Source organism: Equus asinus, chromosome 15 (genome assembly GCF_041296235.1).
Source record: "Equus asinus isolate D_3611 breed Donkey chromosome 15, EquAss-T2T_v2, whole genome shotgun sequence".
NCBI lineage: Eukaryota > Metazoa > Chordata > Mammalia > Perissodactyla > Equidae > Equus > Equus asinus.
Genome location: NC_091804.1, coordinates 36065389 through 36174205, shown reverse-complemented (window position 1 = coordinate 36174205; position 108817 = coordinate 36065389). Strand labels below are relative to the sequence as shown.

Genomic DNA, 108817 nt, shown 5'->3' with positions numbered 1-108817 from the left:
CCTGGATTCCCGACTCACAGAAACTGTGAAATAATAAATGTTTGTTATTTCAAGTCACTAAGTTTTAGGGAACTTTCTTAAACAGCAGTAGATAACTAATACAATCTCTAACTGATCCTGAACTTGAGCATCATTCCCTCAAGGTTCAAAGTCTCAGGAAGGGACATCAGGGTGGCGACACTCGGCTTATACCCCATATTCTGGCTGCCAGGAGGTAGGATGAACTAATTGCGCCCTCTTGGCAACCTTGGTCGCTCCTGCTCCGCCCTCATTCCCTTCCAATAAGAAGGATGTTCAGATGCTGAATGGCCAAAACGATCCATTTGCACTGCAATGTTCCTACAGAACACTTACCACGAGTTGTCGTTCTTTATGCAGGATGGCATTTTTCTCCTTTCCCCTTCTTCCTCCTAAGTTCTGGCACACCCCAGACACCAAAACTAAAGGAAGCAGATACTCTCTTAACCCCATAATGTCGAGGAAATACTCTCAAAAGTCTGATTGCCTTAAAAATGCCAAACCCTGAGGAAGGACCTATAAGAAGGCAACTTCTCAGCGAGTAATGGAGAAAAAATAAATTTTGGGACTCAGGGTCAAGAGATACAATTGTGCATCTTTTCATATAGCCAAAGCCCAATGAATAATAAGACCTTTCCCTCTCAAGATATATATATGAAACAGACACTTTATTACAGACCAAAAAGTTATGCATGGTCCCATTCCGAAATTAAATCAATGATTTTATTTATACTTGTCACCTTGTTGTTCTCGTCCATATAAACCTTCAGATTTTTCTTTCCCAAGGATATCATTGATGAGATTTCCTGTTTTACTTTTTCCTATAACATATTACATATATTATTTCCACTTTTGTAAATATCTAATTGTTTCTTTATCTTTACACTTCCCTCCCTATAACAGCCTGGTAGGTATCCTTCTTCATATCTAAAGCTGTGTGTGTTCATTTCATAAGAAAAGGAATCTTTAGGGGCCGGCCCGGTGGTGCAGCGGTTAGGTTCACACATTCCGCTTCTCAGTGGCCCCGGGGTTCGCAGGTTTGGATCCCGGGTGCAGACATGGCACCGCTTGGCAAAAGGCCATGCTGTGGTAAGCATCCCACATATAAAGTAGGGGAAGATGGGCATGGATGTTTGCTCAGGGCCAGTCTTCCTCAGCAAAAAGAGGAGGATTGGCAGTAGTTAGCTCAGGGCTAATCTTCCTCAAAAAAAAGAAAGAAAGAAAAGAAAAGGAATCTTTATCATTTTTCTGCAATCACTTTTCTCACTTGACAATATATCGTGGAAATCATTCCAGGTTAGGAGACACAGATCTGACACAATCTTTTTTTAATAACAGTGTAATATTCCACGGTGTGGACTTGTCAAAATTGATTCGACCATTCTTCTGTCGATGTACATTCAGCCTGCATCCAAGCCTTTATCACTGCAAAGCATGCAGTAACAACACACACGCTTATACACATGTGCTTAAGCATTTGTTCTCTTATTTCTATAGGACAGATTTCTACAAGTGGAATTTGTGGGTGTGTATATTGCAAATGTTAGCAGATATTTTCAAAATTCTTTCCCAAAACACTTGGGAAATTCACATGTATGAAGGGAGCTTCACTTGGCATTCTCTCCATCAGTAGATTTTAATATTTGACAATTTGATAGGTGAAAAGAGATATCTCATTGTTGGCTATAATTTACATTTTCCCAACTATTAGTGAAATTGAGCATCCTATCAAATGTTTATCAACCATTTGGATTTTCTCTTCTATGAACTAACTATATACTCTGCCTACTTTTCTACTGAATTGTCTTTTTTTTGTCGATCTCATTCATTTATTCATCCAACAAATATTCATGGAGCACTTACTATGTGTCATGTATGGGGTTAGACTATTGACTAGACAAAGCCCCAGCCCTAATGAAGAGGTCTTTGTACAGTATAAAAATGAACCCTTTATTCTGTCATCCATGTTGAAAATCAGCTCAGATGTCTAATTATACCTCCAGGGTCTCCCCGTACACATTTTCTGGCAGATTGTTAATCATTATGGTTTCAGATTTTGTGATATAAAAATACATAATACCAAGCTCCACTAGCCATTAGTTTGTTAGAGTAGAAAGAGCACTTATTCCAGTCCCCCGTGTAGCACCTCGTTGGTACTCCACTCTCGTGCCCTCCACATACGTGTTCCTGTTCCCTACTTTAAGCACCTGTGACCTTCTGCCTGGGGAGCCTTTTATGGCCGCAAGAATATGTTTAGCCCCTGAACGTGGCAGGACAGAAGTGCTGGAGTCAATGCTCTTGGGAGTAGCCTTCTACCAATGACAGACAAGGTGTTGGTGGATGAACACCTCAGCTCCCTCGTCCCTTAGGTGGGGTAACTCAGAGGTGTGCATTCTGCACTGTCTCCTCACTCAAGATTAGGCTCCAGTTGCCCGCAGTGTAGCCTTTGCATTAACCCACCCTGTAATGGCTTCCTTCCCCTCCCTGTTTCACTTCCCTACTCCCCTATTGGTGCTTCCTGAGGCCACCTTCCAAATAAACTAGTTGCGCTCAAATTCTTGTCTCAGTTTCTGTTTCTGGGAGAATCCAACTAAGACACCTTGATTTGCAGATGAGGAACTAGCAGCAGGAGGCAGTGTAGCTGGTGGGAAGTCAGAGGCCTGGGTCCAAAGTCTGGTTCTGCTCCTGACTGTGTGGCCTTGTGCACGTTCTTAATCTCTGGTTCCTCCTCTGTACTCTGGACCTAATAGCTCACATGGTTATTATAAGGATTAAACTGATTATGTAATTTTCTCATAATATCCAGTAAAAAATGATATTAGTCATTCATATTAGAAAACTGAATCCTAAAGAGTACAAGTAGCTCACCTGAGGTCACACGGGAACCTCAGACTCCTATGTCCCATTTCAGAAGACTCTACTCTTCCGCCTTCCCATGGGCCAGGGCTGTTACGGTCCATGGAGTTCCACTTGTCCTGAACTTTGAGTGCTCCTGGACTTAAGGGTGGAAGTGGGTTCATCTGTTAAACAGAACTTTCTCTGATGATGGAAATATTCTACATCTATACCACCCAATACAGTAGCCACTAACTACATGTGCCTATTAAACACTTGGAATGTGGTTAGCGCAACCGAGGAAGTGGATTTTTTACTTTATTTACTTGTAATAAATGTAAATAGTTACATATAGCCGGTGGCTACCATCTTAGACAGCTCAGGTCTAGAGGATGGGGGTTGGGCGATGGTGGGAAGAAACTCTTGGTTCTTTTCTCCTCTCCGTTCTCTGTCTCACCCCCCCCCCCCCCCCCCGCCCCCAGCTATTCAGCCTCCTCTTCATGGCACTCTCCGCCTTTCCCTCCTTTGTACATGCCAGGTTCTATGGAAGGAAGCAGCAGGGACTGTGACAACCGTTGTATTTTCACACACCCAGCAAGGGAGAAAAACTCCTTTGTGATCCTCGTGTTGAAAGACAAGACGAATACCTGCTATAAATAAAGCTGAATAAAGAGCCTTTTCTAGACGGCCTCCATTGTTCCCTGTTCCCTTATAGTATTCACGCTAAGATAATTTTCAGCTTCTCAGATCCCTAAACGTTCTAAAACATACCATTACCTCATTTTCATTTCCTTAGATTTACAGGTCAGAAGACTACTTTGATGCTTACCAAGTTCATCATTAATGGTTTCAAAATAATGGTTCTTTCCGTTTCAGCATGAGCCCAATACAGAACTTCCTACTTGTGTATTCTTTTATCTTCTGCTTCCTACTTTTAACTGTCTAGACAATAGTGGCTAATAGAGTTTCCAAATGCCAGTGTGTATTTCACATCACTGAAGATGCTCCCTGCACCCCTCTGTAACCCCACAGAAAAGCAGTAAGAGTAGTCATTTCTTTCCAAACCATCTAATCCTGCCGGCCACCATGAAAAGGTCTGAGTCATATGTCCGACAAATCGTCAGCTCTCCCAGGCCACGTTTCCGTGGTGCCTTTGGTTAACTCTGCAGGCACCGTGGGACAGGTGGGCTTTGCAGCCTGGCAGACATGGGTGTGAATCCTGACTACGTTGCTTAACTCTGAGAAAAAATAATTTACCCTTTCTGAGTTTCAGTTTCTTCACCTGTCAAATGGAGGAATTGGATACTTACATTGCAGGGTAGTGGAAGGACCTAGAGGATTTATATAGGAACTATTTATAAGAAGTTATTAAAAGCATGGACTCTACCACTAGTGTACCGCTCTGTCATCTTGGGTAATTTACCCACCTCTCTGAGCCTCAATTTTCTCATCTATAAAGTGGAGATAAAATGGTAATAATCCCTACATCTTATGGTATTGGGAGGATTAAATAAGGATATATATAAAGTCCTCAGACAGTGACTAACTCAGAGAAATCATCCATCTCTTAGTATGCCCTGAGGAGAGCTTCTCCTCCCAGTTGTTGATGGTTTTCTTTAGAGCAGGATTCTTAAGTTTTTTTGCATTGTGGACTCCTCTGACCATCTGGAGAGGCCTATGGACCCTTCCTAGAAAAATGTTTGTAAATGCATAAAATATGAAGAACAGAATTACAAAGAAAGCCAATTATATTGAAATATGGTCATCAAAATATTAAAAAGACAAATGCGTGATATTGCACTGCATGTGCTTTTTTATTAATGGATTAAATGATAAGATCTAGTAGCAAGGCTAAAATTTCCATAATTTTAAAGCAATGATGAGTGCAAACAATAATTCAAGACATCCGCAACAACTGTGATATGAAATATCTGGGATTTCTTTTTTTTTTTTTTTTTGAGGAAAATTAGCCTTGAGCTAACTACTGCCAATCCCCTTCTTTTTGCTGAGGAAGACTGGCCCTGAGCTAACATCCATGCCCATCTTCCTCCACTTTCTATGTGGGACGCCTACCACAGCATGGCTTGCCAAGCAGTGCCATGTCTGCACCCGGGATCCAAACCGGCGAACTCTGGGCCGTCAAAGCAGAATGTGCGAACTTAACCGCTGCCCCACCGGGCCGACCCCATGGGATTTCTATTTGAGACAATGTAGCAGGCTCCGCTAACACTACTTTTTGTTGCCTACATTCATAACTGAAGAAATGCTTGATTTCAGTTAGAGGTAAATGAAAATAAAGGAGGTTTTTCCCATCCAAGTTCAGGAACCCAGGTTAAGGGCCCCTGCTTTATAATATATTTAGCCCTCTTTAATCTCAGCTGTGGGTCCAAAGTCAGATTAGAAGGTAACCCAAAAGTTCTTCTCACATCCCATTGCATGGTCTCTGATTGGAAAAGTAATTTCAAGACAGAAGTGCACAGCCTTACATGAGTGTGCAACAGGCTGACAAACTACTACCAGCTAGTGTTTATTGAGCAGTATATGGCAGGCACTGTTGTGTTTTAGATGTGTTAACTCGGCAATATTCACAACAATTCTTTGAGATAGGTCCTATTACTACCTCTGTTTTACAAAGGAGGAAACTGAGGCACAGATAAGTTAGGTAACATGCCCAAGGTCACACAGCTAGTAAATGATGGAGCCAGGATTCAGACCCAAGTAGTGTGAATCCATAGTCTGTGCTCCCAGCTCCCACACTATACTATCTGTCTACTCTGAGTTGGGAGGGGGGGTGTGATTTAAACTAAAACCTTCAGGATGTATAGGACTTAATGAAAGAGGTGGCAGAGAAGGGAGGATGGAGATGTAGAAAGAGGGCTGGGAGAGTATTTTAAGCAGAAGGAATGGGAGGTACAAAGGTCCTGAGGTGGCAAGAAGGCAGTGAATGGAGCGCATGAAAGAATACCAGTGGGGTTGCAGGTTGGAAAGCAACGGGGACGGTGGCATAACATAAGGCTGGATGGCCGAAAGTTTCCAGATCTTGCAGGGCCTGGAAGGCAGCGTTATCATTACCCTAAGGAGAATGGGGAGTGACAGTCAGATTCGTTATATAAAAATATCACCCTAGCTGTAGCAGAGAAAGAACTAAAGGGAAGAAAAAGTGGAAGCAAGGAGTCTAGTTTGGAGGTAAGGTAGGGGTGATGATGGCTTGGACAGGGCGGTGGCCAGGGGTACATGGAGAAGTGGACAGATTTGAGAAGGATTTAGGGGAAAGGATGTGATGCTCTGGATATGGGGGTGGGGGATAACTCATGGTGGACTGTATTTCCCCAAGATGGCCACAGCTGTATGTCCCACCCACAAACTCTTCTTACAGTGGGACCATGCTATTCCTCCCATCGAGAGGTGGGGTCTATGTTCCCTCCCCTCGAATCTGGCCAGCCTTATGAGGTTATGTGACTTCCAAGATTATGTCATAGAAGCCAATACAGCTCCTGCCTGGTTCTTTCAGCTACTCTCTCAGAGCCCCGAGCTCCACATAAGCAGCACAACTGCTCTGAGGCCGCCATGTTGTGAGGAAGCCCAAGCTAACCCATGCAGTGAGCCCATGTGGAGAGGCCCTGAAACTACGCAAAGAAAGAGAGATGTCCTGCTAGCCTCCCACTGCTCCAGCCCCCTGCTACTCCAGTTGCAGCCTCTGTCTAACTAACTCTGAGCCAGAACTGTCCAATCAAGCCCTTCCGGAAATCCTGATTCCCAGAAACTATGAACAAAAATAAAATGGTTGCTCTCCATCACTAAGACTTGAGTCTGGAGCACTCATCCTTCAGGTGCTGTCTCTACCGACTTGGCCAGTTATCCAGTTTCAATCCTCCTTGGAGAGATTTAACATTCTCAGTTCGGGTTATTTGTGAGGGACCCTGAAACATGGTAAATAGCTTTTAGGTATGTTATCTCTGCAATTTTAATTACCCAGCCCAGTGGTTTGCAAACTTGGGAGAGGTTTTCCAAAAAAAAAGAAATGAATTCTCAAGTTCTATCCTAGACTCACTGAAACAGAATCTCCAGGAAACAGCGAGTATTAACTCAGCTGACCTGTCCTACTGACATTATCCTTAACTTTTTTATGATTATTATATTTATATTAAATTTTATACCCCAGTATATGTAGGCAAGTTAGGATATGGATCCTTTGAGAACTTCACATGAAGGGGGGCATTAACCAGATTGCCCTGGTCGCCTGAGTAGCACAAACAAGATTCGCTTGCCTACATCAAAGAGGATTCTCTTTAAATGTTTTCACAAGTATACTTCACATGGCTCTGGAAATAAAATAACCGACTATATTCTAGCTAGAGTAACAATAATTGAAACAGTGTGAATTGTCCCAAAAAGAAATAGAGATATACGCAAATAATGAATATCCCTGAATTTAATCCTCCTGTAGAAAAGAATGTTATAGGATAAAAGATATAAAAATGGATTTGGCGGTGTTATTTGGTGTTGAGATAGTTTGGAGAAAGAAGGAATCTAATTAACCTACCTGTGACATCATACACCAAAATCAATTTTAATTGGATTAAATATTTAGTTATTAAAAGGGGAAACATAAACCATGGTAAAATTAGAAAAGGAAATATGTATTTACTAAGTTTTCTGGAGGGAGGAAAGTCGAAAGTCAAAAATGGGTCAGTAAGACTGTGTTCCTTCTGGAGGTTCAAGGCGAAAATCTGTTTTCTTGCCTTTTCCAGCTTTTAGAGATCACCTGCATTCCTCGGCTTATGGCCCCACCTCCATCTTCAAAGCCAACAGTATAGTGACATCTTCCAACCTCTCCTTCTCTCTCGCTCTTTCTCTCTCTCTCTCAATTTCTCTCTCTCTCCCTCCTCTCCCCAAACCCCACTTCCATCATCACATCTCCTTCTCTGACTCTGACCCTCTTATCTTCCCCTTATAAGGACTCTTGTTATTACATTGGGTCCTCCTGGATAAGCCAGGATTATCTCCCCATCTCAAAATCCTTAAGGACATCTGCAAAGTCCTTGTTGCCATGCAAGGCGATATATTAACAGGTTCCAGATTAGGACATGGACATTTGGTGGGGGGCATTATTCTGATTGCCACAGTTGTACAGAGCTATACTGACATGAACAGTGTGTTATAGAGGCTGGGCTCCCTGATGATTGACAGGGACTTTAGGGTGACTGTTCTGCAGTTCCCTGAGCAACTGCAGGGAAAGATCAACATGCAACAGAACCTGCCAAGGTGGCAGTCCCATTCTGATCCACTTGGTTGGCAAATCTTGATTTGAGGAGCCATGAACTCTGTTGGGGCTCACCAGGGACTCAATATCATCATAATAAAGTCCCTTCATCCCCACCCCAAAGTCCTGGGGGACAAGGACTCACGGATCAGCTTCCAGCGACAGTTATTCCATTTATTCCACCTGTGAACAGAGGAGTCCATGAAAACCCAAGGGCCTCTGTTTTCCAGGGATGGTCTAACAAACCATTAGCACAAGCAAACATATAGAAAGACACAAACCATGGGGTCATAAAATGAACCTAGAGAGGATGAGATCTACGAGCTAACAAGCCTGCATGATGAGCCAAACTTGATCCTAAGAGCTTTATGCATGATATATGCTACCTCATTTCGTTTAACTTACTTCATACTGACTTTATGAGGTGTGTACAACTCTTACTCTACAGATGAAGAAAATGAGGCACGGGGAGGTTAAGGAACCAGCCCAAGCTCACCCAGCTAGGAAGTGGTGGAGCAGAGCTGTGAATGTAGGCCAGTCTGACTCCACAGCCTGTGTTCTGATCCGCAAAGACTTCATAAACGGTAAATTCCCCTAATAGACTTGAGCCAGGAAAGTTGGCGCGTCAGAGGTCTGTTTACATGACGCACTGGGTAAATCCCCAGAGCAGCATAGGCAGGTCCTGTGGGGGTTGTGAAGCCTGTGAAGTCATGCTACAGGCCCATCTGCCCCCACTCTCAATGCCTCTTTCCTCGCCTCTCTCAGATGGTCCTATTGGCTGAGGACTCCCACCAAGACCAGTTTGGAGAAATGAAGAATTTCTTGGCCTTTATTAGGTCATGTGAATGGGAAATAAGAGACATTAATCTCTTTGCCTGGAAAAATGCATTTATGCATGCAATATTGTAGAGAGTTTTAGTTAAAAAAAAAAATTACTGGCTGAGGACACAGAATCGCTTCTGTGTATTCCTGCCAAAAACGTACAACCTGAATCTAGCAATGAATAAAAGTCAGACAAGCCCAAATGAGGGACGTTCTATAAAATAAATGGTCTGTACTCTTCAAAAATGTCAAGATCAGGAAAGACAAAGAAAGACTGAAGAACTGTTGCAGATTAAAGACCAAAGGGACTGAAAATCAAAGGCTACATGTAACCCTAGACTGGATTCCAGACCAGAAAAAAAAAATTATTTCTTTTGCTCTAAAGAACACTAGTGGGACAATTGGTGAAATTCAAATAAGGCCTATAGAGTAGATAAGACAGAGAAAGACAGAGGTGCAGAGAGACAGAGAGAGTTACAAAGCAAGTAAAGTAAAACGCTCAACATTTGGAGAGTCTGGGCGAAGGAATTCTTTGTACTCTTTTTTGCAACTTTTCTGTAAATGCAAAATTATTAAAAATATTTTTTAAAATCCTGAAGTCTAGAGTCAGAGTTCTTCATTATGTAGTAAATAAGAATTGCGCTTAACCTGGGGCCTGTCTGAGCTCGGCACATCCTCTACGTCTGCAGAAAAAGGCTGAGAAGTGTTCTCGCGAGACAACTAGCAGAGGAGGATGGCAAGACGTTCCTAAACTGCGGAGTGCAGTGCAACCCCAGGGTCAAGAGTCCAAGCAATTCACCTCCAGGGCTCTGTGTCATGTAAGCTCTCTGTGCTTTAACTGACTCACCATTAAAACTGACGTAAAAATAGTATTTACCAAGGAGACTATCTAAGTGACACTAGGAAACAGAAGGAATTCTTAAACAAGACTCAGAATGCTACAAACCATAAAGGGAAAGGTGGAAACACATGACTACATGAAAATGTAAAACTTTTGAATGACAAGACACCATTAACAAAGTAAAACGACAAACCACAGAGAGAAGACCTAAACCTGACATGAGATCAGTATCCAAAATATGTAAGTAAGCCCTATGAAGCAATAAGAAAAATATAGATAAACCCAGTAAAAAAATGGTCCAGAAATATCAACAGGCAATTCACAAAGGAAGAAAACTGGATAGCCGATAAGAAGCTCGATATCACTAAATTCAGGAAAATTAAACCTAAAACAACAAAAATATCATTGTATACCTACAGACGTAAGCAAAAATAAATAAATGAATAAAGTCAGAAAAAATCAAAAGTTGGCAAGGATATCTAGAAATGATATTTGTACATTGCTGGCGGGAGTATACATTAATACTTCTTTGGAGAGCAATCTGACTGAACTTCCTAAAATTCAACATGTGACACATGACAAAGTCAGCACTTCCACTCCTAAGTGTGTATCCTAGAAAACTCTGACATGTGTGCCCAAGGAGATACGTTCTAATGTGTTCAGTGCAGTACTCTTTGTAACAGAAAAAAATCTAACTGTTCCTTAGTACAGATACCTAAATTGCAGCTGATTCATGCAATAAAATACTATACAGCAAATAAAATGAACAAATTAGAGCAGTCTTTCTCAGGCTTTACAACACATCAGAATCACCAGTAGAGCTTGGTAAAGGACAAATTGCTGGGCCCTACCCCTACAGTTTCTGATTCAATGAGTCAGATGGGGCTGAAATTTTGCATCTCTAACAAGTTCTCAGTGTTCCTCATGCTGCTTGCTGGTCTAGGGACCATACTTTGAGAACCATTAAACTAATTATACGTTTAAATACAGTTAAATCTTGAAAATCTAGTAGAGTTAAAAAAATAAAACCAAGTTGTAAAAGGATACATAACATATATCTAAATACATTAAACATATATATGTATGTATACATATAATTGTATACATACATATATATACCTTTATTATGAAAGTAGAAAATATACATAGGAGAGCCAACCCTGATGGTCTAGTGGTTAAAGTTCCACACTCTCACCCCTGCAGCCCGGGTTCATTTCTCAGTCACAGAACCGCACCACTAATCTGCCAGCTGCCATGCTGCGGTGGCGGCTCACATAGAAGAACTAGAAGGACTTACAACTGGGATATACAACCATGCACTGGGGCTTTGGAGAGAAGGAAAGAAAAAACGGAGGATTGGCAACAGATGTTAGCTCAGGGCGATTCCTTAAAAAACACTCACACGCACATATATATATATATATATTTACATGGGAATGTATTTCAGGAGTGCGATTATCTCCAGGAAGGGAGGGGAAGAAGATAGGAGGAGAGTCTTAGTAGTAAGTAGAAAGGTATGTATTATATTATGTATTTTAATGTACATTTGAAATGTTAAGGAATTTTTAAAGTTTAAGTTATATAGTACCTATCTCATGGGGTTGTTGTGAAGAGTAAATGAGATAATGTGAAATTTCTGAGTGAGTAAAGATAGCAAGACAAAGTCAGGTCACAGAATCTCTGTCCTTGTATATCTAACCAAAAAAATAAATAAATAAATTAAGGTAAAAGATACAAAAAATTAATGAAGAGAATTAATCAATTCAACCAAACAATGAAAGGGTACAACTTTATGGCCTAAGCATCAAAAAAAGTTAACCAAGGAAAGAAACAGAAGATTCTGAACCGAGTCAAGTGTGGTTCTTAACCTGCCCCACAAAAGGATAACAGCAAAGTAGGTGAATCTACAAAATCCTGAGACTTCTCACCTAGAGTGAGTGAACAACCTGGGAAAAAGTAAAGGAAAAATCTCTAGGAGTACAAGCCCCTATTGGCCTCCAGGAGCTCTCAGCAGAGACGGGAAAAACCACTCAGCTTCCATTTTCCCAGGTGCCATGATGAATTATGGTAAGGATCTGAAGGCCAAGCTTATCTACTCAGAAGCATCGGGCACCATGAACTATTCACAAGGAGACAAACAACAGTAGAGTACATCCCTGTTTCTTTCCTTCAACTATTTACCTGTTTGCAATTACACAGTCAGGTGTGGTTATTTGCCCAGTTCTCTCCACTAGACAGTAATCTCCAAGAGAGCAGAGATGGGTCTGCATTTGCTCATGAAAGTGCCTAGCAAGTAGATGTATAATAAATTATATGGCCACCATGTAGGTGTATAATAAACATTCAGTGAGTAAATGAGTGGAGTGAGCACATGAGTGAGTGTCAAAGCAATCTGATTTGTCATAGTGCTCAAATTCCACAGCCACATTTTTTTTTTTTTTTTTTTTTTTAGGAAGATTAGCCCTGAGCTAACCACTGCCAATCCTCCTCTTTTTTGCTGAGGAAGCCTGGCCCTGAGCTAACATCCGTGTCCATCTTCTTCCACTTTCTATGTAGGACGCCTACCACAGCATGGTGTGCCAAGTGGTGCCATGCCCGCACCCTGGATCCGAACCTGCGAACCCCAAGCCACTGAGAAGCAGAACATGCAACTTAACCGCTGTGCCACGGGGCTGGCCCCCACAGCCACATTTTTACTGTGCATGCACTACTCACAAGGAGAAAAACTAAGACCCCTTGTGATCTGAGGCATTTCCTAACTAATAAAAGAGCCCACCTGATTCATATAGCAATAATCATGATTAATAGAGTGTATTTACAATTGCATGAGGAAATTCCATTCCTTGCGACAAACATATCCTGTAGATTAAACGAACAATAGTACATTTTACGTGCTTGATGGTCAACAGTTACATGTTGGGAAATTTATTTTTGACATTGAACGAATATTCCAGGAAGAAATAAATAACTCAAGAAGAACCTGTGACTCTATCACTGGAAGCCTTTTGCCTCGTCAGTGAAACTGATAGGGTATACAGCCTGTTTAAATGTAAATTTGAATAAAGCATTTTCTCTACCTCTCTGCTTTCTTTGTTCCTTGCGATCCGGAGGTTACGGGAATATATACACTGTTCTCCAGTACACACATCTACACGTGTTTTGCTTTTTCTTTAGTTTCATGCAAGAGTAAACCAAAGTAGGCTTTAAGTGATGTATTTCTACAGTTAAAGAGGAAGGAAGGCGCTCTGAAAATCAGAGGAAAGGCAAAGTCCTTCGGGGTGCGGGGACCAGGCCCGGGACCCATCCTCAGCCAGGGACGCCGTTACTAGGCAACCCCTCGCGTTCTCAACCGCCACCCGAGACCCACTTCTCCGCCTTCATTGCTAAGGAGATCGACGCCCCAACTCAGCCCTGCCGTAAACCCGCACGCCCTTGCGACATTGCCGCGCCTGCCGCTGCGTGCGCGCCCTCTGGCCCCCACTCTCCGCCCCGGCCGCCATTGCCTCGTGCCCGCGCCGGTCGGTTGGTGGCGCCTTTGTCCTACGGCGGGCAGGTGGGCTGAGGCGGAGGCGGCAGCGGCGGGCCTGAGGCGAAGGAGCGGCCGGGAGCCCGCCGCCCTGGTAGCGGTGAGTGCCGGGAAGCGGTGGCCGTCCGCCGAGGCGCAGAGCTGACGGGCAGGCGGTTGAGGGGGGCCCGGGCCGGATGGGGAGGCTGAGGCGGGAGGGCCCGCTGGACGCGCGGCCGCGGCCTCGGGCTCGTCTCCGGGTGCGCGCGGGGCTGCGCATGCCCGGTGCGGGGCGCGGCCTCCGCTGGCTCCCGTCCGGCCCGGGCGCGGCCAGCCCGGGCGGCCGGTGATGGGCTCGGTGCGGCGGCGGCGCGCCGCAGCCGCCTGACTGTGCGCGAACCGGCGGCAGTAGCCCTGCAGGCTTGTTGTAGGGTAGGGCTGCACACCCCGCGCCCCTTCTCGGAGTGGTGGCGTCGCGCGCCCGCGGGTCCTCAGCGACTCGGTGGCGCAGTCGGGATTCGAACCCGGGCTGCGGCGGCCCGCCTCCCGGGCGTTCTCCGGGGCGGGCAGCGCCGTGCGCGGACCCAGCGCCGTCCCCGTCGCCGCCGCCTCGCGGCCCCTTGACAGCATCCTCGAGACGTCTCGTTGTCATGTGACACCCCCACCCATTTTATAACGCGGACCCCGGGCCCGGAGAACGGGGAGAGGAACCGTGCCCGAGGTTAACCCGGAAATCGGCGATGGAGACAGAGCCCCAGCCTGCTGGCTCTCCCGTCTCCAGGCCCGGGGCCCTCCCCGCGCCCGGACATCCCGCCTGGGGCGTTTTTTAGGACGACGTTTCCCAAATTTCAGTCTCTCGCGTTGCACCCTCACGTCCGTGTACCCTCTGTACTGCTGTTTGCCAAATGTTAATTTTTTTTTCCTTTAAACCGACTCTTTTTCTTCTTCTTAAATACGTTTGTTTAAAGTGGAAACGTAAACCACAAACCGTATAATGGAAAGCCAGTTATTTTTCTAATACTCGTAAAAAAAAATAAATACCTGTCAATTAAAATAAACAGTGCGTCCTCGTTCCTCCTGAAATTATTCTGCGTTCCACGCTTTGGGAAACGCTGCCCCAGGAATATGGGGTTCATTGTGGTCTTGTGGCTTTAGCTCTGTGCGCAGAATTTTCCCCTGAGGCATGGCACCTTCCATGAAATCTTGGATCTTGGGGGGTGACAATGGTATAAGCTTCATCGTTGTAAACTGATCTCACTGTTGACACACAAGGGGTGGTCTCGGGACTGCAGGAGCTGTCTGCCCAGGGGCGCCCGGTGTGCCGCCTCGGTTTCCCTGTAGCGTTGTGCCAGCAGCCTCACCGTTCAAAGATGTTTCTGCAAACGCCGATGGAGCAGATTTGGATTTTGACAACTCTAGATTTAATGTTTTCTGCATGAGTCTGTCTGGGTGTGAAAACTAACTTTTGTGTTGACGTTTCCAAGCTTTGCATTTTGGGCTTTATTTACAAATACACGCTTTGCCTTTGTAAAGCCCAAGCAGTACACATCTGCGATTTGTATTGGAGACCATCACTTGGCTATTTGTTAACATGAGTTCCTTTCTTCATTCTGGTTTCTTTGCCCTTTAGCTCATCTGTCACCCTGCAGATATTCTTTGAAACCTCTGACAGTCTTTATCCTGAAACATGGAAACAGTGAATGTTTTTGTAGAGTGTGCTGGAGAAACCATATTGCAAGGCCCATTGGAAGGAATTTTTCTAGGTGCAGGTTGCTCAATGCCGCGTGCCTGTGAACACCACGGGTTTAGAGGAGGTTTCCTTTTTAAGTTAACAGTCTATTTGTAGTCTGCTCATAAACTCTGCTTTTGTGTGTGAGGGAGCAGTTTTACTTTAATTCATCGAAAGGAAACTTGGAAAAATTAGCTCAGGCCGTGCAAAGGTTTTTTTCCTCAAAGGCTGTGTAAAAAAATCCATATTCCTTGGAGCTACTTTGGTCTGAGCACAATGTGGAACTTAGACAAGGCTCAGGTAATTTTCTTCACATTTCTAAGCGGCAGTTCTAGAGAAGAAACGAGAATTTCATTTTACTCTTCACTTTCTGAATTTCAGCAAATGGAACCTCATCTACCAGTGTTCAAAAGCTAAAAATAAACGTCTCTTGGAAAGGCGATAGAAGTCTGAGGAGAAGGAGTGCCTGGTGGTTTGCAACTTCATTTTAAATTACCATTGCAGGCGTTCTTTCTCTCTGGCCTGCAGATGGCAGTGCCTTTGCATGGCTTGTTAGTACTGGCGGAATTATTGGAATTCATTTGTGCTTTTAAGAATGAACACCTTTGGAGGAAATCTATTTGATATTTTATTCCCTGTAGGTTACATTGTTTCTTTGTTTTTGACTCCCCACATGAAGAATGAAACATCTATTCCTAAAGGGACTGTTGTCCTATTGCTGTTTGTGGTAGTGATAACAAGCACCTGGCAGTCTGTGCGGTTTACAAAGCAGGTTTACAAATACCGACTCATTTGCTCCTGCTAATCATCTTGTGAGATAGAGAGACTGGTATTATTATATCTTTTTTGCATGTGAGAAAACAATGGCTCAGAGACGTTAGATTTCTTGCCCAAATTAGTATTTAGTAGAACATAGTCAAGATGTTATTGAAGATAAAAGATTACATGGTCAAGCAAAATTTGGAAATGTTGAGGTAAATTGATGTCCTTACTCCAGAATTTCTCAGAGGCTTTAACATACTAAACATCTGCAATGTGGATGTCCAAGAGAGGAAGATATGATGCCTTTCTCTCACTACCCTCCCATGAACAACTTGAAGTACTAGTCTTACCCCAAACTGTCTGCTCTTTCTGCTACACTCTTTTTCCTCTCTGTACCTTGTGGTTTAGTAGTGATTGCCATGTGTCTTTGAGACCAGTGCTTTTAAAGCTCTGACAGCTTTTTTGTGCCAAAAGATTTGTCCTGTGAACAGCATACACATTTGTCTGTAGACTGCTCAGCTTAAGCAAAGTTAAAGTAAGCTATGAAGAAGTTAAAAGGGCAGTGACCAACAGAAAATTACCCTCTGTTAACTCTCATTAATGAGAGGCATTAATGAAAGGATCAGGGTAAGGCCACTGTCTGAAGCAACAGCGCATTAGGGAAATATGAAGTATACTGACAGCTAAATATATAATACCAGCATGCCTGCTGCTTTTTAAATGGTGGTTTTATTGCCACCAGATATGAATATTTATAGGGACGGTCATTTTCATTCTTTATCCTATCACTAAAAAAATAAGAGATAATAGGGCAATTGGACCAATTACTTTTATGTTAAGAAAATAATTCCCCTCAAAGAATCAGAACTTTTCCAAACCATAAGACTCTTTTTCCTTTGTTTCATGTTCAAAACAACATTATTGTTGACCTATATAAAGACCGCTGACTTTAGGCAAGGATCAGGGCAACTTAAGTTGCATTGGAGAACAGTTATAAAGCAGAGTGTTGTACAACTTTAGCTCTGTAAAATATCTTGAGTGGTCCCCTGGTTTGGATCTGGAATGATTGAGTTACTGAAGGTTGGTTGATCCTGCAGCTAGGGGGCAAGTTTTGGAGAACTTCGAATTATAAGTAATTTGGATTTGAGTGAGTATAGTTAATTATGCATTTGGAGTTGAAATAGTAGTAACATGTATTTAGGATCAGAGATGATACAAGTTTATTTTTTATCTCTTCAGAAATTATTTTTGATATCCAAAAAGAATAAAATAGGAAAAACATGATTTTCATTCACTTTTAAAACTTAGGAGTATAAATGTATAACTGAACCTTTTGCTGCCTTTGGAAAACTTACATTAGGACAGCATCAGAGTCACTAGTCACTGGTCGCTTGTTGGAAATACAGATCCTTGGGTGCAGCTCACCACTCCCAACTGATTGGTCTCTGGAGGGGCGGGCAGCTAGAGAATCTGCCTTTGAGAAACCAGCCCTGCAGTTTTTATGTACATTAAAGTTATGAGGACCCCTGATTTAGGACTTTAGAAAATGAGTTTTCACTGGAAATAGAAGGTTGAAGCAGATCCTAGTACTAATCTATTCCTATCCCAGGTTACTAATAGGAATTGACTACTCTAGTTTATGGTTGGGTTTACGTTAATGGGTTCATTTTAAGCAAGACCTTAATTTAACTATAAAATGTTTTGAGCTTTATAGTTTGAGCTCAAGGTAGGAATAGTTAGAATATCTGTGGAGTTCTCAATATTTTAATTCCTTCCATTCACATCACCATGATGCTTTCACCTTCTTGAGAACAAAGAAAGCAGACCTACCAAGATTCTGTGGTCTGCTTCTTAACTTTAGATATGCTCCGCTTTGCTTTTAGTGGTTTGGACGTGAAATTGCATGTGCGGCCATTTTTCTCTTTTTGCAAAGAGTTGCATTTCAATAAGAAAACAAAATGCCTCAAAAGAAGTGGATGTCCTCGCCCCTGCCAGCCAAACAATACTGACGGCTGTAGTTTGCAGAACTTTGAGAGAACTTTATAGTTGGCGGTTTGCCCTTTATTAGCCAAAGAAGAAGATAACCTGCTATCAAAAAGTGGCAAGCTCATGGTTAATATTTTTCCTGCCATTTTATGACTAGGTAATTGGAAAAAGAAGCTTAAATTTTCAGGGTACTTTCTAAACGATCACCTGCAATTGAAGAGAAGTGATGGACTGCGTACTCCTCCTTGGGAGGCAGAGGGGGGACACTGACCTTGTAATCAGATCTTCCTGTTGTTAGCTTTAGCACTGTGGAAACTTGGCTTGATGAGTCCATTGCCTTTGGCGGTAGCCATGTGGTTATACTTTCTGTACTGTTTTCAGGGATTATATTTTTACAGATTTTAGCCATTATAATGACACTTTCTTTGTAACAAATTATGAGTTATTTCCTCTTGAACACAGGAGTTTAGAGGGGTTTCTAAATGGAAGACCTACATATATGTTATGTATAAGCTAAAGGAGTAAATAGATAAGAGTAGTAGTTCTCAAATACCTGCCAAGAATCACCTGAGAAACTTGTTAAAATACAGATTCCTAGGCTTCACCCTCGGATTCTAAGTTTGAGACTGAGACTAGGAATCTGATTTTTAACCGTCTTCTCAGGCGGTGCTGATATATCTTCATTAAAGAACTGCGATGATGTTGGGCCGGCCCGGTGGCACAGCAGTTAAGGTCGCACATTCCGCTTAGGCAGCCCGGGGTTCACCAGTCCAGATCCCGGGTACGGACATGGCACCGCTTGGCAAGCCATGCTGTGACAGGCGTCCCACATAGAAAGTAGAGGAAGATGGGCACAGTTGTTAGCTCAGGGCCAGTCTTCCTCAGCAAAAAGAGGAGGATTGGCAGTAGTTAGCTCAGGGCTAATCTTCCTCAAAAAAAAAAGAAAAACAACTGAGATATGGAGAGTGAAAAAATATGTATCTATAAATGAGGAGGGAGAATGGGGAGTTGTTTAATTGGGTATAGAGAGTTTTAGTCTGGCAAAATGAAAAAGTTATGGCAATCTGTTGCACAACAATATGAGCATACTTAACACTACTGAACTGTGCACTTAAAAATGGTTACGACGATATAAATTGTACATTACGGCGATATAAATTGTACGTTACATGTTTTTTACCACAAAATTTTTTTTAGAAAGATACTAGAAAAAAATAAGGAAGGGTAATTTATTGTCTGTTTCTTCCTGAACAGTGAATTGACCTAGTAGATTGTTGGCTGTTAATACTGACTCCTCTGGCCATCAGTTCATTTTATATCCCTTTATTGAAGGTAAAATCATAACCCTTTAAATATTTTTCTTCCACCTGTTTCCTTCAGTGTCAAACAAATGATCCTTAAAGAACATTTCTATAATGGGCAATATTTTGAATGTCTTAGGTTTATATTCTCCTTCTCTCCTTTTTTGGATAATAGACATACAGTAAGCCTTCATTAATTTCGCTTCACTGAAACTCTGTTTACGGTAATTCAGTTCATAGCCTTCTAACAGGCCCTCTTGCCACCAATTTGTTCCTTTTCCATAGCAGAATTTTTTTCCATCTAGTCTAACTCTGGGTTGCATCTGTAATTCTTCTCTTTTTTCTTCCTCTTATCCCCCCATTCCCTACACTGAACTTCCTGTAATGTTTCTAACTTATTAGGTCCTTCACACCATTCCTTTACCTTTCCATGTGCTGGAATGACTTCTCTTTTTCTGGTAAACTCCTGCTCATCCTTCAAGACTCAGTTTAAACATTACTTTTAGACCTTCCCTGCCTCCTGCATCTTCCCTCTGCCCCCATTCTTCCCAGGCTCCTCTCTGCTCCACTCCTCTCCCCAGCCACACACATACACAAAGTTAGGCCTTCATTATCTCTGCCATAATCCCACTTTAGATTATATCGTGATTATCTGTGTGCGTGTGGCTCTCTCTTTTATCAAACAGTGAACTCCTTTAAGGCAGAGACTTCAGCCTTGTTATTTCCATGTGTCTAAGGCCTGGTACAGAGCGTGACACGTAGTAGACATAGAAGCGTTTGGTGTATTGATTATAAACTATTCTTTTCACGTTTATTAATTTACTGCTCTAAGGGTATCTGCTCATACAGTTTAGTTGAAATTTTGCTGTTTTGAATAAACCTATATTTTATTTTATTTTATTTATTTTTTGAGGAAGATTAGCCCTAACTACTGCAAATCCTCCTATTTTCTGAGGAAGACTGGCCCTGAGCTAACATCCACCCCCATCTTCCCCTACTTTATACATGGGACGCCTACCACAGCACGGCTTTTGCCAAGTGGTGCCATGTCCACATCTGGGATCCGAACCAGCGAACCCTGGGCCGCCGAGAATCGGAATGTGCAAACTTAACCACTGCCCCAGCCCCTAAACCTGTATTTTAAATTTTTTGGCTCAGGCTTAGATTAGCTGAACCTTTGTGAATCCAAATTAGTGAGTGTTTTCTCTTATTTATTTATTTATTCTTTGAATCAACGTAACTAACAGAATATCCGTGTTATCAGGTTCAGAGAATTCAGGTGACTTGACTAAATCCCCCACCCCCCCAAAGTAGGACTAAAACTCAAGACTTGCTGACCCAAGCCAAGCTTTCTCTTCAAAAGAAGTAAAAAGGGGAAGACACTAAATGTTGACAGAATTTTTGTCTGAGGAGTTGAAGTGAATGGAATATCAGTAGCAAAAGCCAGAAACACTGTAGTTTGAGGTGATAGAAATTGAAGTGGTGACTGAATAACTAGGTCCTACCCTGTTGAGTGTCCGGGGCACTTAAACTTTGAGGTGGCGAACACAGACAGGGCCTTTCCCAGGTTCCATCAGCGTTTGATCAGGGAGTGCTAGCAAGAGTGTTCAAAATGGAAGCCGTGTCTTTCCACTCTCTGTTGTGGAGGCAGCATCGTATACTGTTTAAGCACTTTGGTGTCAGACAGACCTGGGTTTGAGTTCTAGCCCTGCCTCCTGATCATCTGGTGACCTCAGATAAGTCACTTAATTTCGCTAAACTTCAGATTTCCTCATTCACAAAATAGAGATCATAATAGTACTTAACTCCAAGAGTTGTAGAAAGGATTGAATGAGATCCTGTACGTAATGTTCTTAGTACAGGCTCTGGGACAGAGTAAGCAGTCTGTAAATATAAGCTATCATTGTTTCTCCCATTCCTGTTCCAAGGAATAATATTCTAATACAGTTAAAGATATAATAATTATTTTAATTAGAGAATGAAGGAGATAATCAAATATGAGGGAATGCATAGTTTTCAAAGTGAGCTTAAAAGCTTCATTTAGAAACAGCAAGCAGAGCATTCTGTTATCCCTGATTCATTACAGTATAACTCGTTATAATATCCTTGATGTTTCAGAATACCATCAAAGTCATCTTTGTATATATAATTTTAAGTGAGAAGTCCTGTCCTTTCCCCTCCCAATATGGAGAGTTTAATATATGATATCCGCTGTCTTGTCACTGTGGTTTTCCAAGTGGCATTATCTTTATCGTCATGCATTTCCAATTAGTAATTCCTGATTATTAGTTGATTTTCAGTTAAACCTTTCGGGGAATTTTATTTCATGTTTGTAATCACTTACTGAAATTGTGTAGGTTTCTGGGTTCTTTCAGCAGCCACTGGTGGTACTGTCACTAAGTACTGTGGTTCATATGGCACTTGTTTAGAGTAATCCTCATTGTTTTCCATTGTAATAGCCTGTGAAGTATGAAAATTGATTTTAAGGTGAAAAGAGTTGTTTTGTGATGGTACAATTAAAAAATAGAGCAAAGCAGTTCTTGGTGCTGTGAATGAAACATGCGTTTTTATTTATAGCATTATCTAAGGATCATTGTGTGAACTCTGCTACATTAGTCTGAAGTAAAATTGTAGATTAGGCATTGTGTCTTTCTTGGGGAGTTCTCAACCCCATTCTTGCGTGATTTAAAACAGCTCTGCCGCTTCCTGCATAGCATGTTTTCTGGGGTTGTTTTCTCCATTTTTCCTTTTATGTAAATCCCTTCAGTTGGTGCTGTTTTCCTTGTCTAAAAATCCTTACTGGAGAAGTGCTTTTAACTGTTTTCAGAAGACCAGATGGAAATTATACATATTCAGGCCAAGGTTAAGCACAAGGTGGTGATAATGATCTTGAATGGCATTCACATTGCTAGTATAGAAGTACCAAACAAGCTGAGGTGGAAGAGACGCTAAAAGACTGACTTTTGGTCTTAGGGCATTTGGCAAAGATAAAATATAACAAGAGAAGAAAGAAGCACCATTTCTTACCTTTTCTATGCAGCAGAGGCATTCCACCTCTCCTTGGAGACTCCCAAGTTGCCACTGCCCTCTTTTCAATTAAATTCCAATTTTGGTTCCCCATGTAATGTCCAGAAAGGTCCCCAAATTGTCTTTCCATCTTTTTTCTCTTTTCCTTTATAGTAACGTTATTTCTGTTTCCTTGGTGTGGATTATATATCTTTGTAAGGATTTAGGAACTAGTTAATACAAAAGCCCCGTTTACCAGTCCCAATGTTTGCATTTTCAAAGAGAAACTTGTTCAAATGAACCTTCAAACTCCAATTGATGGGTTTTCAAATTGTGTGACAAAAAATTGGGATGGGGCAAAAGTTTTTCACCTTGACTCTAAATCTTTGCTATACTGTGATCATCTCCCTGAAGTTATTTGTGCTTTTGGTAGCTTCTCTGTTCTTCCTGTGTTTCTAAACTCGTAGGTTTTCCAGAAGTTCTGTGTGCACATAGGTTAGGATTTTTTGGATATGGTGATTAGTGGTGGTGATAGTTTTGTTTTTATAACTCTCACTGGAAACCTCCCCAGCCCTACCCTAACCTGAGCAGTCCTCTTGGATAGTAATGAAACTATCAAAATTTTCAGGTCTCATTTTCTCCATGTCTCACCAAGATGGAGGTCTGAGGAACTGTTAAGTGGGGCAAATAAACAAACACTTGACATACCACACTAAAAGTTGGCTGACTCCCAAAATTAAGAAAATGGTCTGAGAGTTCTCTTTTTTGCGTAAGTAACATAAGCCATACCATCTAAATATAGTTGTTTTGGACTACTCAATGGAAATAGATACGAGGAGGCAAATTACAATCAAAATGGTTTGACGATATCTTGAATGTTTAAACAATCTTTCAAGTAATTGCAAAAAAAGTTCACCAACTTCAAAGTAAATATTTACCTTCATTCTAACCAGAACTGGATTTGCCCCGAAGGTTTATAATACATGACTGCTTTGGTCTCCCCAGTCCTATATGTAGGCACTCACAGAACTGGGTATAATTATACAATATAAATAATCTTTTTCATATGATGAGAGCAAATTATATAGCATTAGTAGAAACTTACCAGTTAAAGTAGTACCATAAGTTCTGTGTTCTCACCTAGATGTTTGCCAGGTCAAGTCAATGTTTAGATGAGTTTTCTTTATTCACCAGACCATGTGTTAATATATGGAATCCTACTGGGAGATATGGTACTTGTTTAAAATAAATCTTGACACCACCACCATTCCCAGTGTATTCCAGAGATACTTTGAAAACTACTTAAATGATCAAAGACATTACATTTCTCTCTGAATCATAGTCACCCGGTATTAGAAGGCAGTACAGAGTAAGTGAGCAGACTAGGTCAGTAGGCCCTTGTAAACCTGAGCTGATGTTCTTCACAATTACATTTAAAAGAACTAGATACTCCCTGTAAGGCTTATCATTATGTAATATGTAATTCAGATGTTAGTGAACTTTAAGAGTTGTAAATTGTGCAGGTGCCAGGTGCAGTACCAAAGCCATGGTCAGATACTACTGGCCAAGTCCTATATAGAAAATATTTCCTGAATTTTTAACAAGAGAGGGATTATAGCTTCTGTCTGCTTAATTGAAAAAGTAAGAGGCAATTTATGTAGAATATACTTCTCTGACTATTTCGACTTATTTTACCTTTTGACCTTTGTCAAAAGGCATTCTTCTCCTAGACATAATAGAGAGAGACTTCTGACTGAAAATGGAATTGAATATCATTCTCACTTGAACAGGAACTCAGAAGTTCACGACATAGTAGGGTAAAGTCTATACCAGACCTCTTAAGCTTGTTTGTTATTACTGTGGTCTTTCACATGATAGGACTCTGGTTGGAATTTTTAAAATACATAATTACTGTTTTAAAGCACTTAATTATGTGAGTGCTTAATACCCTTTAATGTCAGTAGGCAGACTATTAATTGCTTAATATGGAACAAGCGGAACAAAACTACACTGTATCAGGAAGCAGTTTTATTTCTTCATTCAACTAAAGTATGAAATTTTTCATGCGTTTATTTGTCTTTAAGTCATATAAAAATTGTCAGGTGTTATCTTTGGGCATGGATTTGTACATTTCTTTAGATACTTCGTCAATTCTTACTTATACATAGTGTTTTTGTTGTTCACTTCAATTTTTGTGAAGCAAGTTTGTTTTGTTTTTAGCAAGCAGATTTTAACTGGGCAAATTGGCTTTTCTATAAGTATATATGATTCCACTGTTCTCCCTTATCTGGTTGTATATACCAGCCTTCTCTAATGGAAACTTCTTATGAGTGTTTTCTTATCTAATCGTACTATACCAAATGCCAATTCTTATTCTTAGTTACCTATCTATGAGGGTTATAGATGTTAACGTATCATATACTTTGTTTAGGAAAAAAAATTAATTTCTTTCCTACATCTCATTCTGGAAGATTCTGTCCAATGGAATGTAACACAAGGCACACTAAAAGGAAGCCCTGCTTTATGGAATGTTGGAAATTTTAAGACAATGGAGTCCAACTCTTACTTCTTTATAACGTAAAATGGAGTTATTTGCCTTTGCTCTTTTTTTTTAAACTCTCTCTCCCTTTATCTTTCTCCTTTTCTCTTCCCCTCAAAAAAGAATCATTCAACTGACTCTCCAAGAGTTTAGGTTTCCTCCTTTGGAGGAGGCAGATGTTAGGTTTAGGGCTCGACAGAGTGGTAAAGCATTGGCGTAATCAAATCAGTTTTACACACGTTATGTGTTAGAAAACTGAAGGACGTTCCTTACCAGCCCTGACACTGTGCTGCCGTGACCTAATAAAATTGCCCAAGTGACGGTGTGTCTTCTGAATGGATTTTCTTACACCGTCTGCTTGTCGTTGTAGTTTTTTTGTTGTTGCTTTCATTTGAAATGTGCTGATGATCTTGTTTTTATTCCGTAGCATTGAACAGATGGGTTGATTATTCTTTTCAGATATTAATAAGGCAGCGGAAAGAAGAAATATGAATACGGCTCCATCAAGACCCAGTCCCACACGAAGGTAAAGTACCCTGAAGCAGTGAGTTACCCTGGGAGAGTTGGGCTCTGGGGAGTTAAGCCCAACTTCGTACATCAAGGGTCTTTTCTTCCCCCCAACAAATCAGAAACGCTCAAGCAAACAATAAGAACATGAACTTTGTGTGAAGGGCCTTGCTGCTTTTTTAAACATACATCAGGAGATGCAGAGGAAGCTTTGTGTTTTCGGTGGCAAACCCAGCAAGTTCAGCTTGCAACATGAGTTGCAGGTGATTGGAAGAGGATGAACCTCTGTCTGTCCCCAGCTCACGTGTCAGTGGGAGCCTCCACCGCAGGAGGAGTGCCCCAGGGCCGTTGGTGTGTGCCATGCTGCACTGCAGCAGGCAGCAGAGATTCGACTCTTCATTCCAAATGGCTGCCGGTCCAGATGTTAACCCAGGTTTACGCAAGTGCTGCTTGACAGATTGCTGCCGTGCCTGTGCCGCACATCCCCTGTTTGCTCGCATGCTTGGGTTACCTATTGAGGGGAAATAAAAAGGGCAAAAACACTCTACTTCTCAGAAGTCTCCCTTTTTCTTAGCTTTCCTGGAAGTAAAGGACATTTCCCCAATATATTCTTCCTTCTAGTATATACAAAAGAGATAGTGCTGACGTGTACCCTCGAGATAAGCATTAAATTGACCTCTTCTCTCAAGGAAGATCCTTATTAATGTTATCATTTACACCAAAAGATGAGTATATTGTATCCAAACTGTCTGGCCTCATAACAGCACGCAAGTGGATGCAGTGTGTGTAGTTTTGTGTGGAATGTAGACAGATATGATATATTTCATATCTGATGTCTCTTCAGGGCCCAAGAGGATACACAGTATGGATTTTGCCTTTGCCCCCAGGTAAAAATGCCAATTTTCCACAGTAAACTTTATACCTAAACTACGTACCACTGTAAACTACATTTCCTACAGTGAACTGAACACTGCTGAGTACAGTGAATCCTAGTCTGTGCTGGTAGCTCCACACGTCACCTGTGGATATACCCAACTGAGCACTGACACATAACATACAGCTGTCCTGCTTTGGGACAAAAACATCTGTGTTTTGTTACCCACTTATTGGAAAGAATAGCTGTGGTATGTTTGGTGTATATGCCCCTACTTGGAAGTGAAAGGTATTTTCTAACCTACCAGGAATAGATAACAGACGTCTGCTCTGCAGAGTTCAAGCAGACCCTAGGAACAAAGTAATGCTGCTGATTTCAGTTGGATTCTTTGAGCACTCTGCCTACACAGAGTTGTTGAATCTGACACCACAACAACAGCTACGCTACAGCTGTCATGTGGATGCCCTAGCCATCCATTGATTGCACTGCAGAATTGAGCATATATATTTGTTTTCTGTCTCTTCTCCTTAAACCATTAGGAATGCCTGCAGCTTGCAGGTAAATGCTATATTGATTGATTTTGTGTCTATGTGTGAGTATCCTTAAGAACATAAATGAATCCTGTAGAACTTCAACAGTTCCATATAATGTCTGCTTCCGTTATGTTGCATCTAACCATGCTGCAGATGTTGGGTAGTCCCATCTGTGTTGCTCCTCATTGCCCCAATAAACATGGAATACAGGTGGCTTAGAATTTGCATCTAATGGCCAGAAATATGGGGTTCCCATTGGAAGCAGTGGATGCCAAATGGCTTGAAAAAAGATACGGTGTGTATCCAATTTCCAAGGAGCTCTAATGTCTGTGTTTCTGAACAAGGTGGCTTGCCAGAGGAGTGTGGAATTGGTAACTGTAAAGATACTGACTCCACTAGTAAAATCCTCCCCACTTTTGTCCCCATGATGCTTATGATCTCTGGATAATGTTGTCTGTGTGTTTCCGCAGGCAAAAAAAAAAAACAGGGCACATTGCAGAATAAAGAGTAGTTCCTGATCATGCTATGGATTGAGAAGAATATTTTATGTCGTCCCATTAATAATACTTAACCAAATGCTTTTAACATTTCCAGTTGATTGTAGGTATTCAACAAACACTGGCAATGTTAGGGAAACAACCAACTCCCTTGGTTGGAATCCAGTGTAGCCATTGGCAGGCATTAAATTAAAAAGATTAATTTCATCCTAACCTAAAATGCAACTCCATAATTTCATCAGTAATAGAAGAAATAGCTTTATGCTTTTTTTTTAAGTAACAGCACCCCCCCCCCCCGAAAAACATTCAAACAGCATTGGAGGGGGCCTTTTACAATGTTCTCCTTACCACTATAAATATGTCACTTTTATATACCTTTTAAAATAGCGCCTTCTGCAGAAATAAATTCTAAAATGAGGTTGTTTGGGATATGGATGGAGCAGTGGCTCCCTGCTTTATTTATAATCGATAGGAGGGACAGCTAGGCTAATTCACATTCCATTAAGAATCAGTCTTCCCCTCAGTCATATGTCCCTAACTGGGTTCCTCAGCATGTTATTTACTTGATTTAGTTTCACACAGTCATGCTTAATAAGGTTCAGGGAAGAGGGATGTCACGTTTAATAAAATCTGTTCTGAACCCCATCTAAAACCTAGGCAGAGTCCTAGTTTTTTACCTTTAAAAATAAAAATTTTAAAACCCTAAAGCCAGATAAATTGAAAATTATGTTCCAAATAGAACACTAACATTTTGATCATTGCCGTGATCATGCATTCTCTCTTAAGATACAGCAATAGGGCAGAAATAAAATGCATTAAGTAGGCAAAATGGCTGGGTGGTTAGCCTGGAAGGGACTAATCATTTCTCTGAGAGTGAACACTGGATATCACTCTCTTTGGGTGCGTGCTTCCAGTCAAAGCTTTGAGGTAGTTCCAGATGTACCAGTATTTTGACAACAACCAAACTTCCTGCGTTTGGCAACCCTAGTAATGTGGTGTGCCCCAGCCATAGAGAATGCATTGTTCACAGGAAAAAACACTGTACCTATAGCAAATTTTTCCCTTAAGTTGTACCTCTATGTCTTCAGTGCTGCTACTTTTAATAAGAAAATTGTTTTTAAGCGTGCTGGCAAGACCTTTGTAACACCTCATTTTGCTGGACTTTAACCTTGAGTGTCAAAACACTTAGGTATCTTTGGGAATTTTCACAGGATTATCACCTCTTCAAATGTCTCTGTGAGCGACAATTCTGCTGGCATTGCTCTCTGTTCAGTACTATGTCTCCCTAATGACTCCAGCTGCCAGTGTGTAATTCTGACAATATTGGCCCAGCCAAGCAAAGAACTCTGCATCAGGGATCCCTGCTATAGATCAAATTTCAGCCTGAATTCTCATCATTTAACCTTTGGACCACTTCATTGGACTCCTTTGAGTACACTGCATAGTTACCAGGCAAGTCGTGTGGCATTGGTGCTTCGCGTTAGTCCTTACCTTCTTCAAAGACTGGACCTTTATTCGGGTTATACCTCACATGTTCTCATTTTCCATCTTCAGCTCAACACCTTGGCAACTCAGGTCTTGGAGCATAACCTTATGCAGAGGTGGCCTGCAAGTGAGACTCTGTATTTCTTAATCCTTCCTCCATGACCTAAAGAAGAGCAAATAGAATTAACTTGTCTACATCAAAAGCTCTGCAGAGAGTTTTCCGCGTGTATCTGTGAAGGATCTTAGGCCTGGTGCCTCTTTGGTGAAAGTCATCAGGGATTGGTTCATCGGAAATAACCTAGCTGTTGACAAGTTTCTTATGTAGCCAGAGATGATTTCTACGTATCCACAGTGCTAATTCCTTTGATAACTGCTTGTTCCTTGGGTATGAGACAGCCCGAGCTCTAGGTGGGCCTCACAGTTAAAGATTCCAGGCTGTGATTACCTCTGCACTAACACTTAAAGAAGAGCCATCATTTCTCAGCAAGTGCTCCATCCACCAACAGAAAAGCCGGATTTGTGCTTGAGAAAATCATCAGCGTGCTTCCTAGGGAGAGGCATAGGCACTTACAAAACTTGGATCTGTGAGGTGTGATGTCTCATTGCGCCCCACATCCTACGTGTGCCTAATGGCAAAATTCTGCACAAGTCTATCATCTCCATTTCTGACAGTAGCAGGGAGCCATTATGGTGGGGGGTCAACATCACACAGCAGCCAACCATCTAGATAAGGATATTTGTGGACAGTATCTGTGATGGAACAGAAGTATGAAGAACTGATGAAGGATTCTTTTCAGGAGCAAAAAAAGGCTGGTCCTCCCAAGGAAAATATTCCAGTGAATAAAAAGGAGATACTGATGAAGAGAAGGACAGAGAGACCTTCCTCCCTGACTTTATGTACAGCCAAGGCCAAAGAACACCATCCTGAACTTGAGATTTCAGTTCTAGCCAGAGAGGTTCCGAGTTCATCAGTCTTCCAAGATAATCGTCTGTCAATTCTTACTGGGTAGGCTCTCAACTGCCTAGTGCTCTACAAACCCTGCCAGTCCCCAGGAAGAGAAGCGGTTCTACCAGAAGCACATCACTTGCCATCTGAGCCATGGTTTTTCCCTTCGCCCATCCTTCCTTTACCTCTCAAATGTTTCCAAATGATATGACTATATTTCTCTCAAGGCAAGGAGCATTTGGCATTTTTCCCCCATGCTGAATAGATGAGGAATTTGCAACAGAATTTTAGTAGTGTTTGTCACCTGCCTTCAGTTTGTGAACTACAGTGCTGAGATTTATTTAACCACTGTTCAGTTTCTTTTTAGCGTCTAGTGACCTGGTAACTGAGGGTACAGTGGTATTTGGTCTCCAGCAAAACACCTCTGCTGCCCTGGGATGATATTAGGAACCTTACTATGCTACACAAACTTGGTTCTAACGCACTTATCTGAGCTCAGCATCCCGTTCAGCAGGCTTTGTCCTTGGGGCACTCGAAATGCTCATACTGCACCACCCTTTTGTTAACTAGTTCTTGTTTTGAGAAAGATGTTGGGGCCAGCTTCAGGAGCCCTTTTGTTCTGGGGAGTTCTTTGTTTGGGTCCTAAAGTGACCCTAAAGGGGTTTTTGTTTTGTTTTTGTCTCCAGAAGAACAGCAATCTGCCATACTGCTCATCTTTTGGAGAAAGGAAAAAAGCTTTTGCCTTTTCGTTTTAAGAAATATCATCATCTCTGTCCCTACTTCCACCACTCCTTTGGTTCTTTTCCCCCTTGTGATACCCTCTTCTACGTTTTTACCCAGAAGGCAATTGAGGGGGAATTAGTAGTTTTGTTGCACATGGACTCATTGAGGGAAGGGGAGCCGCTTACCTTCTCAAACTGGAAGCATGAACCCAGACTTTGGGAATTTAGGGTTATAGTCAACATTCAGGGACGGACTCTAACAGGTAAGTAAGGTATTTCAGTGGATTCAAAAGAATGGGAACCAAATATGGCATTTATAATCATCCTAAGGCTGTGAATGAAATGCTGTGACATGGTGTTTTTATCCACATCTCCACGCCCATTTCCACCAGCCCGAGGCTTTGTGTGTGGTCTGTGGTCTGTCAGGTTCATGATCTCTCTCAGCCCTGACTGCCAAGAACACTTGAAATCTGATTCTACCTCTAATGACTTTTTCTAACTGCTCCCCAAGGCAGGTTTATCTGCTGATCATTAATCCAGAAGTACTTGCAGTTGTCCCTTCCCATTCGCTCCTGAGTGTTTGCCCACGTTATACACAATATCAGATGTTACACATGTTAGGAGGATTACTTGACATAAAAGTTGAAGTAAGAACCTTGGTTAGTCTGCGCTTTATTCTAATAGAAAAATGTTTAGCTGTCCTCATTTAGATTCCCTGGTCTCCCATATGTTTGCTCTCACAAATCAGGAGTACTTGTAACCCTAAAATACATGACAAGGACTTTTTTGTTTGTTTTATGTTTTTTGGTGAGGAAGACTGGCCCTGAGCTAACGTCTGTTGCCAGTCTCCCTCTTTTTTTCCCCCTCCCCAAAGCCCCAGTACATAGTTGTATATCCTAGTTGTAAGTCCTTCTATTTCTTCTCTGTGAGACACCACCACAGCCTGGCTTTATGAGCAGTGTAGGTCTGCACCCAGGATCTGAACTGGTGAACCCCAGGCCACCAAAGTGGAGCGTGTGAACTTGGCCAGTTGGCCACAAGGCCGGCCCTGACAAGGACTTTTCATCGAAGCAAAATTGGCATTTAAATTGTTTTTGCTGTGCCCATGTGGATGAAGTAAAATTGAGGTTTTCTACCAAGCTGAGGGCATCATGATGAATGCCTAATATGTGTAATCATGGCAAATGACAGAAGTATAAACCAAACAGTGCCTGCTCTTGAAAGGCTTATAGTTTAGTTGAATAATTCAATTCATTACACATTTACTGAACTCCGTACCGTGTCCTAGGAATACAAAGCCTTCAAGAGAGCTTACTGTTTGGTAGGGAAGCCATGTAAACAAGCAATTACACAACAGTGTGATAAATGCAGTAATAAAAATATGTACAGGAGCAAGATTCATTCAGCTTGTTTATAGAGCATCTGCATGCCAGACATAAACCTACATAGTGAGTTCATAGTGGAGAGTCAGACTGACAGTCCTTGTCCTCATGGACTTGCGGTCTAGTGAGGCAGACAGACATTAAACAAGGTAGATACGTCGAATTGTGATAAATGACATAAGTAAAAACAAGTGCTATGAGAGAACGTGGCCAGGATTTAGGGGCAGAAGATAAACTTTTAAACTAACAGAATCAGGCAGCATGGGATACTTGTGCCTGAGACCTGGAAAGTGAGTATGGATCTGTTCCTGCTGCTCTAGTAGAGGCGTCAAGAAAAACTGGCTAGTTGTAGCTGGAAGACCAGTCTGGCAAGAGAGCGGCAAACTAGGGAGAGGGTGAGATGAGGTTGGAGAAGACAGGAGCCGAGACTGTGCAGCATCTTACTGGTCTTAGTAGAGATTTTGGATTGAGTTCTAAATACTATAGAAAGCCAGTGACAAGTTTTACATATTTAAAAAAGATCACTCTAGAGTAATCTGAAGAAAGATTAGGAAAGAGGCAAGAGCAGAAATGGGGAGACTAGAAGGCTCTAAAGGGAGAGATGATTGTGGGTTGGCTTTCAGTGGTCCCAATGGAGGTAAAGGAACGTGGGCAGAATGGATATCAATTTGAGGGAAAGAATGAACAGAATTTGGAAATATGATTAGAAGAGTGGATGGGGCTTTAAGGAAAGGATGACATCCGGTTTCCTGGCTTGAGCAACTGAGTAGGTGGATATGTCATTTATTGAGATGGAAAGGATTGGAGGAAGAGCATATTTGTTGGGGAAGATCAAGAGTTCAGGGCAAGTTTTTTGGAGGAGGTAACTCATAAAGCGGGTCAAACAAGAAGGCATTGCTGTAAAAAGGTAAATCCCAGATCAAGATGAGTAATAGAAACAGTAGGTGCTCTAAGAGTTGAGCAGGAGGAGAGAGCAGCAGTTACTAGGGAGATTAGAGAAGATTTCTTGGAAGACATGGGACATGAATTTGTGAGGATTGGGTGATACTTGGATTAGTGCAGGACAAATATTCCAAGTTGAAAAACCATGTGAACAGAAATATTGAGACAGGTAAGTCGTGTGAATTAAGTTAGAAGAATAGCTTAAGGAGAATTGAAGAAGTTGAATCGGGAAATGAAGGAGAGAGAATAGTTGGAAAAGGGGCTGGATTTGTTAGGGAGGGGTGCCCAGAAGCGCTATAGTCAAGCTGTGATTGGTAACAGGTGGCAATTCGGCTAGTTAATATGGTATTTATATGTGTTGAGTGAAGTGAAATCTGGAAGATTGGTTTTTGTTTTGTTTTTTGGAAACTTGTTGGTGCCAACATAGAAGTAGAGTTTGGATTGAATATATGAATCCAGTGGGAATAAAAAGGAAAAACAAACAGGATTCAAGTCACTCCCTGGGGTAGGGAAGGAAGAATCAAAGTTAACTTTGAAGAATTTAAACCTTGCTAAGTGGGAGATGATTTTGGGCAGAAGTGAAGAAGTCGAGAAGGGGACTGAGTGGGTTGAATAAGGAGTTTAATTTTAGATATGCTTCGGTTGAGTTTCCAGTAGAGGGGAACATTTCATGAAGAATATTGAATCAGAGCAGGCGAAACGTATCTGTGACTGCAAACACTTGTTTAAAAAAAAAACCTTGGCGAGAAGGAACCAGGTTCTACATAAACCTCAGATTGCGAGACCGCTACCCAGTAACTGTGTTGAGAAGTCAGAGAAACAGAGTGTTCTTGTACTTGACTGTATCGTGTTAGACTATTTCTTTTATCCCTTAATTTGATTATCCTGCTAGATATTTTAAGTGAAGTTTTCTGTACTTTAAGGATAACTCTCTTGATCACTGTTACTTTGTATGAGATTGTACCATTTGCTCTTTTTTCCTTCATGAGTCTTGCCACTATGTCTCCCCAACTTTTTCCCCCTTTTAAAATCTCTTTCAAACAAGTCTGGTGGGAGAGAATAGGTTCTAAGGGAAAGACACTTTCACTTTGAAAACTTGTTGAGATTGTGATGATAGTTTGGCATGCATAAGGAATACGGAATGATTCCCTGAAGCCTGGTAAATACTATGACCCAAGTCAGAACCTTTGGTTCTGGGTCGTACATTTTTCCTTTGATGTCCTAATCTTTTGAGATTCTAGAACCTACTAGTCTTTATTTGCTGACCAGATGGGTGACCGTCCTTAAAATTTTAGTCATGTTCTCACTGTTTGGCTCTATCTTTTAGAGAAAAACGCTTGAAAAGGGTGGGGGCTTCCTCCAATAAAGAGCTAAAGGGGTGGCTACCTTCAGTTTCTTTGTCTTAACATCTTCTTGCTGCCTCCCACAGAGATCCATATGGCTTTGGAGATGGTCGAGATACAAGACGTGATCGATCCCCAATTCGAGGAAGTCCAAGGAGAGAGCCCAGGGATGGCAGAAATGGCCGGGATGCCCGGGATAGCAGAGACATGCGAGATCCCCGAGACTTGCGGGACCACAGAGACAGCAGAGACATTCGGGATCACAGAGACAGCAGAAGTATGCGTGATGCTCGGGACATGAGAGATCTTAGAGACTTTCGTGATCTAAGAGACTCCAGGGATTTTCGAGATCACCGGGACCCCATGTATGACAGATACAGAGACATGAGAGACTCCCGAGAACCCATGTACAGGTACATATGCAGCCAGTCTGCTTGTTTTTTTGTAACAGTTCTTTTTATGTGTGTTCTGCTGAACTAATTAAGAGCTCTCTAAGGGTGGTTATGTTTCCACTGTCTATCAAATGGTAGATGTGCTGCTCAATAAATATTTGCTGAATGTGTGAATGTTTGATGAATTATGCTTCATGGATCAATCTTGGTATCTCCCTGTGGCCTATGAAAAGCAACATTGTGCAAATGGAAGAAAGATGGAGTGCAGATTATTTTGGCAATGCAAAGGCACGGGGAAGGCACACAAATGGCTAGTAAATACATGAAAAGATGCTCAACATCATTAGTCATCACAGAAATGCAAATCAAAACCACAATCAGATACCACTTCATGCCCACTAGGATGGCTGTAATAATTTATATTAAAAAACCACAACAACAGAAAATAAGAGTTGATGAGGTGTGGAGAAATTGGAACCTTCGTACATTGCTGGTGGGAATGTAAAATAGTGTGGCTGCTGTGGAAAACAGTTTGGCAGTTCCTCAGAAAGTTAAATATAGTAGGATTACTGTGACCCATCAAGTCCTCTCCAGGGTCTATACCCTAAAGAATTGGAAAGAGGGACTCAAACAGATAGTTCTATGTGAATGTGCATAGCAACATTATTCACAGTAGCCAAAAGGCAGACACAACGCAAATGTCCATCAATAGATCAATGGATAAGAAAACAAGATATATCCATACAGTGGAATATTATTCAGCCATAAAAAGGAAGGTAATTCTGACACCTGCTACAACATGGATGGACCTTGAAAACACGCGAAGTGCAATAGGCCAGATAAACACAAAAGACAAATGTAATGTGATTCCACTTATGTGAAGCATCTAGAAAAGGCAAATGCATAGAGACAAAGTAAATTAAAGGTTGCAGGATTGGGGCATGAAGAGTTACTGCTTAACAGGTACAGAGTTTCTGTTCAGACTGTTTTGTTCAGGGTGATGAAAAATTATGGTACATGGGGCCGGCCCGGTGGTGCAGCAGTGAAGTTCGCACGTTCCGCTTCTTGGCGGCCTGGGATTCACCAGTTCGGATCCTGGGTGTGGACATGGCACCGCTTGGCAAAAAGCCATGCTGTGGTAGGCGTCCCACGTATAAAGTAGAGGAAGATGGGCGTGCATGTTAGCTCAAGGCCAGTCTTCCTCAGCAAAAAGAAGAGGATTGGCAGTAGTTAGCTCAGGGCTGATCTTCCTCAAAAAGAAAAAAATTATGGTACATATATAAGGGGTTTTTTTTAGCCACAGCTTTTGAAAAGCACAGGGAAGGGGGATGGAGGGATAATGGAATGGTTCGTCAAAATTAATATCAATCATTGCTACCAGTTATTTTGCACTTACTTTATGCCAAGGACTATGCTGAGAGCTGTCTGTACATTTTCCCAGTCATTTTGCAAGGCAAGTTAACTCAGTCACAGCCTCAGAGCTGATAAGCAGTGAGTCCCAGATACAAACCTTGTTCGTCTAATCCCAAAGTCCTGTGCCTTACTGTGCTTTAGTTCGACACAGGGGACTGGGTCTTGAAGAATTCTCTATATCTGATTTTTGCAAGGTAAGTTTTAACTTTGTGCAATTTCTTTAACTTTTCAGGAGAGAAGGCTCTTATGACCGATACCTGCGAATGGATGACTATTGCAGGAGAAAGGATGACTCTTACTATGACCGTTATAGAGATAGCTTTGATGGACGAGGCCCTCCAGGCCCAGAAAGTCAGTCTCGTGCAAAAGGTAAATTAGCAGAAACAGCATATTCCTAATACTGGTAGAACACTTTACAAAAGAAGGAAGGAACCAATAACCAGTTGAAGAGGGGCTAATGACTTAGCTAAGCAGTTCGTCAGAAGAAGAAATACGAATAGCCTGTCAATGAGCTTGGAAATCATTTCTGAAATGCAAACTAGCACCTCGTCTGGGTTAGTCATCCAAAAAGAGGAAATAAATATGAAATACCAGCAATAAGAAATGAACATGAGATTGGAGCTGAAGTGCTTTCTTTTTGCCCATTGACCAAATAACTACAACTATCTGCGTTTTCTATGCAGTATGTGGGGTTTTTTGTTTTATTTATAATTTCTAACAGCATCTCTTTTTTAGATAAAGATGTGTTTTTTAAAAGCCTGGTTTTTCTCAATACATCGTTAAAGATTTTTAAATTGTTTTATACCTGGTTAAGTTGAGATAAGAACCTGATTTTTAATTTGCAATAAAACTTTGCTACCTGATTTTTTTTTCCAAAAAAAATCTAGTACCTGTCAATAGGAGTCTTAAATAGTTGTCCCAAAAATGCAAATTAGAATAATAATGAAATATGTTTTACCTATCAGGTTGACAGGAATTTTTAAAAATGACAATCCCCAGTGTTGACTAAGATGTAGAGAAATAGCACTAGGGGATCCGCCCCTGTGGAGGGGTAGATCAGTAACAGCCTTTCTAGAGGGCAATTTGGGAATATGTATCAGATGAAGCATTCAAATGACCATGCCCTTTACTCCAGCCATTCCATTTCAATGAATTTATAATACTAAAAAATACTTGTTCTGGTTATTTTTAGGGGCCAGTCTAGAAGATTAATTCAGAGAGACAGTGTGTTATGACCTTTGCCTACAAGTACTTTAGGATTCAAAATAAGGCTTGTGACTTATTTTTATAGAAAGACACAGTCCATATTTCAGTTTTCCCTGGTGGTACCTTGCAGAGCGTTTGAAACGTGAGGAACGGCGTAGAGAAGAGCTTTATCGTCAATATTTTGAGGAAATCCAGAGACGCTTTGATGCTGAGAGGCCCGTTGACTGTTCTGTGATTGTGGTCAACAAGCAGACTAAGTAAGAACCCTTTGGATATTTCTCCTGAGTAAGGAGAAGGTTCAGAAGAGAAATTCAGGCTCCCTCTTGGCAGCTCTACTCTCTGGACTTGGGATGAGTATTCTCGCATTGCTGTGCTGTGTTAGCCAGAGTTCTTTCAGTTGTGGGTGACTGAAAACCTGTTGCAAACTGGCTTGGGCCCCCAAAGGGAAATTTTTAGTTTACTTGACTGAGAAGTTCAGGCATGGCTACATCCACAGTCAGATCATGTTGTCAAGACTTGATCTCTGTTCCCTTCGTTCTTAAACAGGATTTCTACTTGAAAAGGCAGAATGGCACTGGCCCTAGACAAGTGTCTTCTTAGCTTAGCAAACCCAGTGGAAAGAGAGCCTCTTTTCTCCAGTGCTTCCCCCTAAAGTCCTGGAATTGCTTCTCATTGGCCTGACCTGGCTCACTTCCCCATCCCTGAATCCGTCCCTTTAGCCAGTGGTGCTCGGATGCCCTGCTTGGCAGGGGCCAGGTCATGGGCCCATCCCTAGAGCTAAAGGTAGGATTAGCCCTGTGGAACCATGTGGACTAAGTGGGAGAGGGATGCCTTTCCGAAGGAAAATCAAAGAAGGAATATATGCTGGTCAGGCAAAGCAGTAGATGCTCCCTTCATGGAACAACCCGGAATCCCCAGGACTTGGGGATGCATATGTCTCTGCATTTGTCAGCCAAGTACCAAGCCTTCTCCGTGAAGTGCCATGGCCTTGCAGAACTGTTAGGTGATCATGCTAGCCAATGCAGAGTTCACAGCACCGCTTTACTCCAGCTCTGTGTACAGTCTCTAAGAGGCAGAGCAGAGAAGCGGAAGAGAATACAGCAGCTTGCAGCCTTGGCAGTAGCTGTGTTCCCTTTCCCCAGGTGGTTAGTAAATAACTTCACATATTTTCTAGCAGTTTGGGGTTAAAGAGCTAATTTCAAGGCAGAGACTAGGGAAATAGGTGTTGAGACACCAAGCAGCAGGCAGAGTTCACAAGCTCTAGGCTGCCTTGTTTAGAGATAGATGCTTCTTTAACTGTAGATAGCTCTTTTTTTGACCATGATAATAGCTTATCATTTTCTGAGCACCTACTCTGTACTAGCCCAGGCTAGGTGCTTTACTTAAATTTTTTAATCTTCACAATAATCATGTTATATGTGTATTCATTCAGCAAATTTTTTGTATGTATGGCAGATGATGGCTACTACGGTTATAATGGTAAGCAAACACACACAGCCCCTTCCTCTTGTGGGGCTCACACCCTAGTTGGGTAGATGACAAAATAAAATGTATTGATGATGAGTCCTATGAGAAGAAATATGTCAAAGATCTAGTTTAGATTGGAGAGAAGGTCAAGGAAAAGACAAGGCGCTGAGCCATATTATTCCCATTTTAGCAGTAAAGAAACAGGTTTGTAAGAGGTAAAGGGATTTGCTTAAAGCATCACAACTTTGCAAGTAAATGTGTGGGCTGGTATCCCAACTTGTCTTTCTAGCATTAAAGCCCATGCTTTTCCCACTGTGTCATGCAGCCTCCCCAAAGACAGATATGTGCCACAAGTCTTGGCAGCAAGGTGGTGTGAAGAAAGGACCAGTGGACTAGAGAATCAAAAGGACCTGGGTACTAAATGCTTTGCTGCCGGCAACGTCATGTGTGACCATTCTGAGCCAGTCACAGCTATTCCAAGCCTGTGTAAAGAGAAGAAATTTCTCTAGATTCATGGAGCCTGAGGAGGGCACCAGGGTGACACTGGATGGGCTAGAGTTTGAACTTTCCATAGGATCACGCACAGCTGGCTGAGGTGCAGCAGTGCGCAGACTGGGAGTTGGTTGTGGAGTGTTCACCTTTATTCTCTTTGTTTCCACAGAGATTATGCTGAATCTGTGGGGCGGAAAGTGCGAGACCTGGGCATGGTAGTGGACTTGATCTTCCTCAACACAGAGGTGTCCCTCTCACAAGCTTTGGAGGATGTGAGCAGGGGAGGATCTCCTTTTGCTATTGTCATCACCCAGCAGCACCAGATTCACCGCTCCTGTACAGTCAACATCATGTTTGGAACTCCACAAGGTACAGAAGCCCAAGTGGATCAGAATTACAGAAGTGGTTACTAGTCCATTAATTCTCTTATGCCTTACTCAGAAGACCCAGGTTTTGGGCGCATGACTCATGAATTTCAGCTCAAATATGGTAGGGCCCTTTTATAAGTGCACTGGAGGAGACTTGCATAGTCATTTGTTCATCTGATGCTCTTCATAGATACAGTTCTGGGCCTGCTATATATATAAAACCCTATACTTAGCCCTTAGGTATATACAGTGGTATGCTAGCAAATGTTTAACCACCAGTTAGTGGGAGTGGGGAGGGTTATAGCATTTGCTGATTTCCGTGATACTCCCACCATGTCCTATTTCAAGCCATCAATATGAAGTCACTTTAGGGAGAACTGGGAAGAAATGCACACAGTCGGCTCTCGCCAGTGAGAGCACACCTCTGGCACGTACTACACTGAGTGCAATAGAGTCCTTCCTTTCACCCATCTTTCTAACGAGGGACAGAGAATACAACAGACAATTAGGAGACTCTTTGGAAGTGTGCTAGAGAAGTGGGCGGAGGGGCCGTGAGAACAAGGAGGCAGACTTGACCTCCTAGCAGCCCAGGGTAGGTTCCTTGAAATCCCTCCCTGAAGTAGCTTTTAGTACTTTGTGCCCAGAATGTTGAGACTCAGCCAACTGATGCCCTGCTCATTGTTCTTACAGCACAGACTTTTCCCTTTTCCCACCACACTCAGGATCTCTATTTGCCTGACTGGTTACACCCATAACCATAGAATACATAAGGCCGTCCAGTAGGTCGTTTGTCTCTCTGAGGAATAGTTCTCAAGATGTGTGAGGACATTTATATAAAGTTCTGAGAAGTCTTCCCACCACCCTGTAAATCATGTTGCCTGAGGGTGAGGAGAAGAGGTTATTTAGGGTCACAATATGATCTTAATCCATGACCTTTGAACTGATGGATTCAAAAATGGTAGGCCAGCTGTATCCTGAGGAGCACACTGGAAAGCCAGGCTTTCCAGAAGGGCTTTTTGGCCCCCTGCCGCCTGCCTCCCATGGTTATTCCCCACATGGTCTTTTTGAATCTGTTGGAGACGCTCATGTTTCTTTGATTTTTGCTATAAGTCTGTGATCTAGGAATTCCCCAGAGAACCAGCTCCGTACAAAGGTGTGTGTTCCCCACCAAAGAAGTGCATTCACCTGTCTTCCCAACCTTCATCTCCCTCCCCTCCCCAGGCTTTTGTCACTGAAACAGTTTTCCTGCTGGTTTGAGGTTAGGAGAGGCTTGGTGGCGTCCAGCAGGTGGGCACTTAGATCTGCCATAGGAGAAAATAACTCATGTCATTCCCTCCTACAGAGCATCGCAACATGCCCCAGGCAGACGCCATGGTGCTGGTGGCCAGAAATTATGAGCGCTACAAGAATGAGTGCCGGGAGAAGGAACGTGAGGAGATTGCCAGACAGGCAGCCAAGATGGCCGATGAAGCCATCTTACAGGAAAGGGAGCGAGGAGGCCCTGAGGAAGGAGTGCGTGGGGGGCACCCTCCAGCCATCCAAAGCCTCATCAACCTGCTGGCAGACAATAGGTACCTCACTGCCGAAGAGACTGACAAGATCATCAACTACCTGCGAGAGCGGAAGGAGCGGCTGATGAGGAGCAGCACCGACTCTCTGCCTGGTGAGCTACGTGGCAGGGCCGAGGTGAAGTTCTGACTCTGCATTTCTCTAATCCCCAGGCTCTGTTGGGAGGGTGGCAGTCCCAGGGCTCTTTGGGGTGGGTAAGGGTAATGAGCCCATCCCTTGAGTTCTCCCATGGGCCATCCATGCTGATGTAATGATAAGTTAAGATTTGGGTACTGAATTCTGATCCCTGCGGTTATTGTGGTGGGTGAACTAGTACTGCTGGCTTCGTGGTAACCAAGATGGATGCCCTTTTTTCTTTAAGTAGTTCTGTGGGAGAACTAGACTGTCTTCTGGAGACAGCACATACCGTGAAGTGGCTCCATTGGGAAATTGATTTTATAGTCTGTGTACTGTGTGATTGATGTGATAAGTGATTATTGTTCTTCCCTAGGCTGCTAAGCCTCCTGCCCATGGAGGGTACTTTCAACCAGATACCTCCTCCTTCTGTCTTCTAGGCCCGATTTCCCGCCAACCACTCGGGGCGACCTCGGGTGCCTCGCTGAAGACACAGCCAAGCTCCCAACCGCTCCAGAGCAGCCAAGTGCTCCCCTCTGCTACACCCACTCCAGCTGCACCCCCCACCTCCCAGCAAGAGCTTCAGGCCAAAATCCTCAGCCTCTTCAATAGTGGCACGGTTACGGCCAATAGCAGCTCTGCGTCTCCCTCTGTCGCTGCCGGAAATACCCAGAACCAGAATTTTTCCACAGCAGTGAACAGCCAGCCTCAGCAAAGATCACAGGCCTCTGGCAATCAGCCTCCAAACATTTTGGGACAGGCAGGATCTGCTCGGAACATGGGCCCCAGGCCTGGGGCTCCTTCCCAAGGGCTCTTTAGCCAACCTTCCAGTCGCCTGGCACCTGCCAGCAACATAGCTAGCCAGAGGCCAGTGTCTTCCACAGGTATCAACTTCGACAATCCAAGTGTGCAGAAGGCTCTCGACACCCTGATCCAGAGTGGCCCTGCCCTCTCCCACCTGGTTAGCCAGACCACAGCACAGGTGGGGCGGCCCCAGGCCCCCATGGGATCTTACCAGAGGCATTACTGAGGCTAAATCTCTCGACTGCCCCAGCCCCTCATCCCCTGGCCTCCTCCCATCTATTGCGTTCTAAATAGAGTCATTGGAGGATGTTCTCCGCGCCTGTCCAGGTCCACATCGAATGTCATAAGTTTCTACCACCTGCTCTCTGTTCTGCCCAAGGCTGTGTTGCTTATTCCTTCCAGAGTCAGAGTTTATACTGCATTTGGGGGTGTATCTTTTTTTGTTGTTTTTGTTTTTTGTAGAAAATAAATATCTCTGGGTCAGTTGGGCAGTACAGGTGTCTGGGCTCAGTTTATATTTCATGGATTTCTCTTGTCTGTCTGTCAGCTGGAGTTGGGGGTAGGGCAGAGGAACAAGCCACACCCCGATTAGCTGAGTTTGGGATGCCATTTTCATGTCAGTAGCCACTGCCTTTGTTCATTTTGAACCTACCAAGGTTTTCCAGCCTCTCACAGGCCAACCAGAGCTCCAGCTCCCACCTGCAGCTCCTGCCTAGGGTGGCAGAGGAGCAGGCGAGGCTTGGCAGGCATGGTGTCATCATGCCCCATCCCACATGGGTGGGAGTCTGCTTGAGGATTCATAAATCAGCTGCTCTGGAGCTGTTGAGGAGTGGCCATGGCAGCCACAGAAGCAGGCTCTTTTCTGCCTGACCCAGGGTTGTTGATTTTTGGTTTTCTCTTTTCTTTTTTGTTTTCATTTACATTGGAGGATTTCCAATGGATTGAACAGCTCCAGTCACCAGCAGTTTAACGTGAACTGTGAATCTGGGCCCCAACCACTCCTGCCCCACCTTAACGGTTTCTGTCAGCCTCTCCATCTGCAGTCGTAGTTTCATGGAGTCACTTCTGAGAAGGCAACTCTAGACTCTGGCAGTGAACACCTATTTTTTCAGTGATTGTTTTGAGCTTTTGGCTCAAAAATCAGACTCTTGTTTTCATCTGGACTCTTGTTTTCTGAGCAGCAGGAGGTAGGGACCATTTTGATGTCAGATTTTTGGTAGCTGGACATGTTCTTGACACGGGCAGCTGTTCATAACTTTTGAGCCAGAGTGAAATTATTAGAGGGATGACTTCTGGCTGCTGCTCTAAATGGAGCCAAAGGAAGCTGCCCTCTCCCTAGGGAGGGTGCTCGTCAGAGCCCTGTGGATACAGTCTCAAGGGGCCCCTGGCAGGGACGAGGGAGAGCAGTGACTTCAGCTGAGTCCCTGCCAGTGGCTGAGCAAGCAATGGTTTCAAAAACTCGAGGTCCCCAGATGGCAGCATTTTATGTTCTGACCTGTTTGTGTTATATAGTGTTTTTTTCCTCTTTGGAACTCTTGTGTTGTTAATAAGATGAAATGATTACTTTTTAATTAAAATGGATAAGTAAAAGCTGTGTCGTCTTTTTTTGGGTGTGCACATCTGCAGGACCTCTTTGTGGGGCGTTCCTTCCCAGGGTTGGAAGGTGAGGGTTCGTGAAGGAGCACTGACTGGTTTCAGTGTGCCGTGAGGTCTGCCCCTGTTGTCCTCAGCCTGTGGTCAGGCCTCAAAACCTCCTTCAGTCCTAGCTTCTCCTGCAGCCCACCTAGATAACAGCTTTCATGACAGGTCAGAACAAAGCCTGCTGACTGACTGGAGCACTGGGTTATACATCCTTGTTGGTGGTAGACTGAATGTGTCAGCAGGCTTGTCCTCTCATTCCACAAGAGGAAAACAGGACCATGAGGAGGCCCCTTTTGGCCAGTGGCCAGTGGAGTGGGGCGCTCTGTTTTGATTTCGTCTCAGTTGCCACCCTTTGTTCCGCCCATTATGCAGGGAGTTGGCAAAACCATAGAGCCACAGAGCTGTAGAAGCCTTGGAGAGCATTTAATAGCCAACTTCATCAGGAAACTTGGGCTGCGTGTGGTGAAGTGACTGGCACAAGGCCTCCAGTGGGTTAGGGACCAAAATGATGACAGCACTGAACCTGACCTGGTACGTGCTCACTGTCTCACGGAAGATAATGTTAGTGCATTATTATAATGTTATATTAGTCCCTGCTGCTAGTTCCTCTGTCCCCCTGGGTCGGTCCCAGCATAGTCAGTACACGAACCACACCTGGAGGATCAGCCCATCCCTCTGTCAGTGAAGGTCAGTGGTTCTGATTAAGAGTGTGGGGTCCTGGAGAGCCAACTTGAGTACCCCTCTTCCCCCCTGTTGATTCTCGCCTGAGCGTCCAAACAGCATACCTCAGGCTGTGAGGGGTATAATAAAATTATTTTTATTGCATTTTGTGCAGACAGGGGTCTAAAAAATTAATACAGTAAAAGCTGTAAAGCATTAAATGGGAGCATTCAACAATAAAGGAAAGAACCAACCCTCTCCTTTTCATATTGGCACAAAGAACACAAGATCAATACTGAGGCAGAATGTGGAATACTGAAACACTGAAAATTAAAGGCAGGCCTAGTAATAGTAATAAATACTCTTGATTTGGTTTGCAACCTCTCCTATTTACAATGGTTTTCAACTTCATTGCATTGTCCTGCACATAGATCGTCTGAAACAAAAGCAACACTAGTTATCACTACAAGGCTATTGAAATATTGCACTCAGAACGAAAGTCACTTGAATGGACATGAAACATCTAGCTACAATGATTATAAAGATAATTTGGTGAATGACTTGTGAGATAACATTCATAACAAATATTGCACATGTAGCACAGAAAACTTGGGTTTTTGTTGTGGGATGTTTGTTTTCATGAACGGAAACTTTGCTCTTGCCAGCCAGTCTAGGCCCAGATAGTGCAACTTTGGTTCCCTAATTGGTGTTGATGCATCCCCTTCCCTCCTGCCCAGCCCACCACTTCAGCCCGGAATGCTCAGGCCCCCAGGAGGCGAGACCCAGCTGTGGTTCTCAGAGGGAAGTCTTTTGGAGGATGCAGGGGGGCTGGTGTCTGATACCTCCTACTTTCTGATTACTGCCTGGAAGAATCCAGCTCTCTGGTCAAATCTCAGAGGGGCCGCAGCCTAGCTGCAGCCACACCTGACCCAGTCTAGATGGCACTAGCTCCAACTCTCTGCCTTGGGCTCAAAGAAAGGAAGTGGTGAGGTCAGGAGTACCAGTAGCCCCAGCTCTGGGAGGTGGGCAGGATGTCTAAGTGTGACGGTCAGGGCCCTGGGGCTGGAGGTACTGTACCCAGTCCCAGAGGGCGCTGGAACGATCATGCAGTGCCTGTCCCCCTTAGTAGCGTGCCCTGGGGGAAGGGAACCCAGCCAATGCGCCTTCTCTACTGATAGAGGGCGCCTCTGACCAGGCTAGTGGAGCAGAAGCGCTAAGGACTGGAGTTGGAGAAGCCAAAGGCCCTGGGTCCTAATTGGAGGAGGGCAGAGACGCGCTAAGAACCAAGCACATGGCGACTCCAGCTCTCCCCGCCGGCCCAGATGCCTGGGAGACGCAGCTGGAGGCTGCTGCTAGGCAGCGAGGCCAGGCCCCGGGATGCAGGGAAGGCGGCTTGGGTCCCCGAGGCCGGAGCTGCCAGCTGCCAGATGGAGGGCGGGGAGGGAACATCGGGGGCAGCGCTGGGGCCTCCCGGGTGAGTCCTGCCCCTAAACAAAAATCGCCCCCCTCCTCCCTCACCTGTCCCGGGGAGGAAACTCCAGGGAGGGGATGCCCTCCAGGTCCCCGATTTCAGTCTTTGGCGAGGAGCCACGGGATAGGGGGAGCAGGCGACAAGCCGTCTGAGGAGAGACGCCTCTCCCCCAGGAAGGCACCGGGGCGGGGCTTCCTCGGTGGGGCGAGGCCTCTCTCGGTTCCTCCCCCTTGAGGAGCGTCCCTCCCCTATCCTGGCCCCAGCTTGCATAAGAGCCGATGAGAAGAGGCTGCCACGTCTCTGCAGCCGCAGTGGAAGCTCGTATCTGCTGGGAGGCGAATCCAGGAAAAGTTAGACACTTGTCTCACCTTGTCAATGAAAAGAACTAGAGGGAAGGGTCGGAAGCCAAGGGTGCGCAGAAAGGGCGAGGAGGCGAGAGTGGGTCGGGGGTGTCGAGGGACCAGGACCATGACTCCCGCCTTGGCCTAAAGCACTTTTGCTCTCAAACTCTCCGACCCGAGGCCTCTGCCTCCTCTGGACGCCCCCAGCGGGAGAGAGCTCGACAGTGGCGAGAAGAGAAGTCCGTTACGCTTCTAGTCACAGAAACATGGGGACGTTAAAAATACACGCGATGTCTCCTGTACACTATGTATAGGCTCGGCCGGCCCGCGCCCGGAGGCCCCGCGAGGAGGGGCGGCGGAGACGGCCGAGCGCGGACCCCCTACCCCGCGCCCGCCGGGCCGCCGGGAGCCGGGAGCAGCGCCGGAGGAGCGCGGAGGGAGGACGGGGCGGGCGTGGAAAGAGGGAAGGGCCGCACGGACTACCTGGGCGTCCTCAAAGCCCCAGCTCCTCTCCTCTCCTCTCTTCTCCGCGCCGCCTCCCGACCTTTCTTGCAGAGCCTCCTCCGGCGGGGCGAGGCCGGGCTTAGAAAAAGGGCCGCGCAGCCGGCGCCGACAGAGAGACGCACCAACGGGGCGCTCGGGGCTCTGGTCTCCGCACGGGGGCGGTCCTCTCCGAGTCAGCCCCGACGGCCCTGGCCTCCGAGCTTCAGGCAGCGGGGAAAGGGGCCGGGGCGGACACAGGGTCTGTATGTAAACGGTGACAGCGGCGGGGGGCGCGGCGAGGGCTCCGGGGCCGCGGGCCGGGCGCGCTGGGGCCCGGGTGGCAGGTCCTGGCTCTCAGGAGTAGATGGTGATGACCTCGCGGCCGCCGCCGCGGACCAGCATCACCCGGTCCAGGTGCTCGGTGAGGACCTCGAGGAACTCCATGTCTGAGCGCCCGTCAAGGAGAAAGACCCGTCCCCTTCCCTTCGGATGGAATTAGGGTCGCGTTCTGCCGCCAGAGAACTCTGGGCCCGCATCCCTGTCCGAGGTGCTGATTCTGAAGCAGCAACGGCTCAGCTCTTCCATCCCAGGCTAGGACCCAGGTCCCCTGTCGTCCACCCCCCACTTCCCCCAGCTTTAAATCCAGGATACAATTTTCGTCACCATTGCGGTTGCGGGGAGGCCCAGGCATGTTGAGCAAAACAAGCTTGGCATCCCGGGATTTCTTCACGATGACCTCGTTCAGCCGCACGGCTGTGTGCATGCGCCGCACGTTGGACTGGTTCCTGGGGGAGGGAGGAGGGGAGGAGAGCGGGTGAGCCTGGAAGAGGGGAAAGTTGGATCCAGTCGCCCTCCCAGCCCCAGGCAAACTGAGCTGCTGAGACCTGGTCCTTGCAAGCCAGGGACCACCAACCCGAGACCTCTCCAAGCTGGGGTATTCAGAAACCCTAGAGGTCAGGGGCACGAATTGAGGGCTCATGACAGAGTGAGGAGAGTAGGGACCCTGACCAATCCAGGAGAGAGAATTTAAAAACTCTGAAGCACTTACAAGTTCTCCCACTCCCTTCGGGAAACACAAGAGAAGCAAAGTGAGGAAGAAAAAGAGAGGAGTCAGAAAAAGCAGGAGAGGCTGGGGACATGAGCCACCATCATCCACCCTGAGCGCACACTGGGCCTGCTCTCGCAGCTGCCCAGCCTTCACCTTTCCACTGCCTGCACCGGGGAGTTCCGACCTTTAGCAATCGGGCCCAACCCCCAAGTCCTCAGATGGGGAAACCGAGATACAGTCTGGGCTGGATCTTCAGACTGTCAGACCAAGACCCCTTCTGCTTGTTTGCTCTGTCATGGGGGACAAGGACCCTGTAGGCTCACTCCAGACCCCAGCCCTTAGCCCCTAGGCCCATACGGCTTCATGCTGAAGAAGTCCTTGATGCCCTCGGAGGAGACGGGACTGGGGCCCTTATTCTTCTCTGCCGCCGACTTGTCCTTGGTCCAGGTGAGATGCACTTTCTCAGGATCTGCATCCCCCTCCCCCTCGGGCTCCTCCCCTGGGGACGGTGAGCTGCTGGGGCAGCTGGGAGCACTCTGGTCATGGATCAGCTGCACCTGAGGGGTGAACGAAGGGACAGCACGTGACCCCCACACCAGGCCAAAGGTTCTGCTCCCACAGGCTGGGGCCAAACCAGCCCAGCTGCACACCTCCTCTTCTGGCTTCTCCTCACTGTCGCCAGCTGTCTCTTCTGGGACGTTGAGGCGGAGCCGAGTGTTGGCGGGATTCTTCCTCCGGATTGAGCCGCGAGACTCATCTGTGATACTCTGGATCTAGGGAGTGACACAGGTTGGTGCCAACTCTGCTGAGAGTCAGCACTCACGCCCTGCAAAGAGCTCCCACCAGAGCTGATGTTGAACCAGGATGCACGCTTTCAGGAACTGTACCAGTTGTTAAAGTATTGCAATGCTTCCATACCAAATAGCTATTGCCCCACTTACCTGGCCACTCCAACTCCTCTCCAGAACCCCTGACCTCCCCACTGTCCAGCAACCAAAGCATTAACACCCAGCCCAGCCGGGCTCTACCTTAGCACTTTGGTCCAGCGTCAGTTCTGATTGGTCAGTGCACATGCCATTGCTCACAGTTTTTACAATCACCCCTGGATAACAGCCTGGATGACATCTTTGGAGGTCCATCCTTCCCAGCTTAAAGGGGTACCTATCACTCATCCCCCTGAGGATCCATCAACCACAATCCAGTAGATGTATTACCCACACCTGCGAGACCCATAACCATGGTCTGTCACCCTCATCTATATACAATCTGCCACCTATTCCCCCAGGCAACCTGCCACTCACCTCGAAGAGTTCTTCTGTCCCCAGGCCCAGGATACCATCACTCATTTGCCCAAGGACCTGGAGTGGGTCTCTGGAGTGGGTCTTTTATTCAAACTCCAGGGTCCCACATTACCCACACCTGGGAGATCTCACCCCCACACCCCAAAGGAGGCTCATCATCATCACCCCTGAGAACCCATCAACTACACCCTGGGAGGATTGCCCCCAACTCCCACCATCAGCTATATCCCTAAATATCCATCCATTACCCACTCTCGGGGGGTCTATCACATGATCCTTGATATCAACACTGGTATCCACGCCCCTAAGGAATCATCATCCATGCATATTTAGCATCGACTATTTTCCCTTGGATCACAGAAGTCACACACAGAGATCTGTCACCCATGCCAGAGCCCCTCTGCATCCTGGCTGGGAGGCCTGACAGGTGCAGCTGCACTGTGTACCCCTGCTGCTGGGGAGCCCAGTGCCAGGAGGCAGGGTGGGGGGAATAAGAGTGATGAGTAATGCTCTAGGGCGACGGTGGCAGTGCCAATGGCCACGAGTGTCAGCCCTAGGCCATCCCAAACCTGTGCAGACCTAGAAGTGGTGGCAGCTTGAGGCTCTCAGAGCCAAGGCAGGGAAACCTCACCTCCCGTTCCCGCTCATTCTTGGTTAAATGCATCTGTTTGAGGATCTGGGAACGCTGTTCCATCACCAATGTCTTCTCGTAGGTGTAAGCCGAGATGTCGCTTTCATGCTGTGGGCAGGCAGGAGTGGGGTGAGGGGGGCAAGGAAGGAAAGCAAGAGCTCTAAGCTCAGGTGCAAGGCCAAGGGAAGGGAGGCGGGACCCCTTCCTTCTGCCAGCCTCAGGCTTCCCTGTCCAATGACCTAGTTTAATCAACAAATGTGAGAAGCGAGGACAAAGCAGAGGGCGATGCTCCTTGAAGGCAATGCAGCTCATTCCATCCTCAGCCCAGCACAGGACTGGTCGTATAAATGGGTGAATTAATGAATGAGTGGATTAATTAATTACCTGGGTGGGTGGAAAAGGGGAAGAAATTTTAAGAAGAACAAAGGGATGAATGAATACATAATGGATGAATGGATGGGTAAGTGAGTGAGTGAATATGTTACTGAATCTATGGGTAGATTGGTGAGATGAGTGGGTGGATAAATAAACAGAGGGGAAGGGATGGACAAGAGGCTGTACAGTGTAATTGCTGGGAGCATGGACTCTAGAGCCAGCCTGCCTGGGTTTGAATCCTGGCTCCGCCACTTAGTGTGCCTTGTTGGGCAAATTACTTAACCTTTCTATGCCTCAACTTCCCAATCTGTAAAATGGAAATGTGGATAATTGTATCTATTTCATTGGTTGTTGTGAGAATTAATATATGTGAAGTGCATGGAACAGCGCCTCACACATAATGAGCACTGTTAGACATGGCTATCCTTACAAAGGAGAAAGGGACGGATGGATGGATGGATGGATGGATGGATGGATGGATGGACGGATGGACAGACTCTTGGGTGAATATGTGAGAGGCTAAGAATGGATAAGGGGAGCAGGGATCCAGCATCATAAGCTGATGGGTGCTGGGGTTGCCCTACTTCCTCCTGGGGCCAAGAAGAAAGAGGGCCAGGTAGACTTCAAAACTGCAGGAGTGGCTCCTGGGAACTCACCATCTCCACCACCTCAACCTCTGCAGTGATACGTAAATGATACAGAAATGTAGTCAGGTCCTTCTTCATCTGGATGCTATTGTCATCCATCTGGGCCACAGTGAAGATACGCATCTTGCATTTCCGCCAGACCTAGAGGGGTGAAGGGGACCCAGAAGGATCCAGCCCAGATGCAGGGCGGAGATGCAAGGCCAGAACCTAGACAGGACCCTCACCCTTCCCAGCCACCTTCCCACACATACATGCAGACCCGAAACCCTCAGCACCGCTCCCTACATAAGCTCTCGTGCTTAGGTGAGGTCCCCCTGCTTGGGGAGGATCACCTGCTTGGGTTAAGCACTGCTTTGCTTTACAATGCAAGGACACTCGCAGCGGGAAACAATCAGTTCCTCGCATCTCAGATTGAAGGAGGTGACCAGATCCCTTTCCCAGGAGCTCCCAAGGGAAGAGCTCACACGGAGGCTGGCCCTGGCCAGAGCCCATGAGCCTCGCCCACAGATGTGCACACACGCACAGAGATGCATGCATGCACACGTAGACACGCACACGTGCACGCACACACGCTCACCTTGTGGTGCCGCAGCAGGAAGGGCAGCAGCATGAGCATGCCTCCATCATGCACAATCCACCAGACGTCGATGCTGCCTTCAGAGAAGCGCTCCGGGTTCCCAGGAAACATGGAAACATTCTTGGTGACCAGCAGGGCCAGGTGACCAGCTGTGGTTTCCCGGACCAGCTCTGGGGGCAGCCAAGGAGAGATCCAGACAGGAAAACAGTGACCCTGGTCCCCTCCTGCACCCAGCAGCAGCCACAGGGGCTCCTGGCACCCAGCACCCCACCCCATCTGCCTTGGCCTTGGGCTGAGTAGTCAGAAAACCAGCATCTACCTGAGCTCATCACTTATCTGTTGTTTGGATTTGGGAAAGGCTCTCAAACTCTCTGGGCCTCAGTTTTCCCACCTGTCAAGTGGCAATAACATCACCTGCCCTTTCTGATTATTAAGAACTCTACCATGCATGGCCTCACTTAATCCTCCCAACCATCTTATAACTATGATCTACATATAAAAGAGATGGAATAGCCTGGAGTTAACATGCAGCCTCTGGGTCTACCAGCTGTGTGATCTGGAGCAAACTCCTTAATCTCTCTGTGCCTTAGTTTCACATCAATAAAATGGAGATAACAAGGCCCAGCCCTCAGAGGACTGCTGACAGAATTACAGACAAAGAAAGCCTCAGTTTGTCTGGCATACAGAACGCAGTCTATAAATGTTATTTATTATATTTCTATAACCAACTATTACCAAGGAATCTGACGCTCAGAGAGAGTGACTTTTGCACAATCACACAGCTAGGAAGAACCAGAAGTGGGATTGAGACCCAGGCCTCTGTGACTTCAAAGCTGTAGCTCTTTCCACTGCCCTGCACTGTCTTCTTCCCGGGGCTGTGAGCCCTGCAGCAGCCAGAACCGTCTCATTCATGCCTCAGTCCCAGCACAGGGCCCGGCACATGGCTGGCTTTGAACACCATCATCTGCCTCTGCTGAATCCACAACTGTCAAGCCTGGGAAATGACCCACAGGCCCAAAGAAGGAGAACCCGCCCTCAGCCCTCCACCGCCCCCAGCACCCCCAGCCTTACCAATGAAGTTCCTCCACGTCTGATGATCTTCCTTCTGCCGCCAGTTGCGGGGCCAGCCGACGAGCACAGTGTTGTGCTGCAGGCCCCCAAGGCCCCCAGACTGAATCAGATGGGACACACCGTCACGCAGGTTGGAGGAAATCACCACCTGGCAGAAGCCTTTGACCTTCTCTGCCTCCATCAGGCGCCGGATGGACTGGGGGTTGGGGGGAAGGGAGTCAGACAAGGACCAGCCTCAGGCCTCCTTGGCCTTGCCTGGCCCCTTGCAGCCTCCCTTCCTCTTATCTCTCCCCTCCATCATCCCAATCTTCCCGAAGCTCAGCTCTGATCATGTCAGCCTCTGGCACCAGAATCCTGCATGGCTCCCCATCACCTCTGGCCCCCATTCCGTGTTGATCAATCACAACTCTGCATGGTCAGACTCCACCCTTTGCACCAGCCCGCTGTTGCTCACACAGTCCCCCAGGAGCTCTCTACCACCACCCGGAGCCCTCCCCGCATTGTACATTACACCCTGCCTGGTCCAATTCAACTGCCACCTTCTTCAGAGACCAACCCCTACCCAGACTGGAATGAAACTTGGCTCCTCTGCATGGCCAGACAATTTGTTTTTCACAATTTTTAAAAGTGAGCATACTGATAAGTATTTTAAGTGCACCTTCAATCTGCACTATGAGGGAAGTGTTCCTACTATTCTCATTTTACAGAGGAGGAAATTGAGGCTCAGAGGAAGTAAAACTTGCTGAAGGCCACACAGCTAATGGATGTTATTGTAGGGGTTCAACCCCAGGGGTCAGACTCCATCCGCCACACCCTTCCCACTACCCTGACGTCAAACAGAGACGGTTTCCATTCCTACCTCTGCTACTTCCTGGCTGTGTGACCTTGGGCCAATCAACTGACCTCTACAAGCCTCAGTTTTCTCATCTGTCAAATGGAGATCACGACAGCCACCCCATTGAGGAATCAGGAGTATTACACAGCATGATGTGGGTCAGTCTTGGTGTACTGCCCAACAGAAACACCCAACACGCCCCCTTCCTCTGCTGTTACTAACTCTAATGCGGCACCTGCCAACATCGCATGGGGCTGACAGCCTCTGTGTATGTTCTGTCTTCCCCACCAGCCTGTGACCACCCCTAGCGCTGGACTTGGTCTTACACATCTCCATCTCCCCCGTGCCTAGCCCGGTGCCTGGTACACAGCATGTTCTCAACCGCTGCATTTTTAATTAAACTGACCAGTGGAAGCCACCAGCCGTGGGCCCTGACAGATTGGTGTGAACGGCCCAGCCAGGCAGAAACAGCCACTGTCACAAGCCATTAGGGGTGCCCCTCCCCGTCCCACCTCACCTCCCTCAGGCCCCCTTTCCTCTCTCCACGATTAGTCACAGACCTGGGGGAAGAAAGGGCTGAATCACAGAGAGAACCCACTTCCTCTGCTGCCCACCAGGTTCCAGACACCTGTTAGCACCCTGTAATGTAGACACCAGCTGTCCCAGCCCACAGTGGCTCTGTGCCCTGCTCCACGGGCATGGACCAGTGGACGGGGAAAAGGGCAAGTGACCCAGAACCAGGGTCCCAGGTTCAAATCCTGACTAGGCTTCCAGCCAGCTTTGTGACTTTCAGCAAGCTGCTTTTCCTCTCTGGGCCTCAGTTTCTTCCTGTGCCAACTCCACACAGTGGGGGATTGAAAGAATCCGCAGATGTGAAAGCACTCTGAAAGATTTATACTCTGGCAGGAAGAAGTCTAGAGTAGGAGTCAAGCAGTCCTGGTTTCTGACCTGACTTCTCTAAGCCTCAGTTTCCTTATCTATAAATTGACCCTTCTAGCTCTGATTGTGTTTGGTTCTGCAAGTTGGATTCTAAGGAATTCACTCCCTGAGCCCTTGGACTCCTCTTCTAAGGCAGAGGGCAGAAGGGCCTGAGCCCCCTTTGATCTCAAAGGTGGTAAGGAAGAAAAGAGCAAAGGGACAAGGACTGTCCTGAGCGCCCTGTCCTCCCCCCTCCCTCTGCTCACCTCCTCTGCCCGCTGGGCCTGGGGATGGTTGTCCAGAAAGGTCCCCTCAAGGACAGAGCCCACAATGGTCAGGCCCTTTCCTGCCTTGAGCTGGGAGGTCAACGAGAGCAGCTGTGGGTGTACCACGTTCTGATCTTGGTCCACGCGCACCAGCACCAGCAGCTGTGGCCTGAAGAGGGTGCAAGGTCATTTGATCTATCCACCACCCACCATACACCCTTTCGTCCATCCATTTCCTTGCATATCAGCCCATCCAACCATCTCCCATGCATCTATCACTCCACCCGCCCATCCATCTCTCCATCCACCTCCCTCACCCATCCATCCATTCAACCACCTACTCATCTACTTTACCCTTCAGTCATCCACTCACATTCATATTAGTTTACCTACACCTGTATTATTCACTCAATTATCCACATATCCACCTACCATCATCCATTCACACATCCATATATTCACCGAACTACCCTCTCTTACATATATACACTTAGCCACCTATCCATACTTAGCCACTCATTTCCTTATTCATTTAGCCATCCCATCCATCCAACCAGCCATCAATTTAACAGCATTCTCAAGGCATCTACTCTGGGCTAGACCCTGTGCTAAGCATTTGAGAATTCACAGACAACAATGCAAAACCCCAGTTTAGTAAGCATCAGCAAGGACAAGCCAGCAATGTCCTAGGCATAGATCAGACTTCCAGGCCTCACTCTTGGCAAAAGAAGCCTGAGGGAGGTGAATGAGGGGCTGGGCCTGCAGAGCAGTCAGTGAGAAAGCACCCTGGGCTGAGAGGTGAAGGGTGAAGATACCAGTTCTAGCTCTGCCTTCCACGACCTCTGAGACCCTCTCTGGTCCCTGATTTTCATGTGAATAAAATGGAGGGATTATTATTAATGTAGAGATTTCTAAGAGGTCCCATAACTCTCAAAGTAGATGATTCCACTTCTCCCAGAGCAAATGCTACATGATATTTTGTTTATCTGTCTCCGTGTGTGCCTTCTCCATGGAACTACGAGCTCACTACATCCCCGGAGACCAGAAGGAGGCTTGGCACATATGAGGCATTCATACATTCTTTTTAACAAATCATGGAGTGAATGCACAAATGAATGGACAGAGGGATGGTCAGGAGGCTGGAGTGGCGGGTGGAGTTTTGGAGAACAAATGTCTGGAATGCAGCGCAGCCTTGGTGTTGTAGGTGGGAAGGGTTCAGACAGGCTGAGCTGAGGAGGAGAGGTTAAGGGCACACCATTGTATGGCGGGATGGGTCAGGCCTTGCTCCCTTCTTCTCCCTCCTGAGCCCTCACACATGTGCCCCCAACACTGACCTCCAGTTCTTGGTGTGTGGGGGCCCCTCCTCCAGGCGTAAGAGGGCATAGCGAGCGGCGCTGAGAGACAGGCCTCGGATCCCATCACCCCACTCCTTCTCCGCCCTGGGGACCGGGAAGGGGATCACACGAGGGCAGAAAACCAGGGAGTGTCAGGGAGAACCGTCCATACTGAAGTGGCCGCCCCAGGGCAGAGCCATCTATCTCAGGCTCGGAAAGGATGTGTATGTTGCTCCTGCCCTCTCCATTTCTCAAAGCTTCAGCCCATCCCTCTGCCCCTGCCCCCATCTCCCAATCCACCCCCATGTCACCCTTTCCCTTCCATGCTAGCCCCATCCTCTCCCACTTCCTGCTTCATCCCCATGCCACCCCCACAACGACCCACTGCTCCTTCCTCTCCTCACTCCTCCCATCCCTCAGACTCTCCACACTCACCCACGGTACTCGATGTACTTGTAGATGAGCCCAGCAATGAGCATGGCCACCAGGGCATAATACCAGGAACAGATGAACATGAGGGCCAGGCAGAGGCTCATGCCCAGGAAGGAGAGCGTCCTGGACAATGGGAGGGAGACCCAGACTCTGAGCCCTGGCAGGGCTGTCACTGATGCTGGGGCTCAGACAGCAAGAGTTAGAAGGCAGAGGACCTGAGCAAGACCTGGGAGACTCCAGCCGGGGCTAGGGGAACTCACACCATCATCTCCATGAGCACCACGGGGATATGGGACCTTCTGGATGAATGAGCAGCTACAGACAGGGCACCACCCAATGCCCCACCCAGTTCCTGAGTCACTGCAGTGATCTGATCCTGTGATTTAGACCCTGAAGATAGCTCTGGCCACATGGGCTCTGAGGCAGGGGTCTCTAGGGAGAGTTGGAGGCAGGACCTCCCAGGAATAGTGTGCCCCCAGGAAGAGGCACCTGGCAAAGCCAGAGCACTGAGACGGAGTCAGGCAGCCCGGGTTCTATCCAGGTATGCCACAGTCCTGCTGGGCAGCCTTGGGCCAGTCCTTTCCCCTGCTTGAGCCTCCATTTCCTTTTTGTAGAACAAGCATGCTCATTCCTGCCTTGTCTGCCCCAGGGGCCTATTGTGAGGATGAAGAGCCATAGAGTAAAATGATCAGAAGGACCCCAGCCTCCACATAATGAGCATCTTCTGTGCACCAAGCACTGTAATGCTCACGGTGGTCCCATGAGGGAGGTGCAGTTATCCTGCCACTCCCAGCTGAGGACACTGAGGTTTCCTCATCTAGACTGTAAGATGGTGAGCTCTATGTGCAACGGAGGGATGATAGCTGAGACCATTTGTCATGTGTACTATTATTATTTGTGATTATAAGGAGACCCTCTCCAGGACCCTTCTCATGCTAGTTGGGCTATAAAAGCTGGAGCTTGGGGTCCTTAGAACTGGAGGAGGTGAGATTGGGGTGGAGATGAGAGGATGGTTCTGTGGGGCAGGGAGGGGGAACGGGGCACCCACCAGTGGTAATATCGAAAGCGTGGCCTCCAGTTGGGCGTCCTCAGCAGTGTCTGTACCGCACAGGCCAGGTTCACAAACATGTAGCACATCAGGAAGAACCTGGAACACAGAAAGGCCCCAGGAGAGACAGAGCTGCAAGGGGAGGCAGAGACAGAAACATAGGGAAAGAAAGGAGAAATGGGAAAAGAAACTAGGGAAGTGCTGAATCATGTTCTGGTGCTTAGGAAGGAGTTCAAAAGCCAAATCCCCTTGCAACACACCCTGATGCACATGGGGATGAATCTCTATATAACAAAGGATGGGTTTCTACTACAGCGGGGAATCTCCTGGATTGTTAAAGTGTTTGGGTGGGCTGTCCAGGGAGGATCCCAGTAGAGAGACCCCCTGAGCCGATGGGGAGGGCAAGAGGCCAGCACGCACATAGAGAGGATGGGGGCGACCTCGTCGAGGGATGCAATGAGGATGCCGATCTCACAGATGCAGGCGGTCAGGAGCAAGGCCCATGTTGGCTCTCCGTTGGCTTTGCCGTGGCCAAAGACCTGAGGATATAGCAACATCATGGGGGCCTGAGTCTTTAAAGATTTCCTGTCTCTCTCCTCCAGTCTTGGGGACCAGTGCTGTAGATCCAGGAATCCCCTAACCAATGAGGAGGTGGGGAGAGGATGCTGTATTTCTCAACCTTTAGGAGTACCCAAAGGGACACCAGGCTTCTGCTGTATCTCGCCCACTCTGACATTGGTACCTCAGTGCAGTGAAGTTCAAAGAATTCCTTAAGGGGAAAACGAACTCCAATGGGACAGAAGGAGAGGAGCTATAGGAGGCCAGCAAGTGGCCATGACTCGGTGCTCCGTCTCCCTGAGTCTCTGCCCAATCACTAGGCCAGAGGAGGAACATTTATTTTTCCTCTAAGAGCAGACTTCTCTGACCATGGCCCAAATCTCAAATAAGGCACACCCATTCTTCTTCACAGCAGTGCAGAGCAGAAGGGCCCCAGCAGGCAGCTCAAGGCTCACTTTGGCCCTGCTTCACTGTGTGGCCTCTCTGGGCAGGGGCCTGTCTGGCTGGTATAGGGGGTGGGCTGTTCTTCCCACACTTCACCCCCACTAACCTGCAGGAAGGGCACTATGCCATCCCGGGAGATGGCCTGCAGCAGGCGTGGGGCCCCCGTGAGACTCTGCAGCCCAGCCCCACAGGTGGAGAAGAAGGATCCGATGACAATGACCCAAGGGGATGGCCAGGCCAGTGTGCCTACCACCAGGTTGCCATTCACAGCTTCACCAAACCTGGAAGGAAAGAGCAAGGGGACAGGAGATGCTGGGTGAGCAATGCTCCCTGGATTTGCAGGGTGGGTCTCCCACACCAACTTCAGGACCAACTGTATGCCCACCCTAGGGCGAGGCTCTGTAGGGATGAGGGGGAAGACAAAGCCCCTAATGTCCTGGGCACTTTCTGTCTGTGTGACCTTGGGCAAGTCATTTAAACTCTCCTCGCCTCAGTTTACTGAGCTGTAAAATGAGAATCATTATAAACCTATTCAGATGATTGATGAGAGGATAAAGGAAGATAATGCTATCAAATGCTTAGCAGTGTGCCTGGAACGTGGTACTAATAGTGATTCGAGTAAATGGTCAATTGTGTAATACTACGTTATCCAGGGAAAATCTCTTAGCCTCTTAGAACCTCAATGCCTTCATCTGAAAAATGGGGGATCTGGCCTCATCGTGTGGTGAAGGTGTGTGATGTGAGACTCCAAAGAAAGCATTTTCTAACAATGACACTTTCTGGAAATGGAAGAGGCTGCTTTAGAAGGTGGAGGGAGGCCTGCTCTCGAGTGTGCAAGCAGAGGTGTGTGCAAATGTGCCACTGCTGAAGGACTCCAAGTGTCAGATGAGGGTTACACAGGATGACCTGCTGAATGCCCTGCAATCTTGGGGTGGGTCTACGATTAAATAAAATGAGATAAGTGGAGGGTAAGTTGCCCTAAAAGCTAACAGATGTAACATATGCAAATTTTCCATTTGACCAGGTCACTCCCCTGCTTAAAACCTCTCAGAGTTTCCCCCAGTTTTTATAAAATAAAGCTCGCATTTCCTGGTACCAAAAACCAGGCCTCTAGGACTGGCTCCAGACGAGGTCTCCAGCCTCATGTCCCCCTTCCCCAGAAACCAGGATGGTGCCACAGAAACTGACGTCTGTGATCGGACCTCCTACTCCACCTTGCTGGTGGAGTATGCACACACCCTTCAGAAGTTCATGCTCCAGAAGGGCTGAACTGCTTATAGCTACAGGTACCCGGGTGTGCAAACATACACACACACACACACACACACACAGCTGTTTCTCTGCTCCACCTTTGTTAATGCTGTCCCCACTGCCTGGAAAGCCCTTTCACCTCCTAGTCACCCAAGTCATCTCTACTCAACATTTAGAGTGGGAAGGATAAATGAGAAAATGTGTACACAGCACTTCCAGCATCACCTCCTCTTCCCTGACCCTCTGAGGACTGGATTGCAGCCTCCTGGGCACCTCTATAACCCCTGTGTTCTCCTTTATCACCACCCCTTCTACTCCACATTTCAAGCCTGTTGACACACATGGTTACCATCCCCAAAGGGCTCCTTCAGGACAAAAATCACGTTCCCCCCAGAACCCTGGACAGTGACACCAACACAAAGATCCAGGAAATAGCAAATGAATTAATAGATTTCAAAGAAAAAAAAAAAAGGAAAGTGTCATTATCCTGAAGGAAATGAAATACCATTCAAGCTTCTGGAGCTGGAGTGACATGAGAAAGATGAAATACAATATAAGAAAGGCCGTTAGCAAGCAATTCTCTGTGACCTCCCTCCCATAAGGCCCCTTGTACAGGTAGTTCAGCATCCCTGGCCAGGTGGCCAGGTCTGTTTCCCAGAGCTCAGCCCCCTATTCCCACCCCAACCCCAGGGCAGAATTAGCCCTGATCCCCTTACTTACTTGTCCCGAAGGACGACCCCTTCAATGCAGGCCCCAAATAGAACAACAGAGCTGATGTCTGCAGCAGAGGATGAAGGACAATGCCCAGGGTGGCGTTTCCCTTCCTCCCCACCCTTCCTAAGCCAGCCAGGTGAGGCAGCAGCTACAGCTGCCCTCCCCACCCACAGTGGTCCCAGCCCAGCAGTGCAGGATACAGACAGCAGAGGTGGTGGCGATAGCCAAGATGGTGCCAGTGGGAATTGACTTCTGGGCATCCCGCAGGTCCCCAGAGCGGTTAGAACCAGCCATGATTCCTGTGAACAGAGGAGCAGCTAGGACAAGAGCCACAGGAGCCCAGAAAGACCAAGAAGAAAGGACACCAGCCTTGGAGTCAGGAAGTCTTGGATCTAGTCCTGGCATACATGACTCATGCGAGAACTTGGGCAGGTGACTTGGCTTCCCCCAGCCTTAATTCCCTCATCTGTCCCATGGGAACTGAATTTCTGGCTCCTGCCTACATGATGGGTCTATTGAATTAAGAAATTCCCCAACATCATCCTTGACTCTCTCCTACCCATCCATTCCCAGGCAGAGTCCTCCCTCTCTGAGCTCCCCTTCACCTGTGACTGAGGGGAAGTAGATGCCAACCAGCAGGGTGAAGTAGGAGGTCATATCGCTGAAGACATAGGGATGGTCCATGTCGACAGGGGTGCCATCGGCCAAGCCCACCGAGGGCATCCCACGCCTCTCCACGATCACCCCCTTGGTCAGGTAGGAGCTCCAGAGGTTCTCTGTGGGGGAGACAGGATGCTCAGGGGGAAGGCCAGAAATCAGGTGCCAGAGCTCTAGGACCAGGAGGTGGGGTGGGCAAAAAGAAGGGTCAAGGTCAACCACCTCTTGCTTCCCCCGGGCCTTGGCTCTATTTTACTTCCATCAACATTTCCTAAGCTCCTGCTTTGGGCCAGGCCATGCGCAGGGCTTCTGTACATGAATCAGATTTAGTCCTTGCCCTCAAACAGTCCAGTCTACTGCACACAAACAGTCTAAACAGACACACAAAGACCCATCTCAGACTGATTCAATATGTCCCAAACTGATCTCACTATCCACCATCCCAAACCAGCTCCTTTCCTGTATCCCTTATCTTGGTAACTGGCACCACCATCATTTCAGACAGCTTGACATTGACCTAAGCTGCTCCCTCTGTCCATCTCCATTTCAAAACCATCTCCAACTCCTGTCCATTGTTCCTCCTAAATATTTCTCATATATGCCCCTTCTCTCCTTTCCAGGGTCCCTCCACTTCAGCACTAGAGTCACATGCCTCATAATGACATTTCAGTCAATAACAGACTGCACAGATATCAGTGGTCCCATACGATTAGTATCATATAGCCTAGGTGTATAGTAGGCTATACCATCTAGGGTTGTGCAAGTACATTCTATGATGTTTACACAATGACAAAATCACCTAATGACGCCTTTCGCAGAAAGTATCCCCACTTAAGAAATGCATGTCTGTATTGACATTTTGGGTGAGATAATTCTGCATTGTGGAGGGCTGTTTTGATTTGATGTTTAGCAACATCCTGCCTCTACATACTAGATGTCAATAATAATCCTCCCATTGTGACAACCAAAAATGTCTCCAGATATTGCCACATGCCTCCTGGGAAGAAAAACATCCCTGGTGGAGAACCACTGCTTCATTCCTACTGACAGCACTCCATCACTCTAGGTCATACAACTGTCATCTCTCACCTAGACTCAGCATCAGCCTCTTCCTGGACTCCCTGCCTTTGTTCTCTCTGCATTTAGCCTATCCACATTAGAAGCCAGAGTGAATCTTCAGAAAAGATGAGCTAACCATGTCCCTCCTTTACTCAAAACGTTTTGGTGGCTCCTCATTGCCCTCAGGACACAGTCCAAACTCTTCAATATGGCTTCCAAAGCCCACCACAGTCTGCTTCAGGCCAGCCACTCCAACATCATTCTTGCCCCTCCTTCCTTTGCACTATGCCCCAGTCATACCAAATTACTTGTGATTGGAAGAACATAATAGGCTCTTCTGTGTCTGCATGCTTTTAGGCAAGATGCTCTTCTATCTCTTATTCCCCTAGTATAACCAAAAATCTCTTCTTTATCCTTCAAAACCCTTCTCAGAGGAGTCCAAGAAGGCTTGTCTCGCCACCTTATACACATGGTCACTCCTCCCCTGGGAGGTCTCTGCTCATTGAATGCACCTCTATACATATCATAGCTTATCTGCTAATACATCTTTCTCTGCCGTTAGACTCCTTGAGGCCAAGGACTGGGACTTATTTATGTTGTGTTTCTGGTACTTAGCACAGTGCTAGGCACTTAGTATGTGCTTAGTGAATACTTGTTAAACCGATCACTTTCTTCCCTACTAGGTGGCAAGGTACTCCAAGGCTCCTTTTCCTCACTACTGTTCCATGATCCCAAGGACAGAACACAGCCCAGAGCAGGTGCTCAACTAGAACTGATTGAATTTATCTGAATCCCAAGGACAGACCCTTAATCCTAACTGTTTAACCCACAATCCCTGAAGCATTCCCTGGACACCAGCCCTCTTGCCTCCCCCAGACCTTTGATGAGGCCACTGGCAGCACCAGGAATGCCCTGGATCTCCGTGACATTGTTTCGGGTGAAGTACTCATCACAGGTGGCATTGAGGAAGCGGGAGGAGCAGAAAAGGCCCCAGAGCCGTGTGGTCACCGTCTCATTTCCTTCCCAAGCTAGCTTGGCACAGACATCAAAGCCATGGCGAGACAGTGTGCGGTTCCCCAGGAGGCAAATCCTAGGGAGAGAAACAAGGAAGGAAGATGGGGAGGGACATAACCTCGCCCTGGCTTCACAGTAGAACTGCCAGAGGAGCTCTAAAAGACACAGATGCCAGGGCCCCATATCCAGAGGTTCTGATTTAATTGGGATGGAGCCCAGAATCAGTGTTTTTTCAAAGCTGCCCAAAGTGATTCCAGTTTCCAGCCTGGGCAGAGAACCACTGCCTTAGTGCAATGCTATGTTTCAGAACCATGGACAGCAGTCTCCGTGCAGCCTTTCCAGGCAGAGGGATGCAGAGAGGGGCAGCACCCACAGACACCTGAGCCCCTAGACCCTCTCTTCTATGTCCTTTCCCATGATAGAGAAGGTGTTTAAAACTAAGAGGTTGTCCCATTCCAGGAGGTTGTCCCATCCAGGAAATGTTTCCCTAACACAGTGTTCATCCCTTCAAAAATCATTCCACTTGGTTCCTTCTAAGTCCACCCCACCAGCAAGCAGTTGACCCTCACCAGGGAAACTGTGCCCACCCCAGAAACATTACTCCACCCTAAAGAGATTGCCCCCAAACCAGGAGAGATTTTCCCTCCCAAGACAGGTTGCTCTGAATCCACAACCACTCCAGTTCTGAGAGATGGGGAGGAGGAGGTTGGCAGAGACTGGTGTGCAGACCAGGCCAGGGAGGAGGAGGACAATGCCTTAGGCTCAGAGCAGCAGCACTTACGGGAAGTTGGGCGGGTCAAAGGCAGATTTGATGACCCCAGCATAAATGGCCAGGATGGAGAGGATGACACAGCCCAGGAAGACAAGGGCAAACTTGTTGACATACTTGACGCCCACAAATACCACAGTGGCCATGCAGGTGAGCACACAGGTGCCATACACACGCATATTGTTCAACATGGCTGCTGCCTCCCCGCTGGCATCTTCTGCCTTAAAAATGGCCATAGCTGGGAAGAGGTAAGCCTGTGAGAAAGGGGCAAGGAGGTCAGGTAAGTAACCCAGGAAGAACCAACTGAGAATCAACCCAAGAAATAACCTGAAGTGCAGGCAGGGCTTTGGAAAAAACACACTCATCACAGCACATTTACAGTAGTGCAAGACTGGAAATGACATCCAATGATAGCGGAACGGGTAAGGAAGTCCTGGTCCGTCCTAGCAGTACTTTTATATAGTCACTAAAAACGATATTGCAAAGATGTTCAGAGCAATTATTAGTTTCTATTATTTTTATCAGGTATAATTCTTAATGATTATTTATCATTTTTATTATTTCTAATAGAAAGGTAGAAATAAATTAAACATTCATGACTAGAGGATTGGGTGAATAAATCACGATATTTCCATATAGACAATGGATCTGTTGAAAAGGATAATACAGATTTATATGAACTGACTCAAAGAGCTATCCATGTTATATTAGATAAAAACAATCACGTTTTTAAAAAAGAATATGTCTTATGATCTCATTTTTGTAAATATATATGTGTACTTATATGTGAATGTGTACACATATATGTGTATATATGGCTGTGTGTACACCAAAATGTTAACAGTGGTTTTCCCTGAATGGTGCAAAAGTAGATAATCTTTATTCTTTTTGCACATCTGTATTTCCTATAATTTCTATACTCAATACTAATGGTTATATTCTTACAAAAGTTATTCTCACTTGTAAATGATACTTACAAAGAGAGTTTGGGGTTATTTTGGGGAATCTATAGAGTTATATTTTACAAAGACAGAATACAATATTTCATAAAAAAACAAAAGCTAGAAGGAAATACACCAAAATGTTAATGATGATTTTCTTCAGGTGATTGATATTTTTCCAACTTTAGGCAATGGGCAGCACTGCTTTTATAATAATTTTTAAATTATTTAATTTTGTAAAAGTCCCAGAGATCTATTGTTATTCTCTCATAATTTGGTTTCTCAGGTCTGTTATTCCCCATCCCTCCTCTCTGCCCCAGTACCCCTCCATTGGGCCCCCAAACCAGAAGCTGTGACATCTTTTAGTTCTAGTTCTCAAGGCAGCGTGGCAGAGTGGACAAGCACTGGCTTTGGCACAGAAAGACACAGGTTCATATCCCTTCCACACGTTCCTTAAACTCTCTGAACCTTGCCTTCCTCTTCTGTAAAATGGGGACATCTTCTAACTTGCGGGAGCATTGTGGGGATAAAATAAAATGAAACATTGCAGGCCATGGGGCCTGGATAGAGTAGGGGCTTGGGAAATAGCCCCACTTCCTACACACAACAAACCCTCTTCAGCTCCCACTTCCTCCTGGAGGGGCAGGAAGATGGAAGTCAGCAGCCATCTCCTTCAGACACTGTCCAGCAACCTGACTTCTCATCAGTCACTACTCACACATCTCTTTACTCGGCTCCCTCATATCCTTTGTCTCTTTTGCAATCGGCCAGCCATCAGCCCTCTACAGTTAACATTCACAGGGTACTTAGCACAATCCCTGGCACGTGGTAGGTAATCACAGATGGTAGCTATTGTGTGACATTACCATTATTATTTCTACCATGATTTTACTATTATCGACCCACCTCTGCCACTTGGTAGCTGAGTGACCTTGAGCAAGTCATTTCACCTCTCTGAGCTTCTCATTTGTAAAATGGGCATAATAAGCCTTAGGAGATTCAATATAATGACTGTAAAGCACTTGGAACTCTGCTGAGAGCACAGTGGGTGCCTGATAAACGACAGCTGTTCGTGTTACATAATTATTGTATCTTGTCTCCCCAACTAGACTGTAAACTCATTAGATAAAACGATGTCTGATTTCCCTTTGGCCTACTGAGTGGCCCAGCCTATAGGAGGTGTCCAGGGAGCACAGGTCAACTGACTGACAGCCTGGGACCCCACACCTCCTCCTCGGCCCCTCTCACCAGCAGGATTTCGATGGTGCCCAGGATGTACATGGCCCCAGCAAAGGTAGTGCCCAAGTAGAAGCAGAGGCCCACGGCGCCCCCAAACTCTGGGCCCAGAGACCTGGAAATCATGTAGTAGGAGCCGCCAGCTGCAGAAAGAACCTAGTATCAGCGAGAGGTCCGAGGGGCACTGGGCTGCCGTAGGGAGTGAGGGGGGCTCAGGGTCAGAGGTGGGAAGGGAGTTGTGCTGGGCCTTTGAGCCTTGGAGGCTGCAGCCCCAGGACTGGAGGGAGACTCAGCCAGCCATTCTGAGTGGATTTTGCAGCACTAATTACCATGTTGCTAATTACCCCTCTAAGGAGGTCATGGCTCAGAAAATAGGATAATGTAGAGAAGGGTCTCAGGCAAAAGGAGATCTTGCATTTCCCCATTCAACACCATCAAATGCCTCCCTCCCTTCCCCTCACACAGCTGCCCCCGCCTACCCCAAAAACATCATAGCCCAGCTCCCAGGTCTGCAATATTGCCTTTCTTGGGTCCTGATGGCCCCCAAAGCCCAGGGTACTGTCCCTCCTTCCAACTCTCCAGGCTCCCCCACCAACCATCCAGGACCCTTTCCCCTCCAAGAAGCCCCAGTCACATACCAGGTACAACACCATTGGTTGCAATTGCACTCATGGAGATGGCCGTGAGCATCGTCTGCAAGGAGAGAGATCATTACAGTGGTGGCTGGGCTGGGGGCCGCAGTGGCCTGGGTAGGGGCCAAACCTTATGCCCCATAAACACCCGCCAGGCCCACAAGTCCTCTTCCGCTGAGCTTCTCCCTGGTCCTGTTCCAACTTCTACTTCTGCCAAGTTCTTCTTGTCAAGAAAACCTCTTATTCACCATGCACATGGAAGAAACACAAGCTAAAGCATCAGAGAGCTCTGGAAATCCCAGCTTGGCCTCTGACCAGCTGTCTGACCTGAGACAAGTCACTTTGGATCTCCAAGCCTCAGTTTCTCCATCTATAAAACAGGTGTACCAGCTTGAGCACTGGCTACCTCACGTGCAGAGGTGGCTCAAGGGTCGTGTGTGAGGAAATGTAAACAAGGCAAGAAGTAGGTGTTTAGTGAATATTTGACCTTTTAGAAAGGATGGGAAGAATTCATTTACTAAGCTGTTTGTCACACCTAATCTCATTTTTTGTGAGTCTAGACCTAGCGAAACGCTAACTATTGGGGATTATTGGTGAATTTTATTTTGCACACCTGTCTTTTTCATCAATGAATCTGCATTAATACACACAAACACACATAGATCCAGGTAAAACCTGGTTAATAGCCATCAGGGACCAGCCTGTGAGATGCAGGAAGGACCAGTCAAACCTAATTTACTCTCAAAGATCATATGCAGGGGTTCCTATAAAAAGCTCAGGTCTTATGCTTACCCCCCAGGTCCCACTCAGCCCCAGCTGTGAGGGGTGGGAGAAGGGAGGGTGTCACTCACACAGGAGCAGCAGATGAAGACCATGCAGAAGGACTCCATGATGCCTGCGATGCCCACGACCCAAGTGAGTCGCAGGAAGAGGATGACACCAAAGATGTTCTGCAGGCACGGTAGATACACGCCCATGAAGGTGCCCATGCGTGGAGCCTGCCAGGGAGGCCAGCGTCAGTTTCTGCAGCCCCTAATCACCACCAACACTCCAGGTCCACTCCTCTTCTCCTGGTTCTCCATCTCCCACTTCCTCTCCTCTCCATCCTCATCCCTTCATCCCTCTTCCCTCTGATTTTTATCACCTTTGACCCCTCCCCTCCTGCTCCCATCTCCCAATCTCCATGCCTCCATTATGTATGCTTCAAACCAACCCCTCTCTCCTCCTTTTCTCTATCCCTCATCTCTCATCCCTTCCCCTCCCTCAGCCCCCAACTCATATCCCTCTGCCTCCATCATCATCCCTTCATCTGAATCCGTTTTCCCTACATCCTTTCTCCCATCCATCCCTCCTTCCTCCTTCATCCCTTATTCTCCAAGGCCCTCACCTGTACCGGCTTCTTTTTTCCACCCTCGTTGTTTTCTGCCTCTTCATGCTCTCTACTTCCCTGAGGCAGGTTGGTGTAGTTGGCCAGGCCACTGAGCAGGGAGGACACCATGGGGCTGGTGTCCATCTCTTCCTGTGGAGGGAGGGTGGCAGTGTTAGCACACAGTGGCCTAGGGGAGATGGTGGGGTAAGCTAGCTGGTAGGATGCAGAGAGAGATGCGGATAGGTAGGGAAAACCACCGAGGCTGAGAAAGAGGATAGTGAGATAAAGAGAGGGAAGAAGGGGGATGCAGGGTAAAGGGAAGAAGAAGGAAGGATGGGGGGGGGCGGTGCTCAAGAAAGAAGGTGGACCTGAGGGAGAGATGGAGAAGAGGGCACTTTTCCCTAGGGAGGGAGGGAGCAGCTGATGCATGGGGAGACGAACCATGAGTAGGACCAACACCCTATCAACCCACCTCAAACAGGGCCATGTTTTTGCCATCATATTCCTTTCCCTTCTCTGTGTCCGTGCTGTTGATGAAGGGACTGCTCTCCTTGGGGTTACCATCACCTGAGAAGGCAGAAGAGTCAGGGGTCTGGTTGTCCTCTATCTGCCTAGGCCAATACAGCTGTGTGGCCACTTTAATTCTCTGAATCTCAGTTTGCACATCAGAAAAATGGAGCTAATACTACCGCCCTTGCAGAATTTTAGTTGACAACATGTATAAAGAGCCTAGTACACCCTAGCACACCTGGCATGTACTAGGTATTTAATGAATGTATGAGTACTTCCTTGTACTTGGAGTCCTACTTTATTTACCAGGGTACCCTAGACTCTCCAGGGTCCCCTCCTTGACCATAACCAGGCCTATCCTGGTATTCTGGGGTGCAAGTACACTCTTTCCTGGGGGGGAGGCAGAGAACACTATAGCCCAAGCCCCAAGGATGCTCCACCTCTTAGAAAAGTGACCCCTTTTGGCATCTCCTATGCCCCTCATTCATCTTCAGTCAACACGTATTTACTGGATGTCTACTATATGCCAATATGGGCACGGGGAGGTGAAGGAATAAAATACAGAATAAGACACCATCCCTGCCCTCAGGGATCCCAAAGGCAGGGGAGATGAACCAGTAGCCAAGAACTTTTAGCCCACAGTGGTAAGTTCTGTGATAGAGATGAATAAGGGACTGTGGGAACACAAGAGAGACATTCAGCGCAGCCTGGGAGGTCACGGAAGGCTTCCCAGAGGAAGTGATGTGTCGGCTGAGAACCAAAGGATGAGTAAGAGCTGGACTGGGAGGGAGGCTGGAAGGCGTTCCAGGCAGATAGAGCCACAGAACAGCATGTCCGATGGCCCAGAGGTGAGAGTGAGCACAGTGTGTTAGAGATGCTGAAAGAAGCTTGATCTGGCTGGAGTCTGAGGAAGGGGCACGCAGGGTGGAGGGGTGCACTGAAGGATGAGGAGTGGCATGTGAAAAGATGAGCCTGGGAAGGTAAATGTGTTCTGGGTCCTTAAACAATGAGCAGCTATGTTAAAGATTTTGGACCTCATCCAGAGGACAATGGGAAGTCATTGAAGAGTTTCAGGCAAAGGAGTGCCATGAACAGAGCTGTATTTTAAAGCAATCGCTCTGGCCTTTACATGGAGAATATAGAAGCTAGTTATGGACTTTCAGTAATCCATGCAAGGGCTAATGGTGACCCAGACCAGAGCAGTGCAGGACAATGAATGGACTCAGGAATTATTGGCACATATTTTTATGCCAGATGTTTGGAGATGGAGGAAGGAGGAATCCAGGATAATGCCTACGGTTTCTAGCACAAGTAAATGGGTAGATGCTAGTGCTTTTCCATAAATGAGGAAAAGGAGGAGACTAAGAGTGGGGATGATGTTGAATTTGGTCAAATGTGAGGCACTATAGGACACTCAAGTGAATATGTCCAGTAGCCGCTTGATATATGGATCACTCTGAGACCCAGGAGAGAGGCTGGGTGGGGGAAAGAGATGAGGTTAACCCATGAAAAGTTGTGCAGGAAGTGTGTGAAACCATGCACTGGATGAGATCACCCAAGGAGAAAGTGTCCTGGACATGGAATGGGTCCTTTCAAAGAGATCCAAGGGACTCCCATAGGCACATTCCCTTGGCTCCAGCCATCACACTTTCTCAGTTCAAGGACTGAATCCCAGTTGTTGACATCTCTCTGGACCCTGAAGAAACTCCCCCATGACCAAATCCCAAGGGAAGTTGGGGCCCTATATTCTGAATTTCCTGTCCCATCTTCTCTTGACATCTCTCTCTCTCTCTCTCTCTCCATTTCAATCTGTCCAAATCCTCCCCATCTTTCTCCTCCCTACCTCCTGGAAACCTTCCTTAGTTTCCCAGCCAGGGTCCATTCCCAGAGCATGACCTGTTATAAATCCAATCTCATCTGTCTCAAAACTGTGGAAGGGAGAAGAAGGGATCCGTCACCTGCTCAGGGGAAATCCACCATGCCCTGTCTCCTGCCACCACCTTCACCTCACCAATCAAGCCAGGAACTCCTGGTCCCCACAGAGGGGGCCACCACCAGCTCTTCCTTTTCCTCACACATGTGAGTTCCTGGAAATAGCATACCCATACTCCCAGTGGAAACCTGGCATATAATAGTTGCTCAGGAAGAACTCTTTGGAGGTAAATTCCCCCATCCTCCCTTCCTGACCCCAGAGTCTCAGAAGAGCTGTCTGGGGCCTGAGAACAGGAGAAATAAAAGTGAGATGGGTTCCTCCTCCTTTTAAAATGCTGACAAGATGCCTCATGTTCTCACCACACTATGGTGGGAACTAGAGGGCCTGAAGGGGGATGAGATGAGAAGGAATTTCTTAATGGTTAAGAAAAAGAGGCTGGAGTCAAGGAGATTTGGGTTCTAGTCCCAGCTTCACGGGCTGTGTCTACACGTTGGGCAAGTCACTTCAACTCTCTACTCAGTTTCCTCCTTTGCAAAGGAGTAATAATCATTAACTCATAGGGCTGTTGTGGGGATTAAATAAAATTATGCCTATTGGGTGTGCCTGGTACCTAAGTGTAGCTATTGCTGCTACTATTACAATTATGACTATTATTAATATACGTGGTGCCCCACCCAGCCTGGGCTCCCCATCCCACACCAGCCACAAGATTTAGGGGCCCTGTGTCCTGTGCGGCTGGGTCCCTCTCCCCCGGCGTCCGCTCTTAGGGCCAGGACAACCAAACACGAGAGCCCTTCCCCTCTGCCTTTCACGCCCCCTCCCAAGCCTCTCCTCCGTCCTGTGGGCCCGGAGTGCATGCGGGACGGGAAGGGGGCGTCCTGGCCAGAGACCCGGCATCTAGGCAGCCCCAGCCGGTCTCCATGGCGACCGCGCGGGCAGAGAGCGCAGCGCAGAGCCGAGCCGGCCACGCGCCCGCAGCCGCTTATGTAACGCGGCGCGCAACGCGGAGCCAGACTCTGAGCCGGATCCCCGCCAAGAGATGAGGGCAGGGGAGGGGGCAGCTCGACATGCTCGTCCTGAGCCCTGCCTTTCCACCTGCCGTCTGGACGGGACGCCAGGCTCCCGGCCTCTTCTGCCAGGGCTGATTTCGTCCCCTCCCTGGAACGCCAGGCGCTCTGGTTGAGGGGGAGGGAATGAGCTTCATGAGTTCAAGGAGCAGGACTGCGAAGGGGGAACTCGCCCTGATTCCCCAGAGCCAGGAGTCAGGGTGATGGGGGAGCGCCGAGTGGCGCGCGAGAGAGGCAGGGCCAGACTGAGGCTGAGCCCTCTCCGCCCCCGCCCCCGCCCCCGCCCCCGCCCCCTGGGAGCCCTCAGCCCGAATCGGCTTTCAATTAAGCTGCAGCGGCCAGAGCTCCAGGGGAGGAAAGAGGCGAGCGGAGCCGGCTAAGGAGCCTCCCCCGGGGGCCTGGGGCCAGGCCTGAGGGAATCCCCAAACCGTATTGGGGTAGTGGGGGAGGCGTCAGACGCCAAGGGGAAAGGAGACCTGGGGGCCAGAGACAATATCCTAGGGTTCCTCTTTAGTCCAGAGGAGCCCTCTTACGCGGGCCGTTCCCACCTTCCCGAGGTCAGCACTCAAGCCCACTACTACGTCCCCAAGAATCTAGGATCAGAGATGCCAGGGGTTCTCAGTCTGATGGTCCCTATTCCTTCAAGCCCAGCAGGTCCTTACAGCCCCTACCACCATCTCCAGGCGCCGCTGGAACCCAAAACGCTTGACCTGGGTCCTGGCCACTCTTCAAAGTCCTGGACTCAATATAGAGCAAGAAGGTCTCCAGATAGGCCCGCTACACTCAGAGCCTAGAAGTTAATGGGGAGGGGCTAAAACTGAAGGGGGTTCAGTTCTACTTCTGCTTCACACACATAGATGCCTCTCTTCTAAGCCTCCTGAGACCCCATGGAAATCCCAAGGCCCAGTAAGGCGCCAAACTCAGGGTAGAGAAAGTAGGGGCTGGGGTGATCAGAACATACCCCGTGTCGGGGGGAGCAGAGAGATTATCTCTCAGGCTGAGGCTCCATCCTCAGAGTGGAGGCGTCTGAAGGGGATCCCAGATGGAAATGACCCCCCTTCGTTCTCCGGGCACCGTGTCAGGATGCCTGGCATTGCTGCAGACTCGACTTTGCCAAACCCCCTCCCCCACAAGACTAAGCCTACTGGGGAGGGGGGCAGCTGTGGGATGAGGCGACCCCAGGGTCACTGTGGAGATGGATGAGCTGGCCAACTGGTAGTTCCAACCTCTGTATACCACTCAACCCCAAGGAGGAAGAGGGGGTCTCAGACAAAGGATCAGGGACCCTGGTGTCCACAGCCTTCCCAAGCGGTCACTTGGCTCTGACTTGGATCCAGGATCTGGAGGACTTCAAGTCAAGGCTGCCCGTCCCTGGAAGACTCCGCTCTTTCAGTTCTTGAGGCCCTTTGGCCATCCCCCGGGAAGGTCTGCAGGAGTCTCGGCCCAGAGGGTCAAGTAATGCCCGGGGGAGCGTTTGAAGGCGCTGAGCGCAGACAGCCGGAGCTGGAGGCGCGCTAGTGCGCAAGGGACGCAGCGCCGCTGGAGGGTGGGGGCTGGGGGCGGCTGACAGCCGTGATGGATGGCTGAGACCGCTGGGGGGCGGCGGGGGGCCTGAGAGCCCGAGGGGGTGGCTGGCCCCGAAGACCTCGGAGCAGGGAAACCGCGGAGGAGGGCGGGGGAGAGCAGGAGCAGTGAAAGGACTTGCTCCAAGCCCCTCAGCTCCTAGCGAGTCTCCGCACCCACCGCAGCGCGTCCGCAGTGTCCGCGCCGCGGCTCCGGGGATTCAGCCGCTGGGACCCCATTCCTGAGGCCTCGCTAGGGAAGCTAGCAGAGCTGACTAGAAAGACTCCCCTCTGCCCCGCCCTGGAAGCCTCACTGCCATCCCGGGTACCGAGAGGAAGGGGAAAGAGGGAAGGAAGAAGGATGATCTTGCTTCCCGTCCTGAATAGGAACCCACGGGGACGCGAGAGGGAAAGGGAGATTCCGCAAAGTAGAGCTGAAAATCTCGGAGGAGGTACGCTTCAGTCTGAGGTCGGACCTCAGGCAGCTTTGGGGGAGGGGGTCGAATTGCACCAAGTGTGTACCCTTAAGGAGACATCGCAGCCCGGACGGGGGCTGTCATACGGCTCCAACCCCCCATAGGCACCTTCCCCCCACCTTTCAGCTGGAAGTGTCAGAGCGAGGGACTGCCGCAGACTGCGCCCCCCCTCCACCGCGCCGCCGGTCAACGCTCTGCGCCAGGACGCCGGGGTCCCTTGTCGGGAAAAGGAGCCCCCCTCCCGTCCGTCGAGCTCCACGTCAGCCCAATCTAGCTCTTCCATCCCCTTCCCACCGCCTCCTCCGCTTAGCTAACCCACGTCTGCCCCCGGCCGCGAGCAACGGCAAGCCCTCGGCCCCCAGCCCTGCCCCCGGGCGCGGCGCATTCCAGCACCTTGGACAGCGCCTGGCGCATTCCAATAGAGCAAGGCTCCAGGCCGCCGAGGGCGCCCACCGCCCCGGTCAATCCCAGCCTCGTCTCTGAAGGAGGCGGCCCCCTCTCTGCCTCTAACCCCAGAGCTGCCTCCTCTCCTCGCCGCCCCCTCCCTCGCCTCCCCCGGACTGCTGCTTACCGGGGTTGGCTCCCCCATCGCCGTCCTCACAGTCCGTCAGGTTGTTTAGCATGGTGGCGGCGCGGCGCCGGGCCCGGGGATGGCTGCGCCGCCTCGCCCGCGCCCCTCTGCCCGCCTTCGCTGCTCTCTCGCTCGCTCTAGCTCTCTCTCGCTCTCCGCTCCACGGAGGAAGAGGCTGCAGTGCCCGCCCGCCCGGCGCACACACACTCGCACACGGACACACGCTCACACCCGCGCGCGCCCCCTCTCAGCAGCGGCGCTGCTCACCTCATCCCGTATGCAGGAGGCGTGAGCCACTGGCGGGGTTTTGGGGGGGGAGCGCGGGAGGGAGGAAGAAGAAGGAACGAGGGGCGGGCAGAGCGCGCCTGGCGGCCCCCTTGCACAAAAACTGGGGGCTGGCATGGGTGGGATGGAGGGGGCGCTGCGGGGAACGGGGGCCTCGCCTCTCTTGAGCAGACGCAGCTCCGCCCGCCCCCCACTCTCTGGCGCAGGCAGGGCCGGCACGTGGGCAGGTGCCATCCCGCGCCCTAAAAATAACGGCAGGGAACTAGGTCGCGGCCGCGGGGAGGCGGCCCCGCAGCGGCTGCCTGGCTGGGGGTCTGGGGTGACCCCTAGGGAGAAGATGAGGGGACTGAAGCAGCAGGGGTGGGGCGCCATGGCATATGAGTCCCTGGGGAGCCTGTCAGCAAAGCTGGGAGTAAGTGGAGAACCAGACCCTCTCCTACATTGCTGTTCAGGAGGTTGGAACTAGGGGTGTATAGAGGCCAGAGCCCTTAACTGAAGCACTGTGCTGCCCCCAGGGTTGTTCAGGGTCACTGGGCTGAACTGTCTGGCTCATCCTATCTTAAAATGGGAGGAGTGGAGCCTGAGGAGTTGCAGCGAACCCTCTCACTGTGCTTAGACTGACACAAGTCCTAGCATCTCACCTCAAGACAAATCCCTGGAGTCCACAGACAAGGACCCTCCGACTGTGGAGTGACCCTGCGAAGGAGACCTGGCGAGGAGAGAAGGCAGCAGCGAGGTTCCAGGGAGTACTGACTCCCCATCGGACATGGTGCAGACTCTAGAGAGGGCAGGTTGGTCGAGGCTGGCTAGGGACAGAATGGGGGAGGGGAGAATGAGGCCGCCTGTCAGTTTGGTACCAGATTTTCTCCTGGGGCGGGAGAGTCTAATCCCCTAATCCAGGATTGCTTTCTGAGGATTCCAGAGCCGACATGCTTTCTGTGTTCCTCCCCGTCCCCTGCCACCAGTCCTCCAGATGCTTGATTGTTCTGGGACCACTCAGCACCCCTAGAACCCAGGCTTGAGCCAGTAGTGGAGACATCTTAGGAAGCAGCATCAGAGGTTTGGACCCTTTGAGTCTCTGAAAGGTCTAAACATCCAAGAGTGAGAGTAGATTAAGGGGAAATGATTTGCAGACTCACTCTAGCCCCTACTGGCCCTCTAAGTTCCAGGAAAGTTCTAGGGCTGGAGGGGATCATGTCAATCATCTTATCTAATGCACAGCTTTCATTTTACAGATGAAAAAGCTAAGGCCCAAAGAAGAGAAATGATTCCCTGTGGTCACAATGCCAGTGACTGGCAGAACTTGGTCTGTAATCCAGTTTGCTTTATTTCAATTTAAGATGCTACTCCTCAACATAACCTCTTTTTAAACTGGTCCTGCCTCCAATAGAAGGGTACAAGGATGCAGTCATATCTAAACTGCCCAGCAGCCTCTGATTCTTGACTACTAAAAAAGGAACAGGGACTGGGTCTGAGATGAGGTTTCTCCCTTTTCTTGTGGTCAGGCTTCAGGGCTGCAGGACTGGAGCAGCCTCTTGGCTCGCAACTGAAGGTGGGCCCAGAAGACCTTCAAAGGTCCTAAAAAGCCGTCTATATGACTGGAGAACCAGTTATAGGATTTGATGCTTCCGAACCACGGCCAGGGCCCACCACACAGAGTCTGTTGTATACATTTGGCAGTGCTTTCAGATTGGGTCAACCATGGAGTCTTGGGCTGGTGACAAAAGGGGCCCGTGAGGGATCCACCAATAAAATATCACAGCCACTGGGTTTTGCGGACCCTCAAAGGACTCTGGAGGATGGAGAGCTGGCTATTCAGACAAGGTGTGAGAATGGGTCTTCTTGGCTCTCCCAGAGAGAAAACCATGAAAATGGTGAGATGAATTTGGACCGGTGACAAGAGTTCAAAGGATAGAAGGTGGGTAGGCCAGTGTTCAAGAATTTCCAAGCACTCCACTACACACATACCACCACGAACAGCACTATGATTTTCCACTACTCTGCAGAGACAGGTAACATAGTAAAATATGTAGTACGTTTATCTGAGAAGTGCTGCGAAGTAAATTAGGTGCTGGTGTTTTTCAGCAATCCCAGGTCTGGGATGTTCCCCTGGGGGTATTTCCCTTCATTTGTGGTCCACAGTCCTGGCCACGCAGGGGCTGAGCCCACCCACAGGGGAACCTAGATCCCAAGGGAGTATAGGTGAAGGCAGGAATGATTCCTCTTCCCCTGGGTATCCCACCTGTGCATCCTCACCAGCGCTCCCGTCTCACCTGGTGTCTGGTATTCAGGAGATAGTGATGCTATCCTGTCCTCTGCCCCAAAACTCTCTATCTCTGGGCAAAACTGATTTCCTCTCTCTGGCCTTTAGTATCTCCATCTGTAAAATGAGAGGGTTAGGCTGCATAATCCATGAGACTTTTTCCCACTCTGAAAACTCCTAGTGCTCCCTCCATTTATCTCAGACTAAAGCCATGAAGCCCTTCCTGAGGAGCCCACACCAAGTAAGGAGCCAGTCCCAAGGGGAGACCCCAGACCCTCAATTCACATCGCCCACCCCTCAAGGAGACTGGTCCCTATTCTGGCCTCAGGCCAACCCTCTGCAGTGAAGCTTTGAGAAAACACGTTGCAGGCACCTCCTACACTGCCAGCCTGGCCTTGGCCAGTAGGCTCACCAGTAAGGTGACCCTCAGCCCTGAGCCCCAGGAAAATGGCTGCCAGCTCAGCACCCCATCCCCACCCAGAGGCCTAGGAAGAGCTGGGGCTAGGGGAACCCTCTCAGTAAGCCCACACAAGATGCAGAGCTGGGCAGCGTCCTATTTCTGAACTCTGAGTCTCTAATACTCATCCCCCTTCCCACCTTATGCTTCTCAGAGAGAAAAAAGTTCAGAGAAGCTGCCTCCTAAGTATCAGGATTTGGAAACTGGAAGCAATTTTATGAATTATTTTTTACCACTCCCCATTTCTGGGGAAATTAGAGTCTAGAAATGGAAAGGACAAATTTTCTTTATGGGGTGTACTTGTGAGGACTAGAATCCAGCTCCCTGAGCTCCAGCCCAGGGTTCCATCCACTGAACCAGGATCCGGGGCTGTTTGGAGGAAGATGGAGGCACCTGACGGGGTCCTCTTTCCATGGGAGGCAGGCATAGTGTTCCTCCTAGTGGCTCAATCTCTATCCATTCTGATCTCCATGTAGCCCCCACGACCTAACCCACCCACCCCCAGCTCTGACTTTACAGAGCCAAGGCCCTGAACTCCTTCCTGCACTCTTCTCTCCCCGACCTGCACGCCCTGTCCTCCAGCCCCAAAACCCTCACAGTGAATTGATGACTCCAGAGCACAGCCTACCCCACACACACAGGGCTCGCCGCAGAGCACGTCAACCACCATCGTCTCCGTGGTAACCAGGGGCTTAATTAACAGGCTGCAGCCCCGTCACCATGGCAATGGCACCCCAACAGCTCCCCATTCCCCTACAGATTCAGCCCATCTTCCTTCTTTCTCCATTTGGACCCCCTTCTGACTGCACCCACCCCCCACCCCTACCCCACCTGGAGAGCTGGTACCCACAGATCGCTCTGGTTCATTGAGAAGAGGGGAGGGGAGATGAGGAGGATGAGAGAGAGAGAGAGAGAGAGAGAGAGAGAGAGAGAGAGCAGCCCATCACCATGGCAACGGCAGCCCTGTTCATAACCAGTTTGTTGCCATGGAGATTCCCAGGGCTCACCTTGGGCTGAGGTATTGGGCAATGAGTTTCTGAGTCCTGGCTTGAGGAGGGGGTGACTGGAGAACTTCTTGCACAAGTAGAAGATCTCTAGATCCAGTAGTTATACCAATAACTCAGTGTCATTATTCCAAATTTACAGATAGAGAGACTGAAACATGAGGTTTGGGTATGGGGGAAGCAGAGAACTTCACTCTACTAGATCATCAAAGAATCTTAGCATTTTTATGGCTAGAAAGACCCTCAGATAGTTTCCTGCTTAACTCCTTTATAATACAGATAGGACAATTGAGGCCCAGAGAGGGGAAGCAATGTGCTCAAGGCCACACCACAGAGCCTGAATTAGAGTATGGATGGGCTATATTGTGGTCTTGCTCCATTCCTGTGGCATAAGCTGACTCCCTCTCACTCCATGGGGACACATCCCAACTCTTGTTAGTCTGAACCCAGACATTGGGTTTCCCTAGGGAGCCCTTGTCCACTTACCCATGCAATGACCTACTAAGGAGGAGGTGCTGGAGGCTGTCTCAGGGCCTAAGAGGTTAAAAGTCACCCAAATCATTCTCAAGATGGAACTTCCAATAAAGTCAGCACACAGGTACCCCCCCCTCCCCAATAGACACAGAAACACACACATCAATATGCCCATCAACACAATGACATACAGTGACACACACAAGCACTGACTCACTGACCACCCCACAGGTCATCAGAGCTGGCATGGGATACTCCTCCCTCAAGACACACACATACTGCCTCTGCCACAAGCACACAGCATTCCAGATTCACATCCAGTTTTCATACACACCTGCACATCCAAAACTAGAGCCGTATTTTACTTCAACATGCAGTAGCTTGGAAATGTGAACAAGAAGACCGAGCAATCACCTTGGGATGAGAGAGAGGGCCATCTTGTTCTCAGGCCAGAGGATGGGGAATGGTAGAAGAGAAGGCAGGCATAGGAGAGCAGGAGCCTACAGTCACTCCCCCTCTAATCTGATGAGCATTAGGCACCTACTCAGTGTCAGGCTGTGGGCTTGGAACTCGGAACACAAAGATAAAAGGATATGGTCCCTGCCCTTGAGATGCAGGAGATGCACAAGTAAATAACTTCCAACCATTGGGACATGTGCTTTAATGGTGCAGTGGGTGGGCAGAAGAGGAATGACTGCCTCTGCCTGGGAGCAAGGGAAAGCGAAAAAGGTTTTCAGAAGAGGTTAAATGAGCTATAACTTACAGAGTGAGTAGGAGTTTTCCCGGCTAATGGAGGTGGGGAGATGAACACTGACAGATATACCAGGAGCAAATGAAGAAAGAGTTTGAATGACAGACTAAAGAGTTTGGCCTTTATCCTACAAGCGATAGGGGGCTTGGGTGGAGGGCAGTCAGGGACTGGATTGGAGGCAGGCAGACCAATGAGGAGGCTGTGGTCGTGGCGACGTGAGAGATGATGGAGGTTTGGATCTGGGTGATTGTGACAGGAGGAGAGATGTGGCCAGATTCAGGATAAGTTTTGGAGGTGGAGTAGCCAAGACGTGAGGACCAATTAGATCTGGTGGGAAGAGAAAAGGAGGCTTTGGGAATGGGTCCTGGAGTTCTGACTTTCCAATCTGTAAAGATGGTAAGACATTCATGAAAATGAGAAAAGGAGCAGACAGACTATGGGAAAGAGGAAGTGTGGAAGGAACCCAAGAAATTCGAGTCCAGGAGGCAGTTGGTTCATCGGGCTGGAGCCCTGTGTAAATCTAGGCCTCAGTTTGGTCATGTATACAATGAGGGGGCTTGTCAAATAAACCCTTAAAAGGTCCATCTAGGGTTCTTGGTGCTTAGTTTTGCTGGGGTCAGGGTGAGCTCACCTGCGGCTCAGCAGCGACCCCTGGCGGCCCGGGGAGGCTCTTCCTCCTCCCTGCACTGGGGCCACTCCAAGAGGATTCGCCACGTTTCATCCAGATCTGAGGGGCACAGAGCCAGGGAAGGGACCCCTGACAAGTGTCCCCTGTGGAGGAGACTGTGTGTGCATCCAGGGTGCTAATTCTTCACAGAAGGCTAAAAGGATCCTTCCCCTCCTCTCTCTTCTGTACCCAGAGTATAACTTCCAATACAAGACCACTGCACTGAGCCCTCCGGGAATCCGCCCCCATTGCCACCTGAGCTGGCTCCATCCAACCCTTCTGGAGCTTGGAGCAGAGGGAGCTAAGTGGGTTCCCGAAGGTCAGGACTGGACCCAAGGGTTAGTTCAGAGAACTTAGTGCTCCCAGGATCTAGCTGCCCGGGATCTAAACTAACTTGTTTTTCTCCCATCTCCTTCCCGGGATCACCGGGCGCTGTCCACGACGCCTCCAGGAAGGTAGAGGATCTGCCAGGCGCCAATGACAAGCTAAGCCGACCCAGCACCTGCCTCAGCGACCAGGGCTTGTTCTTCCTCCCGCCCTCGACCCCACCCCTATTCTCCTGGCCCAACCCCTTTCTCTCTGGTCCCTCCATTTTCTGCTCCCAAACCGAGCCAGTCCTGCTTCCTCCCATTGGCTCTAGACCCACCCCTTAATTACACGGCCCTCCCCTTTCCCTGGTTCCACCTTCTCCCCTCTGGTCCCGCCCCCTACCCGAGATGACCCCGCTCCTTTAGTGCCCTCCGGCCCAGCAATCCCCTTGACCCTAACTCCCCCATCACAAGATCCGCCCCTTCACCTCTGGCCCCACCCTCTTCCCTTGTGGCCCCGCCCACCTCGAATCTGGCCCCTCCCTTCACAATTTCCCAGCCCTGCTCCTCCCCTGTCCCACTAGGTCTCAGCTCCTCTCGCCAATCTGGCGCTCGGCTGGGACCCCCACCCCGTCCTGGTCCCTCCCCTTCCAACAGAATACCCGCCCACCGTGGCCCCGCCCCTTCTATAGCCCCGCCCCACTCTGGCAGGCCCCGCCCCTTGCGGCCTCTACCTTTGGCGTCTTCCCCCGAGAGTTGGCGGAGATCGGCCGCTGAATGCCTGTGAAACTCTCGGTCATGGGTCCCGGCGGGCCCCGCAGGGGGCAGCGAGGTGACAGTGAACCTGCGGCTCATGATGCGGAAAGGGGCCGGGCGGCCGCGGTCCGAGCCCAGATCACACAAGTGGCCGCAGCCGGGCTCCAGGAGCCAGAACGAGCGGATTCCCCCTCCCGCCGCCCCCGTCGGACGCGGCGCCGCGCAGGGTCCTAGTGCCCGTTCTGCTGTCCCTGCTCAGAGAGATTTTTCGTTGTCACAATTGGAGGGAGGGTGGTACTGGCATCTAGTGGGTAGAGGCCACTTGCACCATCTAGGCTTGCACCAAGACTGCCTGGCCATGAGCCACAAGTTCACCATAACCTCCCTGCATTCAAACCATTCCCCGCCCCCCCAACCCCACCCCGGCCACGTTGGGGCCTGTGGTAGGGGGAGGAGGACTGACCCTGAATGCGTCTGGCATCTGTCCCTGGATCCCGCCACCTCCTGGAGGAAGACACCAAACTCCCTACAATGTATGGGATGGTCCCCCACAACAAAGAATTATCTGGCCCAAAATGTCAACGGTGCCCAGATTGAGAAACTCTGTACCAGACTAAGAAGTTTAATGGATTCCTAGATTTTAGGACTGACCAGGTTTTAAGCTTGATTGAGGGTAGATGAGGTTGTCTCTTATTAAGGTGGTGACAACTGATGGAGAAGCATGTTTGGAATGTGGACCCAAGAGCTCAGTTGGAACTATTCAATTGAGATGCCTATTAGTCACCTAAGGATCCCGTGGAGTCGGCAGTTGAACATGCGAGTCTGGAGCAGAGGGGAGAGGTTAAGGCTGGGGATGTAAATTTCAGAGTCTTTAGCAGAGAGATGCCACTTAAGGCTATGAGGCTAGAAGAGATTGCAGGGAATGAGTGTACACAGAGAAGTCCAAGGATGAGCACAGGCACGCTATCATTTAGAGGTTGGAAAGAGAAAGCTCCAGCCACTGAAGTGGGAGGAGAACCAGGAGTAAGGGGTGCCCCAGAGCCCAGGTGAAGAACCATTTCAGGAAGAAGGGCCCAATCAACTGTGTCAAACGAGCTGAGAGATATGTGGAATGAGCACAGAGGAGTACTCGTTGCATCTGGCTACAGGAAGATCATAGGTGCTTTGAAGAGAGTGATTTTAGTGGGCAGTGGGGTGGGAGCCAGGCTGGAAATGGTTGAGGAGAGAATGGAAATTGAGGAAGTGGAGACAATGAGTAGAGACCATACTTTTGGGAAATTTTACTGATGGGAGTAGGGGGGTAGAGAAATGGAGCAGTATCTAGAGAGAGTCGGGGGTGCAGAAGGATTGTAAACAAGCCATATTAAGGAATGTTTGTATGCCAGTGGGAGTGGGTCATTCCTGAGCGAGAAATGGATGAGTTAGGAGAGAGGGCTCCGTCCAGAGGAAGTTCTCTGAACCCCTCCTTCAACTCCCACTTGGGCCCTAAGTCCAGATGATCAAACCTGATCAAGCTCATCACCTCCGCTCACCTGCCCCAACCCTTCCGTCAAGTCGCTCTGCTATCTTGTGAGGTCAAAGCCATTCTCCGCAGCCTGGCATTCAGGCTTTCTCTCATTTAATCCAGACCACCATTCCTATCTCAACAATTCCAGAATCCTCTCTGCTCCCCTCTCATCCACTTGCTAAAACCTAGAACTCACACACTAAAGTTCTGAGCCCTTTGTGATTCCCGAAACACCAGCTGCTTTTTCTCATCTCCCAGCATTTGCCTCAAGAGCACACATTCAAATTCCACCGTTATACCTCACCAGCTATGAGACTCAGGTGAGCTGTGCAATTCTCTGCCTCAGTTATCTCATCTGCAAAACAGGGAGAGGGTGATGCCAATAGTAATAGTGCCTATAAGGTAAGAGTATTACCTGTCCCATAGGGTTGTTGTTTTAAGGATTAGCTGTGTTAATACACAGAAAGCACATGGAACAGTGCCTGGCATATAGTCAGTGCTGTACTAGGGGTAGCTGCTATCATTGTGTATATAATCTGTGTTTTATTTACCCACCACTTTACCCCTGGGCACTTAGGTTATTGCCATTTTCTCACTGTATGAACAATGTTGCAATCAACAGCCTTGTATGTGTTGTTTTGTACGCACCTGTGTGAGAGTTAGAGTAGGCACATCTTTAGGCTTAATGGTTCTTAATAAATTACCCACTAAGAAGACAGTCCTATTGCACAGAAAGAAACTCTTGCTCATCCTTCTAGATTCGGTTCGAATTCAGATGTCATCTTGGTGGGGACAATCACCCTTGTAACTGAGTTGGACTCTCTGGGGGCAGAGCCTGGAGTCTACATTCTATGGGAGTTCTGAGGATGCTCATATGCACCCTAAAGTTTGAGGACCACTGAGAGGTCCTTGAGAACAGAAACATGGTCCAATTGATCTCTCTATCCCCCGTGTGCACACAGGGCCTGGCTCTGTGTAGGGGCTCAATAAATGTTTCATGAATGACTAACAGGCTGGCCATTTCCTCAGCTGTAAAATAGGAATAATCACATTATACTTTCCTAATAGGAAGACTTGAATGTTAGTGTTTATAAAGTGCTTCGAACACTGCCTGCTACTCAGTAAGCATTCTGTCGGTCACATACATAATACATACATGCCTGCCTGCATGCATACATACATAAAGAACTCTGCTCCTCAAGGTTAGAGAATTCAGATTTATTAAAAACATTCCAACAAAAAAGGAAGGTGGGAAGAGAGGGCTCAGCCCACCTCCCCTCCTCCCTGTCCTCCAGAACAGACCCACCAGTTTGAAACCGGCAAACTGGCTCCTTCTCCATCTCGATGGCCCCCATGGGGACCCACACAGCAGTGCTGAGGCAGGATGGGGAGCCCTAGTCCTCAGGGCACTGCAGAAGGTCGAAGCTCACGTAGCCCACTTGGTCCACCTGGTTCACCTCATTCCGGGAACTCACGCGCCAGTAGAAGCGGTCCTGGCAGAAGTAAGCTTTCTCTGCAAGGGAGAGGCAGGTACAAGAGGGGTGATCCAACCCTCCCACATACACATAAAGAAATGGCAAAATCTTTACAGTCATCCTTCCTGCCCTTTCTAGATCTTTGCAACGTTTTCCCATGACACCTCTGTCTCCCCCAAAGAGATGCTGGAGGACACAGACCTCAATGTCCAAAGCACTGGCACAGAGCCTGGCACACAGTAGGTGTCAGAACAATTCATTCAACGGTCATTCATTCATGCAACAAGTCCAGTCATTCATTCAGCAAAGTTCATCACACCAGGCGCTGTGACAGGCACTGGGGACACAGCAGAGAAAAATGCAGGCTGGCTCTCAGTCAGTTCTCCCAGTGCTTACACTCTGATGGGGTAGGAGAGACGATTAACAAGAAAAAGTGTAAATAAATGAGATTGGTTGTAAATGACATTGTAAAAAGCTATGAGAGAAATAAAGGCAAGTAAGTGAACAGATAATGAGGGTCAGAGAAGGGCTCTCTGAAAAGGTGGCCTTAGTGCTGAGACCTGAAGGATGAGAGGGAGGCAGCTGGTGACAATCTGGGGGAAAAACCTCCCAGGCAGTGGGAACAACTGGCACAAAGGCCCCAAGCTAGGAGTGACCTTGCTGTGTTGAAAGAGCAGCCAGAAGGCCGGTGTGGGTGGAGCGGAGCAAAGAGAAGGGGGGGGGGGAGAGGGGTTACAGCAGATCATGTTGGTTTCTTAGACCCTGGAATGGGTCTGGAGTCACCTGCAAGACCGCTCCCCTCCACTCCTAACACCTTTATTCAGTGAGAATATATTAAACGCATTGGACAGCCAGTATGGCTCGGACTAGGGTGTTGCAAAGGAGACGGTGAAAAGGGACTGTTTTAGCGGTAGAGTCACCAGAACTTGTCAGCTGATTGGCTGTGAGCGGTAAGAAAGAGAAAGCAAGTATAACTCCAGCTGTCAGCCCCATTTCACAGATGGGGAAAGTGAGACTCCGAGAGTAGCAGTGACTCGACCAAAGACACACAGCTACGAATTGTCTTATTTATCATCGTATCTCCAGTGGCAGCACAGTGCCTGGCACATTACAGGCACTTAATAAATATTGTCTAATAAAATAATGACCCTCCATGCAAACCACGTGTCCTGTTCTGTAGGGGAAAGAGCTTCCAGCTGGGACGGCAGGAAATCTGGGCCCGAGTCTGGTTGTGCCCCTGTGTCCCTGCATGAGCTGGGGAAAGTCCCTGACTGTATAGGGAACTTTGTGCTGGGGCATTTGCCTCAATCTCCGGGGGCTTTTTCTTTCTTGTTCAGAATTTGACCAATCACTAAGGCAGGGGAGCCTAGCAGGGGACGTGTCTCGGAGAGGGACCCGCCCTTGACCCCCGAATGCAGCCCTCACCTCGGTACTGGAAGACGTCGTGCATGTCCAAGGGCACGCCGGGGAACATCTGGTCCACCGGGCTGACACTCCGGGGATCCACGGTCTGCGTCTTCACGTCGAACCTGCCGGCGGGGCGGGAGGAGGGAGGCGCTGAGCCGGCTGGCGGGGGACGGCGCCCGGGCTCCCCCTGCCGGCGGCCGCCGCGACTCTCACCTCCAGAAGCGCTGCCTGCTGAACAGCAGCACCTTACCGCCGCCGCGCGGGAGCGCCCCCGTGATTTGGGCCACCTCCGCTCCCAGGCCCAGCTTGTCCAGACGCCTCGGGCCTAGCGCCGACTTGCCTGTGTACACCCACACTTGGCGCCCTGAAAAGGAGAACGGTCACGTGGGTCTGGGGGCAGGGAGGAGTCACACATTCTCCTTGAATGTCCAGAAGGAGAACCCAGCGAGGCCTTTCCGAGCCCGGTGCGCCCGCAGTCTGTGCCCAAGGAGCAGAGCCGCTGGGGAGGAGGATGGTGCGAGGGTGCGGCGAGGAGGGGACCTGAACTTCAGCCCCCGCTAAATGGCATCCGCCAGGAGGGGGCGCCTTTTTCTAATCCGCACAAGATGCTCCATGGATTGTCTTCCGTCTCTTGGTGCTCCTAGATTGGTGAGGATAGGGGTGCGGGAGGGGGATGTGGAGACGGGAGAGGGAGAAAGAAGGAAACTAACCAGAGAAGAAGAAAATCTTCTTGGTGAGTGGCTCCTCAAAGGCGGAATCCAGCTTGCGGGGCAGCATAGGCCATGTGTCCCTGATCAGGAAGGGGCCCTGCACCCCGCGTCCCTTGCCCTCCAAGAGTCGCCAGTACCTCCTAGGAACGTGAAAAGGGGACGGCAGGGCACTGAACCTTGAACCGAAGTCCAGTGTGCCGGGAAAGACAAGCAAGTCCCTTCTCCAAACCCCCTCCCTCGGCCGCATCCCTGTGCCCTCACCCGTCCTTGAAGAAATGGAGATGATTCCCGATCTCCGCGATGGCATCGAAGATGTCCACGTTGCAGACCTCCTCCCCTGGACCCAAAGGCACTGTTGGGGCTGTGGAGGGGCCAGCACTGGGGGGATTCGTGGGAGGGCCAGCACTGGGGGGACCCGTGGGGCCAGCTGAAGGGGGGCCTGTGGGGCCAGCAGTGGGGCGCTCTGAAGGGCGAGTAGTGGGAGGCCCAGTGGCACAGACTGTCGTCTGAGGTTCCAGTGTGGTGGTGGTTGGAGGCTGGGGTTCAGGTTTAGGGCGAGGACCTAAAAAGAGAGACCATGTGAGACACCCCATATTCCTGCATATGTCTGGGCCCATGGAATACCTGCTCCCCCAAACCCATCAATGAGCCCCCCAGAACTCGCTCTCCTCACTTTAGATGTTGGAGCCTGACTTCCCAGACCACAGGCAGACTGCTGCTTTTCACACACTTGCCTTTCATCACGCCATATTTATCCAGTTCCTGGGCTGTGTCGGGCCCTGGCTGGGCCCTACCACACAAGAGGGGCAGGAAACACTCCCCCCCCCCCCGCACCCCCAGGCTGGGGCGAGACAAGGGTTTTTTGCACGCTGAAACTGAGTGCCAAACTGAGTGCTAAGAGCTTTGTAAACTCACTCCCCTTCCCTACTTCCGCCAGCCCCTCCTTCCAATACCACAAACTCATCAACCTTCCAAAAAACCCTATGAAGTAGATTCTTTACCATCCCCCCCCTTTTTTTTTTTTTTTGGCTGAGGAAGATAAGCTCTGAGCTAACATCTGTGCCAGTCTTCCTCTATTTTGTAAGTGGGACACCTCCACAGCATAACTAGTGAGTGGCGTAGGTCTGCACCCAGGATCCAAACCCACGAACCCAGGCCGCCAAACTGGAGTGCACAGAACTTTAACCATTCAGCCATGGGGCTGGGTCCAATATCCCCATTTTTTTTACATGAGAAAATAATATTAATGATAACGACAAGTGAAGATAACAATAAAAACATCAAACACGTATATGGTGCTTACTATATGCCAGGCACTATTCTAACTCATTTAAACCTCCTAACTACCCTATGAAGTAGGTGCTGTTATAAGCCCCACTTCACAGATGGGGAAATTGAGGTGGTGAAGTAACATATCCGAGGTCACCTAGCCAGTAAGTAGTCAGACTTTTTTTTTTAACAGAAGGTCCCTTTTTTGTGTGAGGAAGATTGGCCCTGAGCTAACATCTGTTGCCAATCTTCCTCTTTTTGCTTGAGGAAGATTGTCACTGAGCTAACATCTGTGCCAATTTTCCTCCATTTTGTATGTGGGATGTGGCTACAGCATGGCTTGGTGTGCAGGTCCACAATGGGGATCCAAACCAGAGAACCCCCGGTCACCGAAGCTGAGCGCAGTATGGGAACTTAACCACTACACCACCTGGCTGGCCTCTGGAGTGACTTTTGAACCCATGTCTGTCTCACTCTAGAGTCTGGGCTTTTTATCACCATCTCCAAGCACTGACCAGGCAGCGATTGAACTCACTGAACCCGGGTGCTCCCCTAGATAGAGGCTGAGGTCCCCTTTCCCCGCTCCCTATTCTCTGGTGCTCTGGCGGGGGTCCCTCCCTTCTCTCTCCTCCCCCCGTCCCTGCCCCACAGCCTCACCATAGAGATGCTGGATGCCGTTCACATCGTCCTCATGCAGCGGGGGCTCCTCGGTGAAGCTGTACATGGGGTACATGAGCGCCGCTGGCACGGATGAGTGATCTAGGCCCAGTGCGTGGCCGAACTCATGCGCCGCCACGAGGAACAGGCTGTATCCTGGAGGAAAGAGGGAGTCTGAGACGTGAGCCCTGGGCCGAGCTCCCAGCCCCGGCCATACCTCCCCTACCACCACCGCCTCGCCCAGGCCCCCAGGCCCGGAACCTCGGAACCCTGCCCACCTTGGTCGGGGCAGAAGCCCCACTTCTTGTCGCTGTCGAAGTTCGAGGTGGTGGCGCACCAGAGGCGCCCATCACTGCGGCCCTCTCTGGTACAGGCAGAGTACTCCTTGCCCAGGAAGATGAAGGGGAAGACGCACAGCTCCCCGGCGGAGTTGCCCCCGTTCACCGTGGAGTCAACTGGAGAGACCCAGGGCTTTGGGTGAGCCAAGTGGAGGGATCCAATAAGGAGCTAGAGGATCTTGGTGGCTATTTCTAAAGCCTAGGGGGTGTTGTGGGGCACAGCTAAGGCCAGGGTGGGCTGGCGGGCGGGCTCTGGGGACTGAAGAGCAAGGAAGAGGCAGGAGGCGTGGCTAAAAGGCCAAGCCACCGTGGATGGAGTGGCTGCATTTAGAAATCAGGGGAAGCGTTGCGGTGATGGTGGGCAGAGTCACAGTGGTCCTCAGGACCAATGAGGAGTGGAGAGTCAAACTGGTGGGCGGAGGAGCCACGTTTCAGGGACCAATGCAGAATTAGAGGGCGAGGCTGAATCTGGTAGGCGGGGCAGAGGTACCTCGGGTCGGGCAGAAGCCATAACGCTTGTCCTGGTCGTAGTTGGCGGTAGTGGCGCACCAGCGGTAGCCATCCGAGCGGCCGTCGGTGGTGCAGGTGGAGTAGGAGCGACCCTCGAAGGTGAAGGGAAACACGCAGGGCTTGCCGTCGGCATTGCCGTCCTGGGTGTAGAGTTCTGGGGAGGCCCACACAGTTACCACGAGGTGCCACCAGTTTATAGAACCACAGACCATCTGCCTCCTCTGTCCCTCTTCTCCTCATTTCACAAATGAGGAAACTGGGCCCAGAGAATAAGACACTGATTCACAGACCACACAGCACCAGCGGCAGAGCTGAGGTTAAAACCCAGGGTTCTGGACCCTCCAGGGCGGTGGGCGCCCACTCCCCTCGCCACGACCCCGCACTCACTCTCGCTGGGGCAGAAGCCAAACCGGCGGTCGGTGTCATAGTCGGCCGTGGTGCTGCACCAGAGCATGTCGTCCGAGCGGCCGTCCGTGGTGCAAGAGGAGTAGGAGCGGCCCTCGAAGGTGAAGGGGAAGTGGCAGGGGGCGCCATCTGCGTTTCCAAAGTGCGTTGGAACCACTGTAAGAGGAGGGGGCTGGCGGTCAGGGCGGCTGGCGAGGGATGCGAGAAGAGAAGGGAATGGGGGCCGAGGCGGCTCAGGATCTCACCGGGGCCCTTGCCCAGAGACCACAACTCTTCGTCGTCGAAGTGGGCGTCTCCCTGAATGCCGGGACCAGGGGGAAAGGCGTGTGCCAGGAGCCCGTCCTTCCCATCGAAGGGATACCCATCTCCGTGCTCTGAAGAAGCAGGTGGAGAAGAAGAGCGTTAGCCAAGTACAGTTGCGGATATTGCGCGCTGAAATCCCGCCCGCGGGTGGCTGTCCAGCCTTGCGTCCCCGCTCTGCGCCGGGTCGGGCTGGAGGGGGCGCCACAGGGCGAGCTGGCCAGGGCTGTGGGGACAGGCAAGAGAAAGCTGGGCCCAGTGCCCCCTCTAGTCTCTCCGTGGTCTTCCCAGTCCTGTCCTTGTCCAAGACCCTCTTGGCTTCCCCCCCCCCGCCCCCACCTTCTCCCCTTCTCTTAGGCGTTCTCACCCCTAACGCCAAACTGGATGACGATATCGGCTTGCGGGCCGTTCACGCGGGTGAAGGTGAGCGGCGTCACCTCGCTCCAGACCGCGAAGGCGCGGGCAAAGGCGTCGTCGATCACGTCGCGCGGCAAGTCTCCCGAGTAGTTTTGGATCCTGGAGGGGAAAGCAGGAGGACAGAGGTTATAAGTGAGAGGCGGGAACCGGGACCGCAGCGACACCCCACGTCTCAGCGACTTCAGCATACACGACACTCCCTGAGCTCCACGCTTTCATCTATAAAGCAATTGCAGACTCATTGTTGCCTTTGGACACTCACAAGGGCCCTGGCAGGAGGACTCAGATTGCCGGGCCCATTTCCCCCGAAAGGGAAACAGAGGCTCAGAAGTGCAGCGGCTTGCCCCGGACTGCACATTGAGTGAAACCCAGGGATCGGTCTAAGACAGGACATTCACTGCCAGCTCGCACGGGGACTGGCCTCCGCGCCCTACTCTGCCCGCCCCAGCAGGGCCCGGCCGCGCACCAGTACGTGATGTCGCGGTGGTGCCACTTGAGGTCGCCCTCAAAGGTCTGGAACTGGCCCACGTCTGGGACGCCGCAGCGCGGGGTACGCATGGCCTCCAGGGTGGTGCTGTCCAGCTCGCCAGTCTCGGGCAGGGCCAGGCGCTTCTGGAGTCTCCGCAGCGCCCGCTCCAGGGGCTGATCACCCTCGCTCATCTCGGCGACACCAGTGTAGCCATAGCGGAACAGATATTCCTGTGGATGGAGGAAGAGACATGCCAGAGCCCTGACTCCCTTTCTCTGCCCTGCTGAGAACAGGGACTAGCAACAAGGCAGTGTACTGGGACTTGGTCCCCTGTATGCCGTTGCTTGTGCCCACCCAAGAATCTCTCCTCCCTGTAGATACCCTCTCCTCCTTCCCCATCCCTGGATGCCCTTGGGCATGCCTACCTCAGGGCCCCCTAGAGTTTAGCTGTGTTCACCCCAGCCCATGCCCACTCCAGAATCCTCCATTGCCCTGGTCATTTCCCATTGCCCACCTCAGAAACCCTCGTTAGCCCATTCCTGGCCATCACTGCCCAGAGACTCCACAGGACCCCCAGGGCCTGATTCTGGACACTTCTGTTCTCCAGACATGCTCATTACCCCCAACATGCCCCAAAGTATCTCCTCTGAGGCCCCATTCCTTCCCTGGGACACCTGGCCAGCCCTCCCCAGCTCTAGACTGGGGTGTTTGCCTACCTCTGCCAGCTGCCTGTCAGTGAGGTTAGTTAGCAGGTCTCCTGGGAAGACCACCACAGTGGGCTGATGCCGTGTAGGGGCAGCAGAGCAGCAGCCCAGCGCCAAGACCGCCAGGACTAGGGACTGCCAGGGGCTCATGGTGAGGGTAGCAGGGTCTGGCTGCAGCTGCCCTTGCAGGGGCTTTAAGGAGGCGCTATTAACTGATTCAGTGACCCCGCCCCTCCCCGCCAGGCCGGTGCTGACTCAGGGGATGGGGTGAGTTTGTGTGTGTGTGTGTGTGTGTGTGTATGTTGGGCAGTCCCAGCATGAGAAGGTAAAGATAGGGCTTACACCACCCCTTCTCTCCCCGCTGCCCGCAGTCCCCATTGCCGAGTCAGGCAGGACCCCAGACCCACAGGAAACCGCAAGCCCATAGGGGAAGGATTGGATTTTGCAAACTGCAGAGTTTGTGAGAACTGTGGGAGGGAGACGAGGCCGGAGGACTCCCGGAGCCCTCCCTCTGAACGCCCCTAGTGGTCAGTCCCAAGGCCTCTTTCTGAACCTAGTGATCTCTCTTCCTGGTCAGACCCCATCCGTGGACCCCTCCCCACACGCCCTGGCTCTGTCCTCATTTCTCCTCCCTGGAAACCTTCTTTGACTCAGCTTCCTCTCCCTGCTCCACCTGGGGGCAGAAAGTGTGGGTTCTGCTAGGCAGAAATTGGGGAATTCCACCAGGGCAGCCCCGACTTTGACAGGCTGAATCCTTCAGGACAGTAAAGGGGAGAGTTTGTGGCATCTGGAAGCCGGGCAGACGTGGCTTCACTCTCTTCTGTCAGTGCCTCAGGCAAATGTTCTCACCACTCTGAATTTGTTTCCTCAGCTGTAAAAAAAAAAGGGTCCTTTTGTCCCTAAATTGATGTGAGGATAAAATGAGATCAAACATATAAAATACTTACTACAGTGTACGTTGCAAGTCCTCAATAGATGGCTGTGATGGTTTTTAATTATCTGAGCCAAGACCATGATTCCAACGTGAAATCAGGAGACCGAGTTCTTGGGCTCTAATCCACTGTGTGACCTAGAGTAAATGCCTTCCCTTCTCTGGGCTTTGGACTCTTCAACTGCAAAATGGCAGGGAAGGAATAATCTCTGGGAGCCCTTTCAGTTCTCCAGCCCTGCTCCACCCAGCACAAGCTCTAGCCCCAACTACCACCACTCACGCCAGTAACCAGCGACCTCCCTCCCTCCCTTCTTTCCAGCCAACCAGTGTGGAGCAGGATCTCCATTTGCCTTCTTGGAGGCATTATTTGGGAAGGATGACAAGGGCAATTCAACAAGCTGTATGTAAAGGGCTTACTAAGTGCCAGGGACTTCATATGCTTATCTAATAAACAAGTCTTTAACAGTTCTGGTTTTCAGTCCCAGCTCTGCCATTTTCCAGCTCTGTGACCTTGGGCAAGTCATTTCACCTCTGAACCATAATGATGCATTTTTTAAAGATTTACTGTACCGACTACTGAGATAAGTTCCCTATAGGCATCTCAGTTCATCCTCACCACCATCTGTGAGGTAGGTTTAATGAGTACTCCTGCCATTTTCAGAGGAGGAAACTGAGGCTCACAGCAGTTAAGGAATTTGCCTATGATCACATAGTAAGTTAATACACAAAACCAGGATTCAAGCCTAGGGCTGCCTGGCTCTGAAGCTTTTCATCTTTATTACCATTTACACAGAATTGAGATGACTGGGGGTGGGAGGGGAGCAGGAGGATGGGATGGGGAAGGGCAGATTTAAAATCTAGACCCTTCTCTCCTGATCGCCTGCCCCACTGAAGATCAGAGAGGAGGCCCAGCCCTTGGGGGGTCAGACACTAGGACAGGAGACCCAAGGAAACTATATTCCAGACTTGAGAGTGTGGGGTCATAGAGCAATATGGTTCTAGAGACAGAAACAGAGACGCTCCAATCCAGGGGATTGTCATCTGGTAGCAGTTGTGGGCTTTACGAGAATCCATGAACCACCTCCAACTTGCCATCAATTGTACAAAATACGTCATATCTATGTATATATGTCACATTTCTCAAATTTTGCACTACTGACATTTGGGGCCGGATCATTCTTTGTTTTGAGGGGCTGTCCTGTGCCTTGTAGGATGTTTAGTAGCATCCCCAGCCTCTACTCCATGCCAGTAGCACCTCCCCCTGCCAGTTGTGACAACCAGAAATGTTGCCAAACATTGCCAAATGTCCCTTGGGTGGGTGGGAGGGGCAAAACCACCCCCACTTGAGAACTACTGATATATGTTGATTTTTCTATGTAAAGGGTCCAAAATTTTTATCATGTACTCAAACCATTGATGATGATCCTCAAACCTTTACAGACCACTTACCCAGCAAATATTTGTTGAGTTTTTACAGGCCAGGCATTGCGCTAAGAATTGGTAATACAGAGTGACCAAGATGGCCTTTGTCCCTGTGTTCATGGAGCTGAGTCCAGTGGGGGAGAAATTGAGTGAGTAATTAATTACCAGAGAGACAAACATCACCAGAGGGAGGTGTACTTATCTATTCCAATGACCCCCATCATGTAGGTGAGGAAACTGAGGCTCAGAGTGGAGGATTTGCCACTTAGGTCACAGAGCAGGCCAGGGACAGAGTGTGTGGGGACATCAGGAGTGGTAGCTAAGCGCCCGCAGTCTGGAGCCAAGCTTCGTAAGTTCAAATCTCAGCTCTGGCACCAACTTGCTGTGTGATCTGAGCAATTGACATAACCTGTCAGTGCCTCAGTTTCCCCATCTGTAAAATCGGGGTAATAACAGTGCTTACCTCACGGGGTTGTAAGGATCAAATGAGTTAACAGTTATAAAGTGCCTGGCACATGGTAGTAAGTGCTTGCTGTCACTCTAATTCTGATTGCCTCCAGGCCAGCTGGCTGTTTTTACCAATGGGGGAGCAGGGAGAGAGCACCCTGCCAGGAACCCCAGAGCTTGATTCCTGGAGTCAATCCAAGCAAGAACCCGCCTTTCCTCACCCCCTCCCAACTTCCTCCTTGATGCCTTGGCTCCCTACCCCCATCAAGAGGAACTTAAGGAGAGCTTGGCTTTCAACACAGCAATGGCAGGAAGTGGTTCTGGTTACCACATCCCCTTCCCCACTCCCTCCAGCCCCTCCTTCCAAAACCACAACAGTTTGGCCAAGGCCCTGGGAGAGGAGGCAGAGAAAGGATATACCCCCAGGTGGGTACCCCCTAGCCCTGACTGGAGTCATAGCTTGGACTCCCAAGCCCCTCACGCAGGTGGAGGCCCCATCAGGATGGGGAGGTGGCTGATCCTGGAGCCCTGAGTCACCAGCCAGATGACACAGCCCTGCAGGCTGCTATTAGTAACTCCAGGCCCCCAGACCAGGGTCAGCCTCATGAGATGAGGAATCTCTCCCTCTATCTAGGATGGGGGAACTCCAAGCCTATTTCTCCCAAACCTACCAGAGAGGGGAGGGGCAGCCAGGCCTGAGAGGCCCTGGCAGGATGTGAGGAAGACACTGTGTCTGGATGAAGTAGAAAGGTGTGTATACTGCATGACATTGCCTCAGGGGAGAGCATCACTCACGTACTGGTCCACGTACTGGCCGCCCACCCACAAACACACCTACCATCCCTAGCCCCAGGGTGATGGCAATTCCCAAGCTGACTCTTAGAGGCCTAATAATAATAATGTCATACCTCCCACTTATCCATATTGAGCTCCCCCAGTAGGAAGCCATAGGGCATAGACTTTGTAATTAGACCCGCTGGGTTCAAATTCTAGCTCCTACTACTTCTGGCTGTGTGACCTTAGACAAGTCACCTTGCCTCTCTATGCCTCCATTTCCTCATCTGTAAAGAGGATAAGAGAACAGTCTTCACTTCAAAGGAGTGTGGGAGGGGTTAAGTGAGATTGTACACTGCAGGTATTTAGCACATAGTAGGTACACACACAAAAAAGTTGGCTATTATGATTCTATTACTCTACTGCTCTCACCTTTACAAATTAGGACTCATGATCCCAGGCAACTTTCTGAATCAGGATTCAGGAGCCTCTTTTACTGGTGAGGAATCTGAGACTCAGGGAGTTACCCAAGTCCACACAGCAAGCAAGGGGCAGACCCGGGACTTACCCCAGACGTGAGACCAGCACCCTGTTCTTTCCACCACATTTAGCATGTGCCCCCAGCCACCTCAGCTTGTGATCATTCTAATAGTCAATGCCTGTGGGGGGCCTTTGACAGTTTATCCAGCCTGTCGTGTTCCTTTTCTCATCTGATTTGCATCAAAAGGCAGATTTTCTTAACATCCTATTTGAATCTGAGCCTTCAGAACCCCTTGGCATTCATAGGAGGCAGAGTCTGTAAACCTTTTTCAAGGTGACAGATCCAAGGCCCAGAGAAGTGCTTCAAGTTGCTCACTGTCACACAGCTGGTGAGTGACAGAGCTCCTGCCTAGGCCTTCTGACTCCAAATCTCGTGCTAAGATCAGGTCACTGGGTCTGGCAAGAAGGAAGTCAGTGGGGGAAGCAGACTGGGGGCTGTCGGGTGCCCAGAAGTCAGGCTGGAGGGAGCCAAGCCTAGGAACCAACAGAGGGAACAGGTGTGGGGTATTTGGCTGGGCTCTGTAGAAAAAAAATGAAGGGGGTGAAAAAGGAAAATAGAAGAGTAAAGTGGCTGGAAGGGACAGAGAACAGTCAAGTGGAGTTCCTGGTTTTTTTGTTTTTTTTAAGGTTTGGCACCTGGAACAGCCAGAGGCACTCACAACTAGAATGTACAACTATACGCTGGGGGCTTTGAGGAGAAGAAGAAGAAGAAGAGAAAAAAAGAAGATTGGCAACAGATGTTAGCTCAGGTGCCAACCTTTAAAAAAAGTAAAAAATAAAGATTGACACCTGAACTAACATCTGTTGCCAATCTTTTCTTTTTTTTTTTCTTCTTCTTCTCCCCAAAGCCCCCCAGTACACAGTTGTGTATTCTAGTTGTGGGTCCTTCTGGTTGTGCCATGTGGGATGCCACCTCAGCATGGCCTGATGAGCGGTGCCATGTCCACGCCCAGGATCCGAACTGGCAAAACCCTGGGCCACCAAAGCAGAGTGCACGAACTTAACCACTCGGCCACGGGGCCGGCCCCTGGAGTGTCTTTTAAGTGAGAGGTTCATGAACACAAGAAAAGGTAGTGCTATGGAGGGAGAGATGTGCGAATTGAGGGGCAAGAGGATGGGCCTGGGACCAGCTCCCTTGGCATCAGGCTGCCTGCTGGGTTTGCTTGGGATCCCAGCAAAGCAGGTGCAGCCCAACATACACATTTAAAAGATTGACTGTTTTTAATTAAGACTTTATTTTTTTTAGAGCAGTTTAAGGTTCACAGCAAAATTGAGGGGCAAATACAGAGATTTCCCATAGACCCCCTACCCCACATAGGCACAGCCTCCCCATTATCAACATCCTCCACCAGAGTGGGACACTTGTTACATCCGTGACCCTGCAGTGACACATCATCATCACCCACCGTCCCAGTTTACGTTAGGGTTCACTCAGTGTCGCACATTCCACGGGTTTGGACAAATGCACGGTAACATGTATCCATCATCATGCTCTCATACCGAGTAGTTTCACTGCCCCAGAAATCCTCTGTGCTCTGCTTATTCATCCCTCCTCACCACAAAGATTGTTGTTGATATTTGCAAAAAGTCCTTAAAGTAGCCAGCATGGGAAAGCTCAGATCTTCGTTGGACTTCCTTAAATAGTCATTTCAGGGTTTAGTGTTGTTTTCCTCTGGATGACATATGGGGAAGGATACCACATTCTCAGTGATCACAGCACTAAAGGTCTGAATCTGATCCTGTTTACAATGGCAATGGAGTGAGGGAGGCTCTAATCCTCCGGAAATCCCATGTTGAACATTCAGGGGTCACTTAGTCTGTGCTGGCCAGGTGGATGGAGAGCCCTGGGGAACAGAGCGGAAGGGAGAAGCCGCACAGCGCACCTGGCAACTTCTTTGCCCCTTTTACAAAGCTGGGTTGAGCTCTGCCCTTGGCGGGGCACATCTTCTCATGCATCTTCTGGTTGGGCCGCTCTGAGTGGTCCCAGGACAGGCAGCATCAGCACCACCTGGAACTAGTTAGACCCACAGCTCCTCGCCTGCCCCCACCCCACAACTATGGAATCAGCCCCTCTGGGAAGCCCCAGCCATCTTCGTTTTGACGAGCCTGCAAAGTGATTCTGATGCAAGAGGTCTCAAGACCTCAGTACTAAGAGGGAGGGCTTTTGACCCCATTTCCAGAAGAGGAAACTGAAGCATAGAAAGATGAAGCCACTTGCGCAAGGTCATAAAGCTAGTACTAAAATTGGGTGGGAATTTAAGCCCTTCTGACTGTAAAGCTGATTCTCCTCACCACAGTATTATAACTAGGGCTGACATTCAACTATTTAACAACCAAGCAGAACTGATTCCCTCCAAAGAGCTCTAAGAGGCCCCTGGAGGGAGGAGGGAGGGACCTTTACTAACCCTTTCATTTCTGGATCTGCAGTCCTAGGGGTCTGGGGGGAGGGGGAAGGGGCCAGGGCTCTGGGCACTTAGAAGGATCCCAGCAGCACCTGCCACCAATGGGTAGGGGTATATTTCAATATTTTAACAACTGACGCTCACCAGCTGAACATCAGGCCTGAGTAGAGTCCCTCTCCTAGGAGAGGCACCTGAAACTTGCATCACAGGGTGGAGGGCCTGGAGCTAAATGCAGCCCCACAGGGAACCCGGGTATAGCAAACGTCCTCTGAGAACACCTGTTCAGCAGTGCTGCTCAAATTTGGCTCACAGTGAAGTCTCCTGGGATTTTCTTCTGACTAGTGATGCCTGGATTTCACCCGCCAGAGATTCTGACTTAACTGGTCTGGGGTGCAGCCTGGGCAGTGGGATTTTTTTAAAGCCCCCCTGATTCTCATATGCAGCTGGGGTTGAAAACAACGCTAGACGGGCCCCTGAAACCTGTCAGAGACTCGAGATTAAGAACCCCTGGTTTGCATCAGTATTTCCCAAGGCTGGGGACTTAAAAAAATACAGATTCTCAAGAGACTCTGATTCAGTAATCAGTGGGGCCGGAATTGGATGTTAGCAAGCTCCCCTGGTTTAGAAATTAGTGACACAGACAGCCCCCGCGGGCCTTGGTAGCAGAGAGAGGCTCAGAGATTCTCCCCCTCTCCCCCAGCCCACCCCCAACATAGTTGAAGCAATTGAGAACATTTTGCCAGGAAGTATCCAGAACCAATTTCCGCAGCTCTTCCTTCCCCTGTGCTGCGGAGACATTGCTTCAAAGAACATGCTCTGAACAGAGCCCAAGACACCCTCCCGGGAGAGCCGCTTTCTGGCTGCGCTGCTGCAGAGCCCCAGGCCTTCTCTGACTGCCTTTCTTCCCATCAATCCCGGGACACCCTCATTTAGATTCGATCTGCATACATTTGCATATTGAGTTCCAGTGCCCCCACCTTCTCCCCGCCCTCCACCCCCCCACCTTGGCATCTTAGGGGAAAATAAAACTAATGTATTCACAAAGCCTGCTGAGATGTGTTTGAACCTCACGCTGTGCTGGGATTTACACAGCTCTGGGACTTTGATACACCTGAAGCCGGGGCCCTGGGATAGAGGAGAGATGGCGCAGGCTGGGCACGGCTGCAGCAGGAAGGCAGGCAGAGAGCAAGCATGGAAGCAGCAGTTCCAGCCCTGCTCCTGATGAGAGGCAATGCAGGACTTCTCCAGTGGGAAAAGATGGGGAGCACCAGAAGACGGGGTGGGGGCTACCCCTTTCAGGGGGGTAGGTGAGATTCCTTCCCAGCCTCCGAAGGGGCCTCCTTGGAGACCACTGCTAAGGCTCTTCTAGCTCCAGCCCTGGGATCCGTGAAGAGCCAGCCAGGTGACAGCTGGTGTGGTGCAAGGGGCTGGGTGCTGGAATCCAACAGACCTGGACTTGAACGGTATGACCTTGGGTAAATGACTTTCCCTCCCTGAACCCAGTGTCTTCATCTTTATCATGGGAGTTATAAGCTTGTTCCATGGTGATGGGAGCCATGACTTTATTTGGTTACCCAGTAATGGAATCTCTCTCCTAGGCCCCTTCTGAGGCTGGGAAGGCCTCTGCTAAGGGGTGCAAGTGGGAGGCGGCACTGGGAGCCCTGCAGCCCTGAGGGTCCTCACAGGCTGTTCCTGTGGTATGGTTCTGGCCGTACTCACAGCTGACCAGCTTCCCTGGCACCCAGCTCACTGTCCTGGTCTGGCCCCGAGGCTTCACATCGCTGCTGGGAGCCCAGCCTCCGGAAACCTTTTCAATACCTTCCTTTTTGCTTAAGTTAGCCTGAACCAGTTTTGATTGCTTGCAACCAAGGGTCCCAATTGACACAAGGAGCATTCTATTCCTTTTCCTCAACCTTCTGAGTGTCTGGTTTTGATTGTAAGCACTTCCAGCCTCATTTCCAAAAGCCTCCTGGGTGGCACCTCCTGAAGTGCCCGGTGGCACTTCCAGTGGAACGCAGTCCAAATCCACCCCTCTTCAGCCCTGCTCCTCCCCCTAGACTCCCCTTCCTGCTTCTGCTCATGGCACTCTCCCCTCCCTGGTCTTCCCAATTTCCAAACCAGCTGTATGCAATCCTACAGTGCACCCCCACTCCCACGTCATCCAAACAGTTGACAATCTGTAAAATCCTCTTAAATCCATCCCCTGTGTATTAATCTGCTAGGGCTGCCATAACAAAGTACCACACGCTAGGGAGCTTAAATAACAAAAATTTTTCTCCCAGTTCTGGAGGCTGAAAGTTCAAGGTCAAGGTGTCTACAGGGTTGGTTTCTTCTGAGGCCTCTCTCCTGGGCTTGTAGATGGCCGTCTTCTCCCTGTGTCTTCCCATGGTCTTCGCTCTGTGCATCTGTATGTCCTGATTTCTTCTTCTTATAAGGACACCAGTCACACCAGATTAGCATCCATCCTAATGACCTCATTTTAACTTCATTACCTCTTTAAAGGCCCTGTCTCCAAATACAGTCACATTCTGAGGTACTGGGGGTTAGGACTTCAACATAAGAATTTGGGGAGGGGCACAAGTCAGCCCATAACCCCCTCCACACTGTGCATTCTCACTGCCACTGCTCAAGATGCACCCCTACCACTTCTCACCTGGTAGCACAGTAGCTCAGCCCTTTAGTACCCAGTACCCAGACTCCAGATTCATCTCCGTGGTCAGCTCTCCCTGACCATGCTCAGAAAGCTTCCAGAGCTCCCTAGTGTCTCCAGAATAAAGCCTGAACTTCTTAGCCTGACATTCAAGGCCCTTCAGAGGCTGGCTCCAACCTGCTTTTACAATCCTCATTGCAATCAGGGCCAGGAAAAATGGCAATGTTGTCTAGCGCCTTGCTATTCAAAGTGTAATTCGTGGATCTACAGCATCAGCATCACCTGGGAGCTTGTTAGAAATGCAGAGTCTCGGGCAAGAATCTGCTGAATCAGAATCTGCATCACCTGCACACTGATCCGTACGCACACTGAAGTTTGAAAGTTTCCAGATAACAGTGGTATCAAGAGAGGGACTCAGGAATGGTCACCTTGTTGGGTCAGAAACTTGATTTTGTCCTGACAAAACCGTCCAATTCACAAGAGTCTGTGATGCACAGCAGATGACAATTCTGAACAAATAAGTGAACTTGACTTCCCAAGGCTATTAAGAATGCCTAACTCACAAGCATAAACAAAGGAAAAGGTTGCTAGAGCTGACTCCCCGATGGGAAAGGCAAGCTTCTCTCCTCTCACTGCCATTCAGCAAGCATTTACAGAGGCCCTGCTGAGTGCCAGGCTAGGTGCTGGGCATTGGGCATGTGGAATGAAAGGAAACGTGAGCTTTGTCCTGTAGGAGCTCACAAACCAGGAAAGGAGACAGACCACAGAGACACGCATTCCATATCCAGTTTGCATGCCAAGGGCATCCACCCACCCACCCACTCCTTCCTCCAGCATCAGTTCTTGGAACCCATGATGCTCTGCTCTCGGGACCTTTGCACACTCCATCCCTCCCGCCTCAAATCCTTCCCATGCCTCCCCTCTCTGCCCGGTCCCTGGGCCTGGCTAAATCTTATTCATCTTTTAGATTTCAGCTGAGACGTCACTTCTAGACAAAGGCTGCCCACCTAACCTGAGAACAGGGGCCCTTCTGGGCTCCCATGACTCCCCTCCCTCCACCACTTCCCTTATTGTGGCATTTTTCATAGTTCAGAGTGAATTTCCTGTGTCTTTCTCTCTTTCTCCTTGAAAGCTGAGGTCATTATGAGGGCAGGATGCTTGTTTGCTGTGTTTGCTGTAATTTCAGGTATTTCTTAAACATAAAAAATAATAGTAATACTAGTCAGCTTTTGTTGAGCTCCTACTATGTGCCAGGCACTGTCCTAAGTATTTATTTGTGTTAACTCTTTTAATCCTCACAACTTCCCAGTGAGGTGGGCACTGTTATTTTTCCCATTTCGCAGATGAAGAAATAGAGACACAGAGAAGTTTAGTAACTTGCCCAAGGTATCACAGCTATTAAGTGGCAGAGCAGATATTCAAACCCAGGCAGCCTGGCTCCAGAGTCTGTATACCTGATAAGGGGGTGGTTAACTCTATGGGGGAGAGGTCAGATGTCAGAAAGTCTTCAGCAGGACCAACACCTGAGCCAGGTTTTGAAGGGTGAATAGGAGTTTGCCATGTGGAAAAGGAGCAGGGCTTTGCAGAACTGACAATCTGTAATCTGGGCCCCACCTGTCAGTGCAACAGCATTTTCCTGAAGGTCAGGTGGAAGGTAACTGACAGCACTGGATACCGGCCGACCAGGCTCAGACAGAGTGATTGCCTTGGACAGCGTCCAGTTTCAGCCTGAGTCACCCACAGGTGGGGCAAGGCAGGTTACACACGCCCTGGGGCTCTGGTCCTTCAGTCCCTGTGTGGGTGAGAAGTACACACCCCTCCCTTCTTGCCCCAAGATTCAGGGCTCACTCCTAAACCATGCCCCCATTCGTTACAGGGATTGGCTCACCACCTCAGAAGGAAGGTCCCAGCAAGCACAGCTCCGGGCAGGTGCAGGCCCAGAACAGACCTGGAGCCTGTGAGCAGAGCCCGGGAGTTTCCCCACAACCCCATTCAGGCTGTCCTCAGCCTGACCTTACAAACTCTGGGAGCCTCCTCTGGCTTAGGAGTCCCTCAATTTGTGTGTGTGTGTGTGTCTGTGTGTGTATAAGATTGGCCCTAAACTAACATCTGTTGCCAATCTTCCTCTTTTTGCTTGAGGGAGATTGTTGCTGAGCTAACATCTGTGTGGCAATCTTCCTCTATTTTATGTGGGTCGCTGCCACAGCGTGGCCTGATGAGTGGTGCCAGGTCCACACCTGGGATCCGAACCGGCGAAACCCTGGCCACCAAAGTGGAGTACATGAACTTCACTATACCACTGGGCCAGCTCCTAGGAGTCCCCCAATTTTTAAAGCCCCAGAACCTTTTTAAGAAACTGGATCTCAAGGGGACCCTAGTATATAAAATAGATTAAGAGGTGGTGCTGTTCAGCTCCCCACGTCCACTGACCCTGTCCCTGGGAAGTCCCCATGCTCTGATCTAGCCCAGCCACCTCTTTTTACTGTTGGGAAAACTGAGGGAAGAGCTTTGCCAAGAACACAGAGCAAGCCAGGGCCAGAGCCTGGTCAGGAACTCTCGTCTCCTGAGTTGGACCAGCGCTCTTCTCGAAAAACAGCCCCATCTCTCCCATCCTCCCTGTCCTGGCCTCTTGAATGCAATCTGGAAGATTCTACACCCACTGTCATTCATACCATTCACTCATTCATTCAGCAAACCTGTACTAGGCTCCTTCTAAGCGTCAGGCACTGAGTTGGGCCCCTGACTTTAGGGGGTGGCAAACTGTTGTGTAAGGAAAACACATTCGCAGACATTTACAATCCCCTCTGACAAAGCCACAGCCAAGACCACTCACCACATTTCCAGGACCTAGCACATAGTAGGAGCTCAATAAATATGTGGGGCACACTGAGTAAGGGTGACGTGGGGACGGTGGGCTGACAAGGCGGGAGGATCAGGTTAGACTTCAGAGCCCCTCCCTCCACTCTCCCTCCTCCCAGCCCTCAGCACCTCCTCGGTGATGATGGGCTGAAGACAACAGAACTCAGAGGCAGACTCTGTCTGAGCTCCCAGCCTTGAGCGCTGGTTGTTCTAGACCTGCGTTGTCTGACCGAGGGCCACGAGGCCCAAGTATCTGCTTCAATTTAAATTAACTACAATTAAATAAAATTTAAAATTCAGTTTCCTAGTTTCACTAGCCACATTTCAAGTGCCCAGCAGCTGCCTGGGGCTAGTGGCAACCATACTCCATAGCACAGGTTAGAGACATTGGCGTTGTCACAGAAAGTCCTTTTGAACCATGCTGCTCATCTGCAACAGCGACTCCCAGATTTTGAATTTCAGGCCCAGTATGTGTTCAAAGTTATTTTGGAACTGACATAATATTACTAACTCTTCATTTTGCCAGAAAAATTTAAAAGCAGTAATGACGAAAAAAAAAAGAAAACGAACACTAAAAGTAATATGAGGGGCTGGCCCGGTGGCCTGCTGGTTAAGTTCGGCGCACTCTGCTTCAGCAGCCTGGCTTTGGTTCCTGGGTATGGACCTACACCACACATTGGAAGCTGTGTTGTGGTGGTGACCCATACACAAAAAATAAAGGAAGATGGGCAACAGGTGCTAGCTCAGGGCGAATCTTCCTCAGCAAAATAAATAAAAAATAAAAGTAATATGGAATTCTTCATTGGGTCATGGGTTTAAAAAACCCACATTAAGGGATATTCATGGAACAGTTGGAGAAATTTGAATATGGATCGTATATTGGATAATTGTACTGTGGTTACGTAGGAGACCGTCCTTGTTCTTTGGAGATTAAGGGTGGAGGATTTAGGGGTGAAATATGAGGATGTCTGCAATAACTCCCTTGTGGTTCAGAGAAAAAAAGTACTATATATACAAATATATATGTGTGCGTATGTGTATACATAGAGTGAGACAGGGAGAAAGGAAGCAAATGCGTCAATATGTTAACAACTGACAAATCTAGGTGAAACTTACAGGAATGCTCATTGTACTGTTTCTGCAACTTTTCTGAAAGTTTGAGAATTTTTCAAAGTAAAAACTTGGAGGGGAAACAAGAAGTCAAGGTATCGGTTACTCTACTGCTGGGCAGAGCACGCGGGGTGTTGTGGGCCTGAGCTGATGCTCTGGTTCTTGATGTGGGGCATTGGTTACACGGCAGTGTGGTGGGTCAAACTGTACCCTCCTCGCCCCCAAAAAATATATCTACCTGGAATCTGTGACTGTGACCTTATTTGGAAAAAGGGGTTTTGCAGATGTAATTAAGTATCTTGAGATGAGATCATTCTGGATTAGGGCAAGCCAGAGACACAGAGAAGAAGCCCATGTGAAGATGGAGGCAAAGATGTTGGAGTAATACTGCCATAAGCTAAGGAACTCCTGGAACCACTAGCAGCTGGAGAGTCAAGGAGGGTTCTCTAGAGCCCGCAGGGGGTGTGTGGCCCGCCGACACGTTGATTTCAGACTCCTGGCCTCCATACTAAGAGAATAAGTTTCTGTTGTTTGAAGCCACCAGGTTTGTGGTAACTGCCTACAGCAGCCCTGGGACACTAACATAGCTGTGTCCACTTAACAAAAATTCATCAAGCTTTGCACTTAAGATTTGTGCACGTTTTTCTAGGTATGTCATACTCCTTTAAAAATGTACTTAAATAAATTAGAATGACTACCATCAGCTATCATTTACTTAAAAATTTTAAAAGACAATTTATAATCTCAAAATAAAAAATGGGTCCCTAAAATGAAATTTAACCTTATGACACTCTTTTCCTTCATTTTGCTAAGAATCTGCAGACAGAGCTCATCATGGATAAGCACCCGCTGCAGAGGGACTGAGTCAGAATCACCTGAGGAGTTTTAAAAAATACAGAACCCCAGACAGAGAGGTCACCGGGACAGGGCAGAGAGTCCAGAAACAGACCTGGCTGCAGGTGGGAATTCAGTATACGCTCAAGGTGGCCTTTCAGATTAGTGGGAGGAGACAGATTATTCAAGATGGCGTTGGTTCAACTGGCTAGCCACTTGGAAAAAAATAAAGCTGTATCTCTATCTTGTTCCAATCACCAAAATAAATTCCAGATGGATGGAAATTTTAATTAAGAAAAACATCCTAAAAGGACTACAAAACAATGTGAAATGTTTTCCTTTTACAATCGTGAGGTAGGAATTTCCTCTAACAAACATTTAAGGAACATTTATTCTCTACCCGTGTGCTTGGCGCTCGCGGGAGGACAAGAGGAGATGCTGGCCCTCGGGGAGCTCACATCAGCGAGGATGAGGACCCAGAACAGCGGTTCCCAGGTTAAGACTTCACTAAACGTTAATAAGAACTTCAACATTCTTTGGTTTTCAATAATCTTAGGTTGGGGAAAGTATTTCTATGCCTAATGCAAAACCACAAAGCTATTATGAAAAAGATTAATAAATTTTACTACAGAAAAACAAATGGCCAAAGAACCAAAATAAAACAAATGGCTCTGACGGGAGGAAGGAGTGGAGATAGACTGCTTAATGAGCGTGAGGTTTTCTTTTGGGGTGATAAAAATGCTGTGGAACTAGACAGAGTTGGCGGTTGCCCAACATTAGGACTATACTAAATACTACTGAACTGTAAATTTTAAAGTGATTAATTTTGTTATGTGAATTTCACTTCAATAAAAAATAAATAAGAATACAATTTTTAAATTCAACCAAAAAAACCCCAATGCCCCACTGGGAAAAAATTTACAACACAAAAGGGAGACAGATAATTCATTTCCCTAATATACAAAGGGTTCTTACAAATCGACAAGACAAAGATGAACGATCTGGTGTTGGTGAGGGCCTGGAGCAACAGACAACTTCGTATATCACTGGTAAGAATGTAAATCGATGTGAACTTTTGGGAATGTAATTTGATAATAATTTAAGTGGACACAACTTTTGACCCCAGCAACTTCACTGCTTAGTAATTTCAATGCTTTGCACCTTAGCAATTTCACTGCTAAGATTTTTTTCTTACAAATACACTCACACAAGTGTTCATTGTACTATTCCTGCAACTTAAGCAAACATATAGGTTCAAAGATGTTTATTGCTGCACCGTTTATAACAGCAAAGAAACAACCTAAGTGCCATCAGCAGGGAACTGGTTAAATGTGGTACCTCCATAAAGTGGAATCCTAGTTATTAAAATGAATGAGGCACAGGGGCCAGCCCCATGGCCTAGTGGTTAAGTTCAGTGAGCTCTGCTTCGGCAGCCCAGGCTGGTTCCCAGGTGCAGACCTACACCACTTGTTGGTGGTCATGCTGTGGCAGTGACCCACATACAAAACAGAGGAAGACTGGAACAATGTTAGCTCAGGGCGAATCTTCCTCAGCAAAAAAAAAATCACAAAGAAAGAGATACACCTACATGTGCTTATGGAAAACCATCCAAGACAAGAACTATTAAGTGTGCTGGGGTGGGGTGGGAAGCAATGTCCACAACAGTTAGTATTATATATCCAGCGTGTGCAGATTCTTAAAACATTTCTGGAGGGTACACAAGGAACCAACAACAGTGATCACCTCCAGAACATCACTGTGAGATTGGGGGACAGGGAGAGAGATTTTTCTTGAACTTCATACCTTTTCATACTTCTTGAAGTTTTCTTTAACCACGAACATATATTACTTTTTAAGCTTAATTTTTAAATTATGAAATAGCTTAGGCATAGGAAAACTGTAGATAATAATGAAACAAGCCCACATTAAGTAATTTAACATGAGAGACAATTTGAAGACCCCTGTGCACCTTTCTATGACCCCACTTCCCTCCTCCCTCCCTAGAGCTAACACCATTCTGAATTTGGTGTTATCGGACATCCATGTTTTTATTCGTATGCATTAAAAAAATTTTTTTAAATTTTCTTATCGATAAAAAACATTGTTTTGCATGTTTTATCCTTTATATAAATAGTGTTAATCTATACAGTATAGCTCTTAGACCCAGGCAAGGCGGTTCTTGGACCCCCAACTTTAGCGAGGTCTCCCCCTGGACCCTCACTGTCGCTGCCCCTCTCCATGGGGTGAGGAGTTCAAGGAATGTGCACACTGGGAGCCTCGGAGCCTCTTCAAGACCACAGTCAGGGTAAGAGAGACACCAGAACTCCTTGCCCAAACAGCTGCCAGCCCTATGCAGCAGCTATACAGGACTCTTTCCAGGATCCATCCTCTTGAGGGCGGGCCATCCACCTAAGTGTGCACCCCTAGGCCAGAAGGGTGGCCGAGGGCGGCTGTTTGGGGACGGGTAGGGTGGGGAGAAAATGGAGCTGAACCTGGGCTAGAGTGCCCCCACAGAAAACAGGGGGAGAGTGGGCTGCAGATGGTGGTGGGCGTCCGTTTGTATTCTTGCGTTGAACTCTCCTCCCCCCGCATATACACACATTACATTCTGTGCATTTGGCAACTTGCTTCTCCACTCATTATATTTTTGAGCATTTTCTATGCTAATATCTACGTTATTGGTTTTTCGATCCCATACAGCATTTCTTCAAAGTTTTAAGTTTTTCAGATGGCTGGCCCCTCACCCAGGAGATTCTGACTTGGGGGAGGGGTTAGTGGGGCTGAAGCATCTCCGTCTTTGGAAGCTCTGCGTGATGCAGCTCGGCAGCCCGGCTTGGGAAGCACGGGGAGATGAGCCCCTCTTAGCATGTCCCTGGCTTTGCACAGGCTCACAGCGTCACTTCCTGCGGTCCCCAAGGTCCGCTTGGACGAGCCGCGGCACCGGCCGCGAACCCAGGGGCCTGGTTCCGGTCTGGGAGACCTGACGGAGGCAGCGGGCGCCCCCTGCTGGACACAAACGCGAGCTGCGCGGACGGGTCCCTCCCTGCCTCCGCCGTGCCGCCCTCACCCAGCCCTTCCCCAAGACTTTACTGCTCATTTAAGGCCTACTCCACTTGGACACAAATAATCACCATCTCTTATGCTTTCAAAACACGTTCTCACATAGCACTGACATTCTAACAGCTTCCTTTTATGGAGCCTTTTTAGGGATGAAGGAGAGCCTGGTTGAGGAACGGCGGGACTCAACTCCTGGTCCATCCTCTTATCACTGTGTGACCTCCTGGCAAGTCACTGGACCTCTGAATAACTCAGTTCCTCATGAATAAAATGGGACAGTAATTCCGCCTACCTCGTAGGACAGCTTTGAGGATTAGAGTTTAAAGTGGGTCCTGCCATGCAGCAAGAACTAGCTACTACTGGAGGCCTGCCCCAGGGCTCATTTCTCACAGCCACAGAGCTTACTTGTGCCAGCGGCTGTTCTATGTTCTTTCCGCTGGTTATGACTTAATCATCACACCTCCATGAGGTGAGTGCACTTATATTCACTCCCGCTTTACAGAGGAGGAAACTGAGGCACAGAAAGGTCAAGCAACTTGCCCAAAGGCTCACAGCCTGTCAGTGGTGGAGCATGATTTGAACCCTGGCAGTTGTACTCCAGAGCCCATACTTTTGTACGTGTGTGTGAGGAAGATTGGCTCTGAGCTAACATCTGTTGCCAATCTTCCTCTTTTGCTTGAGGAAGATTATGGCTGAGCCAACATCTGTGCCAAATCTGTGCCAATCTTCCTCTATGTTATGTGGGACGCCGCCACACTGTGGCTTGACAAGCAGTCCGGGCCCAGGATTCGAATGCGTGAACCCTGGGCCACCAAAGCAGAGCGTGCGAACTTAATCACTACGCGACCAGGCCAGCCCCGCAGAGCCCCTACTTTGAATCACTACATCTTCATGGCAATCTGGTAAGGCATGTACTGTGCCCATTATACAGCTGGGAACCCTGAGACTTGGAGAGGTGAAGTGACTTCCCTCAGATCACATGACTAATTAATACTGGAGCCCTGGCCTGGACTTGCCCCAGATCTGTCTCTTTGCATTGTCTCATGTAATTCCATGACAACCCAGCAGGCATCGTGACTCTGTGTGACAAGTGAGGACACTGAACTGAGATGGTTGAGTGACTTGCTCAAGGTCACAGAGGCAGTTAGTAGGG

At 48.5% G+C, this 108817-nt stretch overlaps 3 protein-coding genes across 8 annotated transcripts; 1 reads left to right on the top strand and 2 right to left on the bottom strand.

Annotated features, from left to right (window-relative positions):
* The first annotated feature begins 13248 nt into the window (after window positions 1–13248).
* Window positions 13249–43253, top strand: NCOA5 (nuclear receptor coactivator 5). 4 transcript variants are annotated; one of them, XM_044748136.2, is made up of 8 exons: window positions 13249–13405; window positions 25067–25133; window positions 33925–34251; window positions 35876–36012; window positions 36980–37106; window positions 38978–39177; window positions 40519–40839; window positions 41300–43253. In XM_044748136.2, exons 2-8 carry the CDS (start codon window positions 25096–25098, stop codon window positions 41887–41889), a joined length of 1740 nt encoding a protein of 579 aa, XP_044604071.1. In that variant the 5' UTR covers window positions 13249–13405; window positions 25067–25095; the 3' UTR covers window positions 41890–43253. The 4 variants fall into 4 exon arrangements, with proteins under 4 accessions (XP_044604071.1, XP_044604073.1, XP_070342108.1 ...); XM_044748138.2 differs by having other exon boundaries at window positions 40519–40862; XM_070486007.1 differs by lacking the exon at window positions 25067–25133 and having other exon boundaries at window positions 13251–13405.
* An 847-nt stretch (window positions 43254–44100) lies between these two features.
* SLC12A5 (solute carrier family 12 member 5) lies at window positions 44101–80651 on the bottom strand. 3 transcript variants are annotated; one of them, XM_044748487.2, is made up of 26 exons: window positions 80449–80651; window positions 67859–67953; window positions 67405–67536; window positions 66869–67015; window positions 66024–66078; window positions 65398–65528; window positions 63221–63462; window positions 62304–62515; window positions 60315–60485; window positions 59910–60008; window positions 59716–59773; window positions 57851–58025; window positions 57163–57281; window positions 56743–56841; window positions 55698–55817; window positions 55263–55367; window positions 53929–54097; window positions 51910–52105; window positions 50839–51008; window positions 50271–50402; window positions 49240–49347; window positions 47958–48080; window positions 47665–47864; window positions 47308–47322; window positions 46911–47044; window positions 44101–46705 (listed from the first exon to the last, which is right to left on the bottom strand). In XM_044748487.2, exons 1-26 carry the CDS (start codon window positions 80567–80569, stop codon window positions 46614–46616), a joined length of 3420 nt encoding a protein of 1139 aa, XP_044604422.1. In that variant the 5' UTR covers window positions 80570–80651; the 3' UTR covers window positions 44101–46613. The 3 variants fall into 3 exon arrangements, with proteins under 3 accessions (XP_044604422.1, XP_044604424.1, XP_044604423.1); XM_044748489.2 differs by lacking the exon at window positions 80449–80651 and adding an exon at window positions 73506–73851; XM_044748488.2 differs by lacking the exon at window positions 47308–47322.
* Window positions 80652–83180: 2529 nt separating this feature from the next.
* Window positions 83181–90855, bottom strand: MMP9 (matrix metallopeptidase 9). The gene is made up of 13 exons (XM_014859909.3): window positions 90651–90855; window positions 89932–90164; window positions 89416–89564; window positions 88994–89122; window positions 88731–88904; window positions 88324–88497; window positions 87774–87950; window positions 87496–87651; window positions 85831–86131; window positions 85570–85709; window positions 85073–85223; window positions 84878–84981; window positions 83181–83490 (listed from the first exon to the last, which is right to left on the bottom strand). Exons 1-13 carry the CDS (start codon window positions 90786–90788, stop codon window positions 83372–83374), a joined length of 2145 nt encoding a protein of 714 aa, XP_014715395.1. The 5' UTR covers window positions 90789–90855; the 3' UTR covers window positions 83181–83371.
* Window positions 90856–108817: the final 17962 nt, after the last annotated feature.

What these genes read in the sequence shown, in the direction of transcription:
- SLC12A5 (XM_044748487.2), bottom strand. Translation starts at nt 80,569, where the DNA reads ATGAGCCGCAGGTTCACTGTCACCTCGCTGCCCCCTGCGGGGCCCGCC. An exon ending in GTCGCCCCCATCCTCTCTAT is followed by an intron (nt 56,842 to 57,162) that starts GTGCGTGCTGGC and finishes TCTGTGTTCCAG; the next exon opens with GTTCTTCCTGATGTGCTACA. An exon ending in CGCTTTCGATATTACCACTG is followed by an intron (nt 55,818 to 56,742) that starts GTGGGTGCCCCG and finishes CCCATTGTCCAG; the next exon opens with GACGCTCTCCTTCCTGGGCA.
- MMP9 (XM_014859909.3), bottom strand. Translation starts at nt 90,788, where the DNA reads ATGAGCCCCTGGCAGTCCCTAGTCCTGGCGGTCTTGGCGCTGGGCTGC. An exon ending in CACCGCGACATCACGTACTG is followed by an intron (nt 89,565 to 89,931) that starts GTGCGCGGCCGG and finishes TTTCCCCTCCAG; the next exon opens with GATCCAAAACTACTCGGGAG. An exon ending in AGCAGGCAGCGCTTCTGGAG is followed by an intron (nt 84,982 to 85,072) that starts GTGAGAGTCGCG and finishes CCCCGCCGGCAG; the next exon opens with GTTCGACGTGAAGACGCAGA.
- NCOA5 (XM_044748136.2), top strand. Translation starts at nt 25,096, where the DNA reads ATGAATACGGCTCCATCAAGACCCAGTCCCACACGAAG. An exon ending in AAGTCAGTCTCGTGCAAAAG is followed by an intron (nt 36,013 to 36,979) that starts GTAAATTAGCAG and finishes GGTACCTTGCAG; the next exon opens with AGCGTTTGAAACGTGAGGAA. An exon ending in CAGCACCGACTCTCTGCCTG is followed by an intron (nt 40,840 to 41,299) that starts GTGAGCTACGTG and finishes TCTGTCTTCTAG; the next exon opens with GCCCGATTTCCCGCCAACCA.